At 37.3% G+C, this 120,167-nt stretch overlaps 7 protein-coding genes across 11 annotated transcripts; 4 read left to right on the forward strand and 3 right to left on the reverse strand.

The window, feature by feature from the left end:
• Nucleotides 1-2,635: 2,635 nt before the first annotated feature.
• On the forward strand, nucleotides 2,636-10,117 carry m6pr (mannose-6-phosphate receptor (cation dependent)). Of its 2 annotated transcripts, XR_002318854.2 has the most exons (8): nucleotides 2,636-2,928; nucleotides 4,592-4,776; nucleotides 5,526-5,689; nucleotides 6,132-6,241; nucleotides 6,935-7,062; nucleotides 7,146-7,272; nucleotides 8,800-8,973; nucleotides 9,444-10,117. XR_002318854.2 is itself a non-coding variant. In XM_020927942.2 (7 exons), exons 1-7 carry the CDS (start codon nucleotides 2,923-2,925, stop codon nucleotides 8,920-8,922), a joined length of 843 nt encoding a protein of 280 aa, XP_020783601.2. In that variant the 5' UTR covers nucleotides 2,636-2,922; the 3' UTR covers nucleotides 8,923-10,117. The 2 variants fall into 2 exon arrangements, 1 of the variants encoding a protein (XP_020783601.2); XM_020927942.2 differs by having other exon boundaries at nucleotides 8,800-10,117.
• A 144-nt stretch (nucleotides 10,118-10,261) lies between these two features.
• On the forward strand, nucleotides 10,262-24,973 carry phc1 (polyhomeotic homolog 1). Its single transcript, XM_020928004.2, has 15 exons — nucleotides 10,262-10,518; nucleotides 11,676-11,868; nucleotides 12,895-13,022; nucleotides 13,325-13,435; nucleotides 13,524-13,589; nucleotides 14,169-14,306; nucleotides 14,692-14,847; nucleotides 15,731-16,438; nucleotides 17,563-17,692; nucleotides 18,008-18,186; nucleotides 19,561-19,624; nucleotides 19,735-19,822; nucleotides 20,288-20,441; nucleotides 21,389-21,611; nucleotides 22,822-24,973. Exons 1-15 carry the CDS (start codon nucleotides 10,402-10,404, stop codon nucleotides 22,971-22,973), a joined length of 2,607 nt encoding a protein of 868 aa, XP_020783663.2. The 5' UTR covers nucleotides 10,262-10,401; the 3' UTR covers nucleotides 22,974-24,973.
• Nucleotides 24,974-24,985: 12 nt separating this feature from the next.
• Nucleotides 24,986-46,087, reverse strand: styk1b (serine/threonine/tyrosine kinase 1b). The gene is made up of 11 exons (XM_020928013.2): nucleotides 46,012-46,087; nucleotides 44,007-44,281; nucleotides 34,892-34,935; nucleotides 32,674-32,859; nucleotides 30,655-30,990; nucleotides 29,428-29,609; nucleotides 29,237-29,308; nucleotides 28,312-28,520; nucleotides 27,450-27,490; nucleotides 27,267-27,363; nucleotides 24,986-26,679 (listed from the first exon to the last, which is right to left on the reverse strand). The coding sequence occupies exons 3-11, from the start codon at nucleotides 34,932-34,934 to the stop codon at nucleotides 26,487-26,489; spliced, it is 1,359 nt and encodes a 452-aa protein (XP_020783672.1). The 5' UTR covers nucleotide 34,935; nucleotides 44,007-44,281; nucleotides 46,012-46,087; the 3' UTR covers nucleotides 24,986-26,486.
• An 850-nt stretch (nucleotides 46,088-46,937) lies between these two features.
• On the reverse strand, nucleotides 46,938-52,713 carry LOC110163056 (glutathione S-transferase kappa 1). Its single transcript, XM_020927979.2, has 7 exons — nucleotides 52,354-52,713; nucleotides 50,493-50,574; nucleotides 49,660-49,788; nucleotides 49,141-49,286; nucleotides 47,864-47,980; nucleotides 47,679-47,772; nucleotides 46,938-47,224 (listed from the first exon to the last, which is right to left on the reverse strand). The coding sequence occupies exons 1-7, from the start codon at nucleotides 52,420-52,422 to the stop codon at nucleotides 47,175-47,177; spliced, it is 687 nt and encodes a 228-aa protein (XP_020783638.2). The 5' UTR covers nucleotides 52,423-52,713; the 3' UTR covers nucleotides 46,938-47,174.
• Nucleotides 52,714-54,218: 1,505 nt separating this feature from the next.
• rap1gapl (RAP1 GTPase activating protein-like) lies at nucleotides 54,219-63,677 on the reverse strand. 2 transcript variants are annotated; one of them, XM_055163627.1, is made up of 19 exons: nucleotides 63,503-63,677; nucleotides 62,416-62,445; nucleotides 62,232-62,343; nucleotides 60,336-60,371; nucleotides 60,207-60,254; nucleotides 59,345-59,542; nucleotides 58,637-58,734; nucleotides 58,480-58,558; nucleotides 57,830-57,883; nucleotides 57,669-57,752; nucleotides 57,495-57,595; nucleotides 57,107-57,236; nucleotides 56,856-57,017; nucleotides 56,396-56,467; nucleotides 56,230-56,316; nucleotides 55,397-55,555; nucleotides 54,959-55,039; nucleotides 54,606-54,625; nucleotides 54,219-54,519 (listed from the first exon to the last, which is right to left on the reverse strand). In XM_055163627.1, exons 1-19 carry the CDS (start codon nucleotides 63,586-63,588, stop codon nucleotides 54,432-54,434), a joined length of 1,725 nt encoding a protein of 574 aa, XP_055019602.1. In that variant the 5' UTR covers nucleotides 63,589-63,677; the 3' UTR covers nucleotides 54,219-54,431. The 2 variants fall into 2 exon arrangements, with proteins under 2 accessions (XP_055019602.1, XP_020783713.2); XM_020928054.2 differs by having other exon boundaries at nucleotides 62,232-62,322; nucleotides 63,503-63,675.
• Nucleotides 63,678-63,736: 59 nt separating this feature from the next.
• casp2 (caspase 2, apoptosis-related cysteine peptidase) lies at nucleotides 63,737-75,422 on the forward strand. 3 transcript variants are annotated; one of them, XM_055163628.1, is made up of 11 exons: nucleotides 63,737-63,892; nucleotides 66,468-66,632; nucleotides 67,785-67,955; nucleotides 68,415-68,484; nucleotides 69,169-69,260; nucleotides 69,772-69,954; nucleotides 70,989-71,117; nucleotides 71,675-71,765; nucleotides 71,854-72,054; nucleotides 72,563-72,672; nucleotides 73,443-75,422. In XM_055163628.1, exons 1-11 carry the CDS (start codon nucleotides 63,818-63,820, stop codon nucleotides 73,575-73,577), a joined length of 1,422 nt encoding a protein of 473 aa, XP_055019603.1. In that variant the 5' UTR covers nucleotides 63,737-63,817; the 3' UTR covers nucleotides 73,578-75,422. The 3 variants fall into 3 exon arrangements, with proteins under 3 accessions (XP_055019603.1, XP_020783687.2, XP_020783686.2); XM_020928028.2 differs by having other exon boundaries at nucleotides 63,738-63,892; nucleotides 71,854-72,042; XM_020928027.2 differs by lacking the exon at nucleotides 63,737-63,892 and adding an exon at nucleotides 65,810-65,963.
• Nucleotides 75,423-75,625: 203 nt separating this feature from the next.
• On the forward strand, nucleotides 75,626-117,832 carry clcn1b (chloride channel, voltage-sensitive 1b). Its single transcript, XM_055163906.1, has 25 exons — nucleotides 75,626-75,638; nucleotides 75,980-76,043; nucleotides 77,640-77,718; nucleotides 94,941-95,163; nucleotides 95,962-96,093; nucleotides 96,586-96,714; nucleotides 97,760-97,893; nucleotides 98,719-98,796; nucleotides 101,091-101,169; nucleotides 102,920-103,045; nucleotides 104,255-104,339; nucleotides 104,414-104,515; nucleotides 106,922-107,006; nucleotides 107,701-107,856; nucleotides 108,440-108,509; nucleotides 108,599-108,709; nucleotides 109,903-110,116; nucleotides 110,657-110,790; nucleotides 112,476-112,657; nucleotides 113,424-113,505; nucleotides 113,596-113,678; nucleotides 115,409-115,453; nucleotides 115,555-115,659; nucleotides 116,176-116,262; nucleotides 117,368-117,832. Exons 1-25 carry the CDS (start codon nucleotides 75,626-75,628, stop codon nucleotides 117,830-117,832), a joined length of 3,063 nt encoding a protein of 1,020 aa, XP_055019881.1.
• Nucleotides 117,833-120,167: the final 2,335 nt, after the last annotated feature.

The raw sequence follows: 120,167 nt of genomic DNA on the forward strand, positions 1-120,167 counted from the left end.
GGGAAAAAAGGAAATGGTGTCGTATGAGTAATAACTGTTCATATTAGGCAATCACGTATAGGAACGTTACAGGAAGGAGTAGTTATATTATCATTATAGTAATAGATGCTGCTGAGTCAAACAGATCACAGATTACACTTAAGTCACTCCTAAAAACGCACTTTTTTTCACTGGCTTTTAACAAGAGAGATGTACATTTTCTTGTTGTTGAGTTTCTATGTTTTTAGTAGTGGTATTGGGTTTGTATTGTGTATTGTGCTTTGTCTATCCTCTCTGTTCGGCATTTTGGCCAGATGTAAAGTTTTTAAAGTGCTTTATAAATAAAGTTGGTATGATAAGTCTTGTTGATTTTAGACTATCAGTAACTAAGCATGCCATGAATTAATCAACCCTGGTATTGATTAGTTAAGAGTTGCAATTATAGTATAGTGGTGGTCAGTATTAATAGTAATGGATCAGTAAAGTCTGTCTCTGTCAAAAGCCTGAAAAGATCAGATTTAGATATAAAATGTATCTTTAAATAAATAAACAGAGCAAAATAAATGTTTTTTCACAGTGCCAAAAATTGAGACTAGATCAAGATTTTTATCACAGTAATCAAGTGACATGATGATTAACGGTTCACTATGTCTGACACATGCTATTGATTTTGATGCCTCTAATGTTCCTCAATGTGGCATTTAACTTCTCTAACTTCTCAGGTCAGATCTGTGGAGAGGCGACCCCCCTCACAGTAAGAATGCATGCTTTTTTTTAAGCAATAAAACTAAATGAATAGATGCAAGATACATGAGTTTAATGTCAAATTGAGCAAAGCAATATAGTTTCCAAACAATATGAAAAGCTTACTGAAAAGTAGGTTACCAATGTTTGCTTTTCTGCCATATTACAAACTACAATCATCCATTAGTTCACTTTACGAATGATTTAGCCTTTTGTTTGTCTAAACATAAAACTTTCTTTGTTTGGGAAAATTACCTTCATCCTGTGTCTGGGGAGAGATAACATCCAAGGACAGGTCCCGTAACAGAGCTGCACTGAAACCACGGCCTGAATGAACTCATCAAGTAAACACACAAACACAGAGTAAGCTCATCATTGTTAATTACATCTGCACAACCAAATACGGACAGACAGAGATTTAAAATGGGCTATTATGTTATGAGTATAATTGAGCTATTTGTCACTTAGGTGTGTCTCAGACTTAGACTTAGACTTACTTAGTCTAAATTGTAGTCTGTAAGTTGCATTCAGAAGCATTCAAGTAAAAAAAGTTACAATCATATTTAAGTCTTTTTTTAAGTTACTTAAGTCTTTATTTGGAACTGAATAATACAAATGTAATATTACAATGAAAGCAAACAACTTTATCTCAGAAGGTTGAATTAATTACTTATAAAACCCCTACCCCTATTTTCTTTCATTGACAATTTATAACCTTATCCACAGCTGACAGTGTCATGATAAAAAATATGTGTAAATGTATAAAATTATTGCAAATTACAACACTATTTCTGGATATCAAGTCTTAATCTAGTTACAAATTGGCCATGTATCAGTTAGATAATTTATTATGTGTGTAGTCATTATGTGTCAGTGTCATTAACATCCCCGGATAGAACTTTCTCCTGTATTTTTAGTATGAATGACTAACTACACCATTTATTTCACAATAATAAACTGATATAATAATCCACTATAATTAATTATTTAGATAAACCTTTCATATCCCTCTATGATAAAGTTTCATGCCCCTAGTCTCTATGATTTAATTTGTGTGTACATACCTGATCAAGAGTTGGACTAACAGATAGCCCATGCTGTGTTTTTGTCTTGCACTGCATTTTCCCATGCCTAATCCCAGTTCCAGGTAAATCCATCCAGGGTCAGGTGATAAGGAAGTGAAATGATTCGTGGTCGCTGATTGGTTACAAATATGTTGCATTGAAAATAAGAAAAGAAAGAAGAGGGAATATTATTAACTAAATCTAAAAAAATAAATAAAAAAAAAGTGTCTAAGTGATGTAATCTGCAATGACAATAACAACGATTGTAAGGTTTAAGCATAAATAATGATAAGTAATTCAGTTTAGCGAAGCACATTTCTCACCCAACACGTCGTTTTAAACCATTTCCAATCATTTCCAGGTAGTTTTGTTGTATGTAGAGTTAATAATACTTAATGCAGAGAAGACAGTAGCAGTTTTACGTAAAATTATAACTAGGGTGACCAGTTTTTGAAAACCCAAAACTGGGACACGCTTGGTTTGGAGTAATAAAACTGTGAAAAGTGTGCGAAATTAAGATACATTTTTATGCACTCGACTTATTCAAGCACGGTTTTCTGTATTTTAGCTAAACAAACATCAGTATAATGAATTTTTACTGATGGCCGGGCCCAAAATATGGACACGTGGGGCATTTTTTGTATAAAACTGGGACAAATCACTGGTTTTGGATAAATCTGCTGGGACAGGGGACACAGCGGTCAAAACTAGGACTGCCCCGGGTAAATAGAGACATCTGGTCACCCTAATTATACCAGTATTTACCTGTCTCTCGCCTCATTGTGAAACTCTTGCACGGTAATAATTAATACCACGTGAACGCGTCTCTGTGGTCGGTCACATGGTCGGGTCTGTTTGGTTTCACTTCCGCATCCCGCTACTGTACGTGCATGTAGCTTGTTAGCCTTTGTGTGTCACCCTGAGGAGACTTACAAACTATTTTTGCACACAAAACAGCGTCGCGTAAAATTTTCCCCGCGTTTGCAAACTAATTCTGCTCAGGTTTTGCTTCACTTTGTTGCCCAAAGCGATGCGTCAAATCAGGAAGCGCTGTTAGCACGAAGCTAGTTTTCCTAACTCAGAAAGCTGCTTAAACTGCTTAACGTTTTGTTCCTGAACACCACCAGGAGATCCAATGAAGGTAATTATAACAAGTTTGTGAATTAATGCGTGTGAATCGATACTGGCTTGTAAAAAAACACGTGTTATCTTATGCAAATCACCCACTACTTGCGTTTGAAGTTCCTAGTTTCAGCTTGTCTGCCATATGTTTCCACCAAAATTTATCTTAGAATTACAAGGATCTATCCTACTTTTCATTTGCAATTAATTTATTCTTTATTTTTTGCATCCTGATTAGCTCGTGCACACTGTGACTTTGATGCATACTTACGATTTTTAGGAGCAAGTACTCATTTCCTTCTTTTTGCCACATGGTTGGTCAGTATTACTCAGAATGTTTAAGGAACAGGAGGATAAAAATACTCTTGAAAATGGTTTGCTTCCTGAATTGTTCTTTTTTCCCAACATTAATACATGCATTTTCATAGTCAGCTTTTAACTTATATGACTAAGTAAATGATGGTTAAGGTTAAATTATTCATTCAATACTCGTAATGTACCGTAGCAAAAACTGAAATATCGTGATGTCGTATCGTCAAAAGGCCATCACAATATATTGAATTACAAGTTATTTTGCTTAAATGAATTGTTATGGTGATTTTAATGTCCTTCTTTGTGGTTTTAATGTCTTTCTTATTCTGTAAACTTTGAATTATTTTGTGTATGAACTGTAAACCTGACTTGCTATTCTAGGGAACTACATAGACCATGATCCTTTGGTGTTAACAGTAGCAGACATGAAGAAATAAATGTTGTGAAACACTTTGAAATCTTAATTCTTCAAGGCTTTTAAAAGGAAGAAGTAGCATATTCACAATTTTGTAAGCCTCCAAAAACTATTGCAGAAAATATCAAACCATGAGAAGCATATCGTGAAAATATCGTATCGAGAAATTTTGCTGTTGTTACATCCCTATTCAATGCACAACCTGAATACATGGAGTCAGAAACGCAAAACTAAAATAAGTATTAAAGCTAAATTCCTTTGAGGAAGTATCAGTGCTGGGAAAATTAATGACTGTGTTTTAGAATGATCTTTATAAGACCGTGGGGTAATATTAAATTTTGTTCAAAAACTACATTCAGTTGCATTAAAATCATTGCTATCATTATTGGATCAAAAAATTACATTGTTTAGTTTTTCCTAATGCATTGTCTCTGACTTATTGTTGGGGATGTAATAATAACCTAAATATTGTGATATCGTATCGTCAAAAGTCTCACAATAACACTGTGCGCTGTCACAATATATCGAATTACAAAATCTTTTGCTTAAATGCATGGTTTTATAGTACCAGTAGCTAATAAACATCGGGAACTACATATCCCATGATTCATTTCAGCGCAGACAACATGAAGAAATATGTTTTTACGTGATTTCTTGGGATTATGACAGTAATAATTCACATCAAAATCTTGTCAGGGTATTTTTTTAAAAAGTGTCATATTATCTACAATTATATCAGCCTCTTCAAAATATCGAAATATATATCATACTGTGAGATGCATATCGTGATAATATTGTACCAAGAAATTTGGATATCATATACATCCCTATTGTTTAACATAACCATAACCAAACAATTGCTATCATTGTTGGATCAAAAAATTACATTATGTTGTTTTTCCTAATGTATTGTCTCGGATTTAATTATTGTTTACCACAACGATCTGTTTTCCAGGTACAGAATTGTCTTTGGGGCTTGGTCCTCTTGTTGATGCTCTGTGGATGTGTTTCCAGCACAGATAAGGTTCCCACAGCTAAAACTCCCACAGAAAAATCTCCCACAGAAAAATGTAAACTCACACCTGAAACTAAATCGGAGCGTAAAATCCTCGATCTACTGGCACCTCTCCTCAACAAAAAGTAAGAAAATACCACTTGGCATCTGAGCTGTCTTCACAATCACCATATCTACCCATTGTTCAATATAAATGATCCATGAACAATAATCATTGCCCTTATTTGCTCTTATTGGTCTTTAGTAATCATTTTATCATTGGTCTGAGCAACTTTTTTAACTATTAATCCATCTTTTTATGTAATTATGTCAAGGTTTTACTCATGGTCAAGTCTGTTTTTTAATTGTTTTGCATAACTTGCTGTTTTAATGTTTTCTAGTCACTGCAAACCAATTTTCTTGCAAGGACAATAAATGATCTACCCACCATTTTAATTTCTATAGCAAAATTATCTATCGCACATCAAACTGTTTTGCTGTGACAGGCTCCAGTGTGTGTTTTTGTCTGCACCTAAAAGTTTGAAAACAAGTTGGGCAATAATTTGGTATAACATGTGGTACTTCTTACTGTCCTAAATATCTAAAACTATTCACTAAAAAGACAGAAGAAAATTAAACAAGGGCTTTATTTGACATTTTTACTTTTTTACACATTTCATCAGGGCTTTGTTCACACTTGTTTGGTATTTGGATGGACTCCGGTTTAGTCCTGATATAGACTTGTTTTTTTTTCTCTCCTCCTCCTTTTTGCATTGTCACACTAGAAACATGTGGAAAACTATGTAGTAATGAATAACTGAATACCCAATCATATTAATTCAACTTTATTATAATTTCTTAGTTCACTAACATGTTTTAAACAATGTGTTCTCAGCTTTACTGTGCAGAAGCAGGAGGGCGAGGACAGCTACACGTATGTTTTTCAGTTATGTGGAGATGCAAATGGTGTTGCAGGAGCTGGAGTTGTTCAAATTAATGACAAGACAAAGGAGCAAACAGTTGTTGGATTATATAACTCAACAAAGGCCATTGGAGGAAGTAAGTACATTTGAAAATAACCGCCAAAAAAGGTTGCTATTGCTATTGAAGCCTTCCTTTATGTCACAATACTAAAATAATAAATTGGAAAAGATGACAAAATGATACCCAACCAAAATCTATACATATAGAAAACACTTTTACAATAGAATGTAGTTTGTAACACACAATTGTACTAGTTTCTATAAAATAATCATGTGGTTGTTTACTTGTTCTGATTGAGACCAATGTCGTTCTATTCAGGAAATACAATAGTTTGGCCTATTTATGTATTGCTTTTACAGTATTTATACTTGTAAATGTGTGTACATAGTTGTGACACTAGTTCTATTATCAGTATCTGGCTGTTGATTATATTTTAAAGGTATTTTTTTATTTCTGTTTTTGGACAGCCGTTGATACAATGTGTACATTCTGTAACTGAATGTTCTTGTTCTTTCAGCTTACTGGGTGATGTTGATCTATGAAAATGGACAGAAATATGGCTCCCACTGCCAAGGAGCAAATAGAAAGGCCATAATTATGGTTTCCTGCGACAAATCGATAAACGTGGTATGAGTAAAAGTAGTTTGAATAGGAGTGAAACAATGTTTGGAAAGTATTTTATTTGAGTTTTAGTGAAAAGTATTTGGATGAGAGACTGCTGGGTGTCTGGTCCTGCCTTGCGTAGAATGAAAAGTGTGTGTGTATTTGTATGCATGTATGAATGATTGGTGGTGGTCAGAGGGGTCGATGGCACAGATTGGCAGCATTGCCCTAGGGCAGATGTCGCTAAAGAAGGACCTGGCCCACCACCAAATATGGATTGAATGAGTAATGCAGAAAACTGTGAAGTAACTTTGAGTGTCTGAAAAAGTGCTCTATAGACAGTTACATACATTTCTACATGGTTTCTTGTATGACAGGGTTAGCCGGTTTTACACAAAGTAAAACTTGCTTTTTAGTCCTCTACAGACATTATTACTACAAAATAATTGCTGATTGGCTATTGGTATTGGTAAATTGGTATTAGCTTTACAGCTCCAGTTAGTATAAGTGTATAGAAGTATAGTATAGTATTTATATATAGTATAAATTGTTTATCTTCAGCTGAACATCCATATTCAAGACAAGATCAAAATGTACTTGACAATTGTGAAAGAACTTCAAATTTGCCCACAGAAGTGTAGAAATACAATGTCCTAACTTTTTTTGCAACATTCTGAGTTTCTTTATTAATAGTTTTGTGTTTTGTCACCTCCACAGGGCCCGCTGCAAGTCGTTTTGGAGGACAGGGAAGGAAACGACTGCTTCTACCTCTTTGAAATGAGCGACAGTGCTGTGTGTCCCGTCGTCCAGTCACAACTCAGTGCTGGCTCTATATTACTCATTGTGTTAGTAATAAAACATTAAAACATTAATTTCAATCATTCAAACAAATAATCACAAAGTATAAATGGTCTTTTGTTTCTTTTAGGGCGGTCTGTCTGGTTGGTGTATACCTAATAGTAGGTTTTCTTTATCAAAGACTTGTCGTTGGAGCCAAAGGGATGGACCAAATTCCACATTATCCTTTCTGGGCAGAGTTTGGTAACCTAGCAGCGGTAAGACCTCTTCAATGGATTTAATCTGATTGAAACAATTTGTTTTACATTTTCATAATCTTAAAATGGACAGCACAGTCCAATAACTATGTGAAATTCCAAATTAAAAAAAAAAAGTCCACCAGTTGTGGATTAGCTTCATATAAATAGACGTATTAAAGTAAATGAAGTGGACTGCATAACTGCATAATTCCATAGAAATGGAACGTTAAAATAATATGGTATGTGGAGACGCAAGCCCACTCATACCAAGTGTTTTATGTTTTTCAGTGTAATTAAAACATCCATAATTTAAAAAACATGCTCTTATTTTAGTCTAGTTGTAGAAAAGTTACATGCAGTGGCTTTAACTGTAGACTGTGTCAAAACCTCTGCCTTGCTCCTGCAGATTCCAATTGTTTTACATCTTTACATCTCCATTGGTTTAATAAATGTTATCCTAGCATGTAAATAGAATGATAATTTGAGACGCAATCCCAATCCCTACAAACAGTTTTTTTTTTTATCCACAAAGAACCTGGGCAAAACCTGTACTGGTCCATCAGAATTCTACTGTAAAACTATGGGTAGTTTACAGTGTGATGTTTCAAAAACTCAAGGCAGCAAATTATTCTATCTTTTGATTGGCCAAAATTCCTCTATGGCATTCACAACATGAAAAAGTCATGTGAGTGAATCCCAAGAATATATCCCTGTATCAGCACCACTCATTGTAACTACACCTAGATTGGCTTTTCATAATTCATAATGAACATAAAGTTGGGGTATTAAGTGGTTACTAAGCCTGACTAAGTCTTTGTCTTTGGCCTGTCGTGCTAACACATTGTGAAGCACAATATATCACTACAGAGAAATTTTGCGATTAACCATAATATTGAAAATAGTTTATGCCATTGAACCAAAGCTAAATAATACCAGTAAACTTATTTTAAAATAGACAGTGTCATTAAAAAGCCTGAGCTGCAACCAATAAATAACAGAATAAACCAATAATTAGCCATTTAAGTTATTTATTCTACTCTCTAGTGTTGTAGTACTAAAGACTCAAGACCTTTTTTTTGTCGTCTTGGTCTCGTCTCGAACTCAACCACGTTTGGACTCGGTTTTGTCTTGGTCTTGAAGGCTCTTGGACTCATTATTGTCTTGGCCTCGAGGTCTGACACTCGAATGATAACATAGAGATAGATTTCTAAAAACATTGATATATATGTGCCACAATAACTGTAAAATACAAAAAATAAAAATTACAAAGATGGTCTCGATTTGGTCTCAATGGGCCGTGATCTTGGTCTTATCTCGGTCTTGACCCTCAGAGGTCTTGGTCTTTTCCTGGTCTCGGGACCCTGTGGTCTCGAACTGGTCCTGGTCTCAGTTAGTGCGGTCGTAACTACAACACTACTACTCTCTAGAGCTTAAATCTTATGTTATTACATAAAATGTCACATATTAAAGGCTAATGAAAGTGTAGTTAATGTAAATTTTATGCTGTGGCTCTAGTTTTTTAAATTTCTTTTTCTTTTTGTTCAGGATGGATGTGACTTGGTTTGTCGCTCTAAAAACCGCGAGGAGCCAAACATGTACAGAGGAGTGGCCTCAGAGCCGGCGGAGGAGGAGCCAGAGGAGCGGGACGACCACCTTCTACCAATGTGACCTCACTCTGACAGAGACTTTTACTGTGTGATTGATGTTTACTCTCCGCAGGTTAGACAAACTGAACTCTTGTGTATAAGTCTGTTTATTTGTGTTGATTTAGGACCTAAAGTGTTGTGACTAAAGAGGATACATTACTCAGATGGCGGCACATGTGGCTTTTGGTCTAGTTTGATGTGGACTTGGTGGATTTTCACATGCACATTCATAACATTAAAATGATGATTGAACCAGGCAGAAACAAAACTAAACTGGACTCGATCAGGACTAAACTAGGACTTTAACAAGACCAAACAGGACTGAACTGGGCTCAAACAAAGACAAGTGTGAAAGCTCCCTTATGTTGGTTCTGTTCTAGTCCTGGTTTAGTTCAATAGTTTAGCCTGAGTTATATTCCGAGTTACGTTCTGAGTTACTTTCTGAGTTAAGTTCCAAGTTTAGTCACAGTTTTTTGTTCATGTGGTGTATGTGCATGTGTGAACGCAGCCTAATACTGTTTGTTTTTTTGTTTTTTTTTAAAGTTAGCTCTCCAACCAATGAGTGATTCTACAGAAAATGTGACCGTCTAAATGGAGCTGAATAAGTAAAAAACATTGTGTAACTTTGCTTTTCTTTAGTAAATGATCTGTAAACATTTCTTTTACAAATGTCTTGTTTTGAGCACTGATGTTATGGGATTGGGTAACACAAAAATCATTTGTATTTTTTTTTTTTTTTTATGGGTCACTGTTTTGTAAATGACAAAACACACTGATACTGCGCTTACAACTCCAAAGAGTTTAAACTGAATGTAATATCAATATATGTATATTTGTACACTCAGTCTGTTGTGAAAGAGCACTTAAATTGATTAGTAAAAGGATGTGTTGTGACTCAGCAGTTTGAATTTTAAATATTAATATGGAAAATGTGTGTAAACTGAAAGGGATTTATAGAAGGTCATCCATGTTTTAATATTATAAGGGCAATATTATACTCCAGACTTTTTTAGCTTGGCAACAAAAGTACTTGATCTTAAGTTAATTTGTGTTTGCTTTTGCTTTCTCAGATTTGCGTTTGGAATTTACACATACTATTATTAATGATTTTACAGACTTGGTAGATAGACACCTAAGTGCACTCATTTGCAGAGTGAATGTATGAAATGGATTTTAATAAAACTGTAAAATAAACGTTAGACGATTAGTGAAACATACAGATGGTAGTTTTGTTAATGCGTAGGGCTGGGGGATAAAGGGATAATATAAATATAACTATGCTGTTTAGGATAAAATGTGTGTTATAATTCACAGATTTTCTTTTTAATTCTATGCTTAAAAGACAGTTTTCTCTTCCCATACACCTGTCAGCCTCAGCAACAGACTACTCTCAGTGACAGGTGGATTCAAACAATTACAAAGTGTATTAGTTACCTCTACAAAGCTATATAAGTTTGTTTTATCTCTCTTTAATGCATCTAAACTATAGCATCTGACAATTATGTTTAATCTGCAGGCCTCAGCTTTATGTCAGCTGCTCTACAGGCCCATCCAGTCACTTCTGCTAACAGGGTTAAAATGCCAAGGCAACAATAGCGCTGCATACCAGCGCACCTCGGTATGTGGTTGTTTTCTGTCTAATGCTTTTCACATCTGTTCTGTGACACAGGATAACTCACCACATGCTCACAGAGACATCATTTTGAATTTTTGAAAAAAACTCCTCCACCTTCACTAGAATCATTTAGGATGTTTTCAGATCTGGAATTGGCAAAATGTAACTGCTTCATGACATCACAAGATGGAACAGATGCAGGCAGACTAATAATAAAGAGTTACTTAAAGAAACAAAACACGACTCCTTAACCTTCTCTCCATGTAGATAAGTAAGTTTAATTCCATACTGTAGTACAGAACATTCCAGACAAAGAACTGATGAACATCTCCTGAAAAGTTACATAATTTATGATGTAAGATTTTTCCAATTGTATTCCAGCAGTAATATTTGTAAATTCTCAACGACAGAATTCACAAAAAAGAATAGCAGGCCTACTTACTATAAAAGTTACACTTAGACTTACTTAAACAAGCTTTATTGGTCCACAAGGGAAATTATTTGGACACAGTAGTTCACACATCACAACATGATGTAATAACAAAGAGAAAAAATATAAATAGTAATACTAAATTCTAAATAAGTAGCAAAAAAGAGCAAGAGACAGGTGTCAAATAAGTCATAATTATGTTAGATAGCCTAGTATTTCCTGTTTAAATATTACAGAACATTTCACACAGGTAGGTCTACTTACTTACATTTATTCCCTCCGTAAAAGTTACACAACACATCTTTAATGTTTGTCTGTCACACTGTTAGATAGCCTTGTATTTCCTGTTTAAATATTCCAGAATTTACATGTAAATTTCACACAAAAAAGAATAGTAGGCCTACTTACTTATATTTATTCCTTCCATAAAAGTTACACAACACATCTTAAAATGTTTTTGTCTGCCACACTGTCAGATAGCCTAGTATTTTCAATTCAGATATGTCAGAATTTATATGCACATTTTCAGACAGACAGAATTTGCTCAAATATATTCACATCAGATCCATTTGTCCTTTTTATACTTTATTTTAATAGATATGTTATTGATATGTTATATACTAGCAGATGAAAGCATTATTGTCCCTCTCCCTATGTGTCCCTCCCATAGAACTGTTTTTATTAGTTTTATTATTAGTTTTATGAGTTATATTATTAGTTTTTATTACAGGTGCATGTGTCCCTCCTGACCAGCAGAGGGCGCAGTCTTCAACGGGACCAGTCACAGCGCGTCCTCTGCAAAACCAAGCGAAGGGGCGGGGGAGAGTTGGAGCCAAATTTTACAGAAAAGTGCCTCGATGTTTGTGCACGAAGATTTTTGGACTTAAAACATTATAGGATTTACAATTTGAACATCGGGGAAGGTAAGCACACAAGCACGATTTGGCACGCACTCTGAGCTAGTTAGGAAATTGTTTTGAGCTCGCATTTGGTGCTGCATCTGTTGCTTGCAGTGCTACGCTGTTAGCATCTGTAAAAGTACTCCAACATTCAAAACTCAAGCTTAAAGTGTCACAAGTGGCGATTAATCATTGAATATATATTTACTGCACGTATTTCGGTTCATAGATGAGCTCATATAGACTACATATTGTTTTGTGTGTGTTGTTTACAAGTTGCATGTTTACATTTGTTGAATTGCACGCTTTGTTTTTGTTGTTGTTTTTGTTGTGGTAGAAATGGTTAGAGAAAGTGGGTAAAACTTGTACTGAAGTAAAGTACTATTACATCAAACAACCTCCAACTCACAACCTACAAACTTTAGTGATCGAATAAATGACTACAGTAAGTGTAATTCAAAGAGTAACATTTATAATTATAAGTTGATGTAATTGGTCAGACTCAGAATATGCCACTTTTACAAAAAAAAAATAGGAAAAAAATTTATCTGAACTTTGTGTCACATTGTGCTGAAAGAAACAAAAATATACAAATAATTTAATATCGCCATTAAACTTTTATAACTTGTAAACTTACAGAAAGAAGTGTAACCAAAACCCCCTAATTAAGTAAGAGTAATGTTACAGTGTAAGAAAAAAAATACAATAACAGTGTAAGTGTCTGAGAAGAGAAGTACTATTTTATTAAAAGGTAACTTAAGTAAATGTAATTAATTTCCACCCATTCCTCTTGTCAGACACTTAAACTCCCACTTGTGTATTTTTCCATGGATCTATAGTAATAACTTAATAAGCTCTTATACTTTAATTGTTTTTTTCGTACCATCAACATACATGTTAATACTGTCTTCCTGAGAGAAATAATGAATTCTGTTATGTATGTAGTAAATGTGTTATTAGCCCACTCTCAGATGTCTAGCTGCACTGTTGACCAAAATAGTTTTTTTAATGACTTACTTGATTTTACATCACATTGAAACATATTTGCAGGTGCAGCCATGGATTCAAATGAAGAGCAGAACAACAACACTGCAAATGGGACAGCTCAGCAGAACAGTGGGACGTCTCGCACTGCTCAGATCGCCCACATGTCTCTGTACGAGAGGCAGGCCGTACAGGTGAGCTCTTCAGTGATACAAAAAGAGATTATGTTTTTATGAATCTCAAATGATAAATTTACATCTACTGTTGGACTGCCGTAGAATTACTTGAACATTGGTGTTGGTTGAAGACAAAAATGAGACATTTCATACACTTATCCCTATCTTAAGTGTGAAAATGTATGTATGTATTTATTTGGCAGGAACAATTTTAATAGCTGTTAACACACACTGTCCCAATCAAACAAAGGCTAATATTCACTCATAGCTTCCCACTTTGTTTATCAGTGTAACGTTTTATGCATTTTATGTTGCTTTAGGCTCTCCAGGCTCTCCAGAGACAGCCCAATGCCGCTCAGTATTTTCAGCAGCTCATGCTCCAGCAGCAGATCAGCAGTGCCCAGCTGCAAAACCTGGCAGCCGTTCAACAGGTGACCACCATCTGAAACTCTTATAATAATTTTTACATTTAACGGTGATTTAAAGTGACTAAATCCTGGATGTTATGTCTTTAAACAGGCTACACTTGCTGCAAGTCGGCAGTCCAATACTCCGAGCAATAGCGGCTCACAGACTGCATCAACAGTAATGATTTTATCACACTGCATGTTTTAGTTTGGCTTGTCACAATATGAACTTTGTGCAATTGTGGGCTGCGTCCACAATTGCACAAATACCACGTTAAAATTGGGTTTATATATAGGGACTAAACAAGGACTAAACCCCGGCTACATTGGAATTAAATTAAGCTCAAATCAGGACTTATCAATTACACATCTGAATGCACCCTATATAGGCTCCAATATAGGTATAAATATAGGTATAATAATATTGGTCGATCTTTAATATTTGTGTTATGGAAGGTTGAATAATTAGCATCTACAACTTATTTATATTCCTTGTGTGTAGTGTCTTGCCCTCTGGCCTCTGAAAGTTATGAAAAGCAGTTCAGAATAACTTTGGATCTCTGGAACTGTTTAAAATGAACTACTTCTGTTTTTTACCTTTATGAAAACTAAAAATTTCAGGCACAGCTCCTTTTAATGTGATTGTTATTGTGATATTTTCTGTAGCAATGTATCACACTTCTAAATCTGTTACTGTGACAGGCCTGGTTTAATTAATGATTCTGATTTAAACTTGTATTGTAATGTATTTTTGAAGGTGAACCTCAGCACCACTTCAGCCGGAGGGACCACCCCACGCCCCCACGGCCCCCCCACCTCCGCCACAACCACAGCCCTGAATCAGTCTGTGCTCATCGGGGGCAACTCCGCAGGCCAAGGACAGATGTATTTGAGAGTATGTTTTAATACTAAGTTTTATTGGACAGGACAGATGTAAGCGTGAAATGTGAGTGAAGAGTGTGGAGAGTCTACTGTAATTGAGTACAATTTTTTTTACTTGGAAGCATCTTGAAAAACATGGAGAGAAGTTGAATACCATATTGTGGAATATTTGAGGCAAAAAAATGACATCTATGCAGACAAGCACATGATTGTCCAGCCACTAGAAAGTTACATAGTGTACTTTTAACCTCTAATGGAAGAATTTTTTTATTATACTATCAGTTATAAGATACTGTCAATTTGTATAACTGATTTAAGCAATAATTGATTCCTTGAAAATATTTAATCAGGTGCTTTTCCTAGTGTTCGAATAATGTTGTCCATGTGTCTTGTCCTAGGTGAACCGGTCCCTCCGCGCTCCTCTGGCCTCTCAGTTAATCTTTATGCCCGGAGGAACAGCCACCGCGACTGTAGCAACAGTGACTCAGGCTCAGCCCCAGCAGCCACACGAAGCTGCTCCTGCAACCGGAGGAAACCAGACAGACAATAACCAGGTCTGAACACTATATGTATTTATTCATACATTTGATTTTTGCTAATAGTAAGTGTTATAAGTGTTGTAGCTGTCAGCACCTTTTCTAGACCAGTGTTTCCCACCCAGGGGAACAGGGCGCTCTCAGCTAGGGCTACTTGAAATAGTTTGAAATGGAATAATATTTGAAGAAACTCTTGGAATGTGAGACAAAGTTTAGGGTGGAAGAGATATAACTTGTAAAACATTATAGTTATTGGTAAAAAAGAAGCTTTTTAGGGCTATAATCCTTTTAGTTGATTACTGTAATCAGTCAATGATGTCCTAATTTAGCTGTATGTCAAATCATCCCGGTGTGCATTGGCCTCAATTTGGCCAAATATAATTATATGGGACAGCAGAAAGGAGAAGTGAGTGAGTTAGCTGAAGATGTATTTTTGGTATTTCTATGTAAAAGGGCAGATTAAACTCATTATTCCCAATTTTAATCTGTCTCTATAAAAACATTGTTTCCTAGTACCATAGCATGAACTCCTGTACAGGTGCAGTCTTGTGAGCGCAATTTGAGTCAGATACATCAAAATACCTAATAGATTTGAGAGCTTTTGCCATGCCCCCTTTTTAGTTGACTAATCAACCGGCAAAACATGTTTTTAGGCGACTACAGCCCTTCAGATTTAGCTCTGTTACTAAATCAAAATGGCATAATGAGAATAAAATTTTGTAATTTTGAGGAAAACTTCTGAATATCTGTATTTTTTTAAATCAAGAATGTGTATTTTGTGGTTTAAGTTTAAGGTCAAATGTTTAAGGTACAATAAAAATAATAGTTTGACTAGTACAGCACTTTTATATAGTACCTTGTCATATTTGATTGTCTGTAGTAAATAAAAATGTATTTTCAGGTCCAAAACCTCGCTCTCCACCACTCATCCACTCCACGAACATTAGCCGTCAAATCTGAGCTTCCAGAGAGGAAAGACTGCTTCAACCAGCAGAACTTTGGGCAGCCTCAACAGCAACAAGTTCAACCCCAACAACAGGCAACCAAACCATTTAACCAACAACCAAATATTTCTGTCAAAACTGGAAACGCAGCGGCCATGACGGTGACTCCAGCAGCATCAGTAGCCCCCTCTCCCTCCTCCTCCGCTCTCCCTCTCTCTCAGCTCCTCCTCTCCTCTTCTTCTACCCCAGTTATTTTAGTCCCTACGTCCAATGTTACTACCTCTTCACAAGGTTACCCCATTGCTTCAGTAACCCCCAAACCCAATATGAACACCCAAACTCTAGTAGTTCAACCTTTGCAGCAAGCGAATACCACTTCCGATAAAGTTCCGGTGCCTATACAACCTAAAACCCCTCAAGGTCATCGTTTGCCCGTGCAGTTGCCCCCTCCACGACTGCCCACGCCCATCCTACCTGCCCCTCCCTCCAGCGGGGGCTCCACAGGGGGGCAGAGCGTGCCTCATGTCCCGGTGCAGTTGGTGGGGGCCCGGCAGAACACAGGAGGAGGGGCCCAGGCAGTGGCTTTAGCACAAGTGAGAAGTAACGCAGTCCAAGAGCAGACAGCAGGGACGGTCGGTGTCTCCAACAACAATGGGACAAATATGGTGAGAATAATCGGGGTGTACATCGTTTACTGCAAATGAATAAGAAAATCTATCTGGTTAAAATGAAATCTAAATATTAATCTTGCCTACAGTGCCAAAAAGCTAAAAAGCTTGGCCAAAATGTAAGATGTAAACATTTAAATCTATCAGAAAATGACTTAAAAGTAGTGAAATTATCTGTCCATGCAGCAAGATAAATTTTCTTGACAAGTTATCTTAAAATAAACTTCCTCTAAACTAGAATGAAGCAGTCTCAGAACCAGTAAGTAGATAATAAATCTGAAAACAAGATTAATAACCTGATATATGTCTTAAAATCTTGGCCAGATCAGAGAAGTTTGCAGTGTGTAATGTTCCACAGTATGTTATTCAACTTATCTATGTCCATGGAGACGAGCACAAGGCCAAGTTAGAGATCAGGTATGTGTACAGGCGAGTCAGCTCACAGAATAATTTATTTTATTAGCTATAAAATCACTTGTAATGCAATATGTTCAATGCCATGTACAGAAGTTAAACAGTGCAGCTTTAATTGTTGCCAAAGGGGTAGGAGTAGGGCTGCTCGATTATGGAAAAAATCATTATCACGGTCAGTATTGTAATCACGGTTATTCAAATGATTATTTTTTTAGTTACTCAATGCATTTATTGAGCATTTCTCTCAAAAAAAGCACTTTGTTATTGATAATTTATGTAAAACTTTCAAATTGAAAATAAATGTAGGCTACAAGTAGAGCAGTTTTGCGATGTATAAAACATAAAATGAATAAAATATACTTTGAATGTGAAATAAGACAAATATATCCAAAATAAACTATAAATACAGCTGTTCTACAATCTCTATATTTAAAAAAGAAAATAAATATAAACTTTGATAAGCTTGTTTCAGCTCGATTATATGAGTTTGGAGATTGTTTGACACACAAATCGAAATTGCGATCAAAATTTAATTAATTGCACAGACTTAGGTAGGAGTTTCTTTAACACTAAGGCATCTTGAAACCAGTAAGACATATAATAAAACATATTTACTCAACTTAATATTCAAAATTCAAGTAATTTGTATCCATGTAGTGGCTCTTTTTGCAGTGTTGTAATTATTCAATCTCTGATCTTGTTTTCAGACTAAACCTGTAGTTGGATCTTTGAAGAGGAAGTCAGACTGCGACGCTCCCACTGACATCAACACGTCTGAACCTCTCGACTCTTTGAAAGACGCCGCTCCTCCTCTGTCTCCTGCTCCAAAGGACTCAGGTATAACTACAAGAGTTAGACGTTTATGTTTAGTAGGGGTAGGCAAAATAGGAAAAAAAATCACTTTGCATATCTCTTTGTCACAATTTTATATGTATATTTTTTGTTGGTGAACTTTAAATTTCTCTGTCTCCTTTGACACATTTTAATCAGGTGGCAGATTCTTCACCAGAAAAGTAACATAGGACATCTTTAACTTATCCAGATATTAGTTTTTGCAGTGCAGGGTCAGACCACAGTTCAGCTTCTCGTCATATCAGCAAACCCGAATGTTTATCTGTACAAAACTGATTAGACGTTTCCTGTTTCCTCTAGCGCCCCCTGCTGTTGCTGCCTTTTCATCTCCTCCGACTCTGTCCCTCCCTCCTCCTCTGTCCAGAGTGGGACTGGGGGATAAAGAGCGTCCTCCTCTTCCTCAGGCTGTGGTCAAACCTCAGGTCCTCACTCATCTCATCGAGGGCTTTGTGATCCAGGAGGGAGCTGAACCGTTCCCTGTAAGTAACTCAGGATTTTCAATTTTAAAACACTTTATTCACGTTTTACTAGTTGATGTTTCCATACACACCGTAACTTTTCTGTTGGATGGTCCTGCTTGTCTCCATAGAGTTATTGTTCCATCGCCTATAATGTTCCGCAATATGGTTTTAAAGACAGACAGACATACTTTATTAGTCCAGAGGGAAATTGAAGTTTTCCACTGTGCGTCCCGTCCCGCCTTTGTGTCTCAGTCTAAGCTCTCAGGTCAGTTTAACAGGAGGACTGGTCAGGGAGGGTCAGCAGATCCTGTTTCAGCGCAGTTTGAGGAAGAGGAAGAGACAAAAGTGTCCCTCCTCTGTGTCCTGCAGCATCACAGCAGAGTCCAGGGAGAATCAGGTGAACACAACAGGAAAGGCCTCGCTCTTACTCTGCTCTGGAGTTTCAGTTAGTGATGAAATTGTCCATTCCCTCCAAGTGTTTTCTCTGGAAGATCTTCTGCCACATTTGTTGCCACATATGGTGTAAAAAGCCTGTAGCATCTCAAATGTCCATAGATGACCACTTAACTAGCCTCTTGCACAGTCTCCATGGATATGAGAAAAACAAACATTTCACACAATCCAAAAATCCCTTGTGTTCAGTCCATCAAAGTTTTTCCTCTGAAGAACTTTTGCCATATTTTGCTGCCACATATGGTTTAAAAAACCTTTAGCAACTCAAATGACCGTAGCTCCTTCACTAGCTCCTGAGCTAGCCTCTAGCGTGGTCTCCATGGATACGGGAAAAACAAACAGCTCATTTCACAAAATCCAACATTCCCTCACTTTAAACTGCACATGCTGCACTTCTTAGTTGGTTAAAATCCCATGACAGGATATTAAAAACTGAGCTCAAAAAACAAAAACTTTCAAAATCTGCTCAGTTTGTGAGCCAGATAGCAACAAATGCAGCCAACCACTGCGTTGCCATGAAACCGATAATTTTAAACCAATAAACATTAAACCAATAAACATTAAACCAATCTATCATGCGGTTATTCCATTACAGGTCTTTTTATTGCTGCAAAAATAGCTTGAAAAACATCCAGTCTTACTTGGAGCAGGGATGTTTTACCACAGATCTGACCTGTAACTTGGCCTGTGGGTGTCACCTGCTTGTCGACAGGCATGTGGCTGACTTTGCAGGAGAAACATTCCATAGTGCAGCTTTTAAAGGCCCTGCCGTATGAAACAGATGTTAATCCTAAAACATCAGTATTTTGATAGTTAAAACACTAATCCTGCCATGTAGTGATTCTCACCTGCACCTCAGTGTTAAAATATGAACCACTTACGATGTTATGACATGTGAATGAGTTCTTACCCACATTTTACTCAAACGTGTTGTTACAGGTCGCTGGACTCCTTAAAGACCGAGACTTCTCCCTCATGGCTCTGTCAGAGAACGGACCAGCGTGTGAGTTTGAAAATACCTGAATACATTTTTACTTTTTATTTTGATCTGTAAAATTAAAGTAATATAATTGTGTCTAAAACTATTTATACAAGTATTATTTGGTGTTTTAGTGCTGAAGTGTGAATATTGTGGAAACCTCGCTCCTGCCAGCCAGTTCAGAGGCTCCAAGAGATTCTGTTCAAATACGTGCGCCAAGAGGTACAGGCTGCTTATGTGTACTTTTTTGTGTTTTGTTTGTGTTTGTTTGTTGTTATTTTACATGTATTTGATTTTATCCTGGAGTGGTCCAGTATGCACTATTTTCTTTTTCTGTGTGTGGCCAGTGTTGATTTCAATATTTTAAAATGTATAGTAATGCCAACAAATTGATCTTTAGTGAATGTGTGAAGTGACTTTACTACAACTTTTCATTTTTATAAACTAAAATGGTACTTTTTATGGTGATTGTGTAGGTTCCTCTTTAGCTTCTTTGCTTGTTTATTTCCATTAGAAAAAAAGATGAGAAAAATATAGGGCTGACAAAAACAAAAATTGTGTACATAACTTATGATTGACAAAAAGTGTGCAAAGAAGGGCTGCCAAAACATGTGAAATTCCTTTACAGTTAATTCAGTAAAGCTATATCTCACGTAAACATTGATTGCATGTTTTTTATTGCTGCAGGTATAATGTGAGCTGCAGTCAGCATTTCAGGATCAGCCGAGGGAGGAGTGGAGCAGGACTGACACCAGAGGGCGCCAGACGCAGAGGAGCCTCACGCCGCAGCGTCTCTGATACCAGAGCCAACAAAGTCCCAAACAGACACCTGCCCATCAAGGTACGACCCAAACACGTGACCTCCATCCATCTGAGGGAATGAACAGGGTCTAAGGCTACGTTTATATGATTACGGTCTGAACAGAAGACGCAAAAGTGGCATTGCGTCTTAACATTTTATTCTGCATTTAGACAAGTGTTTTTGGGAGGAAATCTGCGTGCATACGGTGACGTAAAAGTGTGGAATTTGATTGGGTATGCATGCCAGGCGGCTAGGTGGTGACACTAGGTGTTGATGTATGTGATGTAAACTCGTACGCGACGTGAGCAGATCTGTCCAGAGTTTTGCGTCTTGGGCAGTGGAGACGGAAACGCTACAGCGAAGCATATTCAACTTTTCCACTCTGGAGGATGGTTTCAGATTTTTGAGTTTTTAAGCCCCAAAAACGCGTCACCGTCTAAACGAAAGGCACTTCCGATAAAATATTTTGTTGTTTTTACCTGCAAACATTCTCATGTAAACAGGCCCTAATCTCCGGGTAAATTTACTGCAGAAGTGGGCCTACAAGCAAAGTCTGGGAAGCTCTGGGAAGTTTTATTTTGGTTTTTGAGTTAATTAAATTCCCTTTATGGGTGGAATTTTGAGTAAATTTTATGATTGAATCCATGGATTTCGGAAATTAACACCAACAATTCAAAACAAAATATCTTATGAATGTTGAAAAGGGCTTAAAATGGCATCTATAAACAGGATTCCGAACCCCATGAATAAATAAATTGTTTATTGCTATGAAATCCAAAAACTTTGAAATGTAAGTGATGAGGCTTTGTATGTTGCAAATTCTGAAGAAAATTTTGGCATATTTTAGCAAAGGCTTTAATTTATAACACAAACTTTACCCAACAGTTCAGTTAAGGTCTTTGATTCTCAGCTCTTTTCATCTTCTTCTTCTTCGTGTTTTTTGAAGAAACAAAAGTAGAATATCTAATCTTTTTCTTTATGTTTAGTGTCATTCAGAGTCGAGTCACTCTGAGGAGGTGTCCAGTGACGGAGAGGACGACTCTGCCTCTCTATCTGCCACCTCATCGCGCTCCGGCTCCAGAGCTGAGGCCCCACAGTCCGACTGCTCTGCCCCGGGGTCAGTGCCTCTGGACGGGGGAAGCTTTCTGTCCTCCACCCCGGCGCAGTGGAGCGTGGAGGAGGTCTGCCGCTTCATCTCCTCTCTACAAGGTCAGTGATTGTTTGCAGATTGTTTGAGAGCACAAGACTTTTTTTCAAGGTCATTTTTCACAACTTTTCACAACATTTTTCACGTTTCCCAGTTGGTGTCCATTCGTCTGATGGGGAAAAGCTGGATTGCAAAAAATTATTTCACAACAATTCTTAAACCTGATCAATTACGCAATATTACTGACAAGATCGTTTTATATTTATTAAGCCATAAATTCGGCATATTCAACTTTTTTGGATGTGGGTCTGCCTCTTGCTTGTCTAAGGCTACGTTCAGACTGCAGGGCTTAATGCTCAATTTGAATTTTTTTGTGAAATCCGATTTTTGGGGGGAGGTTGTTCACATTTTCAGTTAAATGCAACTTGTGTGTGATCTCCAGTGTGAACTTTAAACGCCCCAAAAGTGTCCCGCATGTGCATTAGAGGACACGATGACGTCACACACAGCGAGCGCGCTCAGTGTTTACTGAAGTCGCCTAAACACTGGGTTTGTCTCCCAAATTACGGTCCAGTTCTTTGTAAAATGAACAGGTTACTTGTCCACAGCCGCTTCATTTGTTTGAGTCTTTAGCCTCCTTGTATTTGGCTCGCAGGCTCTTTGATTTTCGTTGACACTATATCCAGGATCGCCTGTAGCCACGCTCGAATAATTTTTTGTCAATCATTTCAAACATCGCCTGGTTCCGATAAGATCCCTCCAATTTGGTGTGAATACAGCGATCCCCCCAAATATTAATTAACTCTCTAACATTGCTTTCCCTCCATTGATGAGACTCCAAGCCTGACGTGTAGGTGGGATGAATGTGACCTGGCCGTTCAGACTGTCACATGTCAAAAAATCAGATATGTATTGGTTTTAGGAGCACATATCCAAGTGGCCTAGGTCGCATTTGAAAAAATCTGAGCTGTGTCGTTCGGACTGTCATTAAAAGATCAGATACAGGTCACATAGGGGTGAAAAAAATCAAATTTGAGTCACTTCAGGCTGTAGTCTGAACATAGCTTAAGTCTTTGGTGCACATGAACATTGAACATTTTACACAAAACAAACTACTTAATGTCAGATTTTAGCTGAGAAATTTTTAAATGAATGGGATTCCTGCTTAACCACAAACCCCAGGACGGAATAAAGTCAATATAATGTTACTATTCATTCAGTCATGACTTAAAGCTTTAATTCTTATGACCTTTTTTGTTTGTTTTCCCACAGGCTGTGAGGAACTGGCTGCTCAGTTTTTGTCCCAGGAGATTGACGGTCAGGCTCTGCTGCTGCTGCGGGAGGACCACCTCATCTCCACCATGAACATAAAACTGGGACCAGCGCTCAAGATCTGTGCCTCCATCAACAGCCTGCGCGAGTAACCCAGACCGCAACATGAACCACAACATATCATTTAAGGAGTGTTGAATGTACAAGTTTACTTTTATCACTGCAAAAACTAATATCTGCATTAGAGTTAAATGACTTCAATCCCCCCCAAAAAATGCCCCAAACATATTTATTTAGTTATAGACAAAACAATCACAACTGAACCTTTGTTGCCTTAACCTGCTCTGTAATGATGCCTGAAGGTGCTGGAGTTTAGGTAGTGAGGATTCAGATCAGAGAGAAGCTTTTTTAGGTTGATTTCTTGATGGTTTTAGTTGTAGGACCTGGCAACCCGTGTGAGGCTCATTCGGCTTTTATATTAGACAATCGGCTTGAGAACCAAAACACCAAATGCAAAAATCAACAATTGTTATGAGTGAAATCAGTACAGTCGTCCCTCACTATAACGCGGTTCACCTTTCGCAAGCTCTCTGTTTTGCCAATTTTTTTAGTGCAATTTTGTCTGCTTTTTTTTTTTTTTTTTTGAAACTCGTTGTGTTTCTCCTCCTGCGTCTTGATTGGCTAAGGGGCCAAGATCATTGTCAGTCAGTCTCCTCCGTGCCGTGTCTCCTGTACAGTACAGAATGCGTTCATCTTGACAAATTTACATAAATGTTTGATCGCTAGCAGTGTGATTCTGAAGTGTTGTATGTTTGCGAGTTTTCTCCCCTACAAAACCATCAATATCGACGAAACGTTCTGCACCGACAAAGGCTCCTGCGATCACACCCAAAACGCAGAAGAAGATGCAAACCACTGCTCAAAAAGTTGGACTTCAGGACATGATGATGGAAGGGAGAAGTTACGCGGCTGTAGGGCGCCAATGTGGAATAAATTGAGCTTTGGTTTGTTACATAAAAAAGGATGAAAATAACATAAGGACAACAGCAGCAATAAGTTTTAAGAAGGATGCAAAAAGGCTTGTAACTGTCCTGTCTGAGAAAAGTGTATAAAGTGTGTGGTTTTTACAGCCTTAACACATATATAATTATTGTAAAAAATAAGAACGTAACCCCCGCGATAAACGAGGGGCCGCTGTATACAATTTGAACATGTTAACTAAATGATAAAGAAAATTCCCTAAAAGAAAAACTGTACCTTTCTGAAAGTAAAAAGTATATTTATAAATCTTGCACCAGTGGCATTTTGTTGGTTAAATTAACAAAACTATTCAAATTAGTACGTACTCGATAAATGCTGTAAACTATTATCTACTCTGATCAATTCTTAAATTCTGAATTCAAGCCATTTTCACTTGTGTAGATATTCTTTTTTGCAGTGTAGACCCTGAATGTGCAAACTCGTGTTACAAGAAACATAAAAGTATTTTAGAGATTGACTAACTACAGAAAGTATTCAAGTTTACTTTTTAGGTAAAAAACAAAGTCACCTTCTTTATTCACTCAGTGCTTTAACTTGAGCCAATTGATGAAACTTTTGTAAAATGTTTGTAGTCTCAGAGTTTAGCTGTTTTAATCCCGGAGGAACCATAGGACTAGACCTGGTTTTACAATGACAGTAGTTTTTACACTTTTAAAATCTAGTTTTGTACGTCTATGTTTTTTACAAATGTATTTTTCCACTGTTTTACACTAAAGCTCTATGAACTTTAAAGACGCGTTATGGATCATTTCTGGTGAAGGGTCTGCTACCAGTTCTTCTCCATGGAGATGTTACTGCTTTGGTTGGTATGTTCGAGGGTATGGCATTAAACGTAACTGTCTTCAAGTCAAGTCAGATCTGTGGAGAGGCAAGCCAGCTCACATAGTAAGATTTCAGGATTTTCAAGGACAGTTTTTAGCAACAAAACCTATAATTAAATACTTCTAAGCAGAGAAGTTTGAGGCTATAAAATCTTCCTCGAGTCAAGAAGGTGGTGGTGGGTCCTCCTCCAGAAAAAGTACATAGTGCAGCTTTAGCCCGCCTTTACCTGAATGAGGTTCTCTGTGTACTTGTATGCAGTACTGCCAATAAACTTGAACAAACTACAACAGGTTTTGCTTCTTGGATTTTATTATTTTATTTACATGTTGATCTTGTAAACATTTCTTTTAGGGATGGGACAAGATCAGGACTGCTCCATATAAAAAAAAAATAATTATGTACCGTAGTCATTTGGTTGAGCTGTAGAGGAAAAATAGACTTACTATAATATTAAAGAGCCTGTGTCCCATCCCGATTTATTTACACACTCTGTCTTTACAAATACATTATTACATTTATTCTCTATTAAAAACAAGACTTGTAAACTATCATAAAGTGACGTGCAGCTCGGTCCTGTTTACATTTCACAAGTTCTCATTAGAACCATCACAAATACGAACAAGTTATTTAAATACAATATAATTTAGCACTTTTTGTTCAAGTTTAAACTTCTTATGCCCATACTGATTCGACCAACATCTTTAATCTTTCATTAATGTTCACATGCCCTTTTGATCTGGTTGATCTGTGGCACAAGAGGCTGTGTTCAAATCTCACACCAGTTCATATGAAGTCAAAATATTCCCCAAAAATAGAGGGGACTATATTCTTTTAAGTAACAGAAAATACTTATATGAAACCTAATTAATTTGTCGTTTGCCTTCATAATGTACATCTACATTTCATAACTTATTGCACCGTTAACTGGCAAATATGATCACTTAATATCGCCAAAGAGGAAAAGTCTTATAGGTATCAATTAGTAACAAGATATGGATCAATAGTAAAATTAGTATGTAAACTAGATACTCATTTGAAGTATCAATACAAAAAAATTTAAATAAAACCTCTTAAGTTGTAGTTTTAGAATAGTCTTGATCATAAGTAGTAGGGATGTAACGATATCCAAATCTCTCGGTACGATATTATCACGATATGCGTCTCAAGGTACGATATTTATTACGACATTTTGAAGAGGCTGATATAATTGTAGACAGAACATGTTTCTGATTTTAAAATACCTTGAAAAGATTTTGGTGTGAATTATTTCCATCATAATCTGAAGAATTCAAGTAAAAAACACGTTTCTTTGTGTTGTTTGCACTGAAATGAATCATGGGATATGTAGTTTCGGATGTTTATAAACTGTTGCTACTGTAAAACCATGCATTTAAGTAAAGAAACTCATGATTCGATATATTGTGAGACTTTTGACGATACGATATCACGATATTTTGGTTATTGTTACATCCTTACTAAGTAGTATAGACCACCCGGTAAAATTACTACTATTATTTTTATTATTATGTAATGCCTGGTTAAATAAAGATAAAAATTAAAAGTGTGAAAATTTCATTAAACCTATTTATATATAAAATTAACATCCAAATATGAAGATTGTATGGGAGACAGAGGTTTACCATGCATCACAAAAATTATATTATCAAGATGTTCCTTCAATATTAGGATCAAACTGATATTATAGTATCGTGACAACATTTTTCTTTTATGGTCTGTCCTTTACCCCAGACCTTTAATCTAATCTTTCTACAGACATCACGTGAACACTGCCCTTTGTTTGTTTAGAACACAGTGTAGTTGTTGGTCTCTCCGTAGCCCGCCTCCTGCAGGTACTGCTCTATATTCACTGGCCCAGGAGACTTTATGGGTTTATCAGACGCACTTTTCTCTGCAGACGAAAGCTTTTTGCTCAGATCCGTCAAAGGGGGGCGCTCACTCTCCTTCCACTGACAGCAGCTTTTAATGATGGAGTATCTGTCATGGGAAAAGAGCGTTAGTACTTGGCATGATCATTTTGACTAGATATTCTAAAATGTATTTTTCTTTTTTAAGATTTTTCTGTTTGGTTTTAAGTACCGTTGGTCTTATTTCAAGGTAAAATAATCTTAATCTATAATCTATGTGAAGTGCAAGGAATATATGAAATAAGTTAGACCGTGTAAGTCTTGTAGGTTTACTACTAAAAATCATATCTTAACATGTTAAAATAGGTACTAGATTATGTCTATGGCAATATTGGTTCAGATTCAACTGAACCTCAGTTACCAGTGTCATAACCTGCAAATAGAGCACACATACCAGTACAAGTTTGTCTCATTCTCAGTATAAGGACAAACCTCATGTGAAAGCTCAGAACCTCCAAAATTCCCTCTCTAAGCTGCAGAGGCTGCACTAACACTGATTCATGATAGCTGCAGGTGTTGGAATTTAGATAATCACTTTTCAGATCACGCTAAAACCATTTTCCATTGTATTACACTGTTGTACTCTTATCTACTGTTGTCACTGCTACAGAAAAGTATACTATAAATACTTCCAAAAACAACGATGTCAGTGCTTACAGGTTGTTGGAGCAGTTGAACGGCTTTTTCAAACTTTTCCCACGCTGGTGAAACTGGATCAGCTCATTCACAGGGATCTCAGCAAACGGCGCTTCTCCTAAAATATGTTTATATGAGACACATTACCATTATGTAACAAGTCAGATTTATGTGATGTTGTCTTTTGTGTTAATGTTTTCTTACCCAGTGATGCCATTTCAAACAGCATGACTCCAAATGACCAACTGCAAAAACAAACAGGAAGAGTCATTAAATTAAAAAGTGTGAGTGTAAACGTGTACTTTATTGGAGTAAAGTTTATGGATAGTTTTGATTTAACATACACCAAAAATATCTTGAAACCACCATGAAATATTAACAAGCCTGCATGACTTACATTGTTCCAAAGTGCATTGTAAAAGCAATCATTTGTAAAACAAAATGAGAATGAAAAAAGCTGCCCATGCATTTTAGAAGTCCTTTTGTTACAAGAGAAAGAATTGAAAACTAATCCAGACAGCTGTTTATCAGTCATGGTTCAACATTAGAATAACAGAAGGGACTAAGTTGTTGGGGCATTCAGGAACACGGCATTTTAAGTTAGAAAATGTAGATTTATTATAGAAAAAATTACCAAAACTAACACAAATGAAGATAAATATCGATACTTTGCAGCGGATGTCATCAATATTCTGTGGGGTGTGATGTTAACTGAAAGTACTCAAATAAGACTTAAATTTGAGCTTCATTTTCACACAACCTCAGCAAAAATAACTGACTTATCTGAAATTACAACAAGTGAGATGATTTCTGCGCTAAAGCAAGTTCCTCACATAGTTTTGTTGAAAGTCAAACACTTAAACAGGACCGTGAACGCTCATATTTATCACAGGCTCCAGAAAATGTACTGACTTTGTTTTTGACTGTGTTTGCTAATGTGTGTCTCTACGGCAATTTCTGAACATTCCACCAAAGACATACATGTAGAACACCCCCAGCGTGATGTCTCTGGAAAGTATCAGTTATTAATCATGTCATATGGGCCCGGTAGTTGCGTCACACTCACATGTCGCTGCTGGGGCTGGCCGATCTCTTGGATAAGCGCTCTGGGGCCTGCCACTTCTTCATGCTGGGGTCGTCCTTCTGGGTGCCCTGCTGGTTTTTCCGGGTGTAGACTCCGTGAAGCCCCCACAATTTGGCCGTGTACTCTTTACTCACCAGGACACTGCGGGCTCGAATGTTCCCGTGGAGCAGGTCCTTACTGTGCAAAAACTCCTAAAAGCCAGAGAATAGTCAGATAATGAGGACAGAATATTCTAACTGCATTGGAAACGTCTTTGTTATATTCAAGATCTAAAGGTCCACTATGTAGTAGGGATGTAATAATAACCAATATATCATGATATTGTACTGTCAAAAGTCTCTCAATAATATCATGGACCATCACAATATATTGAATCACAAGTTTCTTTACTTAAATTCATTGTTATGCTGCAGCAATAGAGAGAGGGAACTACATTGACCATGATACTTTGCTCCGTTTTGGTGCAAACTACATGAAGAAAGAAGCAGTTCTAAGCACTTTAAAATTTTAGTTCTTTGAATTAAGTCTTGTAAAGGCATTTTAAGAGGAGAAAGTAGCATATTCACAATTTTGTTAGCCTCCACAAAATAATGCAATAAATATCGTATTACTCTTCATAGAGATGTTACTGCCAAGAAAGTTAAGCATTTAACTTATCCACATAGTGCCAAGTTACAAGTCAAATCTGTGGAGAAGTAGTAACAGGGCTGCAATAATCAATCAGAATAACTATTTTAAGATTAAGATGATCAAAATAATTGTATTTGATAATCGGAATCAGTAAGTGGACTTTTGATTGTAAAACACATGACACATTATAAATATTTTATAACAACAACACTGACATTATTAAATCAAAATTAATGAGTGAAAATTAGTGAAATTATAATACTGTTTTAATACTGACCAGTGCTGAGGCGACTTGTGCAGCCATTGTGCAAATTCTCCTCTCAGTCATTTCACAAGGAGGATCTGTGTCCTGTAAAAACAACACGGTAGCACTTTATCATAACATTAGTATATGAGTGAATGCATTAGTCCATCTTGATTCATGCATGACTCTGTGTAGATGTATGTTTAGTAGCTCTTGGCTGTTACCTGTCTGCACCTCCACAGCAGGCTGAGCAGGTCTCTGTTCTCCATCTCCTCAATGACAGTGACCAGGGGCGCTCTGAGAGACACCACCCCCAGCAGCTCCGGGAGGAACGGATGAGGCCCGATCTGAGCCAGGAACGACGCAAAGCCCAGGAAGGAGTGACGCTCGGAGGCATTGGCTGTGTCTGAACAGGCAGAGGGATGAGGATACGGGAGAATGGGTTAAAACATACAGGGCAGAGAATAGCGGTAAAGTATTCTCTAAATTCTCTAAAGAGGTAAGTAAAATAATGATCAAAATTTGTATGTATTCAAAATGAAATGATGAGCAAATGACAATATTACTATAATCACTTATTTTAGAGTTTTTAGAGTTTATAGAGGATTTTTGGTGCCAAGACGTTAAAAATAAATAAATTAAATAACCCTGTTCTCTCTATAGAGGGCACACACACCCATTGAGGCACCAGAGGTCTGATAAGTGTTTTGCCCAAGAGTCTTAGAACAGTCAGTATGCTCCTCTGCTTCTCTGGGAGCTGTGATTGTATTGACAATCTGTGGGTCACTTGTATTGTAGAAAAGAATATATATATAAAACCTTTCATGTCTGAAGAAGGGCTTGACCTGAAATATCACACTGAAATAAAAATTTGTGAGCTTCAAAGAACTGCAGTGAGAATCTGTTTCCTCTTTTGCAGAGGTTTTGTTTTTGGACCCAGCATGCAGTCGCAGTTTTTGTTGGATGCTGGATTGTTGTGCATGTCTCTATCTGCCAGTATTGTTGTTTATTAAGGCTCCTGGTTTGATCCCTGTTTTGTCCTGAAGTAGACTTGGCTTGGTCCTGTTCAAGTCCAGGTCCCAATTTTGATATGGTGTGTCTACAAGTGTAATATGGAGTCATTTTAATTCAATAATGCAAATTATAATTGTAACATCATCATCTACATATGTTATTGTTTACTGCTAAATCCCCATCCAAAAAGCACTTTAATTTCTTTAAATCAACTAATTCAAATACTTTGGACACAATGAAATCCAGGGACTCTAAAACAGTAAAAGTCGCAAGAAGAAAAATTTTGTTAAAAGGCTAATTCAAGTAGTTTACAGTATCTAGACTAGACAGTATCTAAACTAAACAAAATGTAATATCTAGATTCTGGACTTTACTTTTTGCACTGAACAATTTTTCCCCCGTTTATCAAATTGCCACTTATAACCTTAAAATTTTACCTTTGAGCACCCGGAGCACCACGTTCCTGTTGTCCATGCGCGCTCTGTACAGGGACACAGCCGAGTCGGAGCGCAGGGAGAAGGCAACGGGCAGAGGGGACACCAGGTTAAACTTCTCCGGTAACCTCTGACGGGGCAATTCTCTGGGTTGGGCCACGGGCACAAAACTGGGCTTGAAAGTGTCTGGGGAGTCGGTGGAGTCCATGGGCAGGCGCAGGCTTTTGGAGGAGGCGTACCTGCCGCTGGGGTAGGTGGATGGCGGGTGGAAGGTGGAGTAGCTGCTGGGCATGTCCAGGGCGATGCTTTCATGCTCCAGAGGGTTGAGACCGGGAGGAGCTGGTATAAAGACAGAAAGTGTGTGTTAATAATGAAATAAAAACGTGAATTACATTAGAAAATGGTACGATCCATGTACCATTTGTCCTTTCGAATTTCAGTTAAGAAGGAAAAACAATAAACTTTAAACTTAAACTTAAACAAACTTTATTGATCCACAAGGGAAATTATTTGGCCCCAGTAGCTCACACATCACAATATAATAACAAAGAGTAAAAAATATAAATAATAATAATAAATTTGAAATAATAATTAATTCTAAATGGAGGAAATAGAGGTCGAAATCTGTTTTTTTTTGTCCTTTTGACACTAAAACAGAACAATGAACTGTTTTCCCATTTTTATCGTTTTCTGTACTTAATTGAAATTCAAAACAAAGAACGGTACACAGACCTTGTACAACCTGAAAAGAATTATTCAAAAATTTTCAAAGCAAAATTAAGGATTTAACAGCGAATATTTGTGAATAATCATAAAATCTTTGTGAAAATGTTTGTTTTTACACAAAAGTCTCAAGACAGATTTTTGAATTAATCTACACATATTAATATATTAGTAGTAATGTATTAGTAGTACAAACAATAGTTGGACCCAATGGAGTTTTTATTTTATTTTTTCGTTTTTTCGTTTCGTTTTTCATTTCGTTTTTTTTCGTGTGTTCAGTAGACATAAGCCACAGCAACAGTTGCCCCAGACTGCACTGCAAAAAACTTGGCCAAAATGTAAGATATAAACACTTAAATGTATCAGAAAATGATTTAAAAATAGTGAAATGATCTGTCCATGGCTGTCCTTAGGCTGCGGATGAAAATGGATGGATGGATGGATAGATCTGTCCATGCAACAAGATAATTTTATTTCACAAGTTATCTTAAAATAAACTACCTCTAGACTAGAATTAAACAGTCTCAGAACCAGTAAATAGATGAATAAATAAATAAATCTGAAATCAAGATGAATAACCTGATATAAGTTTTAAAATCTTGGCCAGATCAGAGAAATTTGCAGTGAAAATGTTTATTTTTTTTAACAAGTCTCAAGACAGGTGTTTAACATCGTTTAAACTAATCTACACATGTTTATATATTGAATAATTATTGTACATTTTATAGCATAGAATTTTTTAATTAATACATTATTCTTTAGTAGTACACACACAGTAGTTGGATCCAATAGAGTTTTTTTTTTTTTTTTTGCATGGATGTTTAGTGGACAAAAGCCACAGCAAAAGTTGCCCCAGACTGCACTGCAAAAAACTTGGCCATATTTTAAGATATAAACACTTAAATCTATCAGAAAATGACTTAAAAGTAGTGAAATTATCTGTCCATACAGCAAGATCATTTCACTTGACAAGTTATCTTAAAATAAACTACCTCTAGACTAGAATTAAGCATCTCAGAACTAGTAAATAGATAATAAATCTGAAAGCAAGATGAAAAACTTGATATAAGTTTTAAAATCTTGGCCAGAGTGTGACAATTTTGAGCCTGCATCTGTATCCAACTATTTATCACTTGGATAAATTCATACACAGACAGGGTGTGAGAAGTGTCTTGCCCAAGGACACAACAACAGTGTGCACTTGTTGAAGCCGGGATTGAACCGCCAACCTTCATATGAGTGAAAGTTCTACCCCCGACCACTAAGTCTATAAGAAATGACATGATGATCTCTTCCTACCATCGATCCCCGTGAGCACTCTCCTGTTGTGCTGAGACCGGAAAGACTTTTTGAGATTTTGGGGTCGGATTTTGTCGACTCTCTCCGGGCAGTAACGCAGCAGCAACACAAAGACCAAAACGACAGCAAACGCACCCAAGAGCAGGACCGGCACCACTATCACCTCCTGCTCGTACACTCGGATCTCTGCAAACAAAACGCGAAAGTACATGTTTGTATTACAACCTGGACACTACAGTCAATACCTGCACCTGGAGATGTAGAAATAAATTATGATTACTGGAAATACAATGAAAAAGTGTATATGTATATGTAATTACAATTGTAGAAGCAACGGTATCTGATTTAAGTGTAATCCGTATGGCAATAGTTATGGTTATAGGGCCTCATTTCCTAGTGAGCCAGAGTGTTGGAGACATGTGGAGACACTTTTTAAAATATTCCATCCAGTCCTTGTATAGGCGAGTTTCACTGTTGACAAAAGCGCGCGATGCATGCTGGGAATTATTTTGGTCGGCGGCAAGAAACACTAATTCAACATGACGGACGGAGCGAGAAAGCACGTAAAGGGTATTGATCCTGGTTATTTATCCACTCTAACGGCAGAGGACCCAAGACCATTTGACCAGGAATTGGTCATAAGCATCAATGGACGCCAAATCACCCTTTTCAACCCCTACAAAAGGTGGACGAAACCAACTTTCTGGTCAGAATCGCCAACTACCTGGACAAATATTAACTTTGGCGATATCCACAATGACTTGGTTGAAACTCCTGGGCCATTCACAGCAGAAAAGATGAAAACCTCCAAGAGTCTCGATGTGTTGTTGAACTTGTTGAAGTCCACGGTTTGTTAGGATCTTCTACGTTTGCTCTGCGAATGTTTGAAAGCCATTTAATTCACCGTTGGTGGTTATTTTCACTCAGAATACGAAAAAGACATTTTCCTTCTTCCGTGCTTCTATTTGTGCATCCGATAATGCAGCAGGAATTTACCATTATCGGGGATAAATACGCGAGGTTACGCACTGTGTTTGACCGCTATCGTGTTTCTTGCCTATGACCAAAATATTTCCCAGCATGCAACGCGGGCTTTTAATAACAATGACATCAGCTGAAACTCGCCTATTTGCAGAGGTCGCTGGTGCTAGGCTAGTGCATGTCAATGGCCATAGTTAGCCTGCCACTCCACAAAACACCCAAAGCAAAACTATTATTACACCAGACTGTCGATGTAAATGTCTGTGTTGATAGAATAATTTCAGAAGTAAAACCAACCTTGCCTTTGAAGGATTTATGTCCAAGTAGCAGTGAGTTGTACTTCCTGATAGAAAGCTCTGCAGCGGCGGACTGATATATGAGAAAATAGTCCCTCAACATGCGACGATTCATGTGATGCAAGGTTAGTTTTATTTCAAACATTATTCTATCAACACAGACATTTACATCGAAAGTCTGGTGTAATAATAGATTTGTTTCAGGTGTTTTGTGGAGTGGGTAAGACTGTTTTTAGTGGCAGGATAACTATGCCCATTGACATGCACTAGCCTAGCACCAGCGACCTCTGCAAATACAAGGACTCAAGGCTCACTAGGAAATGAGGCCCTATGTCCAAAATTCCGGACTGTCCCTTTAAGAGATCTGATGAGATTAGGCATTGACAAGGTGATTTTTGGTTTAAACATTCAGTTATTTGTCCAGAAGTTGTCAAACTGAATAACTCATTTACCTTCACACTGCATCGCTTTGAGAGTATTTGTTGTGTTTTATGTTTTGTTTAACATTAAGACATAATACCACACCATTACTCGGAATGTAAGGATATCCAAATCCCTCAGTTCAATATTTTGATGATATGCATCTCATGGTACGATACTTACTGTGATATTGTGTGGAGGGCAACAAAATAGTGAATATGCTGCTTTTTCCTCTTAAAATACCTTGACAAAATTTAATCCAAAGAAATAATATTTAAATGTGGTTATAACAGTGACAGAAATGGAGCAAAGAATCGTGGTCTATGTAGTTCCTTCTATTTTTTAGCTATTGCTGCACCATAACTATTAATTTAAGCAAAGAGACTTATAATTTGATATATTGTGATGGTCCACAATGTTATTGTGAGACTTTTGGCAATACAATATCACAATATTTCGGTTACTGTTGCATTTATATACAGTATAAAGACAGCTCCACCCCCTCTGTGCTCTGTACTCACCACAGATGGTATCTCCGTGTTTGCAGAGATAGTCCGACGACATCCTGTTAAAAGTCAAACAAGGAAAATCAATTAGACCATGCAGCTTTCTATATCACATTTGCTTCAACTTGACTGATTTACAAATGAAATTACTTGATTACAGTAGCTCAGTTAAAATAGAAAATGTGCACTATGTAACTTTTCTGGTAGAAGGCCCATCACCTGCTTGTCTCCAAGGAAATGTTGAACTGGATGTTGGAATGTTCTACTGATCTAACAAATATTTTACTAACTAACACTCAATTTTAGTTGCACTACGTTTGAAACAATAGTAGGGTTGTAATGATATCCAAGTCTCACGATACGATATCATCACGGTATGAACCTCACGGTACGATATTTATTGCGATATCGTGGGAAAGCTCACAATATGGTGGAGAGGCTCATGATTAAGGATGTAACAATATCCAAATCTCTCAGTGCGATATTTTCACAATATACATCTCACAGTATATTTATTGCGATATTTTGTGGAGGCTTACAAACAAAACTGTTAATATGCAACTTTTTCCTCTTAAAGTGCCTTGACAAGACTTAATCCAAAGAAAGTGCTTAGAAGTAGTATTTCTTCTTGTAGTCTGCACTGAAATGGAGCAAAGGATCATGGTCTATATAGTTCCCTCTGTCTTTCAAGTCAAAGAGATTGTAAATCAATATATTGTGATGGTCCACGATATTATAGTGAGAACTTTGTCAATACGATATCACGATATTTCGGTTATTGTTACATCTGTAAACAATAGGTAATACTTTTTTTTTTTTTTTTTTCCACAGTTATTTGGTTTTGCAAGTACATTTTCTTACATGATTTGCACGTTTGTTTTTCTCTTACAAACTGATTTGTAACACGACTCTGAGGCTGCAACCAGGAGAAGAGATCAGAGAGTAACTTAGACCAGCGACCGCGGCTTTTCTTACCTCTACAAAACACTAGCTTCTATTATTCAGTCTGGACGCGCACACCTTAAACATCACTGCTGCCGTAATTACATGTACTTATGCTTAAAGTACATTTGACAGGTTCATATATATTTCAAATTATCACTTGGCTTGGTAGGATAGTACCTGTGTTAAATGTTTGTCGTATTTAGTTCATCATATGGACAGTTTGTGAAGAAGAACAAATAGCAAAAGCAGAAATTCAATATGTCAACTGGAGAAATGTTTATTTGGTCGAATACGTTTCGCAGCTCAATCCAAGTTGCTTCTTCAGTTCTGGTCAAAACGCTGGTGGATACTTCCTTATATCTCCCTTCAGGTAAATATATATAACATATAACAAATTGAACTTCTTCTTTTACCATGGATGACTGAGGGATTTTACACACATCTTGACAGAAAACAAATAGTTGTAAAATACAGGAAGGAACAGTGAGTTCTAAAACGAAATACCTCTGCCTAGGTCATAAACTCTCATCAGTCCATCCAAAATACAGAGACAATTTACACAAGGAAGGCATTTTTCTGACCATTTTAACATTGATTTAAGAAAATAAAAGGTATTGTTATTTACCGTATTTTCCGCACTATAGGGCGCTCTGGATTATAAGGCGCACTGTCATTGAATGGTCTATTTTTTTACTTTTTTCACATATAAACCGCACCGGACTATAAGGCGCATTAAACGAAACACAACAGTTAGATAAGTCAGTCAAACTTTATTTAATGCGTTCACAATAACTCTCAACTTTGTAATGCGTAAAAAAAAAAAAGAAAAAACTTTCTGAGACGCTAAATTGTTGGTGTATTCACAATAACTCATAATTGTTTAAACAGTTGGGCGATTACGGCGTCCAGCACGCCAACATCCCTCTCACCATTATCCGAGTCAGTGTGGTTACTGTTCCCTGGCAGTTCAGTGATGATTCTGGTCTTGGTGAAAGCTCGGACCACAGTTGATACTGATCCTTAGCCCAGGTGTCCACGATCCGTTGGCAGATCGTGGCGTAAGTCACTCGACGCTGTCTCCCTGTCTTGGTGAATGTGTGTTTGTCTTCTCTCCGTTTAACTTTATAACAGCCTTGAGTTTAAAGTCGGCGTTGTAAGCGTGTCTCTTGACAGGTGCATTTTGATATTAAAAAGAATCACAGTATGTATTACTCCTGATGCTCCTGACTATGGGAGCCGTAATGCTGCAAGTGGTGCGGCTTTGTAGTTTACTAAAGTCGTACTAAGACACCCCAATAAATTCATATATAAGGCGCTCTGGATTATAAAGCGCACAGTAGTTTTTTAAATTAAATTAAAGGCTTTTAAGTGTGCCCTATATTGCGGAAAATACGGTATTTTTATTTGTCAAATCATAACTATTGAGTCAGTTACGCTTCATTCATGTGGTCCTCGGGAACTCGGGAGTTCAAGATGAGATGTCAGGGCTTGGACTTTTGCATTTATTTTATGATTTTATCTTGGAAATTCAGGATGTTAATGTTACCATCAATAAAATCACAGTTAACATAACTTCATAAGTTCTTGTTGTCTAGTCTTTTCAAAACTAAACAGTAAACACACAAAACAACAGACAGACCTCTACATATGTCATATCTGATGTAAAATTATAAACTTCATTCAAATTACAAAACTAGAAAAGACTAGGCGAGCCTTTTTTATTAACCCGAGGTTCTGTCAATCAATAGTTTTAATGAAATTACTAGTCTAACCTGTCATATGCACTTTCATTTTATAATCATTGAATGATATGTTAATTATTAGCTGCTCAAACTGGAAATAATTGATAGGAGTTGACACATTCTTACTTGTTACTGGAGCCCTGGAGCTCGGAATAATCCCGCCCTGTTTACAGATAATTTCCGTGAAAATACTAATACTAACTAGTATTCAGATTATGTTAATACGGAGTAAAAGTTGAGTTAAGGTTACGATCAAACATACCAGAATTGAAAAATAATTTTATTATCTTATTATCTTGCAATTATTCTCCTGTAAATTCAGTCAGAAACTCCAAACAGATCTCAAAATTATTAGGATCTCACAACATGTTTTCTCTCTCTCTATTATGGTCCATATCAAACCATATAATACTGTAAGAAAATAATTCGTCAATTAATTTAAAAAATGTTCAACGAAGACTCCATCGACCGTTTAATCAACTAATTGACAAAGTAAAAGTAAATCGTTGTATAATTTGGTTTGATTTTGTGAAGCTTTTTCAAAACCAGCAGAAGGGTAATCTATTAAACAGTTGGAATGAAAGTGAATTAAGTATTTCATTGTTCTTAATAATAGTCTGCAATCATTTAACAACACAGTACTCAACAATTTAGGGTTAATATCTCAAATAACCAGGTCTATCCACATGATTTTTGTTTTGTTTTAACAATGGCTTCAGAAAGTGGTGCCATTATTCAACCATTATTCACCAAATAAGTGATTGTTGTCAGATGAAAGCACTTAATAAAGCTGAACAAACAGCTCCGCTCAAACAGTCAGAGATTCAGGACTATATTTATACCAAACTCCATACAACTGTACAACATTCACCCTTATGTAACAGATAATACTCCCTACAACTGTAAAACAACTCACCCTTTATGTAACAGATAATACTCCCTACAACTGTACAACAACTCACCCTTATGTAACAGATAATACTCCCTACAACTGTAAAACAACTCACCCTTATGTAACAGATAATACTCCCTACAACTGTACAACAACTCACCCTTATGTAACAGATAATACTCCCTACAACTGTACAACAACTCACCCTTATGTAACAGATAATACTCCCTGCAACTGTAAAACAACTCACCCTTATGTAACAGATAATACTCCCTACAACTGTACAACAACTCACCCTTATGTAACAGATAATACTCCCTACAACTGTACAACAACTCACCCTTATGCAACATATAATACTTCCTACAAGTGTACAACAACTCAACCTTATGTAACAGATAATACTCCCTACAACTGTACAACAACTCACCCTTATGTAACAGATAATACTCCCTACAACTGTACAACAACTCACCCTTATGTAACAGATAATACTCCCTACAACTGTACAACAACTCACCTTATGTAACAGATAATACTTCCTACAACTGCACAACAACTCACCTTTATGTAACAGATAATACTCCCTACAACTGTACAACAACTCACCCTTATGTAACAGATAATACTTCCTACAACTGTACAACAACTCAACCTTATGTAACAGATAATACTTCCTACAACTGTACAACTACTCACTCTTATGCAACATATAATACTCCCTACAACTGTACAACAACTCATGTATACATTATGTAACAGATAATATTCCCTACAACTGTACATTTTCCCTTATGTACCAGATAATACTCCTTACAACCATACAACAACTCATGCATACATTATGTACCAGATAATACTCCCTACAACCGTACAACAACTCATGCATACATTATGTAACAGATAATACTCCCTACAACTGTACAACTCACCCTTATAAAATAGATAATACTCCCTACAACTGTACAACAACTCACCTTTATGTAACAGATAATACTCCCTACAACTGTACAACAACTCACCATTATGTAACAGATAATACTCCCTACAATTGTACAACAACTCACCTTCATGTAACAAATAATACTCCCTACAACTGTACAACAACTCACCTTTCTGTAACAGATAATACTCCCTACAACTGTACAACAACTCACCTTTCTGTAACAGATAATACTCCCTACAACTGTACAACAACTGACCTTTATGTAACAGATAATACTCCCTACAACTGTACAACTCACCTTTATGTAACAGATAATACTCCCTACAACTGTACAACTCACCTTTCTGTAACAGATAATACTCCCTACAACTGTACAACAACTCACCTTTCTGTAACAGATAATACTCCCTACAACTGTACAACAACTGACCTTTATGTAACAGATAATACTCCCTACAACTGTACAACTCACCTTTATGTAACAGATAATACTCCCTACAACTGTACAACTCACCTTTCTGTAACAGATAATACTCCCTACAACTGTACAACAACTCACCTTTATGTAACGGATAACCATATGTCCTGTCAATCAACATCGTTTTTGCACTTTTTTTCCCTTACAACCTCTTGTATATAGCTCAGATATTTTTTTATTACTTATTTTCTATTTTATTTTGACTTGTACATTTACATTTACATTTATATAATTATGCCTTATTGACACTGTCTCTTGCTCTTTTTTGCTACTTTACGACTAGAATTTATATTATCATTTATATTTTTTTACTCTTTGTTATTATAATATATTGTGATGTGTGAGCTACTGTGTCAAAGTAATTTCCCCTGTGGATCAATAAAGTTTGTCTAATTATAACTTTGATTAATATGACAAGTTTGTGGAGCTGATCCCTAACACATAATGAAAAGACAACATTTGTTGATCCTAACTGTGTATATTTCTTGCACGATTAATCTCCTATAGAGTTACGGCCACTATCTGAATTTATGAAGGTGAATGCAACTTGCTAAAGAGCATATGACAGGTTAGAGTAACTTTTCACATAAAAGTTTTACACAAAATCTTGCCTAGTTTTGTGTAATTTTAATTCTAATTCTGAAGTTTATCATTTTACTTCTGGATATGGCAGCAGTAAATATGACACACAATACATACTCCATAAATAGCAACCCTAATGGTCACTAGGGGTGTGCAAAAATATTGAAATATCGATATATATTGTATTGTTTAATGTTGTTCAGTATTGATATCGTGGGCTGCTGTATTGTTATATTACCAAGAGTATATTTTGATACATTTTACTAAATTATTTTGTTACAGAGCTACAGATTTGTTGCTTGTTCAGAGGAAGGAAACTCATTTATGCAACATATTTGACATTTTTTGATTAAAATGTTTGTGTTTCATATGAACTTTGCACAAGAAGTGGTTAAACAAAGACTTTTAGTATCACAGCGATGATTTAGCTTTTATTTTTTACTGAATTGTATCGAATTGAATTGAAATACCAGTATATTGTATCGAACCGTAAGCTCACTGTTTCGAGATATCGTATCATGGCCTATGTATCGAGGTATGTATCGTATCGGCAACTTCTTAATGATACTCAGCCCTAATGTTTACAAGGGCCAAAATGTGTCACACAAAAGTTATTATTAGAAAAGTGTGTTCCTTGAGTGTGAACTGTCCCTGGATTTGGGATAGAACTTTCAGCGTTGTTGACATAGTTAGAGGTTTCCCTTGTTGGAACTCGTGTCTCTTTTTCCCACAATAATCCTAACACCGTAACACAACATTCCCAGAACTCTGAAGGGTCACCTGATCTCAGCTGACGTCATATCAAAGATGTCTGAACCTGTTTCGCCACATTTCTGCCACACAACACTGTGACAGTAGCTCTCTTCCCGCCCTCTGTGCAAACAAAATTACCCACAATGCACCGATGAACGCCAGCACTCCAAACGTGTCCTTGAGCACACAGAGTATATAGAGGTAGTTTCATTCACCATCAACCCCAGACGAGCCACGTTCAATATTTAAACAGGACAATGCCTTTTTAGGGAATTAAATATCCCTGTGTCTTCCCATAAGGTCTTATTATGTTTAAACCTACTGATCCTGTAGTTTAGACCAATGTTTTATTAATACAGTGCGTTGAACGTATAGAAAACTGAATTTAAAGATACACTGTGTACCTTTTCTGGTTTGAATTTCAATGTATTTGTGTGAAAAACATCAATTTAACCTTATAAAAAGTAAGTTGTAAGGGTATGCCACCTGCTTATTTTCGTAGAGTTATGGACCTATTACTCGGCTTAAAATGTTCCATACTATGGCATTAAACGTGTCCTCTGCACAGAACTAAATATCCTTGTCTTCCCATAGAGTCTTATTATCTTAAAACTTGTCGAACCTGTAGTTTAGACCTATGTGTTACTACTCAAATGGAATTTAAAGATACATTATGTACCTTTTCTGGTTTGAATCGGAATGTATTTGTGTGAAAAACATTAATCTAATCTTATAAAGAAGTACCAATAAGTTGTAAGAGCATGCTACCTGCTTATCATTAACAAAACTTTAATGTAACCTTATAAAAAGTAATATAGAGTTAGGAGTTATGGGGTTATTGCTTTGCATAAAATGTTCCATACTATGGCATTAAACCTGTCCTCTGCACAGAACTAAACATCCCTGTCTCCTATACAGTCTTATTATGTGGAAAAACTGCTAACCCTGTAGTTCAAAATTATGTAAATGCTTCTAGACGTGCAATGAATCTACAGAAAACTATATTTAAAGATACATTGTGTAACTTTTCTGCTTGAATTTCGATGTATTTGTGTGAAAAACATGAATTTAACCTTATAAAAAGTAAGGTGTAGGGGTATCAAACCTGCTTATCATTAACAAAACATGAATTTAACCTTATAAAAAGTAAGGTGTAGGGTTTGCCACCTGCTTATCTTCATAGAGTTACAGAGTGATTACTTTGCTTAAAATGTTCCATACTATGGCATTAAACCTGTCCTCTGCTCAGAACTAAATATCCCTGTCTCCTATACAGTTTTATTAGTTGGAAAAACTGCTAACCATGTAGTTCAAACGTACATGTAAATGTTCCTAGACGTGCATTGAATCTATAGAAAAACTACATTTAAAGGTACACTGTGTAACTTTTCCTGCTCATCTCCATGACATGTTATTACTAGGGGTGTGAAAAAATATTGAAATATCGATATATCGTATTGTTTAATGTGATGATACAGTATCGATATCATGGGCTGCTGTATCGATATATCGCCAAGAGGATTTTTTGGTGTATTTTACTAAATTATTTTGTTACAGAGCTACAGTTTTGTTGTTTGTTCAGAGAAAGGAAACTCGTTTTTGTGACACATTTGACATATTCACAGTTTTGATGATTAAAATGGGAGTGTTTCATATGAACTTTGCATAAGAAGTGGTTTAACAAAGACTTTTAGTATCACACCCAGGATTTAGCCGTTATTTTTTATTGAATTGTGTCAAATCAATTTGAAATATATCGTATTGAATTGTATCAATCGTATCGTATCGGCATCTACTGAATGATACCCAGCCCTAGTTATTACTGCCAAACATGTTCATTTGACCTACTATCACCAGGCCAAGTGGCAGATCAGGTCTGTGGAGAGGCGAGCCCATTCAGCATATTTTTGAGCAATAAATACTGCCATTATTATATAGCTGTATACAAACACATTTACTGCTATACTGTGTGACATTTCAGACAAAGCAACGGCATCGCCATGGAGACCAGTCAGTGGCGAGCCCCTTTAAAAGCAATTGTTTTTGATCGTGAGAGTTGATTTAGAAAACTAAATCTAAATCATGTGATCTTATTATGTATAAAACCTGTTGACCCATATAGTTAAAATCTCTGCAAAGACGTTTGCAAACTAAAAACTATAATGTGATTCTGGATTTATCTTATTTTATTATAGTTTAACATGTTTTGAATCTTAATTTAACTAATGTGTTACTCTGCAGCGGCAATGACAACAAAATAAAATCCTGTCTCCATGTGGTTTTATAAAAGCTGCTAATCCTGTAGTTAAAACCTCTGCAAACATGTTCAGAATAAATTAATATAAATCAAATTTTAATTAACATTGTTCAATTGATTGAAATTCAGTCATTTTTAACTGTCAGTGATCAGCCTGAATCATTTTATTAATCAATAAATTAAAAGCATGTGGTCTGGAGCAGAGTTCGGACACATTTTTTTAAATTTTAAATGTCAAAGATTAAATGCCTGTCTTGTTTATGTTCAGGAAATTAATATTGAAATATATAATATATATCTTTCTCTTCTCTAATAAGATAAAATTAATTAAAAAACGGATTGCCCAGAATAATTAAAAAAGATTCATTTATCATATCACTCAGCTTTTTAATACATTTTTTAGTTTGGTTTCAAGCATAAACTAAATTTGTTCAATTATGATATTCAACAGTGATCATAAATTCAAGAAAAAATCCAAAAGCTGAATTGAAAGGTTGGATTTTTTATGATCTAGTAGTAAATGTATAGCTCTTACCTGTTTGTTTTTGGTGTTCTCCTCTTCTAGTCAGAATGTATAGTCCAGAAACATGTTATAAGTGATAAGTTTATCTGCTTTTCATTGTCTCTTCAGCACATCTTCAGTGATCTTCATAAGGAGTGCCGCCGCGTTAACAGCCCATCTTGTTTACCTCTCCTCTGTGTCCGGCTCCTGGGAGCAGTGCTGTTACTCTGTTCTGTTTGTCTACCTTTAGCTTGACTCCGCCCACTCCACCTGCGCTGTCTCCTTCCTCTTATCTCACCAATACCTGCCTCAAAACACAGCAATCAATATCACTACTACAGCTTTGTAATACTTTTAATACTACTAAAGAAATCCCTAGTTGAATAATGAGAGTTAAGTTGGCCTAATCCGAGCAGAGCAGTGTGTTCCAGTAGCCCTGCCTATCTGGTCATTGTCTGCCAAAACTGGTCCAACAGCTTTTTGTCATTTTTAGTTCACCGTCTTTTGTTAAGCGCGTTTCCCTCATAGCGAGACAACCCGTAAAGCCAGATTTTGTTTCCCGAGGGCATTTGGCGAACAGTAACAGTAAAGGGTTTAACTTCATTCCTTTACTGAATTAGAATCTATAAAATGTGCTCTGAAACTTTCAATTATCGTAATTATTATTCCTTATATAAATACTTGTGAAATTATACATGTGTGCTTCTTCATCTAAACAGTGATCATGTAATACTAATGTGATTTTAAACCACAGTGTTTAATCTAGATAAATATATACAGTTTTATCACTGAATCAAAATGTGAATTCCACCCGTAGACTGTCCTTCTGTGAGTTAATCAGATATTTAAAATAATCACTCACTACTAAACAGAGTCTTTGTGTTGCAAGTCTCAAGTAATTTTCAAGTCTTTGACCTCAAGTCCGAGTCAAGTCCCAAGTCAAATACATGCAAGTCCAAGTCGAGTCTCGAGTCACTGGCCCATAAGTCCAAGTCAAGTCCAAGTCGTCTGCTTTGAGCTTTAAGTCATTTCAAATCTTTAAACTAAAGTACCAAATACATCTTCGATTTTTGCAATTTATATCAATTTTAAGATAAACTGTACTTAGAAAATCATAGTATATTTATATGAGTATTTATAGAGTATATAAAGAGTTGCAGAACTTAATCTAGCTCAGTTTTCTTTTTGAAATGTCTTGACAAGGTCTTAGAGTGAATCATTACAATCAGAACACACAGAATTCAGATTTAAAAGTGCTTTTCAAGTCTTCTCAAGTCACAGGCCTCAAGTTTGAGTCAAGTTCCAAGTCACTGATCTTCAAGTCCAAGTCGAGTCCCAAGTCTTGGCCCATTTTATCAAGTCAAGTCTCAAGTCCTAAAAATAGTGACTCCAGTTTGACTTGAGTCCAAGTCACGATTTGCAAGTCCCCACTTCTGCTACTAAAACTATAGCTCCATCTGCAATTAATAATAATAAAATAAAATACTTCTTGTTCTTGTTCTGCCCCTTTAAACCTTAAAAACAAAGCCATTTGTTTAATCTACAGTGTATCTTAAATATTGAATCACAAAACATGACTTACACACATTATAGCAATTATACTTATGACAGTAATAATTTTTGACCTTACATAAATGATTGTTTCTTATTATCATGCTTAAAATATTGGCTCAAAATGTACATGCTATAACTCAAATCTTGCCAATTAAACAAATTAAAACAGGCAAGTGCTCAAAGCAGTATGTAACTTTTCTTGCACAAGCTCCTCTACCTGCTTGACTTCATGACTTAAAATGTTTTGCCTGGAATGTTCCACAGTGTGGCATTTGACATATATTTCCTACAAAGAGACAAGTTACAGATCTGATCAGTGGAAAGACGACCCTGCTCAAGAATGTATGTTTTTCCAAGTTATTTTTGAGCGATAAAAAGCCCTGTAATTGAATAAATGTAAGATAGATGTGTTTAATGCCATACTGTGGAACTGTGGAAAAAAAAAACCTGATCATAACCACAGCCAAAACGGTAATACACATACCTTTAAACGTAGATTGCAACATAATGTGTAAAAGTAATCCATCTAAAACCCCGTATGTCCCCATTTGACCATTAAGAAACAGGAGTTACGCCCTGGGCCCTGGATCTGCGCAAAACAAACAGACTGTCATTCATGTTTACAGTGAGGCTAAAACATGTTTGGATATAACGCGGTGTGTGTTTAGGGAGCAGAGGGGGTAAAAGAGCCAAAAATATACTCAAGTAACAATACTGAATTTAAAATAGTATTACTCAACTAAAAGTAAAAGGTTGGTGGAAATAATGCTGATCAAATATTTGGTGAGTAAAAAGTAACTGATTTTAGTCTCAGAATCAACCAAATTGACCAGATTTACAATTTATACCAATATTATTTATTTTAATTGACATCATTTTAAGTTATAAGTATACAAAAATGCCACTTTAAAATATAATAATGGGTAATAAGAATGATGTTACAATTATAGCTGCTTTGACACATATAGGTAGTCAGGCTGGCGCCACCTAGTGCCTCCACTCAATTTCATTTCTCTCCGGCAACTAGGTCAGGAATCGAAATACACTAGACAGTTTACAAGAACCGTGGAAGTGTGAGTCCGGGCACTAGCCAGTCAGCGAAGAGCCATACATTCTGTGTTGGCAACGATTCCAGAGATCAAGGATTTAAAGCCGAAACAAAGAGAATGTTTGTTTGAATTTTATCAAGGGGAAAGACGTTATTGCCCTTCTTCCTACGGGATTTGGTGCTTTACATACGTCACAACCAAATAGCAGTGATTAGTAAAATAACAAAGTACCCGCCTACCGTCGAGCGAACGAATCCTAATGCTGCGAGGTCAGACGGTTTCCACGAAGTGAAACCGGCTGATGAATCAGGCTAACATATAAGCCCATCTGAGAGTGAAAAAATGTGTAGAGAAGCCATGCTAATCAAATAAGTTAGATTTTATTCATGAAATCTTAGCACTTTACATAATGGATTTTGTAGTTTTGTTCCCATCCTTATATTATGCATTATTAAAGGATAAATTATGTAAAAATGTGTCTTCAGTTAGAGATCATGCTGACATTACAGAATTGAAAGTACTTCGATGACCTGTTTTGTTCACAATACTGCGTGTGTGTGTTGATTCTAGGCACTGACTTTCAAAAGGCATTGGAATCTTATAAATTGGCAGAGATTTTGTCAGGCTGAGGCCCAAGCCACTTCTCTCCTGAAAAAGAGAGAGAAGTACTCATTAAATGTACTGGATAAATTGTAATATATAAAAAGTTTGCTAGATTGTTTTATTAATGTCATATCAAAATGTGCTCATTTAAAAAGGTGCACAAAGTATTTTTTCTAGTGCTGCCTGCTTGTCTTCATGGAGATGTTACTGCTTTGCACAGATTGTTCCATACTATTTGGTTAAACCCAATTATCTCCACAGAGACTACACCAAGCCAAGTCTGTGGAGAGGCGATCCTGCTCAAAGCAAGAATGCATGTTTTTCAAGGTACTTTTTGAGCAATAAAAACTAAACTAAAAATAAATGTACAGTATAAAGATACATTTAACACTCTACTGTGGAACATTCCAAGATAAGCAACAACATCTCCATAGAAACAAGCTCTATGTAACCAGGAAAGTTACATAATGCACCTTTAACCATTGAACAGTTGTCTTACCGATGCAGTAGGCCATGAGTTCAAACCGGTCTGATCCAAAAAACATTTCTTTCTTTTCACCCATGTGACAGATAATCATGGGGAAACCAAAAGCCTGAAGTATCAAAAAATAAAATAATATTCATTTTATCATTTATTTTCTTTTTCAATTAATAATTTAGCAAAAAACTAAAAGGACTGCCTACCCCATGTTCCAGTGCTTCCTGTGTTGCATTCTTCAACTTGTCTTTGATTTTGACTGTGGTTATCATCGCCAATATTTCTTCGATGTCCTTGTGAGACAGTCCTGCCTTCACACCTGCCTGTAACACACAAGTCTCATTACCAATTCAAGGCCATACTGACTTGTCAAAGCCTGATCTTGGCAGATCTCAGAAGCCAAGCACAGCAGGGCCTGGTTTGTTCTTGGACGGGAGATCGCTGGGAATTCCAGGTGCCACAGTGGAGCAGCAGTGGTAAAACTGTTCTTGTCCATGGGCAAGACACTTCACCAACTGTGCCTAGTAAGAATGTGATGTGTGCATGAGCAGTGTTGGGGAGTAACAGATTACATGTACTGGAGTTACGTAATCAGAGTACAAATTATGAGTAACTGTATTCGGTTACAGTTACTGTTTTAGTGAGTGGTAATTGGATTACAGTTACTTGGTTGAAATAAATGGATTACACTGCGGTATTTTCCCGTTTTCACATTCCAGGCTATATTCTTTTTTTTTTTTTTCTTCCCTCGGTAATTCCACTCATTGCCGGACACTAAACCAGGTCTAAAACCAGGACTAAAACCAGGACTAAAACCAGGACTAAAACCAGGACTAAAACCAGGACTAAACCGAGACTAAAACCAGGACTAAACCAGGTCTAAACCAGGTCTAAAACCAAGACTAAAACCAGGACTAAAACCAGGACTAAAAAAAGTCTAAAGGTCTAAACCAGGTCTAAACCAGGTCTAAAACCAGGTCTAAACCAAAACCAGGAAACTAAAACAGGATTTAACAGGACTAAACCATGCTGCGTGGACCGTGTCTTCACCTCTTCTATCAATAATATTTTTAATACGGTTAAGTAAAGTCTGGGCTTTTTATTTTCTTTAAGCAGACAAAACATTTTATGTGAAAATTTTCTCGTCTTTGCTTCTCTACAGTAAATCAAGTAATCCAAAGTATTCAGATTACGTTACTGACTAAGTAATTTAATGGATCACGTTACAAACTACATTTTGGGGTATGTAATCTGTAATCTGTAGGGGAATACATTTTAAAAGTAACATTCCCAACACTGCACATGAGTGGTGGTGGTCAGTAGTTTACCAACATCTAGTGTGGAGTGAATTAATAATGAAATATAAAGCTTTTGGGTGTCTGGAAAGGCACTATGAAAATCCAGTGCATTATTATTATTATTATTATTATTATTATTATGCATTTAAACTGTTAAAATGTTTATACACAAACAGTGGTGTTACCTCTGCGAGCGACTCTGGTTTGGTGATGTCTTTGTCTTCGCTCCAGATCCTCCTCCACAGCTCTCGGGACACACGCTCCACCTGAGTGTCTCCTCCCACCTCCCTCTCCTGGACCGCAGTCACAAAACGCATCGCAGCCAAAGATCCTGTGAAAGCAGCCAGCACACATTATTAATTTACAGCTTTTTTTCTGTGCAATTTCCCACAACAGTAAGTCTACTTCATAATATTATTGAAGGTTATCTCATTTTTATTGATGTATTTTAAATATATTGTTAAGATGGTAAAAAGGTTGATAAAATTACATTCTGATAAGAGATAATAAAACACACTTTAAACTTTATACTAAAAATACCGCTACATGCAGTGACAATGCTACATTTATTTATAACTCTGGGTGTGTTTCTAAAGAGATAACATCATTATACCGTGCCTTAAAGCTCACAAGAATCCATTATGTGTAACACGGGACTTTAAATAAAGCCTTTAGCAGATGATACTTCCATCTACAGATTTTACCTTTTTTAAACATTGTCTCAAAAGGATCAGCTGGGTGCTTAAGAGGGACATTGAAGTACTGGGCCAGGTGGTTCAGGTCCTTGTTCATGTACAGAAACTTATTGGGCACCATACCAGGAGGCTTGTTTCCTGTTTAAAAGAAAAGTTACATGTTAATTTAAGGTTTTCTTTGTTGATTCCTGTATGGAAATTAATGCATCTGACCCATTCTTCAATCCCAAGAGGGCAAGCAGTGATTAAAGTTGTCAAGCATTGTTGGTATCTTTAATTTTCCTTACCATTGTTGGTATCCTTACGTATTATTGCAATACAGTTATGTTACCAAACTATAACAGAGACTCTTTGTCAGAACTTGTAAATAGTTCATATAGTTTAATGTAAAATGTCTGAAAAATTAGAAAGAAAGCTCATTGTGTTAGATTAGAAGATGGGGGTGGGATTAAATAAATTTTCTTGTTCCCGCTCCTTTTTGGGCCAACTTTAAACATTTTTGTTGTAATTTTTTGTTGTATTGTTGCTATGATTTCATTAATGTTATATGTTCCTTTGTAAAAGAATGTAAATTTCTTACTTGCCCAAAATAAATACATACATCTCAAAAAGCATATCAAAAATTGTTAATCAATACTAAAAATAGTATTTTTACTGCACTGTCCTATTAAGTGTTTAAGAATGGTCTTGATCAGAGCATTATCAGACTACATGGTAACTAATATTGTATATTTGAAAGTTGAGCCTAATCTTGATAAGAATATTTTTTATTCAAAGATACAGATTTGCACACAGGAGATTAAATGCATTTTATTTTATGCTTTTAACTTTGTGTAGATTACCTGCTACATGCATGACGCCTCCCAGATATGCAGGTCGTAGTTTCAGATCAATGTTCCACACATTTCTGTATCGACATATCACCTGAAAACACAAAGCATGAAAAATGTCAGACCAAAAGACTGATGTTGATATTTTAGTGGGTTGTAAGCATGAGGTCTATGGTTGAAGGAGACGATGGAAAAATAATCAGTACCTTAAGGTGAAGTACAAACAAGTTACAATCAAACATTTTAAATACACAAAGGTTTGTCACGTATTGCCTGCATTTAATGAGAAGAAACCAGATCCACTATGTACAGTGTTGGGGAGTAACAGATTACATGTACCGCCGTTACGTAATCAGAGTACAAATTATGAGTAACTGTATTCGGTTACAGTTACTGTTTCAATGAGTGGTAATTGGATTACAGTTACTTTGCTGAAATAAGTGGATTAAAGGCGGTATTTTGCTGTTTTCACATTTTGTGCTACATCCCATTTATTTATTTATGTAATTCCACTCATTGCTGGAAATCAAACGGAACGCGGCAGTAAGAGCGATGTAACGCGTCAGTCACACAATGGACGAGGTTGAAGAGCCAGTAGAACAGAGCCAGCAGTGCACAGGTAAAAACGCATTTGTGTCTTGGAAATTCTTCTCCCGACGTGATATAAAATCGCCTACAAGTTAAATGTCAAACTGGAGCTACTGGCACTGGTGAAAACAACCTGCATAGGCTCATGAAATCTGCACTACTGTCCTATAGTGACCTGCCACACGAGGGGACGCGCACACAAACACCCACAAACACACACCTTCATCATCATCATCAACCTAAGAACACGCGGACCACGTCTCCTTCCGTAGTTACAGCGCGGACACCACCATCCTCCCGTGCGCCGTGTGTGGACCGTGTTTTCTCGCATACGCTGCGTAAACCGCGCTTCCTCCTATGAGCCTCTAAACCAGAACTAACACCAGGTCTAAACCAGGTCTAAACCAGGTCTAAAACCAGGTCTAAAATAAAACCAGGACTAAAACCAGGTCTAAAACCAGGACTAAAACCAGGACTAAAACCAGGACTAAAACCCGGACTAAAACCAGGTCTAAAATCAGGACTAAAACCAGGACTAAAACCAGGTCTAAAATCAGGACTAAACCAGAACTAAAACCAGGTCTAAACAATATGTTGACATATGACATAATTTAAGGTGATCTCATATAAAAATTATTTCTCTATCAATAATATTTTTTAATATAGTTAAGGAAAGACTGAGCTTGTTATTGCCTTTTAGCAAACAAAACATCTTATGTTAAGATCCTTGTCTTTGCTTCTCTACAGTAAACAATTACCTGTTCATGGAGACTTGGGCTCAACAGACAATTTGACAAGAACAAACAAGAATTTTCAGGATGTGGTTGGTACATTCATGTCGTTTTAAAAAGCATGACAATATCAAGTAATCCAAAGTATTCAGATTACGTTACTCACTTTAAGTAATTTAATGGATTACATTACAAACTACATTTTGGGCTATGTAATCTGTGATCTGTAAGGGAATACATTTTAAAAGTAACCTTCCAAACACTAAATGATCCTGGGTACTCTACCTGTTTGGCTCTTTTGCTTTGCCTGGTGGAATGTTCCACAGTATGGCATTAAACTTACCTGTCTCCGTGGAGAGAAACAGGTAATGCCACCACATTTTTTATTTTATTTTTTTTCATTTTGTGCAATAAAATACTTGTAACTGAATGTGTGTGTTTAATGCCACAAGCAAAAGACAAAACAATCTCAATGCAGGTGGCAAACTCCAAAAGTTACAGATGCACCAGCTGCTTTCAACTAAATAATTATCCAAAAAAAAAAGAACACAAACCTCAAAACCGAGCCAGGAGTAGGGAGACACGACATCGTAGAAAATCTCTACCACTTTTTTGGATGCCATTTTCAAACCGCGATCTCAAAACTGTGCAAAAATAAGTGCGTATTTGTATTCAGGGGCTTTACTATCTCTTCATGTACCAAAGTGACCCTCAGTGCAGTGTGTCAAAGTTCATGAAGCGTAGACGCTTCCTGGCTGCACGAAGAAGCGGCTCATGCATGAAATCTTCTGCAGGAAATCCTTAGAAACGCGGATTAAAAGGCCATAAAATGAATTCAGACTGAGAAAACTGCAGAAAAGTCTTTGCAATGCTGGACTCTGCTCTTCTTCGTTTTGTTTAGGTTGAAATTGCATTCCAGACATATGCCCACTACCCCCATCTAGCGGACAAATGGAGGAAACTGCAGCATGTGTCTATTGACGAATTAAAGATGCACTATGTAACTTTTCTGTTGTAGCCACCTGATTAGGATGACCAGACGTCCCTATTTACCCGGGACAGTCCCAGTTTTGAGCCCTGTCCCAGCAGATTTATCCAAAAACTAGTGATTTGACCCAGTTTTATACAAGAAATGCCCCAAGTGTCACTATCTTTGATTAATTTGATACCTGTCAACAGAGGTGTGGACTTGCAAGTCGTGACTTAGACTCGAGTCAGAATTGAGTCATTATTTTTAGGACTTTGAGACTTGACTTGATAAAATGGACTAAGACTTGGGACTCGACTTGGACTTGAAGGTCAGTGACTTGGGACTTGACTCGGACTTGAGGCATGTAACTTGAGAAGACTTGATGTTTCTCCTAAAAATATATTTTTTAGAAAATACTTTTCTCTTCAGTTGATAAATGTGCTGCATTTTACAGGAACAAACTGGAACATGTCTTTCCCACTTCTCAGTTTGTTATTTTGGATGTAACTGAAGTACTGTGATGTAGTATCCTCAAATGTACTACAGTAATATACAATGCAATACAGTAAAACAGAGGAAACTACAAAGAGCATGATCCTTTCATTCCAGTGCAGACTACATGACAAAATAACTGCACTTTTAAATATGAATTATTTCTATTGTGACTGTAATGATTCACACTAAGATCTTGTCAAGATGCTTAAAAAGGAAAAATTAGCTTTTCTACAACTCTTATATAAATCCTCATATATAAATATACCATGACTTGTAAGTACAATTTAGCTTAAAAGTTATATAAACTGCAAAAATGTAAGCAATATTTGGTTTAAAGACGTGAAATGACTTGAAGCTCAAAAGCAGACGACTTGGACTTAAATTGGATTTATGAGACAGTGACTCGGGACTCGACTTGGACTTGTCTATCTTTGACTTGGGACTTGAGGTCAAAGACTTAAGACTTACTCGAGACTTGCAAAACAGTGACTTGGTCCCACCTCTGCCCACCAACAGTAAAGAGAGGCATACTTTGTGATTTGTTTAGGTAAAATACAGAAAAACTGCTTAAAAATAACCAAAACACAAAGAAAATTTGACTATTCTGACTCACATTAGGGCAGAGTGCAGAACAATTTTCCTTAATTACGCACTCGTTTCACAATTTCATTATTACCAACCACCACAAACCAGGGGAAGATTTGTGGAGAGCCAACCCCACTAACCGTAAGAATATTTTGAAGCTATTTTGGAGTAAAAACACTAGTAATGTAATAAATGTCATATAGACATGTCTAATGCCATACTGCGGCACATTCCAATCCAGGTAAAACAAAGTAGTTGCCCATTAATCATCTTATTATGGCTAATGATCGTAAGTAAAGAGAGACAATGCAGTGTAAGTGTCCAAAAACATGAATAGATGAATGCATTGTTTACAAAAAATTCAGTTCACACGTTTCTCCACACATTTTATTAGCCTCACACTTTACTGGAAACTATTAAAAAAACTTAAATTATATCTTCTGCATCTATGTCAATAAAATACTATACAATTTTACTTTTACACCTATTTACAAACAGGACGTCCACAGGATCAATAATATAACGACTACAGCAGCTACTGTTCAACAAAGCATCATATCAAACAGTGTTATGAACAGTGTTTTATGTTTCTTCTTGAGGACTTGGGTGGTCTTTGATTTCTGGTCCCACTCCGTCTGAATTTGTGGAGAGAGATGCTGAAGATCTGTCACTGGAAACAAAATATTGTAAATTATCACATCATCTACGGTATATTTTTTATGTATTTGTGATATTGATTTGTTACCAGTGACATACCTTTCTGAGTCCTTCTCTGTCTGTAAAAGAAAGTGTCAAAAGTTGAAAATTAATTAGTAAAGTGGACTATATGTTAGAATTTTATTACAAATTGAGAGCAGAATATTTCATTTGTCAACTTTGTGGTTTAATGTTCATGTAAATTAAATACAACTAATTTCCCAGTTTGTTATTTTATTTCATCTTATTAAAACATATACATTTTTTATAGTTATAATTTTTTTATTTTATAATAGTTGCCATTAAAAAATATCCCAATTCATGTTTTATCAAATACTTTGCTGCCCTACACCTCAATTTTGAACAAAGGGCTTTTGTTACATTACATTTTTAGCAATTTATTTTGTCTTTACCTTGTGTTTTTGTGAAGACGTGCCAGTTTTTCGAGGTACCCCAAGAGTTTCAAATGAATGGCTCCTTACTCGGATGGCTCTCTAGAATAAAAAAATTACAATCACCACATGCTAAATGTGCGCTGCGTAACTTTACTGGTGACTGTCTCCATGGGCTGGGAATATGGGCTGGAATATGACATTATTAGACTTATCTAGCCAAACTCTTCAAGTAGATTGGCTAGATAAGTCTTGGTAACAGGTAAGATCTGAGAGGTGACCACACAAAAATGGTTTCAAGGTACTTTTGAATAATGAAACCATCTAAGCTGCTAGATAAGTTTATACTGTGTAACATTCCAGGCAAAGCGATAAAATTTTAATGGAGAGAAGCAGTTGACAAATCCCCCACCAGAAAGATTACACCGTGCACCTTTAGAATTTGTAGAAAAAAAGTACCTTAAAATTCTCTATGAAGCCTCCAGTCCCCTCAGAGGCCGTCCTGATGCCTTCTGTCTGAGAGAGCTGGGCAGACAGAGTCGGATCTCCCATCATGCATTGCGATCGTGTGAAGAGCTCAGTGCGGAGTGTCTCAAGCAGCGATGACCTTGTGCGCAGCTTAAAAACAAAATCTGAGGAATTAACACTAGGAAATAGCAAACTGTACACAGAAAAATTCATATTATCAATAGGCCCATTAGTTAAAATGACAACAATTCAGAATATTAATTTCATATTGAGTAGTTTTAATCCTCTAGGCGACACTGTCGACTTAAGACGACAAGAGGCCGCACTGAATAACACGGCCAATTGTCAAATAGGGTGTCAAATTTTCATTTACATAAAATAATATGCCCCCTCCAGGTCCTTCAGTCCCTTCTAGTGTCACTAAGGTAGTTACGCTAAGGTTGCATTGCTAAGGTTGCGTCTTTAAGGTAACGCCACTATGGTAACGCAATGTAACGTAATTATGCTAATGGTTGCTATGGTGACAGTTGCTAAGGTAATGGTTGCTCTGGTAACAGTCACTATGGCAGTGTTACTATGGAAGCTTCACTATGGTAGCACCACCATGGTAACGCCACTAAGGTAACGTGCTATGGTAACGCTGCTATGGTAACGCTGCTATGGTAACGCTGCTATGGTAGTACAACATAGCATAGTTATGGTAATGACTGCTATGACAGTTGTTAGGTAACGGTTGCTATGGTAACAGTTGCTATGGTAACGGTTGCTATGGTATATGGTATATAATCCTTTTTGCAGTGTGCACTTTTTAATGTTTGTAGTACCTCTAGTTTGCTAAACTGCTCTGCTTTGTAGCACGATATTTCAGCATTGATGAGTTTGGTGAGAAGAAATTCCCTCAAGAGTGAGCGCTAAAATTCAAGAAAGGAAAAATATTACTTCAAACTTCCTGAAATTGGGACAAAATTATGTGTAATTTTTATATCTTACATCTCTGAATACTGGAGGGTCTGGAAGTACAGGGCAAAAGTTAGGAACATCGTCTCGGGCCGTGACTGAAACCTAAAAAGTACAAATCATATTTGTCTGAAGAACAGTGGTATGAGGGCAGAGAATCACTTTTTGAACTGACCTTTCTTAAACAATCAAAATCTCATAATTTCAGCAAAGATGATAACAAACCTATGAATTTACCATAATGAATTTATAAATGAAGGCTGGAGAAACACACTAGGGATCAGGCTGTCCTAGTTTAGTCCTGGTTTGGTCCAGATGTAAGCTTGTTTTCATAGTGCTCTAGTCCTGACTTGGTTGTAGCTAATGTTTTGTGATTGTTCTGTTTTGTCATAAACTCATTTGATATACACCCTTTTACTTCTGAACCATCCTCACATTTCATATTAAAAAAGTATCGGTAACGTACATACTGTGCTGCTAAGTGTGTGTTTACCTGATACGCATACCCACTCCCTTCATCACTATTGGCGAGCCTCCGGACCACCAAAAAACTGTGTAAGAAATGGGACTTGATCACATCTGGGAGAAACGGGGTGTGTCCCTCCTGATAAACCAGTGCCACGATGTCATTGCCAATGTGTCTTTTTCTCTGCAGCTTTAGAAACAAAAAAAAAAATAAAATTCACACTTTGTACTAAATTATAATGATTGACTTAATGTGTCTGATATAAAAGAGCTTCTGACCTGTTGAGGGTCACAGTCGGTGAACGGCAGCTTGGTGGTGACATGGAACATGATTTCTCTGCCATGAAACGACGTGTAGACAGCTTCACTTCCTGTTTGGCCGTGACACACGTCCAGGCCTCCTCTGAATCTGAGACACAGGGAATATGTCATTGTGTGTGCTTACTTATTACAGTGGATATATTACACATTTTGTTATGATTATTTGAAAGTGAAGACGTCATACAAATAGAGTTCAAAATGTCCAGTAGCCATTCTTCAATAATGAACAAAATGAAAAATGGCGATCTACTTATGTTAATGCTTTTAACATTTTAACCATAAAAGCATAATACGTCTTCTTTAAATACAAAGAGTTACTAATATAAAAAGAAAACATATAGCCTACCCAGTGAAACCTTGGAGCTGGATCGTCTCACCCAAAATTGACAGAAACTCTTTAAATTCATCACTTTCTTCATTGTTACTGAGTATTTCCTCTTCCGTTAACTAAAAAATGAACACAAAGTATACAGTATATTACATGAAGTATATTTCACAATAATGTCATTTTGTAGCGTACCTGTTTATCTTTTTGATACAAAACACCAAATTTAAAATTAGGAGACACTCGATGTTCATCAAATGTCTGAATTAAATCTGGGGCCTAAAGAAAAAGAGAACACTTTGAAGGTAAAATTAACATATTTATAAAACCAGGCTTGTTCTGAAGTTGCAGCTCACCTTGAGGTAACAGACGGCATCAAACTTTGGCACAGTCACTTTATCACAAAGCATCTGCAAACATAAGTTAATGTCTTAATTTCTTTTAGAAAAGATGCCTCGCAGTGAGCAGCCGAAATATGTCAAGAAAAACACATCTGTCAGTCTGACTAAAAGAAAAGAGGAAGTTAACTATCAAAACTCAAAAACTGCAAACAATCAAGACTTCACTGAGGTATCTTACACTATATAGTTTAACTGACTTGCAAAACAATATTTATTTGATATATTTTTCTATTTAGGGTTATCAAAAAATCAATACTAAAACTAGTATCAAAACTAGATGTTCATTTGAACCAGATCAATACTGAAAAATTATCATAAATAGAACAAAATTGAACTTTTCTTAATAAGTTTTGGTACAGTCTTGATTTATATCAGAACTCGTCAACATATTGATAGAATAATATTAAAAAGCAGCCATTATAAAAATGTCCATTGTATTGTCTCTCTAACCAGTTTTGATCATCATTGTGAAACTGAAGCTTCTCCTTCGTATCGAAATCAAGTCTGAAATTGTAATAGCGGCAGTGACAACTCTGTTTCCTAAAAGTGTTTACCAGAATACCACGATGATAGTGATAATAGTTACCCAGTACACGGCTCTTTACCTTTGCTAATTCAACTGTGGACGGGATGTTTGGGAACAGTGACAGAGAGAAAACTCCATGCAGCGAGCACTCCTTCATCCTGTCACACAAGACAACATGTTGGAATGTTTCAGTATAAAAAGTACATTTAAATTCACTTTTATTAAAAGAGTTTTACCGTAATATTACTCTAATTCTGTTCTCGTCCTCTTCTAAACAAACAGACAGCACCAGTGACCCCAGGCACGGATCTACTGCCGTGAACGAGTGATGATACTGGGACAAAACATGAAAAAGGTTTATATTAAAGGTGCCCTACGACCTCTGCCACCAGCTTGTCTCCATGGAGATGTCATTGCTTTTCCTGGAATTTCCACTGTATGTCTTTATGGAAATAGATAAGTTTAATGCCAAACAGGTGACACTGACAAGCCAGGTCAGATCTGTGGAGAGGTGACCCTGCTCACTGTTAATCATGCATGTAATTCAAGGTATTTTGTAACAATAAAAACAACTCTAGCATAGATAGATAAGCAATAACATTTCCATAGAAACAAATGGCTCCAGACCCGACCATTAGAATGTTCCACGGTATTAAATGTACTGATCTTACATTTATTCAGTTAAGGAGTTTCTATTGGTCAAACATACAGTGAAAAACATCTTCCTTCTGTGAGCAGTTTGACTTGTGTTTTGCCCTGTGGTGTTACCTGCTTGTCTCTATTGAGATGGATAAGTTTAATGCCACACTTTGGAACATTCCAGGCAAAGCAATAACATCTGCATGAAACACCCTCCACCAGAAAAGTTACATAGTGCCACTTTAAGACATAATTTGAAACTCAATGAACACTTGAAGTTTAAATAAATATAAATTCATACTTACTCTTGATCGAAACACGTCATGGTAGATTTTGGCCTCTCCGTCTCTCTCCAGGATGTCGTAGCTCTCCTGATCCGCTCCGTGGGTGGAGGAGGTGGGGCTCAGGTCACTCTGCCTCTCTGATGGAGGGTCGATCCAGAAGCCACCTGCCTTGGAGGGCAGAATCAGGGGCAGTTCTCTACCTAATGTTAGGAGCTGAGACTAAAATAGAAACAGTACAGTGTCAGACAGGGATGGAGAGAGTGGTGTCAGTTTACATGTAAGTGTTTCAGAAACAAGTGTTATCGCATTAACTGAACGGCAGCATCACAGCTTTTATGACAGCGGCTTGAATAAAAATATATTTGTTAGATCACATTAGGAACTGGTGTAATTAGTTTGACTAATTTATTTTTAGTTTATCTATATTTGATTACTTGAACACTTTCTCGCTATCTGCCGAGGAGATAGTATTGCTTCGCCTGGAATGTTCCACAGTATCGTATATAGTATAAGTGTGTTTTTTTTTTCATCAATAAAAATGCTTGAAATTGAATAAAGCAAGAATGATTCAGTTTAATACCACAGAAAGGAACATTTCTGGCAAAACAATAACATCTCCAGATCACCCCCAAAAAGTTACACAGTGCACCTTTAAGATTTGAACACAGTAATTCTGTCAGTTTTGTTGGCTATCTTTTACCAGTAGTTTTGTTTTATTTTTATTTTGTTGCTGTGGTATATTTAGTTAATAACACAGATTTATTTTAGCTCAGTTTTAATTGACTTCCCCAAACTGTCACCATAATATCACTTTATAGTCCAGGTCCACTTTTTTGCAGTGTAAACAGAGCTATAAGTCTGAGTTTTCTATTGTGACATTTACCTTGAGTGGGAGGGGGAAGTGGCACCTCTGTTCATCGATCCTGCTGCCCTGATGGACAATTGAAGCTCTTAGCAACAACAGCCTGCTCTGAGAGATCAGTCATACAGGATCAATCGTACAGTCACTCACCTGCAGCTTCGCGATGAATTCAAACAACTCCGACTCCTGATCACAGCAACAAGTGGAGAGGAGAGAGCGGGACAGAGATGGGGAGAGTGAGAGGAGAGAGAGTACAGACAGAAAGAAGGAGAATGAGACACAGGATAAAAAAAGAGGAAGAACACAAAAAGAAAAATGTTACTTCTCTTTCTTTAAAAAGTGCAATATAAAAAATAGGCTGCTGTGTATGGACTGTATCTGTGAGCTGAACTGAAAATTAAATTTAAAACTGTATTTGAAAATCGCAGAACTGAATATCAAATAAAATTTAATAAAACAGAAGAGAGGGAAGGGCAAGAGGGATGATAATTCTTTTTTTCCCTTGTTTTTCTCCTTCTCTTCACTTCCTCTCTTCTCTTTTTGCCAGATAGTGTCAGTCCAGCTTAGGACAGTGTTCCTGGTCACAGTTTGACCCTGAGGTGGGTGCTGACTAGGATGGCTCGATCATCAGTGAGGCAACCCCTCTGACCCCACAGGGAGCGGGTCTGTCTCAGTTGGGAGAGTCCAGTGACTGTCGCTGACGACCCAACAGTCATTGAGGCAACCCTCTGACCCCATAGGGAGTGGGTCTGCCTCATCTGTTGAGTAGGTCTGTCAGAATATTCTATTATTATATTATATATTATTATATTATATTATAGCAGCAAAGGTGGTGAGTTTGAAAAAAGTAATCAAGAATTACCAATGCAATGATGAAAAACATAGTAATTAGTTAGAAGAGAAAAAAATCTATTTAAAAAAATAAAATAAAAGAGGGTTGATAGTGGTAAGGATGGCAAAGATGTGAGTCCAATAGTGTGAATTTGTATACACTGGTTCAATTTCAAACCGTTCTTTCAATACATATTTTTCTTTTATCAAGAATTAAGTAAATTCACAAAAAACTGTTTCAGTTTAAAACAACAACAACAAATCCCCCCCCCAAACAGTTTGTTTTCAGTCCTACAATATTCACCTTCAGTTTCTAGTTCCACAGATAAATGTCCATAACTGTGTAAGTATGACGTAGCAGTAATGACAAAAAAAATCTACATTAGGGATGTGATTCAAGTTGAAAATTGTTATTGCATTTTTACTTCTGTGTAAGTGTGAGTAATGTCTGCAGTGCTGAACTTCCCCATATAAAGAGTTAAAACTTGAATTGCCTTAAAAATCTAAATATAAGATTTGGAAATGGTTACTATTATCATTTTTTAATGGTAAATTTCTGGGTCATCACTTTTTGGTTTGAAGGACACAGACCAATTTAGAACTAAACAATCTCACAATGCTGTTTCAAAATAACTCATATAGTAATAAACACGGTGCAATAGCTATCTGCACTTTATTGTGAATTATCCCATAACAAGAGGATTTCTTAACGGCAAGATACTGGCTTGGAGTTTGGCTCTCAACCTTAAAATGCCCTGTTCCACAAGCTGACATAGGCAGGTCATCTAGCAGCTATTTTTTATAACCTTACTCAAACTAGGCTTGTCAAAAGTAGCGAAAATCAGATACTTCTCAATACTAAAACCAGGACTGAAACTAGATACTCATTTGAGCAATACTGATGCTAAAAAGCCACATTAACAGCACAGAAATGAACCATTCTTGAATAATTTTAGAATGATTTTGAGCTGTATCAGAACAAATGTAAGAGCACATGGACTAATAACCTGGAATTTACCTGAATGACTGAAGGATTACACAAATATAAGACTACAAATAAAAAAAAAGTACTATGATTTAATGTTGAATAGTATCGAACACTACTATTCCTGAGTTTTATACTAACACAATACTAATTCAAAGTATTTCAGTCCAGCTCATACTACTTTACTTTTCACTACGTCCATGTGCTCTCTACTGGGAACAAGTTTGTACCTTCTGATTGCTGCTGGAGCTGAGGACAGGTGTGGGCTCGATGGAGGGAGAGTCGAGAATGTCCATTAAAGTGGCTCCCATAGACTCAGGTCTGTAAAGACGAAAGGTAAAACTTCACTTAGGCTACTACAAACTGCAACAAAGTTAATATATAAACCGCAATAATACGAAGACAGCTCCTCACCTTGACTGATCCTCACATGATCTGTCCATGCTATTGACAAAGAAAGATTAGGATTAAGCTGTGTTCAGACTTGCTCGGGTTTAGTCCTGATGTAGACTTGGCATAGCACTAGTTTAGTCCTAGTATAGTTAGGCCATGAATTGAATTACTGCCATGAATTACTGTCATAAACGATAATACTGAAACTGAAACTTTTCAATATACTCATCATTAAAGGTCTGAGCTGCAACAAATAGAAGCAAAATTAAGCAATAATTACCCATTGAAGTAAAATCTCCCCACTTTTGCAAAGAAAATGCACACATGATAAAAACTGAGCCCCAAAATATATGGTTTCAGCTTTCAAGTATTGAATGATAAGCTGATATTGTAATTATTGTGACAGGCCAAAGTATAGTCCAAGTTTAGTTACAAGTTAAGTCCTTGTTTTGGTGGGCTAGTAATTATCACATTGCAAGGACTAAAATCTGTATTTACTCCATTCATTGGGGCCTGCCTCGTTTATGGGGACAAAAATATGGTTCCAGTGAAATAAATACTTTATTTTTAAATCAGAGACATGGGTTAAAGTGAAAATCCGGGTTAAGACAAGTAAACCCAACATTGGTGTGTGCAAATATGAAAAAAAAAAGAGGTGCTCTTTGATAAAGGTATACAAATTACATCATAAAATAAAACAATAAGAATATTATCCCGCCAAAATGTAAAACAGCAAGTTAATGTTACATGCAAATAATGTTCACTTGTAGCTACAATTTGCATAGCAGTGTTTCCAGCTGACAATAAAAACACTCAACTATTTCTCATAGGTCATATCATTCAACTTTAGATTAACTGCACCTGTACCAAAACTGTAACAAGAATAAAATTAGATTTTGGGGCAATTTTTCAAAACATTATCTGTTTTCACCAGTTCATTATTAAACAATTTCTCAAGGGTCAAATGAATCTCCTTTTGTTTCAATACTATTACTTGTAACAAAACAGTAAAAAATGTTCATTCAGAAACTATTATCATTCAGTTTCAGTATCAGTTGTACAATACGTTTTCAAATTTGCTTGTAATAATTAGTTTGTACTGACTCACCTCCCATAGGCTCCAAAAGTCGAACTTCTTTTCCTAGAGAAGCTTGTGTCACTCCTCTTGTCCATCGCTGTAGCGTCACTGGTCATGTTTACACTTTACCACAGTGAAATCAGCACTGTCTACGGCTGAAGTCATTCTCTCTATCATTCTAGCTCTGCTCCTCCTCTCCACCCCCTGCCTCTTCCTCATTTAAGCTTCTCTTTCCTCTGGCGTGCTGTCAGTCTGGAGCTTTAACCCTCTATTGGTCCAAATTGGTGTAGCCATTGTAACCTGTACAGACAGAAGACGTAGTCAGACTGGATACATGAGATAGCCATGCTTCCACTTACACTGGTGGCATGTACACAGTGTCGGAGCCTAAAGGAAGACTTCATTATAGAAAAGAAATGGGTGAGATATTAGTCCCAGACCTGTTACCCTTTGAGCAAGTGGGGATCATCAATTATTGACAGAGCTCACAGTCAGGGTGAGGAGATGGACAGCAGGGGAGGTAGAAAATGTTCTTTATTAGTGGATAGACTAGAAAAACCTATCTGGATTAAACCTTGCCATTAGTGCAAACTGTTTAAAAAGACTGGAAGCGTATTAAAAAGAGGGTTACAGATTTTAGTGATGAGGCTTTTGTAGGTTTTCCAATAGTCAAGGACACAGTGTCAAACATGTCATTGTATCCGTGATGATGCTAAAATTCTAAACTCTATTGTGAAATTGACAAAAAGACTTGACAATCAATACCAATTTTTATACCAGAATGATACTGTCAGTCTTTTAAATAGAGAAGGATTTTCAACAAACACTTATTTCTGTGGTGATTGGTTTGATATATGTATAAGGCCATACTTTAAACTGTTCAGGAAAGGTCAAATTTTGTCTTAAAGGGCCTATAGTTTATTTCCTGTGTGTTATAATGCTGTTTCATCATCACTTGCTTAACACACAAACACTTAATATTTAGTAATTCTTACTCAAACGTGTGTGAATGAAACAAAACACAACTCCAGACAAGTTTGTGATGAGGTAATAACATTATAATAACATTAAAGCTCACAAGAGGCAAATTTTGTGTAACATAGGACCTTTAAGTGTCTATTAGTATCCGGGCATCAATACTTAACAACCCTAATTACACCACTGCAAATGTGATTTTTAGTCATGCTTGTTGCTATGATATGTGGAGAATAAGAAAGCATGATCTCATGAATCAAAACTCATGCTCACTGACAAACAGATGTGACACACTGATGGTCACAGAATCTCTCATATAAATAGATTCTTGTCAGCAAATTTAGAGTTAAAAGGTCACACTATACTTTTATTTTTAATTCATGCTATTTGCTACTCAGTATGAATTATATTGGAAGTATCTACTTCACTCATCACAGTAAAATTCTGTAGTAAGATTTCACCAATACCTCACATTATTGTCAAATGTAGGCTACATTTGTCACATAATAGTGCATTAGTAAAAGTAATCATAACATTGGGGAGTAAATAGAGAATCGATCATTTTAACAATTCTATATATGTTTTAATTAACTGTCAATATACTTTAAAGGACCCATATTGCGCTATTTTCTAAAATCTATCTTATAATTTTGTTTCCCCATCACAAACATACCTGGAGTTGTGTTTTGTTTCATTCACACAAACCCTACATATTTAGGTTCAACTCTCAAACTGAAAACACTCTGTTCCACTTTGTGATGTCATGTGGTAATACAGGAAGTACTTCACTGTGTTTTTAAACTCCATACACCTTCACCAGAATCACTTGGATGATTTCAGCTCTGGAATTGCCAATGTCTACTGAACTAAAGTTAAAATATAGTTGTTAGGATTAACCAGGATTACTCAAACATGTGTGAATAAAACAAAACACAACTTTGGGTATAATTTTTAGGTGGTAGCAGCATTATTATATGGCCTAAAGATCACAAGAATCCATTCTGTGTAATGTACAAGCTTAAATAAAGGCTGAATATCATGTCACACACTAATGCAAACTGTAAAATTATATCTATTATAGGCTTTCTTAGAATTTCTTATTACTTATCTATAACTTTCTGATACCTGTTTTGTTCATGGAAAATATGGTCAATAAGGTCGCCCTGCAAAGTCCATCTTATCTATTGGTTACTTATTAAAAGGCCCATTCACAATTCAAATTTAAATTAATATTGACTTTTCAGATTCCCAGTCATTTTACAGTAGCTAGATGAGAAGCCAGCTCATTGGCCGCTTGAAACGTCAATCAAAAAATCCCTTTGCTGTGATTGGTCTAAATCCAAAACATTGCCCCCCTTAGCCCCGCCTACACCGTGCTTGAGTCACTCCCGCGGAAGTTGTGTAGAAAGTGGACGAGATGCGAATTTACATAAAAAAATAAGGAACCATATTGCCAGTGGACTGTTGTTGCCCCTGAATGCGTTGATATTAATTTGCATACGCCTAATAATACGCGGTAAGTCGTTATTTTATAATAATGCCACATTGTCTAAGCGTTCCGGTGTTAGCTTGTTAGCGTGTTAGCTCTAGCAATTAGCAACTCACATTTACTACACTTTTATTACGGTCACGGTGGCTTTTCCCCAGAGCGCGCTTCTCTCAAACTTTTCGCACAGTTTCGAGCCACAAACAGCATCAATTTGGGCGATTTTGCTCGTCTTTAAACAATAATCCCTTCTACTTTTTAAGCAGTATGATCCCTTAGTGTTTTGTCTATACATTTTGGAGTAATAGCACGTTTTTACCTTCGTTTTTTATATAAACAAATTGTCTCACATCGACAAAACTTCGTGCGTATTGTCCTGAAGTTAGTTGAGGCTTTATACCTAGAAATCATTGCATAGATTAGTTAAGGGGTGCGGTTAATCTGTCGTGTTAGTGAAAAATACCTTCACTCTGAACCTTGCTGTCTGAACTCATATGCATCGTGCACACCTATGCATGTGTTTTCTGTGTGCAGTTTAATACACCAAAAATGCTGGAGTGCGGCATGTCAAAACGTGATAGAAAGGCTCTGCAGAAGTGCTCGGCTGTCCTCTGTAAACAGATGGTGGTGGACGAAATGCTCATTCAGTCTCTGCAGGCGGACGACATTCTCACGGAGAGTATGGCAGAAGGCGTGATGGTACGTACTCATTTGTAAACAATACAACACGCACATATATAGTCATTTGTCTTAATCCCCTCGAGTAGGGGTGTGCAAAAATATTGAAATATCGATATATCACTTTGTTTAATTTGATGATACAGTACTGATATCGTCAGCTGCTGTATCGATATATCGTCAAGAGTATTTTAAGGTATATTTTACTCAATTATTTTGTGTAAGAGCTACACTTGTGTTGACATTTTCACCACTTTGACTAGGGTTGCGCATCATTAAGAAGATGCCGATATGATTCAAACCTCGATGCATAGGCCATCATATGATACATACCTCGACACAGTGCACTTTCGATTCGATACGATATATTTCAAATCGATTCAATACAGTTCAATAAAAAAATAAAGGCTGAATGATGGTTGTGATAATAAAAGTCTTTGTTACTTCTACTACTTCTACTTCTTGTGCAAAGTGAATATTAAACACACCAATTTTAATCATCAAAATGTGAAATGTGTTGCATAAAAAAGTTTCCTTCCTCTGAACAAGCAACAAAACTGTAGCTCTCTAACAAAATAATTTAGTAAAATAAAATATACCAGAAAATACTCCTGGTGGTATATCGATACAGCAGGCCACGATATCAATACTGTATCATCACATTAAATGATAACGACTTTGTGGTTTAATAAAGACTTTTAGTATCAGAACCATGATTTAACCTTTGTTTTACACTGAATCGTATCGAATCGATATGAAATATATCCTATAGAATCATACTGAATCAAACGTGCACTATCGAAAAATGTATCGCATTGTGGCCTATGTATCAAGGTATGAATCGTATTGGCAACTTCTTCATGATACCCAGCCCTACCCTCGAGTATAACTGTCCATTTACTTAAAAATACAGTGAGTAAATGTACATGGCCAGTAGAGTCACATCACTAGAATAATTAAATAGCTCAATAATTAGATCCTATAGGTTCACAAAATAAGTAGGAGTAGTAGTATCTATTAAATTACACAGTCCATTTATGAACAATAATAACATCTTGTGGTCTACTTATGAACGGAAAGTCCTCATTATATTTCCATGCCTTCTTGTTCATCAGAGTTTTGAATACTGCTCTGTGTATTGTATTCATGGTCTTTCCTTTCTCTCCTTTTTAGGCAGAGCAAACTTCTCAGAAACGTAGTTGGCGTCTGCTGCTTCTTTTACCAAAGCGAGGACCCAAAGCTTTCAGCAGCTTCTGCTCAGCTTTGAGAGACACAGAGCAACAGCACTTATGTGACCTGCTCACACAATGTCCACAGACAGACCTGAGTGAGGCCCAAGGAGAGGTAAGGGGCAGAAAGGTCATGCAGCTATAATAAGGCCTATAAGTGTGCTGTAAGTAGGACTGTCACGATAATTACTATATCGACTTGTTGTTCAATATATGACAGATAGAACAATATATTGGGCTCAGTATTCATGTGCGCATTTTCTTTTTAATAATGGGGAGATTTTTGTTATTATGATGTAATATAATAGGATTATTGATTCATTCTGCTATTTGATTGTTGTAGCTCATGTATTTTAATGAGACGGTCTACTTAAATGTTCACTGGGATTATCCTGCTTTATTGTTATTGCGTCAGTGGCATAAAGTAGTTTCAATATTATCATTATATTATCTCTGTAGCTTTATATCGTGGTGCAAAATGTGTTATTGTGACAACCCTAACTGAAAGAAAAAAATGACAGACCAGAAGAAAAGTTTCTTTTCATATTATTTCATTCACTTTGTATGTTTTTAGAGCCCAGTGCACTCCTCTCTTCCCCTCCCCACACCAGAGGTCATTCCAGCCAAGAGAGCTCGAACACTTGGTGAGTCGGACGAGCTTAAGTCAATACTAAACATCCTTTGTCTTTGTACCCTGTTGTTTTCTTGTTTTGTTTCCATGGTTACACCTAATGTTTAAAATCTCAACTATTTTGGACCCCTGTTTATCTAATTCCAGTATTTCAAATATATTTTGGAACATAACTAGCTAGTATTCAGAATTTACAGACATTTTTTGTCTATTATTGTCATTTAAAGTATAAATAGAAAAGGTGGTTTGAAAACTCTAGCTGTTACTAGAGTGGAGCGTGCCACTCCCTAATAGTGACAAACTCATTATGCTGGCAGTGTAAAGATATCACCAGTTATCACACTACTGTTAGAACACTTAACAATCACTGTTAAAGCCCCTGTGCCCATTTCTCCCATTCTGAAAAAGTGCTAGATGGTAGATAAATAGGATTTAAACTATTAGCTGTCATGACTGCTAACTCTGCACATTGCAATTCTTTAAGTGTGTGGATTTTTGTGTAGATGTTATAACTTTCAGAGGGAGCAACATACCTCCCTTTTTTCGTACACTGTGGGCTGTTAATCATAGACAAACATCCAAGTTTACTATACAGTTCATAAACTCCAGCCAAAGGCACTTTCACAGATTAAAATGTTAGGTAAAGGCCTTTAAATATAATGCAGTTATGTAAAGAATGTGTGTAATGTTCTTGCAGAGTCCATGGAAGTTAGCCTGGATACAGACAGTCCAATCACCACTCCGGTCTACCCATGTACTCATGAGTTCTACCTTTCACACTGTCAACAGGTAAAGTTTATATTTAATCTATTTGAATAAAGGGACTGTATGCATAAAGGATACATACAAGTTTTTCTCATTCTCACTGTATGGACATGTAAAAGCTCAGAACTTCCGGAATTCACTCACAGAGCTGCAAAGACTGCACTAGCACTGGTTAATGATCATCTGTAAGTGCTGAAGGTTAGGTAGTTAGATCAGAAAGAGGCATTTTAGGTTTATTTATTTCCCAATTGTTGGAACTGGCAACCCAAAAGAAAAACTCACATGTCTCATGTGTCCAGTGTCTTGAGAACCAAAACACCAAATTATAGCATAAACAACTTGGCCATCATGCCCAATGTTTTTGTAAATAAGAATAAATCAGATTTACAGTTGTTATAAGAAAGAACTATATTTGATTAGAGCATATTTATCATGTAGGAAATTTAAAATCTAATTCTTACATATGATTCCTTTAAAACTACCAGTTGCATTAACATAATTTTTCTATTGTTTGTGCTCCTTTTGTATTTGACAGTCTTATAAAATGACCTCCTCTCCTCGTGGCCTGGCCTTGGTCATCAGTAATGTGGCGTTTGACCCTCACGCCGCTCCAGACCTCGATCTTAGAAAAGGGGGTGAGGTGGACGATGAGGTGCTCAGGAAAGTCTTCACTGAACTGGATTACATAGTCACAGTGCAGAGAAACCTCACTGCTCAGGTAACTATGTGATGTGAAATATTTGGAGAATGCTTTTTATTTTTTTGAGCCGTTGATTGTAAAAGTGCTAGAAAAGCTTGAAAATCTTGAATGTGACATGACTGAGGTCGGTAATGGCTAGGGATGTCAAGATTATTCAGTTAATCGATAATTGTGAGTGTACAGGTCACAGGATAATAAAAAGAACTAAAAAATAATAATATTACTGTGACATCCCCAAGTAGTGGCTATTGGACATTTCAGATTTTGTGTGATGAACGCATTAAGTTTTAGTGAAAGTTGTAAGGAATTCATTTAAGTCGCAAATATTTAGTCCATTACAAGTTGGACAGGGCAGTATTACAACGATGCCCAGTTATAGCGGTTCTTCAGAACAGAATAAAATTATCATCAAGTTAGGATAAAATATGACTAAATGTGTTGTGGTGATGCAGTATTGTCTTTGGGATTATCATAATGTATTTGATTTAAATTCTTAATTGTAGTCTCTGTCAAATCTATGTAGCCTCACAGCAAGAAGGTTCTGGGTTCGATCCCCGGGTCGCCCGGGCCTTTATGTGTGGAGTTTGCATGTTTTGTCCCCATTTCTGGATGGGTTTCCTCCGGGTGCTCCGGTTTCCCCCATCAACCCAAAACATGATACATAGGTCTCCATAAACAGTTGATAGTCAAGGTCAGTTAAATACAATCAATTCAATCATTGTGTCCTTAGGCAAGACACTTCGCCCACATTGCCTAGTATGAAAGTGGTGTGAGTGTGTGAGTGGTGGTGGTCGGAGGGACCGATGGCGCCGAGTGCATGGGAGCCGCGCTTCTGTCAGTGTGCCCCAGGGCAGCTGTGGCTACAATAGTAGCTTACCATCACTAGGGTATAGAGTGAATGAATAATGCTGTATGAATGAATACTGAATAATGCTCTGTAAAACGTCTTTGGGGACAGAAAATGTCTGTGAAAGCGCTATATAAATAAAAGACTTACTTACTTACTTACCATGAACCTGACATGGAGCATGAAGGTGTTGGTGTGTTTCCAGGACATGAGGCTGTGCATAGAGAGCTTCTCCAGGCGCCCGGAGCACAGGACAGTGGACAGCTGTGTGGTGTGTCTGCTCTCTCACGGAGTGGAGGGGGCTGTGTACGGCACCGACGGACAACTACTGCAGGTGGTTAAACAATATTGATAACGTGTATATGCATGCTAAGTGTTTATTGGGATACAATGGCTGTGACGGCCGACCTGATGAGTTACCCAACGCAGGGGCCAATGGGGGGGCTCCTGAGGCCAGGCTGTTCAGACCGCCCGACTAGGCTATCCAGTAGGCATGGCGACTACCTAATGTGGCGCCACCTGGGTACAGCAGGGTCGGCCGAAGCCTCTCTACGATTACACCGAGGCATCTTGATAAACATGACGACATCACATAGAATCACACATTCTGCCGAGTCATGGCACTAAGCAGGGTCAGCTGTGACATTTAGAACACTTTATTTAAAACACATCAACACTGACCATAACGCAATGTCATAATAATGACTAGGCCATCTATGGAGCACTGGAGCATCGTTAGTGCTCCATAGATGGCCTAGTCGTTATTGTAAATGATCCAGTTCAGCATGGTTTCAGCCTTTTGGATTCTTATTAAAATAACAAGCTATTACAACTGAATATAGAAAATAATTTGTCACGACTTAACTTTATCATGTCATGTTTTTATTTCAGCTTGACTGGGTGTTTGGGTCCTTCGACAATGCACACTGCCCGTTACTACAAAATAAACCAAAGATGTTTTTTATTCAGGCATGCAGAGGAGGTAAGCCCTTTTTAATTTGTTTGCCACAAGCCCAATGACCCAAGCACAAAATAGAGAACTCAAAAGTGACAAATGTTATGTTTTGCAGAGGACATGGACTGTGGTGTGGAGCAGATCGATGGGCCTACGAGGACTTGTTCACCGAGCTGTGAACAGGTGGATGCTGGGAGGGAGGGCCAGAGCGACACAAGCCTCAGACAGATAGCGGACATGGGGAGGCCCAGGATCAAACTGCCCCAGCGGTCTGACATGATCTGTGGCTTTGCTTCTCTCAAAGGTCAGAACATTTGTAAGTTTTTTATTTTATCATTTTCTCCAAACATAGTCCTTCATCACATAAATGTTTATTTTCTTAATGAAAATCTATACTCCTAAACCTAAATGTAAACTGCTTTTCAAATTAACTTAAGTTTTATCAAAAAGCAGAACTAAAAAAAATTAAAAGGAGACATATTTTGTAAAATTGACTTTTATGAGCTTTTAACCATGTTAGAACCTTCATCACAAACTCACTCAAAGTAGTGTATTTCAAGTGATTCATGCACGATCTTACATTGTCCTGGATTTGAGGCTGGAGTGTGCAGAAAATTCCTGACACCTACCCCTTATCTCTGTGATTTTGAACATTGAAGTTAATGGACCTACTTTTATCATTAAGCCTCTTTCACCAATATTGCGGTTTACAATCAGTTCTACCTATGTTATCATTTAATATTAAATATCCCAAAGCATAACATTTCTTCTTTAAGTTATAAAAGCCATTTAAACTGACGCTCTTTATTGTGTTACTGGTGAAGGCACTGCTGCGATGCGAAACACAAAAAGAGGATCTTGGTTCATCCAAGACCTGAACACGGTGCTCCGTCTGAAGGCCAAAGACACACACCTTGCTGATATGCTCGTGCAGGTAACACAGCTACTACAATAATATATTTGTCTTGTGTCTGTACTTATTAACAATTTATTTCTACCTTTAAAATAAATGCCAGCCCTAACACATTTCTCCTGTGAGAAATCTAATCTAAGTTAGGTCAGCTTTTATTGTTCCTGCTGCTGGGACAACCTGTCAGGAGCAGTTGGCCCCACAGTGTAGCTCCAGGAGATATTGTAATGCCATGTCAATTTTTTCTATTAATATAATTGTACTCTACATAACTATTTTTATAGGTCTGTGAATACTTTGTTGTGGAGCACACTAAAACTAGTATTATAACCAGTAGAGTGACCATGTTTACCATCTGTTCAGGGACTGCAAATGGTAAACAGCCTCTCTGGCTAATTCTAGTACATTTACTTAGACAGACTTCAACTTTATTTGATCCACAAGGGAAATTATTTGGACACAGTCACACACACATCACAATATATTATAATAAAAGAGTAAAAGTTATAAATTGTAATAAAATAAGTATAACAGTAGCACAAAAGATAGCAAGAGACTAGTGTCAAATAAGGCATAATTATATAAACGTATATGTACAAGTCAGAATAAAATAAAAAATAAGTAATAAAAATTCTTGGCTATATGCTAGAGGTCATAAGGAAAACAGTGCAAAAATGATATGATTTTAAAGAAATGTTGATTAACGTACTCTGTCCCTGTGAAATAAACCAAATAAATAAATTCAAGTATAAATAGAATTTCTGTTGATTCTGATTTCTCTTTTCTGCTCATAGGTGAACAGGAGAATCAAAGAGAGAGAGGGACATGCTCCTGGCACTGCCCACCACCGCTGTAAAGAGATGTCAGAGTTCACCAGCTCGCTCTGCAAAGACTTCTTCTTCTTCCCCAAACACGAGGCCCATCACTAACATGTGCAACACTCAGACTAGAGCTGAGAATAGTAACTCCATCAGTCACTATGTTTACATGCACAGGGAAATCAGAGTACGCTCTTGATCCAATTTCCATCTCATTTTGCCAAAGAAGACAAATTTAGCATTAGCACTAAAACTTTGTAGCTCTAATGGCTAAGAAAAGCTGTTAACATACTGTACATGATCACACTTTTGCAAATGAAGTGCTCAACTGCAAAAAGATCTTTGTTTTGAATAATTGTTAAGTATTTATATTCTATAGTACAGATGTGCATTTTATCATTTTGCTTTTGAAAATATTACTACACAAAGAGTAAGCTACAAGCCTCAGATTACTTTTTAAAATGGCACTTATCCGTTTTTTAATAAATGAACTTTCCACAGATAGTTTTTACTTTCCCTTTTAAGGTAGTGGACCAAAACACTGAAACAGCACTAGGGAGTCCATCGCAACTGCTAATCAAAAATTATTTAATATTAATATTTACCAGACTTTTTCTGGCCCCATGCAGTTGAATGCTTCTCCTAGCATAGTGAGAGTACAATCGGCGTACTCCAGATGTATTTATGTGATTTGGGAAATTCAAATCGTGCATTTTAAAAATCCTGATGAAGCCAGAAGTTTAGCTTCCCTGATGTGCATGTGAACATAGTGCATTTTTGACCACTGCCGCACACTCACATTCCTTTTACAACTTTAGCTATTTTTATTAATTTGTTTTATTTCTCAAACTATGAACTCAGAAATGCTTGTACGTGGACACTGTATGCACATAGGTTTGTACCAGTTAAAGCTTTAGATACTTTTTTAGTTGTTTACTTCATCAAACTGGTGGTATTTTTAAAAAAAACAATTTTTCACTCAGAAATGTATTTTGTACGCAGATTTATTTTTCTGTCCCTTATTTTTTTATAAATATTTGTTTGTATTGTTGACAATGTTTTATTACAGTGACCAATAGGTGGCAGCAAATACATGTTGAGATAATTGCATTTCATCATACACTTGTTTTTTAATCAATATTGTTATATTTTCATACGTAGTTTCATAATAGTGTTTGTTGCTGTATGTTTATTTATGTAACCACCTGCTCTGCACTGGGATATAGTAACCCACCCACAGAGTAGCTAAGAGCCAGCGCTTGTACACTTTTCATGTTTGTCTGTCTATTTTAATCTCTGCTTTTGTTAAATCAATATTATTATAATTCATGACACCCACTAGCTTTCTTTGTATCAGCTGTGTTACAGAATAGCCTTCGTGCTAGTTGGTTAACAGGGGAATATGGTGCTACTTTGGAGGTCGTTGGCAGGCATGAACTTTGAACTATAGCAATCTCTCACCTCTTATGGTGTTTCTACCATTGGGGCGCTGCTGTAAGTGGAGCTTTCTTACTGTATTACTCCCACTGTCTTCCAATAGAAAATCTAAATGCGGGTTTCTACAGTGACTGGAGCCAAGAGTGACCTGACCATGACATTATAACCAGTGGGCTGCTTTCTATGTGTTGCTTTGACCACATCATGTACAGTTTGATGGCATTCCCTCAAATCATGTTTTTCTACAGTGTTTAATGCAAGGAAAATGGTCCGAGCTGTATTATTATGATCTTTACCCTATCTTTATATCAGGTGTTTAAATTAATGTTGCCATTGAAGGTACTGTTACCATCACATTAAATATACTTCAAATGAAGTAGTATTATTAGGTTCACATTTAAAGACATGTATTTGCTGGCAAGCAACAACATTGTATGTTTATCGAGAGGTAAAATAAGATATTTGTTTATAATGACTGCCAAATATTGTATACAATAAACCATGGCTGAAATGGACCAAGCTAAGATTTGTATTGAATATTTTTCTTGTTTACAGGTTGCCACTGCTGTAAATTACAAGCTTCATTTGGCTTTATTTCACAACAGAAGCAAAAAAGTTTGCTTTTAAAGAAATTGTGAATACATTGGGAAGTCAGTTTGTGAATACATTGACATGTCCCTAAATAAAATATTTAAAGAACATATGCCGTTTATGTATTCAAAATGACTAAAAGAGGTACTAATCGCTGTCCAAGATTTGTCATATGCTCCCAGATTTGGGGCAAAAGACAGATTTCCGTATTGAAATATCTAGATTCTAGAAGGTAATTTCACAAACGTCTAACCTGATCATTTCTCTTGTTGACTAGAACCTAGAACTATACTCTTGCAAAAATGTGCTCATGTGTTCATTTTAGCTGACCCCATCTATATGAAATATTATTGGTCTTTATTGTTTCATCTGAAACAGCAGTTCTGCACAGTAAATAGTCACTTATATTCTTAGTTGAGATGTTCATTAATTCATTTGCAGAAATATCCCCTTTGTTTAATTTCCCTTCTTGTGTTTGTGTTCAGATGTTCTAATCGTGTTTTTCACAGGTTTAGCAAACTCCTTTAACTCATCCTCTCCTCTGCTCAGGTCTCCGTGCTGCCTCTTGGATACCACTCTGTATCTGGCACACCGGTCGTGCCCGATGATAATGGTCGCAGTGTATCAGATAGGACCGAGCCAGCAGCTGTCCTCAGTCATTCTGCCCTGACTCACATAGACATACACACACACACACACGCACACACACACGCACACAGAGTAACACGTTGGTTTGTCACTGGCCTCTGCTGCGCAGAGAGATTAAGCTGTTATGTGCTGGCGTGTGGACCACAAAGCAGGGAGGAGTTATGGGGCTCTGAGCGGCTCTGTGTGGTTGACATAATAGTGGCCCATATCATTCGCGTGTCAAAGCTATCAAATTATTTAACAACTATTTGTCTTAGGTTTGCATAGAAATAAATAAGAAACATAATCAAGCACCTATAATCACACTGTCACTCATGTTGACATGTTATAATATCTTCCATTACACAGAAAACTAATAAATTTTGGGTGAGAGACATTAATGAATCAGAAGGTCGAGAAACTTAAATTATTTAATCAAGTTAAATTGAAATATTTCTTAAATATGAATTCAGCCATCCCTTCTTGCTTTAGGGTCACAGTGTGTAACTTTTTGCAAAAACATTTTTTGTTGGCATTTTTTATTTTTTACTTTGGTTGTGTTTGTTGCAATCTTCAAAAGTATAGCATGAGAATGTTCCAAAGTATAGTTTTAACTTTCTATTTTTGTAGAATCATGCAGGTGATGTGCCACCTGCAGAAAGTTACATTTAAGTCTGCCATATTAAAGGATAGTTTAATGATGTCATGATGGTTTAGGAATTATACTATAGAAAAAAGGTTTGGAAATGTGAGTTTTATTAGTCTTTTTGTGTGTTTACTGACTTCATCTGCAAAGCCACAAACTATAAAACCAAATGAATCTACAACTAATATACCGTAGTTCATTCAGAAATAGTTTTGAATCAAATCTAAAACCTAAATGTTCTGACACTGCAAGACTTTACAGCCCTAGTGTCCATTCTGGAGATGACACTTTGTGGTCTTGGGAGCGGACCACGGCAGCATGTGATCTGAGTGGGGATTGCCTTGCATCATTGGGTGATTAGGTGCGAGCTGTCAAGGGGGTGTCGTGTGCACCTTCCTTGCTCACGTTGCATGGGACAGCCCTATGGGGGGTGCCCTTCCAACCCCCCCACCTTACCCCTCTCACCCTAGTGTCCAAACAGAACAGCAGACCCGCACACACTGGTCTAATGGGCGGCTGGCAAGCTGGGTGCTGCTAGGGGCAACAACTCTTGTGTGTGTATGTTATTAGGTGTCTGCAGTTCTAATAAAGGAAAGCATTGCGCCCTTCACTGCCACATCAGATGGCTTTGCTGTGTTGTGCTGTCTAGTAGACCACTGTGTCTATAGGTGCTTCAACTTCTGGATAATCTGGACAAATATGCAAAAATCATCAACTATCTTTCTTCTCAGCTCTGTGTCTTCAAGAATACTTCCGTGAGGTCAACTTGTTGCTGGCGTTGTTTGTTTGACCTGGTGTTAAGCATATGCAAGAGGGAGTTGGTGCATATGGTTTTCCTCACACCACTGGAAATGCTGGGGTGTCCGGCGAAGTTATTTTTGGATCAGTGACAGCGTGTCAATGGCTGCAGATGCATCGCAAAGGAAGGCTCTGAGATACCAACAGACCCTGGTAGGTCTTTCCCGATCTTGCTTTTCCTGTGTGTCCGAAAATGTGCTCCGTTTACCGTCACATGACTCCTCAAAACGCCCAGTCTTTAAATTTTGCAAAGTTCTCCCAACCATCTTTCGTAACTATTCATGCTAACTTCTCACTCTAATTCTAATTGATTACTTTTCATTCAATTGAAAATCTATTTAAGTCCTTTATAGTTCTAATCTAATGTGGTGCAGAAGAAGCATTACGCACCTTTTCTGGTTGAAGGCCCACCACCTCCTTGTCTCCATTGAGATGTTATTGCTTTGCCTGGAATGTTTCACACTTTGGCTTTATACTATCTCTATGAAGACAAGCAGGGATGTGACCAGGCCAAATTACAGGTCAGAGGCGCCCCTGCTGACGTAAGAATGCATGTTTTTCCACGTTTTTTTTAGCAACTAAAAATCTGCATCAAACAAATCAAGATGAGTTTAATGTCAGACTGTGGAACATTCCAGACAAAGCAATAACAACATCATAGAAACAAGCAGGGGGCAGAACCCTCACCAGAAAAGTTACATTTAATTTAAATTTTTACATTTAATTAAGTTAAAGTTACCAGAAAAGTTACACCTTTACTTATTCCTTTTAGAAACTGTATTAGCTTTCAGAAATGCACATTAAGATCAACATTTGTCATTGCCTTTGCATTTTATCCTATGGAAAGTTGGGCTATACTTGTATGACATAGCGCTGAGCCCTGTAAAGTGGTTTCTGTTTGTGTGTATTGGTGAATGATATAAATACCTACAGTATATAGAGGAAACCTGAGCAGACAGGTTAGAGGTTGTGATGAAGTCATGTCACTGTATCCCCGGCTTCATCTGGTTAAATGATAAACTGAGACTAAATGTTCAGTGCAGCGGGTGCAGAGTTTGGTTTCTAAGACTGCAGATCAGTACTATTAAGATTTTCATTCAGTTACGAAGTCTACAAAATACAACCAAACCACTAAAGAGAGGCTGGAAATGGCTTTAAGTCAAAATGAACTTAGCTGGTTTAGAACAACTCTTTTCATGCTTTAGGGCTGGTTTAGACCTGTTTTAGATTTGGTGGTAGGAGTGAATGATATTGATAAGAATGATAAGATTTATTTTTTCTCTAAATGAATGAATACAATATAGATATGTTTACTGCCATACTCCATTTCCATGGACAAAAGCAGGTGGTGTACTCGCTTCTAGAAAAGTAATATTGCAGGCTGCGTATTTAATATAGATGTACTATATGGTAATGATATTCAGTGTTGACATTATCTTGTTGTAGACAATATCCATCCATTTTAGAGGGATGAGAAATTAGCACCATTGTCATAGCAATTAACCAAAAAGATTAACAATTCAGCACAAAATATTATATCTTGTGAACAGTAAAATGTCCTCAAAATGTCACCTATAAACAGGAAGTCAAACTCCAAATATCACCCACTCTGTTTGGTGATACTCAGGAACTTACCGTCTTTTCTTTGATGTAACTTAAAAGGTTTGAAAAACGACTCATCTTTGGTGGTTTTCTAGGCTGTGATGATCTCATGCTACCAGATGGTAGGCAAGAGCCAGATTTCCCTATTGATTGCATTATAATTGTAAATTGTAAAGATTTTAAGAATATTAATTGTAGCTTCCAACATGCGTATTCAATATGTGATGCCATTTGTAACACGGCATTAGTGTCAGAATCCTATAGTCTTATCCTGTGGAATACAAGACAAGTCCATGCCTTGACCCAGCACAGACCTCTAACAGAAGATACGTTTGATATAAATATGAAATGTGATGAATCCAGATTTCTGCAGGCTTAATGTATCAGTAACATATCAAGCCTCTCTTACGTGTAAAAGCTGTGATGGTCCGTGTTTGCCTGTGAGTGGAAATCAGAGCCTCAGAGGATTTAAGTTTATGTGGAGCTGTGAATAGATCCTGTAATATAATTTATTTACTACTCAGTAACATCAGTGGTTATGTTATTAAGTAAATTAGTAAGATGCATGATGCGTGAAGTTGGCTCAGCTTTTTTCAAGCATTTGAAAGATTCAGGTTATTTCTTGTTTATATATTTATTGACATTAACGTTTTTTAACTAGTCGGCCACTTTAAGCGCTCTTTTTAGAAGTTAATAGTTTCATTGCTTATTATTCTCCATATAAGAATATACTGACATATCAGAAGGAGACATTTTAAAGCGTTTTTAATTTGTTAAAGCTTTATAAACTAGAAAAGTAGTGTATTATCATGACAAGATTAAGAAGACTAAAACTCAAGTGGCCTAAGTGGTACTAAATGTAATCTTATTATTATTAAATAAATGTGATTATATATAGTGCTACTTTCATGATTTCATTATATTCAGATTGCAGTGATTTTAAATGTGAGCAGCACTTCAGCCCACCTTGTTATTTTAAACCACTTAACACATTTTAATTGGATTTGGAGGAGGTTCACTAACACGTATGAAAATGTCTTGTTTCCCTGTAGACTCTCGGGCTGCAGACATCTCTGACCTGCTAATGGCCAAAATGAATGTTGGTGGGTTTGTAAACCTGTGTTAATTACTTCCAAGTCACACCCTGTCTCTTGACCTTTGACCTTAGTGAGGAGGAAGCAGCCTCGGTGGGCTCTACTCTGACAGACACACTTCGGTAGAGTGGCCACGCACAGCTGTCGACTTCGATGGTTTAATCAAAAAGGAGCTGCCCATAATGTTTTAGGTCAATGAACACTTCGGCCTGCCAACGGTCCTGGACAACTAGTGATTTTATTTTATTTTTGTGCTGCTCGTAGTAGTAATAATAACAGTGTAGGAGCAGTTAGGGGTGTGCAAAAATATCGTAATATCGATATATCATGTGATACAGTATTGATATCGTGGGCTGCTGTATCGTTATATTGCCAAGAGTATTTTTTGGTATATTTTACTAAATTATTTTGTTACAAGGCTAGTTTTGTTGCTTGTTCAGAGGAAGGAAACTTGTTTATGTGACACATTTGACATTTTTGCTGTTTTGATTATTAAAATGTTTGTGTTTCATATTCTCTTTTCACAAGAAGTGGTTTAAAAAACACTATTAGTATCACAGCCATAATTTAGCCATTATTTTTATTGAACCATATCTAATTTGAAATATATCATATCGAACCGAAAGTGCACTGTGTCACGACCCATATCGTATCGTGGCCTATGTATCAAGGTATGCATCATATCGGCAACTTCTTAATGATACCCAGTAAGGATGTAACAATAACCGAAATACCGAGATATCGTGTCATCAAAGTTCTCACAATAATATTGTGGATCACACACAATATATCGAATTACAAGTCTCTTTGCACTTTAAAGTCTCAGTTCTTTGGATTAAGTCTTGTCAAGGCATTTTAAGAGGAAAAAGTTGCATATTAACAGTTTTGTAAGCCTCCACAAAATATCGTAATAAATATCATACCGAGAGATTTGGATATTGTCACATCCCTAATCATGAGCCTCCCCACCATATCGTGAGCTTTCCCACGATATCGCAATAAATATTGTACCCTGACGTGAGAGTTGGATATCGTTACACCCCTAATACCAAGCCTTAGTAGCAGTAGTAATAATAACAAACTGACTAGACCTTGTTAGACAAACGCTGTGGTGGTTCAGTGGCTCTTAGATTGATGAGCTCTTGTTGAAATCTTTTTAACTATGGAACACTTTAATGGATGATGGAGAAACTACACCACCTTTAAACAATTTATTTAAAAAAGGTTATTGTTATACTTACACTACCAGTTGGACACACCCTGTCATTCATTGTTTTTTCTTCTTTATTTTTACTACTTTCTACATTTGATATACATACAGAAGACCTCAAATACATGATGTAAGATGTCTGGAATTATGTAGCAAAGAAAAACAGTGAAATAACTCAAATCCTTAAAGTAGACACCCTCAAACTTCTGACTGGTAGTGTAGAAAATTCCAAAATATTCTTAAAGACAAGACAAAGGTGAATGACATTGTTTAGCCTGCCACATGCAACAGAAAAATGCTCAGTGGTCATCTGTCCACAGTGTCCAGATCACTGTTGAAACCTAAAGACGCCTGGATGAGTGAGGGATTACACTGTATCAGGTGTAAGTGTTGATAATATGTGATAACTCCAGAAATCAGGTAACAGTCAGATTTTCAGTGTGCATTTGAGCAGTGTTGATATTGTTTTGTTGTCCTGATCCAGCCGGTCCCACGTTACAATGATGTGATGGATGTGGTGGAAAAGTGTGATTGCGCAAGGAGATGATTTTTGATCTCCAAGAATGTCAACAGCAGTGAAACTGATCTCAGAAGTCTCCAATGTTACAGGGCACTAAAAGGGAGAGCATTACCTGCCAAATGTTTGCAGACAGGAATGACGGGGACGTAGACGATTAAGCCATTAAACTCCATCTGATAGTGCAGTCACTTGATGTGGCTTTCTAATTACAGTTTGGACCCCGTGTAGTAATTAAGCTATTAGCGGTTACATCAATAGTAACAAGCCGAGCACTGTGTTAGTGGACTGAGAGAGGGTCGATAATTTGTTTTTGCCAAAATGTTGAGCTGATTTTGAGCAAAAACATTACAATTTTAGGTTTGTCAAAATTACTGACACAAGAATCGAAAAATACAATCTTTTTTTTTCCTGTATAGCTCAGATTAGCGGTTTGAATCTTGCTCCCTATAATAACACTGTTATTACAGGGTTATTATAACACATGCATTAGATCTCTTGGCCCACAAGCTGGCAGTGCAATTCCAGCTCCCCTAGATGAATACTGTTTTTGTGTCCTTGGCCAAGACATTTAACCCCCCTCACCTCCAGTGTCTGTGTGAATGCATGTGTGAATCCTGCATGTGCTGTTTGATGTATGGTGCTTTGAAGGAAGAAAAGTGCTTTATAAATGTGATGATTTATTCTTCTAGAGCTGCACGATTAATAGTAGTCGAATCAAAATCGCAATTTAAATGGTCACAATTAGCAAGGACCTCAATTATTTAAGTTCTTTGCAAATAAAAAAAAAAATGCATATATTTTAAAAATAGCAAATCCTATTATCGTAAAAATGCATGAGATTCTGATATTTGTTTAGCAGTTTATATTTCAGTCTTTATGCTTCTGGACATAAATTTTAATAAAATTTTAAATATACACTTTGAACAGAACCCAATTATTAAAACATAAATCTAAAATTTTATTGTTAATGCAATGTTTTGAAATATCACAATTAGATATTTTGCCATAATTGTTCAACCCTAGTCTACAGTCTTTGTAAGGAGCAGGATTTCTGATGGAAGGTGTGCATAAAGTGAGAGCAAGGTGTGTAGAAGTGTGTCAGTGAACATTGGGTCACACTGAGGCTATATTTGTCCTGAGTTTAGGTTTCGCTGTGGTGGGGGTTGAGGGTGTTGGATGGACGGGGACAAGGGGTGCATGGTGAGACCAAGGAACACTTTAGGGCAAAAAGGTTAAAGGCTGCAGGAAGGGGTCACTCAAAGGGGAGCTGCAGGAGCGTGTGCTCAACATGCTTAGAACACTTACAAAAACTAAAAAAGAACAGAGCAACTTCTCTAATCTGATATATATTATTAAAATATTTTTGATACAGTGGAAAATACAGTTGACCTAATCACTAAACTGCAAAAAAATATGTAATCAAAAATAGTGATTTGTTGTAGCCATTTCATGAATTATTGTCATGTGTTGTGTATTGTCTCAAACTGTGAGCTTCTCATGTGATTCTCAGTTTTGAAGTGTTATGGCTGCATATTGATACAAGATATAAAATATAAAAGGATGCTATTAAACATATTTACTATGTAAATGTATTCATGTCATATACATGGCCTGTGCAGCCTGTATTTACAATTATTATAAGGCACTGTAGTTGATTTTTACTAAAATAGTGTAAAAATAAGTGTTCCCCTTCATGATATTGCTAACAACAACTAGCATGCTAATAGAGTATCAGCCTTACTACCAATTTTGTGGACAAAAAAAAAAGTAAACAGCGCAGTTGTCTCATTTTTATCCTAAGAGATGTTTTTACATTAGTATTGCACTCAGGCAAAACACATTTTTACTTTATTACATGAAAGAAATTGTCTTCTTTAACCAGAACAGCCTCACTGAGAATTCCAAGTGGATCTTAGTCTGTGGCAGCTTGAATCTTGGTCCTTGGTCTTATACAGTTGGAGCATGTACTGTGTGTACTGAGTGAAATTTAATTAAAATCCGACTGTGGTGAATGAGCACAGTTGTTTCTCTGACAAATGCCTGAATAATGTGTCTTGTGTGCACACCAAGGACAAGTACAAGGGAGCCACAAGTTGAAGTACCACACAACGTCAAGTCATATACGTTTTATTGTTGGTTTATATACTTACTGCATATAATATGTACTGATGAGGACTGGCTGAAAAGTTAATCAAAAGTAATCAGAAACGCAATCTGAATAGTGGAAATCAGCTGCAATTATCCTGTCTTAGTAGAAAAACTGCTGACCTTGTAGTGTTGACCGCTAGCAATGCATGTGATTTTCAGACTAGACAGACTAAAATGGTTTCGGTCCTATATATGTATTGAAAAATGTGGACTGTAAAATAGTTGAATAGAGAAGATGAGATAACAGAAGAAGTTAGTAATAGAGTGAGTTAGCTGAACGTTTGGTATTTATGTAAAAAAGGCAAATTATCTTTTTGCAAATACATTACATACAGCCCTAGATAAACACTGTTGTTTTTGCATGAACTCGTGGGTGCATTTTGGGTGAGATACATAAGTGTAATAGTTTTGAGAGCTTTTGCCACAGACGCATTTTAGTCAACTAATCAATCTTCAGGACATGTCTTTAGTCGACCAAGTTTTTCTTCAGTCGACGACAGCTCTATTAGAGATAATGTAATTAGTTATATTTCCAGAATGGTTGAGTCCAAGAAGTAGTGAGGTCCGTGTACCTTTCTACCATAGTGTGTGCTTCGTCTCAGAGAAAAGAGGGACACTTTGAAGCAGAGCCAGTTCATTTCTTATAAAGCACTTAAGAGATTGGAGGCTCCAACCAACCACTATGCAGATGCTAGATATGATGTGTACCCAGATTTACAGACCACAAGAGAAACAAACCAAAAATTACTTTTACTTTTGTTTACTCTTATTATTGCATGGTTTTAGTTGTACAATTTTTTGGCCTAATCATTTATGCAGAAATAGAGATGCTGACCTTCACTTTAACCTTGAGAATCATTTTAGGTTGTATTTTTCACATATTGCAACAGATTATGTCACAACTATGGTGCACTATTTTTATGTGAGTATTTCTTTAATCTCTTACCATTTGTGGACTCTATATGTGCATCTTTAGCTACAATGGGGGTGCTACTGAGATAATACCGTATTCTCCACAAATTGTCTGAGTGTTCCACCGAAAGTCTCAACAAAATTAATGAGAAACGCAAAGAATGAAAACACACCGTCTACCAAAGCACCTCTCCACCAGTCTACATGACCCCAAACAGTCTTAAAGGTTATGGCGTCCCCTCAGTCAACAGGTATTATTTTCATAGCGTATCCTGTACAACGCTGCTATCATTTATGATCCTGCTGGAATCTGCTGCTTCGGAGGATAGGGCTTTCTGAATTAAGAGCTGCTGACACTTTATTGTCAAGCCCCAAGTGTCTGTATTAACCTCTGGAGGGGCGTGAGTGTGCCCACTGCCTGGCCCATATCTGCCCCATACCTGTCCATTAGAGTTCTGATGGAGGCAAGGAGCAGGCAAAGCTCCAAGGACACAGAGGATAGACAGACATTTTCATCTTGTCTTCTTTAGTTGAATAATTTAGTCATTCATCTATATCAGACAATAAAGAATGATATCCACAGAAGTAATTACAGAATATTAGGCAGGACTAATAGAAAAGTTAGACACAGGAACAACCTTGAGGATTGAATATGATGGAGCGAATCAACACATCTGAAACAGTCCTTAACATTGATCAGTTTTTGGTAAGTTTTAATTTTATTTACATAAAACTAAGGTGGGAAGAGTCATTCAGATAGTAGGGTGGAAGCCGTACAACTTACTGATTTGGTCCCATGTTCAAGCCAGGGCTAATATTGTGTCTTTGAGCAAAACACCTTTGTATGTGTTTGAATGTGTGTAGTGATTAAGATAGGATTAAATACGAGAACTTTGACTTATGTTGCAACAGCACTTTTAAATGGTCAGAGAAGCTGTTGACGTAAATTAGATACCACATCTATGACAGATAGCCCCGGGACAGCTGTGACTAGAGAACTGGCTTACTACTATTTGAGGAGTGAATGACTAAAGAACAAATCATACTCTGATAAAGCGTGTTTGAGTGACCAGAATGTGCAAAATGAATTATACATTTTTTATTACTGTGCTTTGTAAATTTTGTATGTATTATTTTCAGTAAAAGCATAGGCTCCAATGCTTATTCCATGAAAATGATTGCAGCCTTCAATTATCTAATGTGACCTAATCTGGTTGCAGATTGTTGACAAATTAAAAAAGGAATATTAATGTAATATTAAAGGTCATATATTACACAAAATAGATTCTTGTGAGTTTTAAGCCATTTTATAATGCTGTTACCTACTCAAAAACATACCTGTTGTGTTTTGTTCCATTGTGTTGTTATTGTCTACATTTCCAAATCTCAAAATGCTCTGTTCCACTTTGTGATGTCATGTAATGGTAGTTTTCAAGTTCACAGCTACTTTATACCTTTAGATCAGTAAAGATTTGCAATCCCAGTGCTGAAACCATCCACATGATTCTAGTAAAGGTGTATGAAGTTTAAACACAGTGGACTACTTTCAGTATTACCACGTGGCATCACAAGGTGGAACAGAGTGTTTTCCATTTGAGAGAATAAACTCGGCCGAAATATGTAGGATTTGTGTGTTTAAACGTGTGAATAACACAACTCCAGGTAAGTTTTTGATGATTAACCAACATTATAACATAGGTCAGAAAACAGCACAACATTGGCTCTTTAAAAGATCACTCTCCGCAGTTTATATTTTTGTGGCATTTTGATCTTGCGGTCTCCTTTTATTAATCCCAGGCACAATTATTATTATAACATTGCTGAAAATGTCTAAACGCTTCTTTTGTTGATTTATTGTGATACATTTTTTTTTTTTTTTTTAAACATACTTACTTTTTGCACTTGTCCAGACCACACTGGCCTAACTCTGAAGTGTGCTCTCATACATAATACATGGGTGCTTTGTGTTCCGCGACTACAACATGCCTTAATTAGAAGTTGACAGCTCGTGACTCGTTGGGACCAGGAGTGGAATTGTTATTGTGCTGGTTAATTAGTGAATGCGAACGGCAACACGGCCCCTGGAATGTGAGCGTGTGTCAGGGGTGAGGGTGGTGAGGGGGAGGGAGGGTCATGGGGGGGAGCGAGAGGGGAGAGGGGGTAATCTTCTGATCTATCTGTCAATGAACGGGTCAGATTTTATCATTAACTTGTGTGGTGCGGTTTGGACAGGGGTGTATTGTTTTAGGGGCCTCTCTGCACACTCACAGAATTTTGGCACTAGTGGACCTTGGTGCTGAACAGAGATCCCGAGTTAAAGACACTAGTATTGCCAATGCATTCACTCTGACCAAAACAGTGTAATTGTTTTTGTATAAAAGTGTAGTGTAATGAGCCAGTGGTTATTATTTTTTATTACTTTTTTGTTTTTTTACAACCTATTTCTCCCACAGTTTGGAAATGTCATAATTAGTAGCACAGCGGCTGGATGGTGTCCCAGAAGCTCAGTGAGTAGCAGCAATGTAGTGAGTAGGGTTTCCTCCGTCAATCAACCCAAAAGATGCGTAGAAGGTAAAATCCTCCAGCTAAGGTAGTCCAGACCAAGACTAGGTAAAGATCCCCTGTACCGCTGAAAAGTCAAAGGTCAAGGGTAAAATGAAGAGAATAAATTTCCCTATGTCAACTTCAGTGGGTCTGCAAATGATTTATTTTGCTAATTAATCAATTTGTTGTTGAGATTAAGTTAGAGACAAAACTGGTTAATCATGCCCTTTCGATGACGTTCTTGGTCTGATCATAAATCATAAACACTTCTCTCGGCACATAGCATGTTTTAGAGTCTTTGTACAGTCCATTTAACGATTTGATGACTAAATTAGCTGATGATTATTTTAATAATTGATTAGTTGCAACTACTCAGTTTAATTTGTTTCAGTCCTCTATATAAAGTGTGCCTTCATTGGCTTTCGAAGTACCACAGATTTAAACTGTGGTAAATAAGGTTTAAAATAGGTCTCAACTAAGGCTAATTTCATTACAACTTTTCCCAAACTAAACCTAAAATAGAAATAAACCAGGTTTAACTGGACTAAACCTGGTCTAAAATGTATGTAGTTCTAAATGAGGGCTGGCGTTGCTTGGATTTTGAGTGGCAGCTGAGTGTGAGTCGCAAACATGAGCATAAAGTGATGAATATGCAGCAAGGGGGCTTTCTCTGAGGAGGCCCCGGAATGTGCCATTATTTTTTAATTAACTCTCAAAGTCACACTGCCCTTCAACCTCTGCATCTACTGCTCTGCTCTCTGACTCAGTGCATTGTATTTAGACTGCCTATGTATTTTGTGCCTCTTTTACTACAATAGTTCCTTATTTTTGTTGCTATGAAGTTTGAAGGCTTCATGCTTCTATTCTTGCCTGTACACTGCCATTGGAAAATTGCCCAGAACTGAATGTACACATTTCTTCTGCAACATTTTCTGATAACTACATCAAGTGGACTATAATGTTCTAGTGAGTTGTGTTATGGAAGAAAATTGGTACACAGACATTAATTGTAATTAAGTGATAATAAAACTCTAAAACTAATACTGAATACCATTCTCAGTTGTGCAGGTATACTGAAAAGAAATCACATAAATAGGATAAAATTAGACCTTTCTTGAAATATCTGTAAAATGATGTTGATCTATATCAGCACTATATGATCGCATAGTAATATTCCAAACTTATTATTAAAAAACAAATATTTTATGTCACTAATTGCGTCGTCTAAAACTGCGCTTTGATCGGAATGGCTTAAGAGTTTTCCTTGGTATTCAAAGTTAAAATATTACATATATTTCTTCTTTCATATGGATTATAGAGCCTCTTTATGTGACAAATGACAAGAATGTTGTAATGTTCATTGGTCAGTAAATTCCGATAAATGTCATTAAATAGGGTGTACTTTGTTGATTCTCATTAAAAAATAAGCTTAAATGATTATTATTTAACTGTACGGTATTTTTATTTATGTATTGTTGGATCTGATTTTATACACTTTATAAACCACTAACCTGTCACTTTTTACAGCCAATCTAGAGAACTAAACCTACATGGAACAACATGGCAGCAAGCAAGTATTTTTCATCATAAAGGTCACATGGAGCTGGGGGACTGAACATGCCACTTGTCCAAAAGCCTGTGAAAGTTAAGAGAAATGTGTGCTGATGTCATAGTTAGAGCACAGTTGTTAAAGTACAAGGCTGTTTTGTGACACATGTACACACTATGGTGAATAATGAGCTCTGATATCTCACTACCTCACTGGACATGGGACCCTACAGTTTAAAGGTTCACTATGTCACTTTTCCAGTGAAGTGTATGAAACCTGCTTTTCTCCATGGAGATGTTATTATCTTGCCTGAAATATTCTACAGTAAAGCAATACAATACATGCATATCTTATATTTATTCAATTGCAGGTGTTGTTTATTGCTCAATACCACTGTTGGGCAGGTTACTTTAAAACTGTAATGTGTTATTTATTACTTGTTACTGTCATTTCAAAGTAGTTTGTTACATTACAATATTACTGTATTTAAAATGTAAGGTGTAATGTGCGAAGATGCCGAACATTTGCCCCATATAAGGACTGAACCAGGACTAAACCAGGACTGAACCAAGGACTGAACCAAGAGGACTGAACCGAAAGGACTGAACCAAGGACTGAACCAAGAGGACTGAACCAAGAGGACTGAACCAAAAGGACTGAACCAGGACTGAACCAAGGACTGAATCAGGACTGAACCAGGACTAAACCAGGACTAAACCAGAGCTGAACCAGGACTGAACTAGAACTAAACCAGTACTAAACCAGAACTGAACCAGGATTAATCCAGTACTGAACCGAGTACTGAACCAGGAGGACTGAACCAGGACTGAATCAGGATTGAACCAGGACTAAATCAGGTCTAAACTAGGTCTACACCAGTACTAAACCAGAGCTGAACCAGGAGTGAACCAGGTCTAAACCAGAACTGAACCAGTCCTTAGATCTACTTGTAACATGTTACTTTTCTCCATGGAGATGAATAAGTTTAATGCCATACTGTGGAACATTCCCAATAAAAGCAATACCATCCCCATGGAAACATAAAGCAGTCTACATAGTATACTAATAAAACACGGCTCATATAACAAGAAACAAGTTAAGATCCAAGTTGTAACTGAGTGTTTTATAATGTCTGGGCTATTTTCTCACTGTTCAGCATCGTTCTGTGTCAGGAAATGGGTCCACAAATGTGCCGTTTAACTGAAAATTGCCTTTGAACACGACCTGTGTGTTTGAAAAATTGTCTGCCCGTGTTGCTGTTTCATCAGAGTTTACACGATCAGCTCTACACAAAAAGGACATTTGCTGGTATTTATGTTGTTGGCTCTCATTCCTTTGGGATCATTGGACACGGTGGTGATGAGATCTCTATGTTCTTTCTTTATTTATAAATACAGAGCGCTATAGATTAACAGATATTTGAGCAGCAGTGGCGCAATGAGTTATGGATTCATCCTCAAACCGGAGGGTAACAAGTTCGAACCAAAAGTCTGCTGACTTGTTTCTTTTATTTCATTGTTTTAGATCAAAATAAACTGGACAAAGGTTTTAGAAACATCTGACCAGCATTTAAATAATGAATCATGGACACGGGTGTCAGAAATTATAGTTATATAGCAGAAAAAAGCATAACCTCTCTGTTCTGGGTCTGTTTAGGGCAGTGTCTCCTCTGATGTTGCAGGTCTGTAGTTGTGAGGTTGTAGTGTGGTGTTTGTTTGATGCAGTTGATGGATGGGACCTTGCCGTTAATGTGTAGTCCACTGTGAGGCTGAGTCTTATGTGTGACAGAAAACAGGCTCACTGCACTAAAGGACATGTCCAGGGCATCTGACAAAACACAGGTAATGACCACATCTGCAAATACAGTTAATATGATCTGGATTTAAAGAGACAATTGGCTTTTCCTGTTTATATCTTTTTAATTTAGTTTATTAATGAGTTTCAAGCTACAGCAATAATCCTCTGTTGAAATAGCAATTAAAATCTAATATATTTTCAATGGAGAAAGTGATTTATGAGGGAAAATTACTTGGTTTTCTTGTTGTTGAGTTGGTATTATTTTAGATAAGTCTTTGTAGTTTTTATAGTGCATATAAACTTATATAGACTTTTACTTATGACCTGAAATTGACATTATTTTAATATGTTCATAATGGATGGTTTCATGTGATTTGATTCAACGCCTTCATATTGAACTAGAGAATGTGTTTTCACTGTGGCCCTGCTTGACTGTGAGAGAGAAAATGGACAGTGATACTTAAAATGTAGTGCACTGTATCCATACAAAAATAAAGCTTCAGTAAATGCTAACAATATTACTACCAATTACTGTATTTACTTTGACTAAAATATTATTAGTAAAACAGTTCTAAGTGTGTGCACTGCTCACACTCACAGCTCTTTTACAACACTGTTTAGCATGTTTAGGTTTTCACAGCTTGTCAGTGTAGTCATGGCCCATTTTGTGTTTAAGTATGGGATAAACAAACTTCCCCTTGCTGTTTTAGTGCTCATAAGCAGCACTGCTCTGGCATTGTTTTAAATAAAGGTTTGTGGCTTGTGGCATTTAACACGGTTTAAAATAGACAACATGATGATTTAGAGGTATCAAAACGTTTCATGGTGCAACTGCTAGACACCTGCTCTCTGTGTTCACTCATTTATTATAATGTCCGTCTCAAGCACTTTGGCACGGTCCTGCAGTAACTCATGTGTTACAGATCACTGGCATTGTCCTTCAGCAGTATAGTTCATAATACCCAATTACACATGCATCATATGCAGTAAAGGTTCTACAGTACACAAAATTGTGAGCTCTTGTGAGCTTTAAGCCACGTTAGAATCAAAAACACACCTGGCGTTGTGATTTGTTTCATTCACATGTTTGAGTAACCATCTGTTTCTATCTCCAAAGCTCAAATGCTCAGAATCCAAATGATTTTAATAAAGGCATATGGAGTTTAAAATCACAGAGGAGCTTTTCCTGAATTACCATATAACATCACAAGGTGGAACAGTCTAGAAGAAGCATAAATATGCAGGATTTCTGTGTTAAACGTGTGAATGAAACAAAACACAACTGTAGGTATGTTTTTGATGAGGAAACATAATACAACATATATCAGAAAATAGCATAATATCGTTAAAAGCTTAAAAGTAGCTGTCCTCTGAATACAACCAACCAGAATACAATTACTCAAAATTAGTATTGTTTTTCCCAGCAATGTCACTGCGGCATCATAATTCATAATTCATAATTCATAATTCAACACTACATGCATCCTAATTCAAGCTGTCTAGTTGGAACTCTTCTGTATCCCTGGGGATATTGTGAGTCTTTAGTCTGGGACTCACTGGTATAGCTACTATTCTGACAGGTATTTACAGTATATTTTGTAAGTTACGGCCAGTGCGTGTGGTAGTCCTTGGCTGGGCCTCCTCACAGTCCTACCTCAAGCTCGTCTTTCCTGTGTGAACATGAGACTGAAATGCATGGCAGTCACTTCACCTTATGATTTAGCTCCTTGCTCTGCTGTACGTTTAAACACATGTGATCCACAGGGTTAAGTTGCACCATGTTGGGTACAGGCGTGCATAGATCTGCAGTATTTTACAGCCTCGATGGTTTTAACAAGTGCAATGCAACCTCTTCACAGGACCACATGGAGTCTTGCTTTGAGCGTACTAGAGCTCTAGGCATGTAGTGGTTTAGTAGCTTAGTCGACCAAAATTTATATTAGTCGATTAATCATTTTATTTACAAAAAAATGCAGATTCAACCCATGATTCAAGTCATTTTATATAAATATATTTTTATTTCAAATTAGGGTTGTCAGAAGTAAAGAAAAGTAAGAGAAAATCAGATACTAATTGATTCTAAAACTAGTATAGAAACTAGATACTCATTTGAGCAAGTATCAATCCTAAAAAAAAATGACAGGACAGAAAAATTAACCTTTCCCGAATCGCTTTAGAATGATCTTGAGCTGTATCAGAACAAATATAAGAGCATATAGACTAGTGTACGCCCATGGACCACTATGAAACCTACCTGGATGACAGAGGATTACGCAGATATAAAGCAACTTGGTAATATAAAAGAAAGTATTGTGATTTAATGTTTAAAATCCCATTCAATTGTCTAAAGAAAGAGTCTATTCCTTAGTATCATAGTATTGTAACAACACTAGATCAGATACATAGAGATGTACATGAGAGTTTTTGCCACATCTCATTTTCAGTCAACTACTCTATTGGCAGGCCATGTTTTTAGTCGACCAAGACGTTCTTCAGTTTCTACCACCCTAGAGCATCTGTGTGTGTGTATCTAAGTGTAAAGCTCTCAAATACTTGGAAGGGGAAGATGAGGCATGTCCCCTCTTTCAGGATCTCTTCCTCTGGCTTGTCTCCAAGACTCCTGCTTCTTCTCCGGGAGGGGTTTTTCCAATCTCCATGCCCATTTTGTCTATTTCTGTCTGCCAGAGTATTCAGGTTGGTGTGTATCCCTTACACACTCCACTCTGTTATCTCAAAACTCTACACGCAGACAGACAGAATTTAGTTTTGACCATTCTTCAAGTCTCAATTGTCATTCCTGTTATTTATTGTTGCCCAAATACTGTACTGTACATACTCGTAGTCACCGTAGTTTAAAAATGAGCTAGAGGTCAAGAGTCAGAATTTTATGGTGATTTGATCTTTAACTGTCAGACTTCAGATTTGTTGACTTGGTTTATGATTAATATCTCTGTAATTGTTACACCAGCTATCCATTTGAAACAAAAACTGGCACAATTCAAGGTTTTATAGTCTCATTTCCATAGGGGAGCTACAGGTGCGGAGTGTTTCTACTGCGTAAAGCAATCTGTGCCTCCCTGTTTTAGGGGTCCCAAGCGGACTGCTGGAGTTACTACCTTCAGAGGGGTTTTGCACGGTTAGGACCTGGGACTGCCTTGTGGGGATGAGGCTAGACATGCCTCCACGCAGTCATTCAAGCACTGGCGCACGTGTGGCAAAATATAAATAGTGTAAACCAAATTTCTTAGATAAACGATCATCAATAAGATGGCTTGGGATGTCGGGATGTCACATCCCACCATCTCGTATTGCGCAGCGTAGGCCAAGCTCTTTGGCTGCTACGTGGCTCCAATGACAGCAGTGAAAGTGTGGTTCTACAGCGCTGTGTGCATCGCTGTGCTGCTGTGCAGGAACATTTTGTGCATTTGCTCACATATTTGTAGTTGCCACTGCTTCTGGCGCTGTATGACAGAGAGCAACATCTTCTGTTGTTGGTGCATATTGATGAACAGAACAATGATGAAATATAGTATTTGTCACTGCTCATTTTTGTGTTGCTGTCGATCAGTGTTGATGCGCCTTTAGCACTTGTCTTTTTTATATCTGTCCAGCGCCTCTTAGAGGTGCAACCCTATGTCTTACCACTGGTGACCTGTGTCACGCTCAAGAGGCACGCCCAAAACATCCTGACCGCAAAAACAGAATCTAATTGACCACCAATGAAACCTTCTCTACAGTGAAAAACTCCTGGACGAATGAAGGATAACACGTATCATGATAAGTTTATATATTTTATTCAAAAACTGTGAAACTCCCATGTAGTTACTCTGTAGGTTTTGCAAATGTGTGATTGGAGTTCAGAAAGGCTGTTGGCAGAAACTGGAAACATTAGCTAAAAGTCCAATGCATTATTATTAGTTATACTGTATGGCTGAATTATTGGTTTATTAGTGTTATCTATTTTCTACTGGGCTTTAACTCAGTGTATACTTGTTGCAGCTCTACGGAGAGTACAGGGAGCAGCTGGGAAACTTTGCCCGTCGAGAGGCAGCACGTTTACTCACAGAGAGACAATGGAAGAAAAGAGCTGGAGAGGGCAGCACGTCCAGCTTGCGCAAAGGGCTCGGGAGAAGGCACCACCATCATCACCCCGCCACCCTCGAATCCCACCACAGCCATGTCTCCTCCAGCCTGAAACCACGCCCATACTCCAAATGCCAAGGTGAGTACAGAAATAATGGAGTAAACGCATACTTTTTCCATAAACTACCCAGCGCAGGCGATGGGTATTTGTGCATTTCTAGGTTTAGAAATGAGCAGATACAGCTTTGAGACAGCGTTACTTTGGGAGGAAAGGGGTTTGTACTGTACACAGTAATCTAATAAATAATTATCCATTTCCACCCATGTTTAATTGTGATCTGACTGACCTTATAATCATCTGCCAAACTGAAGAAATCTTTATACCACAATTTGGTGCTTTTCAGTTTAATGGCATTCTATGCTCACAGACACATGCCACATCTACTTTTCCCCACCCACTCCTCCAATCAGTTAGCCTCTGTCATGCTTTGAGTAAGTGACAGGTAGTTTTAACCAATCACAGTGAAGTGTAAAACCTCGTAATGAGTAAATACATTTAGTTTTCTATGATAAGAATTATGAACTGAAACAAAATCATGACATATGCTTAGTAAAAATTGTGAGATGATGTTTTACCATCTTGCGCTCACATATGCAGAAGAGTATACAACTGTGACAAGCAAGTTCCTGGTTTGTGAATTATGTTCACTGACAATGGCAATAAATCTTATTCTAATTCTGTCCTAAACAATGTTTCAAAAGTAGAGTACAAAATAATTTGTATTGTAGAGTAGTGTATTGTGTTGCATCCCTCTCCAACTATTCCTTGTTATTTCAAGTAATATTCCCCATTGCATCTTTCTGACGAAGGCTAAGTCAGTTATTAGAAGTCTGTGATACATTACATTTCAGATTAAGATTTTGTATTGTGTCCCAGATTGTTTGGCTCGTGTGCGGCGTTACATCGTGAACAAGATGGGGGAGGACTGGATTTTCCTGGTGCTTCTTGGTCTGGCTATGGCCCTGGTCAGTTGGACTATGGACTACGCCAGTGCCAAGAGTCTCCAAGGTACAAGAAAAAAAAATTATCTTGTGATCTCGTGCCACAAGATCTTGGGGAACAAAATTGCCACAGGATTGTGCACACATGAAGAAAATGACCATATGAGATTTTTCTTCACATTTACATTTGGATTAGTGCTTTCTTTAAGTGACCGTGTGGTTCTGGACTGGTGTTGATAAAGTTCAAGATTACCGTAAAACTGTGTAAGAAAGGTCAGATTTAGTCATGTTTATAGGATTTTTTCAGTATTGATACTGAAATAGTTAAATTGGGTATCTATTTTTGACACTGGTTTAAGTATTGATAAGTATCTAATTTTAATTATGATAAAATCTTCTTGTGGACCCAGTCTCTTATCTTGTCTCATCTTGTGGAAATTGTGGCTAGTCCCACCACTATTAATTAAACTGAATTATTAATTAACCCGAATTGAATTACTTCTATTTTCACCGTGTAATAAATCCTTTGATATATCCCTGTATTTGCATGCCACTTCAGCCTACAAGTGGATACATGGGGAGCTTAAGGGGAATGTGCCACTGCAGTACCTGGCTTGGGTGACTTATCCCATGATTCTGGTCATGTTTGCATCGCTCTTCTGTCACCTGGTTTCCCCGCAGGCCATCGGTAAGCTCTTTACTGCCTAACAGCGCTCTCCGCATTTCCTTTGACATAAATGAGTGTGAATGTGTTTAACTGTGGTGGGGCCATAGTTAATGAATAATGAATGACATTGTACAGCCACTTTGAGTGCCTGGAACCACTGTGGATAAAACTGTATGGTCTATTATTATATGCTGTCAATGCTGAAAATGCCTATGTTATGCTTTATTTAGGCTTTTGGAAACCTTAGGATTCAAATGTAATTTTCTCTCACACTCTATTATTTATATTAATCATATATTAATTAGGAATGCACCAATCTAGGTTTTTAGTTCCAATACTGATTCTGATACTATAACTTTAAGTATCTGCCAATACTCAACATCAACAGATACACATGCAAAAACTGAAAATAGCAAGTATACAGAGTTTTTCACATTAATACGGGAGGCTATGGTCTATAAATTTCCCCTATAGCCATTGTATAATATTGTATCATTACATTTAAAAGTAACTATACCAGGCAAAAAGTACTGCCTAAAGATTAAATATATAATAAGCAACGCAAGCAAATTGTTAATCCTCACACTATGAGATTAAATTATTCCAATGAAAAATGATCTGTGCCATCACCGTTTCCCCGGGTTATATGGAAAACACAACATAATTAATATTTATGTAGAGAGAGAAGAGAATGATTCAAATAATTGGTACTGCTCTGATGGAAACTCTAGGGAATGGAAGGCAACACTGCAATTTGTCTTTTCCTCACTGTATACAAATGCTATTCTCATTTTAAACAATATTAGCAGTTGAGTAAGCCACTTGCATGATTCACATTATGGAAAAAAGATAAGCCAGTCACTGAAATTAATATTCAAAAATCAGTAGAGTGACAGAATGTGGGCTTTAAAAACATGGAGAAGCGCCACATGAAGCAAGAGAGAGAAGGAGGTGTTACTAAAAATACCAGGCGCGCTTTTAATGGGTGAACAACAGAGTAACACATCTTAAGTCTTGGATCTTTAAACAATTCATCTTCTTTGGTACTCTGTCCTCTTATCTACAGGCTCTGGTATCCCTGAGCTGAAAACTATATTACGAGGTGTGGTGCTAAAAGAATATTTAACCCTGAAAGCCTTCATCGCCAAAGTCATCGGCCTCACTGCGGGTTTGGGCAGCGGCATGCCAGTGGGGAAAGAGGTAAATTTTTCTAATAAGCACCATCTTTAGATTTGCAAAGTATGCTTCAATAGTAGGATCCTGTTCACACCATCCAATACACCCACACATGAGTAAGGTTGTCAAAAGCATCAAGTCAGATACTAATCATTATTAAAACTAGTACAGAAACAAGATTTTCAAGCAAGAATCACTGCTAAAAAATCTAGTACATACAATACTTACATGGTAACATAAACAAATCATATCAATTAACTATGGAACCTATTTCTTATTATCGAAATTGAGCTTGAAATTGAGGTATCATGACTCTCTCCAGGAGCATTAACATTTAAGAGAAGATGTGAACTTAACTAATAAAATCCTATACATTTCATATGGGTCTGAACTGCAGGGTCAGCAAGTTGTATACATAAATAGGAACATTTTTTTAGCTGAATATTCAAATGATTGCAATTGTGATTTGCAAATTGCAACCATTTAAACTGCATTTTTGTCCAATTGTGATTAATTTCGCTGCCCTACTGTTTATTGTTAGAAAATGCATTGGTCTTTTCTATTTTTTCATCCTCAAAGCATGGACTATAATAAATCATCTTGTGTCAAGCTTTTCCTCACTTACTGCTCTCACGAGACCAACCAGAATTATTCAAGTCCTCAGCTGCAGAGTACATTCATTTTCCCCATTACATTAGCAGGGCAACTGTCACATCCAGCAATTATATGTGATTTATCTGCTCTGATACATCATGTCCTACTTTAGACTCATGTGTTAGATATTGCAGTTGTCATACAGAGTGGATTGTGGTGGCACTGTACCTCACTGCTGGGCTGTATCTTTCCCAGGGGCCGTTTGTCCACATTGCCAGTATCTGTGCCGCGGTGCTCAGTCGATTCATGTCCATTTTCTCAGGCGTATATGAGGTAAGATGAGACCCTGACCAAAGAAAATCAGTGTTACCTATATGTCATGATTACTGTTGCAAGTCGTTGTGTTGCCTGGCTTGCAATGGTGGTTTTTTTTCACTGTTACTGTATACCAAATTCCATATTAGACTTTGACTACTGGACTATTTACACACCAATATTTACTGATATACCTGTAGTTAAACACAACCACATTCTTTCTATTTGTTGGCTTCTGGTCCAAGAAATAAAAAAAAATACTACTACATTTGCATAATGTAAAGAGCCACAGCCAACTCTAACACAAGAGGCAATTATATTATGATCTTATCTGGCTTTTTCTTCTTGGCATTCATGTTGTCAACTAAATGTGCAATACATGGGACACATGGGAAGCCTTTGTTTTGCTCTTTAAAGTGTCCACCCTGCCGACCCCCTCAAATCCCATTATGGTTTTGTTTTGGATGGTCCCGCACACGTTGTCTGTGTTTGTGTCTCACTGTATTAATAGTGTGATGGTAATGTCTGGCATGTCTATTAACAGTGAACTCCCATACCCCTGTCTCTCTTGTCTGCCCGCCCCGCTCCCCCCGTAACCCTTTGCTTTCTGGCTCCCGGCTCTGTCTACACGCTTCACCTTTGACCCCAGAATGGCATCCATAATCAGGACCTGTTGGTGTGTGCGTGTGCTGTGGGAGTGGCCACCTGTTTCGCCGCCCCTGTGGGAGGCAAGTCTTTGCCTTGCTCTTGGCCCAGCCTCAAACTGCTCCACCTGGCAGCACGACTCTGGGCAAATCTGTCCTCCTGTATTAGAAACAACACAAGGGGAGATTGTGATTAAATATCTGAGTCAGAAATCAGTGAACACATTTCGCAAAGTAGGAATGTGCTTCTTTGACAACATAAAACAATGAATAATAGTAAATATAAAATACGATCAAATAAAAGTAGGGTGACAAGATTTTCTGGGCTGGGACATGCTCGGGTTGGTATAAATAAAATTGTGAAAGGAGCAAAGATTGTGCAATTCTCATGTCAGTCATAATCTGAAGGAGCATTTTTTTTTTTTGCTTTATGGTTATTCGCAAACACGGTGTTCTGTATTTTGGCAAAACAAATGACAATTTATGCTCCTTGTTACTGTTGGCAGGGATCAGATTAATTAAAAATTGTGATAGTCCTGTTTTAGTCCTGGTTTTGAGTTGATCCTAGTTTAATCTTAGTTTAGTCGTGGTTTAGACTTGGTGTAGATCAGATTGGTCAAAAACAGGGACACCTGGGACATTTTTTTTTGTATAAAACTGGGACAAAGCAGTGGTTTTGGATAAATCTGCTGGGACGGGGGACACAGGGCTCAATATAGGGACTGTCCTGTGTAAATAGGGACGTCTGGTCACCCTAAAAAGGCATGTGGAAATAAGTAATCTAACTGTAATACATTCATCCACATTAGGCCTACAAAAGGATACAATTATCTCAATTTAAAACCTATATGCTAAATGTTTCTTAATTAGTATAACCTACTGAAGCTACAAAATATGCAATCTATTGAATTCATGCCTTTTTAACTAAACATGTCCCTTTTCAGTGTACATTTTGAAACTGAATCCTTGCCAAAACATAGACTAAAGCATGAGCTAAAGTCAATAATAGTCAAATAGTAAACAAACTGAGTTGTTTCTACATATAATTATATTACTTTTTTTTCTGAAATGTTATCAGTATACTTACACAAAACGCCTTCCTTAAAATATTTACAAACACAATGAATTTTAGAAAAGCTTTAACTCTAAGCTCCTAAACTAATGTTAACTCACAGATGCTAACTTACCTGTGGAGCTAGCAGACCCCGCACTTCAACTCACCTGACCGTATTTACTGTTTTTGAGTCATATTCTGTACATTTTAAAGAAAACACCGGCATATATATATCTTAAACTGTAACTATTAAGTATAGCTGGACATTTAGTTATATTTACTTTTTAATGCATGCAGTTTTGTTGGTGGCTAAACTGCATGGCGCTTTGTAGCATTGTCTCTGATTGATCTGATACTGTTGGCGGGGGTTTTAATCTTAATTTCCTTTTAATGAACAATATTTATTCACTTTGTGCCATTTTCCCCTTTGGTTTCTCTCTCCTCACTCTTCACCTGCTTTTCTCCATCACCTCCGTCCCCCCTGGATGCTCCTCCCCGGCACCTCTCTCCTCTCCTGCCCGCTCCCTCTTGGCCTCCCCCCCGGTGTCCCTGCTTTGGTCCTCTGTCCCCGGCTCTTCCCCGGCTCCTGTGCCTCCTGTTCCCTGTGTCAGTAGAACCCGTACGGGTACACAGATATTCTGACGGTGGGCTGCGCTGTGGGGGTGGGCTGCTGCTTCGGCACTCCACTAGGAGGTACTGTACCACTGCACGTGCTCCTGCTGTGCTCAAACTGCCTCATCCAGGGGCAAGGACCATGTGCTGTTTGATAATTGTCCCTCTCATCTTTTTTGTTTGCTGTCAGTGCTTTTTCCTGTTGAACGAGCTCATGTTAGCCAGCTTTGCAAGTTGTTTTAAACCATTCTTTGTGCCTTATAACATTGGTGTTTATTGGTGTTTATTGGTGTAACTAATGAAAGCTTTTTTTCTCATGAAATATGTATGCTGTATCAAGGCCATTATTTTGATGTTTCTCATACATGCACATGTCTTGCATTCAGATAAGTCGATAGACAGACCTTTTCTTTCACTACAAGTTAAAATGAATCTATGCACTCATTGTTAAACGTACAATAAGCCACTGAAGTACTCTGTTAATCTATTTTCTAAATGATTCTAAACCATGTTCTAAACCAGACCTGGGCATTATACAGCTCCTGGGGTACATATGGTCCTTTGGTTTACTCTGACTGGCTCCTTTAAGCTAATTGGAATTATAAAATAAACATATTTTATAATTTTACATCATGCATGAACTGAAGTTGCATTGCTTTTATTTTAGAGGTGTTTTTTTTTTTTTTTAATTGCATTTTTTGTAAGGCAACCTCACTTTTTCATTGCTTAGTCATAACATATCCTTACCAGCTTGTCAAAACAAAGCTTTTTACTGCTTTTTAAAATAAAGAAATACTTACTTAGTATTAGTACCATCCAGAATTGAGTTAAGCATTTTGGCCCGGGCCTCCACAATATTTTCTGTTTCTCATATGGCCCCATAGAAAAAAAACAATTGCCCACCCCGTTCTAATCTAACATAACAACAACAGATGTAGTTAATACGATTAACTGAGATTCAGGAGCAGGACCACGCCTCAGCCGCCCTCTCCTCTCACCAGCGAACCACAACTCACCTTGACCACGCCTCTAATTTCCCAGCAGCCTATATGTAGCAGCCTTTCCCATCATCCCAGTTTGTCTCGGTGAACTCGACCCCACCCTCCCATCCCCTATTTTGTCTTTCAGTCATAAGACCCCTACAAGGGGGGTCCCGTTCCGGCTGGGCCAATTGTAGATTGAGACGGAGCCCCCACCCATAGTCTCAACCCAGCCATCTTTGTCTCGCTTCGTACATTATCAGTAAACTTCTTCGCACTATGCCGTTGTTGGCGTGGTCCTAGCTAGTGAATAGTCTTTTAAGATACTAAAAGCATTCAATTGCATTACTCATTCAGTCCTCATATAGTGTTGGTAAAATACTCTGTAGCCACAGCTGTCCTGCTGTCACTTAACAGAAACATGACTATTAATCTGCACCATTGGCCTTTCAAAGCACCAGCAATCACACACATCACATTCATACAATTAACCTACATTACAGTCATGATATTACTACTCCAACTTGAGCCTATAATAATCATCCAGGCAGCTTTTTATCCTAGTAAGGGAAATGGTTAAAATAGAGGTCACCATTTATTGCATTACATTATATTCAATTTTCTCTGGTCACGACAGTCATAAGGTTCAGATGAGATTTGCTGAAGGTTTACACCATTCCCCTCATGTGCCCTGTATTTACCCTGCATGCACCTGTGTTAGTCAGACTACATGTGGTCCTCCTGTTGAGTATAATTACACTCTAGGCTTTAAGTACTTTCAAACATCTTTCTCTCCTCTCCTCCTTCTCCCTCCCTCCCTCTGGTCTGCTCCCTCCCTTCTCCACCACCAGGGGTCCTGTTCAGTATTGAGGTCACGTCTACCTACTTCGCGGTGAGGAATTACTGGCGAGGTTATTTCGCTGCCACGTTCAGCGCCTTCATATTCAGGGTGCTCTCCGTTTGGAACAAGGATGCTGGTAAGACAGGCAGCTAATACTGTCTATGCCCATGTCTGCTCCATTTGAATGCTGTGTAATGAGAGGGGACTGTGTGGAAGTGGGGATTTTTTTTATATTTTTTTTCCACAAGTTGAAATTGAAAATGACACTTTTGGGGAACTATGCAGCTGCAAAACAAGCTGAAGAAAATGAAAAACTTTAAACTTTATACTATTTAAAACTATTTTTAAAGGTCCTATATTATGCAAAATTGTCTCTAGAATGTTGTCACTGAAAAACATACCCGGAGTTACGCTCACACATATTTGAATAACATTTTATTACTTGTCTTTCTACATCTCCAAAGCTCTGCTCCACCTTATGATGTCATGACACCATAGTTTTAAGTTTATTCTAACAGTTCAGTAAAGATTGGCAGTGCCATGTCTGAAATTATCCAAATGGTTCTAGTGAAAGTGTTTAGAGTTTAAAAACACAGTCGAGTGCTTTCTGTATCACCACATGACATCACAAAGTCGAACAGAGTGTTTTCTGTTTGAGAGAAGAACTCAGCCTAAATATGCAAGATTTGTGAGTTAAACATGTGTGAATGAAACAAAACACAAGTCCAGGTCCATTTGTGATGCAGAAATAACCTAAGATAGATCACAAAATAGTGTAATATCAGCCCTTTAAAAATGCTATTTTTGATACAATAAGTTAATGAACAACGAACAAACAGTTTATCTAGTCGTCTAGTCAGAGTGATTTGTTTTTCAATCAGTTAAATCTTTATCTGTATTGTACATTGAGACTTTTCAAATGCATTATCACCCAAAAAATGTTGAAAGATGACATCCAGATTCAAATTATTAACAAATGATGTGTATTAGTGATGTGACATTTTCATTTAATAATGCAGCTGTCTTTAAAAATTTATTTTTGTTTGTGTTTTTACAATCTGTATAGTCCAGATAATTATTATGATGATGAAAACATGACTTTACGACAATGTTGCTTTTATAATCAGCTAATGTCATAATTAGTCAACTAATCATTTTTGCCCTACAGTAAGTAAAGACTTGCCATTTGCCAGATGATGGATAATCGAAAATCCAAGAATATTATCTGAAATCTATTACTTTTCGTCAGTGTTATTTATCCACCCGTTAGTAACTTGTGCAATAATAGTCTATATATTGACATGCATTTCCAGCTAAATATCTATATTATTTTTTTCTTCCACAGTTACAATCACAGCACTCTTCAAAACAAACTTCAGGATGGATTTTCCGTTCGATCTACAAGAGCTTCCTGCATTTGCAGTCATAGGGTGAGTATATTGCTGTTTTTTATGTTGTTGAATCTATTCCCCTGTATTTATTTAACCTAATTTATATTTTTTAGGATTTCTTGTGGCTTTCTTGGGGCGTTCTTTGTCTACTTGAACAGACAAGTGGTGCTTTTCATGCGAAGGCCGACTGCTCTCACTCGATTTCTGACAAAACAGTAAGATTTCCCACACTGCAAAACACTGGCTTGGGTCGAGACATTTTACTTGAATTCAGTTGAATAGTTTTGACAGAGGATTTACCTGGACAGGTCATTTCTGATGGTAAGACCATTTAGCTTGAAATAAGAAAATGAGTCTGCCAGTGAGTGCAAGGCAATTTTATTTCTTACCCCATAGGCAATGTAGTAAATCACGTTATATGATCTAGAGCAGGTCTATCTTGTAAATGTTAATATCTCTCTACCTAAAGGAACAAAATGGTGTCATGGTGGTAAGTTCTCCCCGTTTGCCTGCATCGGTTTCCTCAAGATCCTCTGGTTCATTAACAGCAGACAGCAGTGACAATGTGAAATATAATGAAAAAAGAATGATGCAGCATAATTACAATAATGAGTTGCTGTGTACATTAGCAGAATTAAAAAGGGAACTAGAAACAATGACAGATATTTTGAAGATGCAATAAAAGGGCACTTCAATACAACTGGAATGAGGTTATATATTATGAGGGCTGGGTATCATTAAGATACATACCTCCATAGTTACATAAGCCACGATACGATACATATCTTGATACAGTGTTCTTTCGATCCGATACAATATATTGCAAATCGATCCGATACTGTTCAAGGAAAAATAAAGGCTGTGATAGTAAAAGTCTTTGTTAAACAACTTCTTGTGAAAAGTTCATATGAAACACACACATTTTAATCATCAAAACAGTGAATATATCAAATGTGCTGCATAAATGAGTTTCCTTCCTCTAAACAAGCAACTAAATTGTAACGCTGTAACAAAATAATTTAGTAAAATATACCAAAAAATACTCTTGGCGATATATCAATATGTTGGCCCACAATATCGATACTGTATAATCACATTAAGCGATACGATATATCAATATTTCAATATTTTTGCACACCCTTATAGATCAAATATGTGCAGGAAGACTATTGCATTAGTGTGGGGCCTTAAACTGAAAAGCAAATTTACCAGTTTAATTTTTAACGCTATAGTGACAGCAAAGAAAAGGTGGTCGATATGGCATAAATTATGGTACTAAACGGTGCAAAAGACTAAAATATCAAACTCGATTGCGATTTCTCGATTTACTAAAGAATAGACTCAATACCAATTCTAATACCACAATTATAATAAACACTCTTTTCTTTGGACAATATCTTCATCTGCGTAATCCCTCAGTTGTCCAAGTAGGTTCCATAATTGTCCATGGGTATAATAGTCTAGTAGTTTATGTGCTCTTATGCTTTTTCTGATGCAGCTCAAGATCATTCTAAAACTCTTCAGGAAAGGTTCATTCCTGTCATTAATTTTTTAACATTCATACCTGCTGAAATTAGTATCTGCATAGTTCTGATACTAGTTTTAGTATGTGACTTGCAGTACTTTTGACAACCCTACAAAATACCGCTTTATATAGATGGGGTAATTAAAGTAAGATTCATTTCAAAATACATTTTAAGAAGTCATTTTAACTAATCTTGATACTACTTTTTGACATGAACACACAGAAACACCATCATTTTGCTCAAACTGAGGCAGTCGGGGCAGTTATTCTTGGAGTTTAATTCAGTCTAATGTATCTCAGCTCCACTTTGCTCTCTCATCAGTCTCAGTACAGTGGCGCGGGCAGCAGGAAAGCCTCAACAACCTCTCACGCGCTTATTTCCTGAATAGAGATTCACTCAGAAACCAAACCGTCAGGCAACATTAGCTGTCACCATTAAAGAAACAGAAGAGCCGTGTATTTCAGTCAGCACTACTGTCGCACAAACGCCCATTTCCACTGCTGTAAACAGTTCGCTGCCAAATGGATATCGAGGCTAATTAAATGTACTTGAAATCAAAATATTCATTAATTACTTTCAGTGGTTTTGACTATTTAACAGTTCATTACATAGCCTGGAATGTTTCGCAGTAATCACATCTTCAAGTAAAGCCACAAAGCCAAATTACATGTCAGATCTGTGGAGAGGTGACACAGCTCACAGTAAGAATGCATGTTTTTTGAGGTGTTTGTGGACACTAAAAAGCTGCTGATTCATCTAGACTAGAGAATTTAACTTGTGTCTAGATGTTTCAGTGCATTACTTATTATTTCAAGTCATATTATTTGTCAGTGACGTAAGAAAATTGCAAGTTCAATATATTTTCTTATTTGAAGCTAAACTATCTTGAAACTTGTCCAGAATGTCTTGAAACAAATTAAATTAAATGTCAAAACTACATAGATAAAGTTTAATATTATAAATTCATATTCACAAAGGCTTATTACTTATTAAACAAGAGGAGCTGTGCAGTTGTACTTAGTTATACTTAATCTCCTTTCATGTCATCTGTAACAGTTGCTGTTGTTGCTGATTTTTATGTCTGTTTTTGTACAGTCGACTCATCTATCCGGGCGCAGTCACTCTGATCATTGCCACCTTCACGTTTCCACCAGGGTTTGGACAGTTTATGGCCGGAGAGGTAACAGACTGTTTGTACAACAAATACAATATTTCTGGTTTGCATGTGCTCCCTGTGCCTGAGCGGGTTTCCTCTGGGTTCTTCTGTTTGCCCCATTAACCTAAAACATGCACTGGAGGCTAATCCTGCGTGACTGGAATCCTGGCTCAAGATCTAGAAATGGGCCTCAGGCGATGCTCTGTACTCCTGACACTTTGCCCTGAGGCACTGGTTCGAGGAAGGGTTAAATGTAGAGAGTGTATTTTCCAACATGGGCAACAAACAAACTCAATTTAAATTGCATATGCCAGTTTTCTGTTTTTCTATTTGTGCTGGATTGTGAGACAATATGGTGGTGCTGTGGAAAGTGGTGAATATTATCATAGTTTTACATCAGTCAAGTGTTTCGTGAATAAAATATGAGCAAAAACTTTAAAATTTCTAAAAAGAAATCCATCAGTACACGAAATTCAAAATACAGAGAATTTATGCTCCCGTCTGCTGCCCATGTTCAACCAAAAAGTAGAATTATAAACTTCACCAAAACTGTCAAACAGAGAAAACTTGGCAAGATATTTAAAAGCATAAATATTATGTTCACTAAGTTTTATGAGTAGCCTAGTCTAACCTATATTAAAAACAGGTAATTTTAACTCAGATAATCTCCAGTGGGTGTTAATTACAACCATGCTGACAAAGATTCAAATGTGTGCAGCTCATGCCTCGTGAATGCATCAACTCTCTGTTCGACAACTTCACCTGGACCAAAATGTCCGGCTCCCCTCTGCCCCCGGGTCTGGGCCGATCCATGGCTTGGCTGCACCCACAAGTCAGTGTCTTCGTCATCCTCCTGCTCTTTTTCATCATGAAGGTAGGTCTGTCTATATTATATTGTGTTCTGTTTACTTCTTTACATCTCATGAAGTAGTTTATGACAGCATACAATTATTTTTAACACGACTACTTAAGTATAAGGCTGTGTTCAAAATTGGGACTTAACTAGGACTAAATTTCAAACTAAACGTGGAATAGACCAGAACAAAAGGGGACTAAAACGGGACCAAACCAAGTCTATATCAGGATTAAACTGAGCTCAGACGAAGACCAAGTGTGAACACAGCCTGAGTGATATAACTACCAAAATCTGTATGGTTGCAATATTTATAAGTTAAACATTTGCGTTTCTTTGTACCTTAAGATACTCTTAGATTTCATATATTGATTTAGTTGTCTATTTGTTGTTTTTGTTGTTTTATATTGACTGTTTTATATCACAAACTAAACATACTAAATCATAAATCACATACTATATTTATAACGTCGTTTCACTACATGAGTAATTATCTGAATGACTGTTACTATAGTACTATTTCTGTCTCCTTTCCTCCTCTGCTTCTGGTATAACAGCGTATAACATGTTCTTTGGTTCCACCTTGATCCTGTTTTTGTTGCAGTTCTGGATGTCAGCAGTTTCAACGACGATGCCCATCCCCTCGGGCGCGTTCATGCCCGTGTTCATTTTAGGTAAGAGGATTGGACCTTGGGAGAGCCCGTGTCCTGCTAAGCCTCTGTTTAAGTTGTTTTTACCTGGTGTTTTCTATACTCCGCTGTAGGAGCAGCTTTCGGGCGCCTTGTGGGAGAGATCATGGCCACTCTGTTTCCAAATGGAATCCTGTTTGATGGGATCGTGTACCGGATACTGCCAGGAGGCTACGCTGTCATTGGTCAGTCCACTGAGCCATTTGCAAAACATCTCAGAGTGACTCAATATGATCTCTGTTTCCTGGTACATGATATTGACTGCAAACTTGTGGTTCTCAAACAGTGGCATATGGTGTTGTTGTTGAGGATAGTTTGCTCCTGGTTAAATTGAGTTTTAAACCTTATTTTGTCCAGGTTTAGGCAAGGCAAGTTTATTTGTGTAGCACTATCATACACAAAGTAATTTAAAATGCTTTACAGATTAAGACATTAAAATTAGACTCCAAACAGACTTTAGTAACTCCTAGTGTACCATGGACCTGCTGAAGCCCTGTTTAGTTCTGGTTTAAACCTAGTGCACACCAACAGTAATTGTGCACTTCAGGCAATCAGGAAATTTAACTTTTCCAACCTGCAGATAGGACAAGTTCCCTGAAACGGTGTGTGAACTAGTAATTCTCACTGATCTAAACATGAGAGCAATCGCCGTACTGAACGATAAACCTAACATTTTTAACACGATTAAGCTTCACACCCCAACTTCATAAGTAGGGGTGTGCAAAAATATTGAAATATCGATATATATCGTATTGTTTAATGTGATGACACAGTACTGATATCATGGGCTGCTGTATCAATATATCGGCAAGAGTATTTTACTCAATTATTTTGTTACAGTTCTACAGTTTTGTTGTTTGTTTAGAGGAAGGAAACTTGTTTATGCAACACATCTGACATTTTCACTGTTTTGATAATTAAAATAGGAGTGTTTTAAATTCACTTTGCACAAGAAGTGGTTTAACAAAGAGTTTTAGTGTCACAGCTATGATTTAGCCATTATTTTTATTTAACCATATCAAATCAATTTGAAATATATCATATCGAACTGAAAGTGCACTGTATCGAGATATGTATCGTATCACATTCTACGTATTGAGGTATGTATTGTTGCAACTTCTTAAAGATACCCAGCTGTATTCATAAGCAATATAAATATTTACTAACCCACTAGATTCATTCATTTAACAAATTTGGCAATGTAATTGAGTTGGAGCTGAGGTATGGAGTCCTGATTCATCTGATTTCCAACCTTATATTTTTTAAAATGACTGCCGGAGACAGATATTTTCTCTGGGGGTAGATGTTGCAGGTAAATTGTAACTTATTGGCTTATAACATGTAAACAATTTGGACATTGTGCTGTTTTCACCAATAGGGGCAGCAGCTATGACCGGGGCCGTCACACACACAGTCTCCACTGCTGTGATCTGCTTTGAGCTGACAGGGCAGATCTCTCACATCCTGCCCATGATGGTGGCTGTGATTCTGGCCAACATGGTGGCTCAAGGCCTGCAGCCGTCCCTCTATGACTCCATCATCCAGGTGAAAAAACTGCCCTACCTGCCTGAGCTGGCCCTCGGGCACATCAGGTAAACCAAATCCACACTGAATAAATAAGTAACTCTTATATTATTTATACGTATTTATTTGACTAGATGTTTTTAAGATTTATTTGACTTGTAGTATGATATTGGTGATTTTCAGATAGTAGTCGTAGTAGAAGTAGTTTATTTGGTCATTTTGCACCACTACAAAACAAAAACATAGACTACAATCCCATAGATTTATGTATTAGTATTATTTAACAAAAATCATTACATTTTAACAGTATTCATTGTAAATCCTCATAGCATATAATGTAATTTGAGACCCAACAGTTTATAGTTGTTTCAAAATATATGCTTTTTGTTTGTATTTTTTACTCTTTGAAAAATATATAATAAAATATAAATGTAAATATCATAAGTAAATAATAAACAATTAAATAAAAATTAAATATACACTTTTCAAAAAACAAATATACATCCACTTTCAGATGTCAAGTCTTACAAGATTTAGAGATTCGTATTTTGTAATGCAGCAACATGTTTCTGTCTGATATTGAGTCCCATTTGTCTTCTCACCCACAGCAAGTACAACATCTTCGTGGAGGATATTATGGTCCGAAAGGTCAAGTTTCTGTCGTCTCAATCCTCCTACAGAGAACTCAACCACCTTCTGGACACAACAACGCTCAAAACTATCCCACTGGTCGACTCTAAAGGTTAGAGTTACGTAGTGCACTTTGGATGACTATTTCGATTTAAAATGTGTACATAATAACATATTGATCCATGAGTGTTGTACATTTGAACTATATAGCAGGCTCAAGCACAAAATATGATCTTTAAAACCTTGATTTGATAATTTGCTCAGGGAATGGGTTTAAGGAAGTATTTAAGCTCATTCTGTCTTGTTGAGACAGAATGGACAACCACCTGTTCCAAAGAGATTATTAGATTATTACTCGATCCCTGGGATGGTTTCGAGTCCAGGAATCTGCTCGAGTCCTGGGAGGGTCTGGATTTCTGGGAGGGTCTTGAGTCCCAGGATGTGCTCGATCCCTGGGAATATCCCAAGTCCAGGGATCTGATCGAGTCCTGGAAGGGTCTCGAATGCAGGGATTTGCTCGAGTCTCGGGAGGATCTCGGGTGTTAGGGTCTCGAATCCAGGGATCTGCTTGAGTCTTGGAAGGGGCCTCAAGTCCTGAAATAGTCCAGGGATCTGCTCTATCCTGAGAGGGTCTCGAGTCATGGGAGGGTCTCAAGTCCAGGGATCTGCTTTAGTCTTGGGAGGGTCTTGAGTCCAGGGATCTGCTTGATCCTGAGAGGGTCTCGAGTCATGGGAGGGTCTCGAGTCCAGGGATCTGCTTTAGTCCTGGGAGGGTCTTGAGTCCAGGGATCTGTTTGATCCTGAGAGGGTCTCGAGTCATGCGAGGGTCTCGAGTCCAGGGATCTGCTTTAGTCATGGGAGGGTCTTGAGTCCCGGGAACTGCTCGAGTCCTGGACGGGTCTTGAGTGCAGGGATCTGCTCGAGTCCAGAGATCTGCTCATAACCTTGGCTGGTCTCAATTCCAGGGATCTGCTGGAGTCCTGGAAGGGTCTCAAGTCTTGGAAGAGTCCAGGGATCTGCTTGAGTCCTGGACAGGTCTTGAGTGCAGGGATCTGCTTTAGCCAGGAAATGTTTGTTTAGTAAAACCTTGAAGAAGACCTATTATGCAAAATCGACTTTTCAGAGCTTTTAATCATGTTATAGCTGTTCCCCCTTCTCATTTACAATGTGATCCAAATCCACCATTGTTTAACCTGAAAATTCTGTGTTCGGGTTTATTGGCTATTTATCTTGTGGCTTAAAGCTTAGTCATTGTTTAGTACATTAATATGTATTCAATCATTGCATTTTCTCTTGCCGTTTATTATTATAGTTTAATTTGTGTTGACAGGGACATAAAACATTGAACTTGGTACTAATGTTTATTTTATAACCATGTCCAAGCATCTGGATTTTGACAGTTAAATGGCCAGTTCTTTCTGGCCTGTCCTCCAACTCAAGGTGCATTTTTAGTGGAGAGTCTGCTACCTGCTTTTCTCCATGGAGATCATTATTTTGCCTAGAATGTTCCGCAGTATGCCATAAATCTTATATCTTTCCATGGAGACCAACAAGTGACAGATGCAAGGTGTCTGATGCAAGATACATATGTTTATTGTGGAGCCTCTCAGACAAAACAATAACATCTCCACAGAAACAAGCAGGTGGCAGGAAAAGATACCATAAAAGTTACGCAGTGCACCTTTAAATAATGAGCTCTTCTCAAATGTTATGACACCACCTATTTATAAATTACAACTTTTCATTGCAGTAATCACAATGTATTGGTTCAGTCATTATATTTTACCCTCTCTGCAGAATCCATGATACTTCTAGGCTCCATTGAGAGAACGGAGCTGCAGGCCATCCTCGACTGGTGGCTGTCCCCAGAACGCAGAGCATTTGAGAGGGGTCAGAGTTCACCGGGCCAGGGATCTAAAGTCAGCTGGGAGTCCTTCACCTTTGTGGACGAAGAGGGCGGAGAAGACAACACAGCCAAGGTGCAAAACTGTAAACAACAAAGTACTAAGGGTCAGGCAGTATTCATACAATCTTTTATTGCTTTAATTTGAAATACGTTACAACCAGATGCTAAAAGGAGGAGACTTTTGGTTGTCCTGCACAGCCATTTAGGCCCCCATGAATCATAACAACCTTTTCAGCAATGTACATGTATTGTATATAAAATTAGATACTTTTTTCCTCACAAAAAAATCAAAACTCTTTGGTGTAAATAATAGTTTTTTAGCCTTTTTAGTCAGCTAGTGGAATATATGAATACATTTTTTTTTTTATACTACTCTGTCTTGTTTGAATTCAGGTCTACGTTAAAACCCCATTGCACAACTTTTTAGAAAAATGTAATGTTTTTTTTTTTCCTTTTGGATATTTTTATTGCGCTGAAAACTGTGTCTTTACTGTGAACGGGCTTGGATCTCCACAAACCTGTTCCCTCCTACTTGCCTCCACGGAAATGCTGTTACTTTAGCTATAATTATCCACAGTATGGCATAAAACTCCATGGAGAATGTTCCAAAGTCAAGCAACTGAAGATGACGAGCCAACTTCAGTTAGTTTAAGATTTAGTTCTAATATACTATCACTATCACAGGATTTTGTTGTGGTGTTGGTTTAGCTGCATGTTTCAGAGTCACATTCAAGCTCTTATGTGTCCTTTGTTCTCATATTACGCACACAAAAAATACTGTTTGAATGCACTGTGGTCCACGGTTCTTGTCTGAGTGTAATTCACTTGTTTGTGTGCAGACCACTTCAGCGCTGGAGGAGTGTAACGGCCCCCTCCCCTCTCCAAGGCCTCAAGAGCACTCGTCCAATCACCGGGGCTCAGGTAACACATGCGCGCCGAGCAGACTTTCTTCCAAATGTCACTACCTTTATACAACTCCCTCTTGTGTTTCTTTGTTGCTCTGGTCTTCAGACAAACGAAAGCTGCCCTCAGTGAGACATGCATTACAAAGACTGTTCTCCTCGTCGTCTGCCACCGGACAGGCAGACTCTCAGGTCAGAAACACATCACCATTAATGTCGCACAGCACTGACACTCCAGACACTTCACTGTGGGAGAGCTTTCACTGTGCCTGAGTTAACCTGCTTCAATTCAATTATGCCACTATTCCAGATGGAGGGCAAGGGTCAGAGAAACTCAGTGTGTAAGACACACAATCCGCAAACTGAGAGCTGAGAGTCAAAAGAGCGCGAGAAATATATTGAGTCAAATTGAGTTACATAGGTCAAAAGGAATTAACGCTTATGAAAAGGTGTATTCACTGTCAAAACATAACTGAAATATTCTCTATTAAGTGTGAGGTCTTCAAGGGGACACATTATGTACAGGAAAGCTCATTTCTTGGCAATACATGTGCTAAAATTCAGTTGGTGATGCAAGTTGAATAAACTGGTATGTCATTTTTGGCCGTATTGTCCATCTCTCATTATATTAAAGGGACAGTTTCGAATTTTGGACGTAGGACCTAATTTCCTAGTTAGCCAGAGTGTTGGAGACGTGTGGAGACACTTTTTTAAATGTCCCATCCAGTCCTTGTATTTGCAGAGGTCACTGGTGCTAGGCTAGTGCATGTCAATGGCCATAGTTATCCTGCCACTAAAAACAGTCTTACCCACTCCACAAAACACCCGACGCAAATCTGTTATTACGCCAGACTGTCGATGTGAATGTCTGTGTTGATAGTTTTATTTCAGAGATTATTCTAACCTTGCATCGCATGAATCGTCGCATGTTGAGGGACAATTTCTCAGCAGCAGAATTTTACTTTGGTGGTAAGATAGGTGCTAGGTGATTTCAGTCACTGCCAAGCTTTCTATCAGGAAGTATAACTCACTGCTGCTGCTCAGACATAAATCCTTCAAATGCAAGGTTGTTTTTACTTCATTCATATGGATGGAATATTTTAAAAAGTGTCTCCACACGTCTCCAACACTCTGGCTCACTAGGAAATGAGGTTCTATGTCCAAAATTCCAGACTGTCCCTTTAAAGGTGCTGTACTGTCAATAAAAATAACTATTCCTCCACATTCTTAGCATCCAAATTATTCACTGCATTGCATTTAAAACTTGCGTTCACAACTTTCAGAGGCCAGAGCAGTAATGGTAACAATAACAACCAGCATGGTAACGGCATACTTCCAGGCTTGCGGAGAATGGACAGTAGACAGCAGTTCTTCAATTGACCATTTTGCTTTTACAACATATCTTTATATTTCCCTATTTTCTAATTTATGTTATATTGTTGTTTTCTTGTCAAAAAAACAAAACAAAAACTGAAGTTGTGTGAAGAAGTGTTTTGTTTCATTCACACATATTTAACACACAAATCCTGCTTATTTAGGAGTTCTTCTCTCAAACAAAAAAGCACTCTACGTTTTGATATCATGTAGTAGTAAAAAGAGCTCTTCTGTGTTTTTAAACTCCATATACACCTTCACTAGAATCATTTGGATAATTTCAGCCCTGGAATTGACAATCTTTATTGAACTAAAGGTACAAAATGTAGCTATTTACTTCAACTTCATGACTTCACAAGGTGGAACAGAGCACTTTGAGTAAACCTTTATTATTAGTCTGTCCACATCTCCAAAGCTCAAACATGTGTGAATGAAACAGAACGCAACTCCAGGTACTTTTTTGATGAGGTAACAACATTGTAACACAGCTTAAACCTTTAAAGAAAAATATAGTAACAGATGCTGAAATGTCTGTCTTCTGTTTACAGGAGACTACGGACCCTCCAGTAAATGACTCCATGTCTCCAGAAGAGGTAGTGCACTGTAGAGTATCCTCGTAGATAACCAAGAGTCAATCAGGCTCTCAATCAATAATGTGTGTGTCCGTTTGTGTGGCTGTGATTGGCTGAGGCAGATTAAAGCCTGGGAAGAGGCCGAGCTGGATAAACCAATCGATATGGAGCAGGTTCGCATAGACCCGTCCCCCTTTCAGCTGGTGGAGAGGACATCGCTGCACAAGGTGAGTTTGTGCTGACTTTGTACAAGTACTAATATTTACTGGACAGCTTTTTGATTTTTGCTATCTCAGGTAAACATCAGTGAATTATTCGACTTATAATGATTAAAAAAACAAGAATGGGAATGATTTGAAAGAGATTGTAATGTATCTCTTCATGAATAGGGGCATATTCTGCACAGAGTCTCTTTAAAATGGGGTATTATGAAGAGGTTTTATGTGTTATTCATACGTGTTTTGAGTAATCTCACCTTATTCAAACCCTCCTTATAGTTAACAGTACAATCCCCATATCTCTCCAATACTCAAACCACTAAATACACAAAAGCACGATTCAAAACAATCCACTACAGCTTGACAAACCTGATGCGATGTGCAGTAGTTTATTCGCGGTATGCATACTTATTATGTTGCGATGCCGCTTTGAAGAGGGAGCAAATGGAGGGGGGATTCAGAGCACCAAAAACAAAACTGTAATGATCACTTATGACATTTGACCAGCTCTCCTCTGTCTCTCAGACCCACACTCTCTTCTCTCTGCTGGGCCTCAGTCATGCCTATGTCACCAGCATCGGGAAACTGGTGGGAGTCGTGGCTCTTAAAGAGGTAAAGTAACTGTCTACTATTTTGTTTAATCCTTAAAATACTGCAAAACATTTTTATAGAGTTTAATTGTCTAATTTAGTTTAGTGTACCCAATCTAAGCAATATTTTAGTGGTTGGTGGTTTTGATTATCACTTTTTTGCATAAGGTATGGTATGTTTTCATCTAAGGACAATATAAAACAGACATGTCAGACCAAATTTGGTCCACAATATAATTATATTTGGCCCGCGACGTATCAAATATGTATTAGAGCTGATAGAGATATAGAGACATTATTTATTTAAAATGTTGTTATTATTTTATATTATACTTGTTCTGGATTCAATGTTTAAGCAAAACTATTATTAATAATTTATTTTAATAAGAAAAGGTTTAACATTACATATCTTGAAAGAAGAGAAAACATGCAGATGTAGTTGAAATTTTTCTATACATATTTAGTTTGGCCCACGACTTAGTCCCAGTTTTTAATTTTGGCCCTCTGTAAATTTGAGTTTGATATAAAACATGGCATTGACTCAAAAATTAAACAAAATAGAAAACTTCAGAATGAGAAACATATATGGGTTCAATTACAGCATTTCAACATTTTAGTTTTTTCAGTGATGAATCATTATGCAAACACAAAAGCGCAGTACAATGGAGATAAAATGTGCATCTGTTTTTGGAGGTTTCTTGTTAAAAAGTTAAATTATCCAGTTTAGTCTGACCTTCTCTTCTATGGCTTTTTAAATTGGTTACACATAAAAGTCATATTAACTTCAAAAGCATGTTATTAGGCTGTATGCTCCCAAAATGTTACACTCATTTTACTAAAGGCCATTGAAGGCTCCACTCACACTGGTGTGAATTTAGTATAATTTATTTAACAAAACAAAACATCCACAATTACAAACATGTTTCTGTCCTGAGTCTTTACATGTCATTATACAAAAATAAATGAGGAAATACTGAGGGTAAAAAAGGAAGTGTGTGTTTTTGGAGCTGTAAGCGAAGTATTAAACCCGGGTGCCAAATTAAACTGTGTTATTTTGGTCATGGATTTTGCAATTAACTATGTGGCTTCTTGAAGTTGTGTATTTATTTGTTCTTGTTTGCTCACAGTTACAAAAGGCCATTGAAGGATCCACTCGCAGCGGTGTGAGGCTACGTCCACCGTTGGCCAGCTTCAGGGACGCAAGCCGAAAAGCCAAGAAGCACCAGCCACCCTCCTCGTCCACGCCTTCGTCCCCCACGCGGGAGAGAGATCTGTGGGGCGAGGGGGGCAGCAGACCGGGGGGAGGCGGTGGGGAGATGGTCCGGAGTGTTTCCAATCACGACTTCCAAAGAAAAGCATCGTCCAGCAGACTCACATCGCTCTCTGACACCGCGCCTTCGTCTCCCGGGAGCAGTTCTCTGGCCTCTGCGGCAGGGGGCAGCCAAGAGGAGCCGGTGTCCCCCTCTACCTCCTCTTCCTCACCCTCTTCTTCCTCACCCGCTGCCTCCCCTCGCTCGCCCAACCCCCCCGTGCTCACCCTGTCCTCACTGCAGGAGGAACGGGAGAGCGAGGAGTCCGATGAGCCCATTTAGGACAAACTGCGGTGTTTAAAGACTTAAGGCTGTGGTGGTGATATGGGAAACCTCTTGGGCCTCAGTCACTGTTATGGATGTCATTTTGAGGACTTTTAAGACAGAATATTTTGTTATTTGCTTTGAAAACGGTCCTAATGTTTCATCACACTGAACCCCCATGGATACACTTACATTCTCTAATACTGATAATGCCTTACATTTGCTTTGTGCTGTACTGGCATCACAAAGCGCTACACTGCAGTCATTTTTCATTCAGCCCTGACAGTTTGTGGTAAGCTAATTTTAGAGATCCTTCCCATTTTTGTAAAGAACTTCTGCATACTAATAGCTGGTGCCATTCCAAACATTGGTACAGATGCATTTTCAATGGGAGAGTAAGCCTTAGACACCAAACATCACAAAGTATTAAAAACAGGGCTGTTTTGGTGAATGAATACCACTGAAACACATGAGTAAGATGATCAGAGGCTTGTGTAGCAGCGTTTTACTTACTTTATTCATAGCAATAAGCATCAAACTGGCCTACATACCAAGGACCACAGTATTTTGATTATGAAGTTTTTCTTTTGTTTCCTCCAACACCACAAATTCTACTTAATTTGGTGCTCTTCAGAAAATTGAGCTGGAAGTTAGATATTGTTTCTTAATGCTCGTTGGAAAATATATATATAAAAAAAACAATAACCATTTGTTTACGCAGACAGAAGTATTTTTTTTTGTTGTTTTTATTTTCTGCCTCATTAAATGCATGGGAAAGAACGGTTATATCAGTACCAGGTTGTGTGCGAAACTTCTCTAAACATGTCACTCCTGGAGGGGTCTAAAACCCCATCTGCCCAGGGACAGACTGACAAAAGTGAGGCTGCCGATCTGCCTCTACGCGAATGCTGCAAATAACTAACTCATAGCAAATACAAACACCAGCAGGGTGGGTGAAGTGCCTTGCTCAAGGACTGTATGGGCTGGTCAAAGCTGGAATTGGTGGTCGGTTTAAACTCTGATCTGCTGCCTCCCCAGTGAAGAGCAGAGCGCCCTCTAGAGCTTACACATGTTAAAGGACTCTGTTTTCTACTCTCTCCTCTGATCTCAGGTGCCGTCCTGTGTTTTCTGAATGGACAAATGTTCAGTGCCTTTTTTGCTGATTTATGTTACTACTGACAGAAATGAATGCAATAATATATTTAAGTTTAATTTAGCGATGATGAAGCTATTTAATTGAACAATATTTAATGTGCTATGTGGAAAATATGGATCATTTCTGTATGCTTTTAGACAAATGTGACCTCCAATGACCTCCAGTCTAATAAATTATCATATCCTTTTTCTCTAAGTTCCGCAGAGCATCTTCAAACCTGTACTTGCTCAATCATGAATATTCAAGTCACTCATCAAAAAGCTGTATGTTTTATAGAAAATATTAAAGATTTTAACTTGTATTTTTGTTTTGAATTAGTAAAAGGAAAGGTTTGTCGGTGGAATCTTGACTGAGATGAAAACCAAAACATTTAAGCTCCAGGTTTGGTGAGGGACCATTACAGCAGGCTTAAAACATGGCTGAAAGTTTTTGCATTTTCCAAACCCTTTAACTAACTGAGCAGAGCCACAGCTTATGAGAATGTGTCAGTGCTGTTTGTGTGGCGCAGAAATGGACTGGGCAGGAGGTTTGTTGGAAAAGGACGACATGGTGGTGGATTAAGCGTGTGCCAGTTCACTCTGTGATTTCACTTTTGTCTGACGGACTCCGCTGAGCTGCCCAGCTCTGCCCACTGCAGCTATGTAAAGATCAAACATGGGCCTCAGATATGGAGAAGACAGGATGCGTATTTTTAGTGTTAAATAACCCACCCAGACACTGAAACAATATGCTGACTCCACCTATCTGGGGAACACAGATGGGACCTTCTTGGTGAGGTGAGGGTGCTAGCTGCTCACTGTGCTGCCACTCAGATATTTTGGTTAGTTAGTTTTATGGTTTTTTACGATTTCCCTCAAAAATTTTAAAGTGTAGTAAAAAAAAAGTACATAAACCTTAACCATGAAAGACCAGTGACACTTGCTCATATTGTAACATTTGTGGGTTTGTTTATTTGCTCTTTCTCCATCAGAGGAAAAGAAATAATAAAACAGGTAAAGGAGAATTCTGTCGTGCAGGAGAAAGAGGGAAAGGAAGAGAAACATAGATGTGTGGACAGAGGAGGACCAACGATGCAGAAGAACCGTTCTGTGACAGCCGACCAAACGCATGCATAGTGTGAGTGTAACCAGCGAGTCCGCAGACCCACCGCCCCATTTCTGACACTGTAAAACAACTCAGACAGACCTTCACACAAGC

This window comes from Boleophthalmus pectinirostris, unplaced genomic scaffold (genome assembly GCF_026225935.1).
Source record: "Boleophthalmus pectinirostris isolate CB_2022bp ecotype Guang Dong unplaced genomic scaffold, ASM2622593v1 HiC_scaffold_6, whole genome shotgun sequence".
Classification (NCBI taxonomy): Eukaryota; Metazoa; Chordata; class Actinopteri; order Gobiiformes; family Gobiidae; genus Boleophthalmus; species Boleophthalmus pectinirostris.

Bases quoted from the DNA above. Each gene is read 5' to 3' on its own strand.
- m6pr (XM_020927942.2), top strand. The intron at 7,063-7,145 runs GTTAGTAATAAA...TGTTTCTTTTAG, and splicing joins GGCTCTATATTACTCATTGT to GGCGGTCTGTCTGGTTGGTG. The intron at 7,273-8,799 runs GTAAGACCTCTT...CTTTTTGTTCAG, and splicing joins AGTTTGGTAACCTAGCAGCG to GATGGATGTGACTTGGTTTG.
- phc1 (XM_020928004.2), top strand. From the start codon at position 10,402: ATGTTTAATCTGCAGGCCTCAGCTTTATGTCAGCTGCTCTACAGGCCC. The intron at 11,869-12,894 runs GTAAGCACACAA...ACATATTTGCAG, and splicing joins CAATTTGAACATCGGGGAAG to GTGCAGCCATGGATTCAAAT. The intron at 13,436-13,523 runs GTGACCACCATC...GTCTTTAAACAG, and splicing joins ACCTGGCAGCCGTTCAACAG to GCTACACTTGCTGCAAGTCG.
- styk1b (XM_020928013.2), bottom strand. From the start codon at position 34,934: ATGTCGTCGGACTATCTCTGCAAACACGGAGATACCATCTGTG. The intron at 32,860-34,891 runs GTGAGTACAGAG...TTTTGTTTGCAG, and splicing joins ACACGGAGATACCATCTGTG to AGATCCGAGTGTACGAGCAG. The intron at 30,991-32,673 runs GTAGGAAGAGAT...TCTTTATACCAG, and splicing joins AGTGCTCACGGGGATCGATG to CTCCTCCCGGTCTCAACCCT.
- LOC110163056 (XM_020927979.2), bottom strand. From the start codon at position 52,422: ATGGCATCCAAAAAAGTGGTAGAGATTTTCTACGATGTCGTGTCTCCC. The intron at 49,789-50,492 runs GTAATCTACACA...TCTTTTAAACAG, and splicing joins AGGCGTCATGCATGTAGCAG to GAAACAAGCCTCCTGGTATG. The intron at 47,225-47,678 runs GTAAGACAACTG...TCTCTTTTTCAG, and splicing joins ACTCATGGCCTACTGCATCG to GAGAGAAGTGGCTTGGGCCT.
- rap1gapl (XM_055163627.1), bottom strand. From the start codon at position 63,588: ATGACCAGTGACGCTACAGCGATGGACAAGAGGAGTGACACAAGCTTC. The intron at 58,559-58,636 runs GTAAAACTCTTT...CTTGTGTGACAG, and splicing joins AGAATTAGAGTAATATTACG to GATGAAGGAGTGCTCGCTGC. The intron at 57,884-58,479 runs GTAAAGAGCCGT...TTATGTTTGCAG, and splicing joins CCACAGTTGAATTAGCAAAG to ATGCTTTGTGATAAAGTGAC.
- casp2 (XM_055163628.1), top strand. From the start codon at position 63,818: ATGCTTCCACTTACACTGGTGGCATGTACACAGTGTCGGAGCCTAAAG. The intron at 69,955-70,988 runs GTAACTATGTGA...GTGTGTTTCCAG, and splicing joins AGAGAAACCTCACTGCTCAG to GACATGAGGCTGTGCATAGA. The intron at 72,673-73,442 runs GTAACACAGCTA...TTCTGCTCATAG, and splicing joins TTGCTGATATGCTCGTGCAG to GTGAACAGGAGAATCAAAGA.
- clcn1b (XM_055163906.1), top strand. The intron at 113,506-113,595 runs GTAACACATGCG...TCTGGTCTTCAG, and splicing joins GTCCAATCACCGGGGCTCAG to ACAAACGAAAGCTGCCCTCA. The intron at 115,660-116,175 runs GTGAGTTTGTGC...TCTGTCTCTCAG, and splicing joins AGAGGACATCGCTGCACAAG to ACCCACACTCTCTTCTCTCT.